General features: G+C 43.4%; 1 protein-coding gene across 3 annotated transcripts; it reads right to left on the reverse strand.

Moving 5' to 3' along the window:
• Positions 1–54,338: 54,338 nt before the first annotated feature.
• On the reverse strand, positions 54,339–120,188 carry FHDC1 (FH2 domain containing 1). 3 transcript variants are annotated; one of them, XM_073645282.1, is made up of 12 exons: positions 120,033–120,188; positions 106,736–107,334; positions 88,161–88,222; positions 87,375–87,477; positions 78,858–78,943; positions 76,876–76,976; positions 68,222–68,292; positions 67,972–68,079; positions 67,250–67,320; positions 62,994–63,111; positions 61,036–61,200; positions 54,339–60,859 (listed from the first exon to the last, which is right to left on the reverse strand). In XM_073645282.1, exons 2-12 carry the CDS (start codon positions 107,216–107,218, stop codon positions 58,862–58,864), a joined length of 3,366 nt encoding a protein of 1,121 aa, XP_073501383.1. In that variant the 5' UTR covers positions 107,219–107,334; positions 120,033–120,188; the 3' UTR covers positions 54,339–58,861. The 3 variants fall into 3 exon arrangements, with proteins under 3 accessions (XP_073501383.1, XP_073501384.1, XP_073501390.1); XM_073645283.1 differs by lacking the exon at positions 120,033–120,188 and adding an exon at positions 118,058–118,272; XM_073645289.1 differs by lacking the exon at positions 106,736–107,334 and having other exon boundaries at positions 120,033–120,187.
• Positions 120,189–134,317: the final 14,129 nt, after the last annotated feature.

Raw genomic sequence — 134,317 nt, forward strand, 5'->3', positions numbered from 1 at the left:
TATTGAGGCCAATCTGGCCTGCTTCTCGGAGCCCGAAGCTCCGGGGGCCGATGGCCAAATTGCCCTCATCACAAGCGGCGGGCAGGGAGCCATCCCTGCAGCTCCGCTGCTGACAAGAGCTGGAGGGATCCGTCCTCTGCTTTCTGCCCGGTGCTTCCTCCCTGACACAGACGCGCGCAGCTTGATGACGTCATCATGCATCGCACGCCTGGGTCAGAGAGAAAGTTGCTGGGAACAAGGATGCTGCAAGGGAGCGAGCTGAGAGGTAAGTTGTATTTTTTGTACGGAAAAGCTGGGGAGTGAACAGGAGAATGAGGGGAGGTGGGGGAGAACAATGATGGGGATGGTGGAGATGGGGATGGTGGGGATGGGGAGAGGGATGGTGGGGATGGGGAGAGTAATGATGGGGATGGTGGGGATGGGGAGAGCAATGATGGGGATGGGGAGAGCAATGATGGAATTATATACTTAACAAAAAAGTGTGAAACAACTGAAAATATGTCTTATATTCTAGGCTCTTTAAAGTAGCCACCTTTTGCTTTGATGACTGCTTTGCACACTCTTGGCATTCTCTTGATGAGCTTCAAGAGGTAGTCACCGGAAATGGTCTTCCAACAATCTTGAAGGAGTTCCCAGAGATGCTTAGCACTTGTTGGCCCTTTTGCCTTCACTCTGCGGTCCAGCTCACCCCAAAACATCTCGATTGGGTTCAGGTCTGGTGACTGTGGAGGCCAGGTCATCTGGCGTAGCAGCCCATCACTCTCCCTCTTGGTCAAATAGCCCTTACAAAGCCTGGAGGTGTGTTTGGGGTCATTGTCCTGTTGAAAAATAAATGATGGTCCAACTAAACGCAAACCGGATGGAATAGCATGCCGCTGCAAGATGCTGTGGTAGCCATGCTGGTTCAGTTTGCCTTCAATTTTGAATTAGTCCCCAACAGTGTCACCAGCAAAGCACCCCCACACCATCACACCTCCTCCTCCAAGCTTCACGGTGGGAACCAGGCATGTAGAGTCCATCCGTTCACCTTTTCTGCGTCTCACACTGTGTCGGTGGTTGGAACCAAAGACCTCAAATTTGGACTCATCAGACCAAAGCACAGATTTCCACTGGTCTAATGTCCATTCCTTGTGTTCTTTAGCCCAATCAAGTCTCTCTTCTGCTTGTTGCCTGTCCTTAGCAGTGGTTTCCTAGCAGCTATTTTACCATGAAGGCCTGCTGCACAAAGTCTCCTCTTAACAGTTGTTGAAGAGATGTGTCTGCTGCTAGAACTGTGTGGCATTGACCTGGTCTCTAATCTGAGCTGCTGTTAACCTGCGATTTCTGAGGCTGGTGACTCGGATAAACTTATCCTCAGAAGCAGAGGTGACTCTTGGTCTTTCTTTCCTGGGGCTGTCCTCATGTGAGCCAGTTTCTTTGTAGCGCTTGATGGTTTTTGCAACTGCACTTGGGGACACTTTCAAAGTTTTCCCAATTTTTCACACTGACTGACCTTCATTTCTTAAAGTAATGATGGCCACTCGTTTTTCTTTACTTAGAATTTGTATTATGGCAAGAAAAAAGCTGCTAACAGTCTATTCAGTAGGACTATCAGCTCTGTATCCACCAGACTTCTGCACAACACAACTGATGGTCCCAACCCCATTTATAAGGCAAGTAATCCCACTTATTAAACCTGACAGGGCACACCTGTGAAGTGAAAACCATTTCCGGTGAGTACCTCTTGAAGCTCATCAAGAGAATGCCAAGAGTGTGCAAAGCAGTCATCAAAGCAAAAGGTGGCTACTTTGAAGAACCTAGAATATAAGACATATTTTCAGTTGTTTCACACTTTTTTGTTAAGTATATAATTCCACATGTGTTAATTCATAGTTTTGATGCCTTCAGTGTGAATGTACAATTTTCATAGTCATGAAAATACAGAAAATTTTTTAAATGAGAAGGTGTGTCCAAACTTTTGGTCTGTACTGTATATGCACTGCTCAAAAAAATAAAGGGAACACTTAAACAACAGTATATAACTCCAAGTAAATCAAACTTCTGTGAAATCAAACGGTCCACTTAGGAAGCAACACTGATTGACAATTTCACATGCTGTTGTGCAAATGGAATAGACAATAGATGGAAATTATTGGCAATTATCAAGACACACTCAATAAAGGAGTGGTTCTGCAGGTGGGGACCACAGACCACATCTCAGTACCAATGCTTTCTGGCTGATGTTTTGGTCACTTTTGAATGTTGGTTGTGCTTTCAGACTCGTGGTAGCATGAGACGGACTCTATAACCCACAGAAGTTGCTCAGGTAGTGCAGCTCATCCAGGATGGCACTTCAATGCGAGCTGTGGCAAGAAGGTTTGTTGTGTCTGTCAGCGTAGTGTCCAGAGGCTGGAGGCGCTACCAGGAGACAGGCCAGTACACCAGGAGACGTGGAGGGGGGCGTAGGAGGGCAACAACCCAGCAGCAGGACCGCTACCTCCACCTTTGTGCAAGGAGAAACAGGAGGAGCACTGTCAGAGCCCTGCAAAATGACCTCCAGCAGGCCACAAATGTGCATGTGTCTGCACAAACGGTTAGAAACCGACTCCATGAGGGTGGTATGAGGGCCCGACGTCCACAGATGGGGGTTGTGCTTACAGCCCAACACCATGCAGGACGCTTGGCATTTGCCACAGAACGCCAGGATTGGCAAAGTTGCCACTGGCGCCCTGTGCTCTTCACAGATGAAAGCAGGTTCACACTGAGCACATGTGACAGACGTGACAGAGTCTGGAGACGCCGTGGAGAGCGATCTGCTGCCTGCAACATCCTTCAGCATGACTGGTTTGGCAGTGGGTCAGTAATGGTGCGGGGTGGCATTTCTTTGGAGGGCCACACAGCCCTCCAAGTGCTCGCCAAAGGTAGCCTGACTGCCATTAGGTAAAGAGATGAGATCCTCAAACCCCTTGTGAGACCATATGCTGGTGCGGTTGGCCCTGGGTTCCTCCTAATGCAGGACAATGCCAGACCTCATGTGGCTGGAGTGTGTCAGCAGTTCCTGCAAGATGAAGGCATTGAAGCTATGGACTGGCCCGCCTGTTCCCCAGACCTGAATCCGATTGAGCACATCTGGGACATCATGTCTCGCTCCATCCACCAACATCAGGTTGCACCACAGACTGTCCAGGAGATGCTTTAGTCCAGGTCTGGGAGGAGATCCCACAGGAGACCTTCCGCAACCTCATCAGGAGCATGCCCAGGCGTTGTAGGGAGGTCATACAGGCACGTGGAGGCCACACACAATACTGAGCCTCATTTTGACTTGTTTTAAAGACATTACATCAAAGTTGGATCAGCCTGTAGTGTGTTTTTCCACTTTAATTTTGGGGGTGACTCCAAATCCAGGCCTCAATTGGTTAATAAATTTGATTTCCATTGATGATTTTTGTGTGATTTTGTTGTCAGCTCATTCAACTTTGTACAGAACAAAGTATTCAATGAAAATATTTCATTCATTCAGATCTAGAATGTGTTATTTGAGTGTTCCCTTTATTTTTTTGAGGAGTGTATAAATATAAATAATGATTAGTGTTGAGCGAGCATGCTCGACGCTACTCGGGATGTTCGGCTAGCACCGAGCATTTCCGGGTTACTCGGGCGGAAGCTCGGGTCTCCGTCCTGCACGTTTGGCGCTCTTAACAGAGCCAATGAACATGCAGGGATTGCCAGCCAGTCACTGTAATGCCGCAACCATGTTGTTTGTGGGCATTACAGTGATTGGCTGGCCGCACAGCGTCATCTCGAGTATTTAAAACCGGGCGCCGCCATCTTGGACACGGTCGCTCAGGATCAGACAGTGTAGAGTCAGTGCTGCAGAGCTAGGGAGAGATTTATACTGCAAAATAGTTAGTGTAGGGTCTCTAAAGCCTGCCAAATCAAACAAACAGTCCTTCTCAGGACTAATATCCATCCCAGATATCAGGCAGGCAGGCTGTATAGGAGACGCAGTGGTTATACCAACAAACACTGCATTACAGTCCTGTGTGCTCCTGCTGGTCAAATTGCTAGACTTATCCCCCGGTCTCAGGGGCCAGGAAAAATCCTTCTTTTTTCATCTAAATCCTGTATTTATTTTTTTCCCTCAGTCAGACTGTACAAATACACATCTTATTAACCTTTTGGTATCCCCCCCCCACCCCTCCAAAAAAATTTGAGTGTGTCTGTGACTGTTCAGACACAAATATATCTGTTTAAAATATTCTGGTGTAGGCCAGATAACTAGAAGTTTGGTTTTGCAGTTCCACGGTTCAAATCTCTTTATTATCCAGCTTTTGGCCTTTTTTCCGTAAAAAAAAAAAACAGTAATAGTGTCTCCCTGACTGTTCAGATACAAATATATCTGTTTAAAATATTCTGGTGTAGGCCAAATAATTAGAAGTTTGGTTTTGCAGTTCCACAGTTCAAATCTCAGTATTATTCAGCTTTTGGCCTTTTTTACATAAAAAAAACAACAGTAATAGTGTCTCCCTGACTGTTCAGACACAAATATATCTGTTTAAAAGATTCTGGTGTAGGCCAGAGAAATAGAACTGTGGTTTTGCTCTTCCATGGTTCTAATCTCCTTTTTATTACCCTTCCATTGATAGTGTGAGTGTAAGCTATTTTACTTCATTTACAATGGGCAAGGCGCGTGGCAAGGGACGTGGAACTGGACGTTCTGGTGATGGTGCGTGCAGAGGACGGGGCCGTGGCCAAGGTGAAAATGTGCCACAACTAACAGCCACATCTTCTCGCTCCCACTTCTTGACCGAATTACTAGGGAAGCACACTACAACACCAGTATTGCGAACTGATCAATGTGAACAGTTTATTAATTGGATAGTAGATAATACTTCCAGTTACCTGGGCACCACCACCTCCGGTCTGTCTTCCACACGGTCAAGTTTTAGTAGCCGTGAGTCTCGACTGCATACTCCTCCTCACCCTGATGTTCCTTCCTCCCACCATGCCGAGTGTCGTCAGACAGCAACTGATCCCACAGTTGGACACTCTGAAGAGCTGTTCACTGGTCCATTTCCATATTTGTGCCCCTCGCCTGCTCCGCTTGAAGTGGTGGAAGAGGAGATCCCATGTAGCGGTGCCCAAATATTTGAACAGCCATGGCCAGAGGAAGTCGATGCTGGCAATTTATCACAAGAGGTGGACGATGACGAGACACAATTGCCACGAAGTGAGGAGGAGGAACGTGGTGCACAAGTGGAAGAGGAGAAGGGGGTGGATGATCTAGTAACTGACCCAACGTGGCAGGAGGACACGCAGAGCGAGGCCACCAGCACACAGGGGGAGGGAGGCAGAGTACCCCAACAGGCAGGAAGAAGCAGTGTGGTGGCCGCACACAGAAGGCGGGTAACAGTTCCCCGTAACACCAACACGAGGGACGTTGCCAGTACAACCGGTAGGTCTTCCAGAGTCTGGAATTTTTTTGAAGACTCTGCTGATAACCCCAAAAAGGCCATTTGTACCACCTGCCATGCCAGCATCAGGTCCACGACCAGTGTCAGCGGGTGTCACCACTGCTTCTTCTGCTGTTGTGCGTGTGAGAGAACCCCCTGTTGTGCGTGCAAGGCAATCCCCTGTCCATACTGCATGCAAAGATGCCCCCTCCTCTCAGTCTTCACTTGTTATGGCAGTTTCTCAAGAAACAGCATCAAAGTCCACATCCACGTCCCACCGCAGAATTCAATTGTCCACATCCCAAAGCTTTGAACGAAAACGCAAATTCGCAGCCAACGCCCCACAGGCCACAGTCCTAAATTCGCACATTTCACAACTGCTTGCGTTGGAAATGCTGCCTTTTAGGCTGGTGGAGATGGAATCCTTCCGCAACCTTATGGCGGTGGCCGTCCCTCGGTACTCTGTCCCCAGCCGACACTATTTTGCCCGGTGTGCCATCCCCGCACTACACAAGAACGTGTCCCAAAACATCTGCCGTGCCCTCAACAATGCAGTTACTGGGAGAGTCCACCTGACAACGGACACGTGGACAAGTGCTTGTGGCCAGGGACGGTACATCTCCCTGGCGGCACACTGGGTAATCATAGTGGAAGCCGGGACCCAGTCGGACCTTGGGACGGAACACATCCTCCCCACACCGAGGATTGCGGGCCCTATGTCAGTCAGAGTTGCCCCCACGGTGTACAGCTCCTGAGCATCATCCTCCTCCTCCTTATGTTCAGCCTCCATCTCAGATATCACCACATGAGTTACAAGCTGGAAGCACTGCAGTACTGCCTCAGCCAAGCAGCAACAGGCTGTGCTGAAACTCATAAGCTTAGGTGATAAACCTCACACTGCTTGTGAGTTGTGGACAGCTGTGAAAGAGCAGGCAGATCTGTGGCTGAGACCGCTGAACCTACATCCAGGCATGGTCGTGTGTGACAATGGCTGTAACCTGGTGGCGGCTCTGAGGCACGGCAAGATCACACACGTACCATGCCTGGCTCATGTGCTTAACCTCGTGGTTCAGCGGTCAAAGTACGCCACCTGTCAGCTCATTTTCGGAAGTCGGCTACAGCTTCCGCCGCCCTTGCTGTGTTGCAGCAGCGTTTGCATCTTCCGGAACACTGACTGGTGTGTGATGTCCCCACACATTGGAACTCTACCCTCCACATGTTGCAAAGGATTTGTGAGCAGAAGAGAGCAGTTGTGGAGTACCAACTGCAACAAGGCCGTCGATATTCAGGTCAGACTCCACACATAAGACCTCAGGAGTGGACCTGGATGTCTGACATATGTACCATCCTGACAAACTTTGAGGAGTCCACCAAGATGGTGAGTGGCGATGACGCCATCATTAGTGTCAGCATCCCACTTGTCTGTCTTTTGCAACGCTCTCTGCAGAGAATTAAAGAGGAGGCATTGCAGCCAGAGTATGATGAGATGGATCAAGAAGCCGTAGCGGGCGATTACACACAGCCCAGCCTCATCTCATCCCAACGTGAATTGGGGGACAATGAGGGAGAGGAGGAGGAAGAAAAGGAGCTGGTATCATGCGCTGTAGACGGTAGTACCTGTACAACTGTCATACCGTCGGTTCAGCGTGGGTGGCCTGAGGACAGGGGGAGGGGGAGGAGGAGGAGGAGGAGAGCATGGTCAGTCGTCATCTTGGTGAGGACACGGAAGTCTTGCCCGTTACCAGTCTGGCACGCATGGCTGACTTTATGTTACGCTGCCTTAACCGTGACCCTCGCATTGTCAAAATGTTGGGTGACAGTCATTACTGGTTGGTGACACTTTTAGACCCCCGCTACAAGGAGAACTTTCACTCTCTTATTCCTGAGGTGGAGAGGTCTACAAAAATGGGGCAGCACCAGAAGGCCCTTGCTGCAGAACTGTTAAAAAAAATTCCCATCTGAACACGCTTGCGGCAGAGGTCACAGTTCATTGCCCAACCAAGGCATACAGGCGAGAGAGATGCAACTCCAATCCAGCAGAGGCAGGGGAACACTGTCAACGTTCTGGGACAGTTTTCTGAGACCCGCCCAGCTTACGGGCCCTGAGGCGCGGGGTACTCTCATAAGGAGTGGAAAGTTTCAAAAGATGGTGAGGGAGTACCTTGCCGACCGTACCAGCGTCCTCCGTGATTCCTCTGTGCCTTTTAATTATTGGGTATCCAAGCTGGACACTTGGAATGAACTCGCTCTGTACGCCTTGGAGGTCCTGGCCTGCCCTGCTGCTAGCATGTTATCGGAGCTTGTTTTTAGTGCCACTGGGGGAATTATAACTGATAAGCGCACTCGACTGTCAACTGACAATGCTGACAAGCAGACCCTTATCAAAATGAACAAGGGCTGGATTGGGCCAGACTTCTCATCACCACCAAATGACAGCAGAGTAACAAAGTCAAATCCACTGTGTTATTTCAGGAAGTGTATTCCCATGCACCGCTTCACACCCACACATGGGTATACGCTTCCTCATTTCGGCTGTATGTTGCTCCTCTCCTTATCCTCAGCCTCCACCACCACTATATCACCAGGGTGACTGTGGTCCATGTTGCCAGCATTGCAAGTTCCTCCGTCCTAATTTTTGGCAGCTTTTGCTTGGAAGGCATAGGCAAAGACTATGGGAGACCGACTCCCCAATAATGGGAATAATGTTTTTAATATGCTGTACTGCATGGCTCTTGTTTGCCAGCATTGCAAGTTCCTCCGTCCTAATTTTTGGCAGCTTTTGCTTGGAAGGCATAGGCAAAGACTATGGGAGACCCACTCCCCAATAATGGGAATAATGTTTTTAATATGCTGTACTGCATGGCTCTTGTAAGCGGCATGAAAACCGTTTTGTTAAGCTACTCTGACCTCCACGTCTCTTCCAAGGGGCATTAAAACCGTCTTGTTAAGATATTGCGACCTCCACCAATCTTCCAAGGGGCATTGATATTGTCTTTTTATTCCACTGTGACCTCCACGTCTCTTCCAAGGGGCATTTAAACCATCTTGTTAAGCTACTGTAACCTCCACGTCTCTTCCAAGGGGCATTGATATTGTCTTTTTATTCCACTGCGACCTCCACCACTCTTCCAAGGGGCATTAAAACCGTCTTGTTAAGCTACTGCGACCTCCACCACTCTTCCAAGTGGCATTAAAACCGTCTTGTTAAGCTACTGCGACCTCCACCACTCTTCCAAGGGGCATTGATATTGTCTTTTTATTCCACTGCGACCTCCACCACTCTTCCAAGGGGCATTAAAACGTCTTCTTAAGCTACTGCGACCTCCACCACTCTTCCAAGGGGCATTGATATTGTCTTTTTATTCCACTGCGACCTCCACGTCTCTTCCAAGGGGCATTAAAACCATCTTGTTAAGCTACTGCGACCTCCACCACTCTTCCAAGGGGCATTGATATTGTCTTTTTATTCCACTGTGACCTCCACGTCTCTTCCAAGGGGCATTAAAACAGTCTTGTTAAGCTACTGCGACCTCCACCACTCTTCCAAGGGGCATTAAAACCGTCTTGTTAAGCTACTGCAACCTCCACCACTCTTCCAAGGTGCATTGATATTGTCTTTTTATTCCATTGTGACCTCCACGTCTCTTCCAAGGGGCATTAAAACAGTCTTGTTAAGCTACTGTGACCTCCACGTCTCTTCCAAGGGGCATTAAAACAGTCTTGCTAAGCTACTGCGACCTCCACCACTCTTCCAAGGGGCATTGATATTGTCTTTTCATTCCACTGTGACCTCCACGTCTCTTCCAAGGGGCATTAAAACCGTCTTGTTAAGCTACTGCGACCTCCACCACTCTTCCAAGTGGCATTAAAACCGTCTTGTTAAGCTACTGCGACCTCCACCACTCTTCCAAGGGGCATTGATATTGTCTTTTTATTCCACTGTGACCTCCACGTCTCTTCCAAGGGGCATCAAAACAGTCTTGTTAAGCTACTGCGACCTCCACCACTCTTCTAAGGGGCATTAAAACCGTCTTGTTAAGCTACTGCAACCTCCACCACTCTTCCAAGGGGCATGGATATTGTCTTTTTATTCCACTGCGACCTCCACCACTCTTCCAAGGGGCACTAAAACCGTCTTGTTAAGCTACTGCAACCTCCACCACTCTTCCAAGGGGCATTGATATTGTCTTTTTATTCCACTGTGACCTCCACGTCTCTTCCAAGGGGCATTAAAACAGTCTTGTTAAGCTACTGCAACCTCCACCACTCTTCCAAGGGGCATTAAAACCATCTTGTTAAGCTACTGCAACCTCCACCACGCTTCCAAGTGGCATTAAAACAGTCTTGTTAAGCTACTGCGACCTCCACCACTCTTCCAAGGGGCATTGATATTGTCTTTTTATTCCACTGTGACCTCCACCACTCTTCCAAGGGGCATTGAAACCATCTTATTAAGCTACTGCGACCTCCACCACTCTTCCAAGGGGCATTAAAACAGTCTTGTTAAGCTACTGTGACCTCCACGTCTTTTCCAAGGGGCATTAAAACCATCTTGTTAAGCTACTATGACCTCCACCACTCTTCCAAGCGGCATTGATATTGTCTTTTCATTCCACTGCGACCTCCACCTCTCTTCCAAGGGGCATTGTTATTGTTTTTTTATTCCACTGTGACCTCCACCACTCTTCCAAGGGGCATTAAATCCATCTTGTTAAGCTACTGCGACCTCCACGACTCTTCCAAGGGGCATTAAAACCATCTTGTTAAGCTACTGCGACCTCCACCACTCTTCCAAGGGGCATTGATATTGTCTTTTTATTCCACTGTGATCTCCATGTCTCTTCCAAGTGGCATTAAACCCGTCTTTTTAAGCTACTGCGACCTCCACCATTCTTCCAAGGGGCATTAAAACCATCTTGCTAAGCTACTGCGACCTCCACCACTCTTCCAAGGGGCATTAAAACCATCTTGTTAAGCTACTGCGACCTCCACCACTCTTGCAGGGGGCATTAAAACCGTCTTGTTAAGCTACTGCGACCTCCACCACTCTTCCAAGGGGCATTGATATTGTCTTTTTATTCCACTGCGACCTCCACCACTCTTTCAAGGGGCATTAAAACCGTCTTGTTAAGCTACTGCAACCTCCACCACTCTTCCAAGGGGCATTAAAACAGTCTTGTTAAGCTACTGTGACCTCCACGACTCTTCCAACGGGCATTGCATTTCCTCCTAATTTTAGTTAGCTTTTGCTTTTCAATGCATAGGCGAACACTAAGGGAGACCCACTCCTAAATAATGGGTAGAAGGTTTTCAATATGCTGTAATCCACGTCTGTTTCAAGGGGCATTGCAGTTCTTCATAATTTTTGGAAAGCCTTCCATTCACTGCTTAGGCCAACAGTGTACAGGAGACCCAGTTGCTATATATGGAAAAAACGGTTTAGTTAAGGCCCTCTGACCTCCATGTCACTTCCAAGGGGCATTGGAGTGCCTCAAAATTTTTGGTAGGCATTGCACTCACTGTATGCCCTATAACTGTGTAGCCGAACCACTCCTTTTGGTACAGAAAGATATCCTACAAGACATGTGTGTTTGACTGGCCTGATATTGATGTGAATGGTCCCTGTTCCTCCTGCTCTTTCTCCTTTGCCACCACCTCATCCATCATTCATCACCTGAAGCTTTGTTTTAAGGGGAGTCATAGAACTGGGATAGTAGCAGGAAAACATCCAGAAATCCTCGGAGGAGGTAGGATATGTGCCAAAACGCTGACCACCTCAGGCCTAGCCGCTACTACATACATGCGCTTGCATTCCAAGGAACAGAAAGATAAGGAGATGGATTGTCTCATGATCATGAATAATTTACTCGTTGTGTAGGAGGCCGACCACTGCTGCTGTCTACCTTCTGAACTTTGTGTTGAAGCCTGATTGACCCAGGACCCGCAATCCTCTATGTCTGAAGGACGTGTTGCATCCCAGTGTCCAACTGTGTCCCGGCTTCCACAATATTAACCCAGTGTGAAGGCTTCAGTGAGATGGACCATCCCTGGCCACATTCACTTGTCCATGTGTTTGTGGTTAGGCTGTCCTTCAAATAGGGGCGGCTGGGGACCATTTATGGACACCCGGCCGCCCCCTGGCGGCTGGGGACCAAGCGTGGACACCCGGCCGCCGGGCGGCTGGGGACTAAGTATGGATACCAGGCCGCAGACGCAGCCATGACATGGTGGCCAGATTCCGCCTTCACATGCCTAAAAGGCTCAATTTCAAGTGCAAGCAAGTTAGCAGTATTGTATTGCAGCCTGTGGGTGGGTGGGTTGCAGGCTGCACACTTACGCTTACATTCCAAGAAAACAAAGCAGATGCTAACTTCTATCATCATCATCATGCTCCTCACCTTGGCACTCTCAACTCTCCTGATGGAGAAGCCAGGGCCCACCGGAGGAGTCGGGTTGTCTGGTGGGCTCGGCCAATGCTGCCCTAAAGCAGGCTAGGCTAAGAAAAGTGTGGGGAAGGTTACCGGGACAAATAGGGGCAGCTGGGGACCAAGTATGGACACCCGGCCGCCCCCTGGTGGCTGGGGACCGAGTGTGGACACCCGGCCGCGGGGCGCCTGGGGACCGAGTATGGACACCCGACCGCCGGGCGGCTGGGGACTGAGTATGGATACCAGGCCACCGACGCAGCCATGACATGGTGGCCTGCGTCTGCCTCCACAAGCTTAAAAGGCCTCATTTCAAGTGCAAGCAAGCTAGCAGTATGGTATTGCAGCCTGGGGGTGGGTGGGTGGCAGGCTGCACACTTACGCTTGCATTCCAAGAAAACAAAGCAGATGCTAACTTCTATCATCATCATCATCATGCTCCTCACCTTGGCACTCTCAACTCCCCTGATGGAGAAGACAGGGCCCACCGGAGGAATCTGGTTGTCTGGTGGGCTCGGCCAATGCTGCCCTAAAGCAGGCCAGGCTAAGAAAAGTGTGGGGAAGGTTACCGGGACAAATAGGGGCGGCTGGGGACCGAGTATGGACACCTGGACGCCCCCTGGCGGCTGGGGACCAAGTGTGGACACCCGGCCGCCTGGGGACTGAGTATGGATACTAGGCCGCCGACGCAGCCATGACGTGGTGGCCAGATTCCGCATCCACATGCCTAAAAGGCCCAATTTCAAATGCAAGCAAGCAGTATGGTATTGCAGCCTGGGGGTGGGTGGGTGGCAGGCTGCATACTTGAGCTTGCATTGCAAGGAATGGGGGAGGTACAATTGAACAGTGCCCTGGGACAAGGACTTTCACGGGGATAGTTGCAAGTCTGCATCTTCAGATGCGGCAAGGATCACTTCTCATGGGCACACTTTTAGGCAGTGACCTGGGTGTCAGAGATGCTTCCAGGGGTCTTCCCCATGCTGTTCCCATGTCTTTTCAGCACTGTATGCATTTGTCACACAGCACATGGCCAGATAAGGTTGTAAAATGTTAAAATGACAATTCCCGGCGAATGCATTTGTCACGGTTGAAAGCAATACAAGAGTGCAAAAACGCATAAAAAATGCTACTTGTGAACATAGCCCAAGGTGTGGAGGAGTATTTTTGTTTATTTATTTTACCTTATACACAAGTCTTTACCCTGGAAAGGATGTTCCTTAACATATTTCACAGGAAAGCAGTTTCAGTTTCATTTTTGAACGTTTTATTGTGAGCCCTTAAAAGTGGCTTAATACCTCTGACCAGGTTGTTGACAGCAGTGACCTGGGGGTCAGAAATGCTTCCTGGGGCGATCCCCATGCTGTCCCCATGTAATTTGAGCACTGTCACTATCATTTTGGGCACTTTTTTAGGCTTTCTACAGACTGCCGGGGGTGCCGCCGCAAAAATGCTCGGGTCTCCCATAGACTAACATTGGGCTCGTTGCTCGGGTCGAGCACCCGAGTATCACGGTGAGCTCGGCCCGAGCTTCGAGCACCCGAGCATTTTAGTGCTCGCTCAACACTAATAATGATATATTAATGATCTCCAGGCAGCTGGGACCACAGTCGCCAAGAAAAACATTGGTAACACATTACGCCTTAAAGGTTTAAAATTCCACAGTGCCAGCAAGGTCCCCCTGCTCAAGAAGGCACATGTGCAGGCCCGCCTGAAGTTTGCCAATGAACACCTGGATGATTCTGTGAGTTATTGGGAGAAGGTACTGTGGTCAGATGAGACAAAAATTGAGCTCTTTGGCATTAACTCAACTCGCCATGTTTGGAGGAAGAAGAAGGATGAGTACAACCCTAAGAACATCGTCCCAACCGTGAAGCATGGTGGGGGAAACATTATACTTTGGGGGTGCTTTTCGGCAAAGGGGACAAGGCGACTGCACCGTACTGAAGGGAAGATGGATGGTGTCAAGTATTGCGAGATTTTGGCCAACAACCTCCTTCCCCTCAGTAAGAGCATTGAAGATGGGTTGTGGCTGGGTCTTCCAGCAAGACAATGACCCAAAACATACAGCCAAGGCAACAAAGGAGTGGCTCAGAAAGAAACACAGTAAGGTCATGGAGTGGCCTAGCCAGTCTCCAGACTTTAATCCCATAGAAAACTTATGGATGGAGTTGAAGCTCCGAGTTGCCAAGCGACAGCCTCAAAATGTGAATGATTTATAGATGATCTGCAAAGAGGAGTGGACCAGAATTCCTCCCGATATGTGCGCAAACCTCATCATCAACTACAAAAAAGTCTGAAGGCCCTGTCACACTAAGCGAGATCGTTAGCAAGGTCGCTGCTGAGTCACAAGTTTTGTGACGCAACAGCGACCTCAGTAGCGATCTCGCTACGTTTGACACTTAGCAGCGACCAGGCCCCTGCTGTGAGATCGCAGGTCGTGACGGAATGGTCTGGACATTTCTTTGATCGTTGAGGCCCCGCTGGGTAGCATGCATCGGTGTATTTGACACCTTACCAACAACCTTGTTGACGACTCAGACACAGAAACATATAGGCGTGCATCGTTATACAGATCGTTACGGGTCGCCGCATCGTTGCTGCGTCGTTGGGAAGATATGACTGTTTGACATCTCACCGGTGACCACATAGCGACGCAGCAACGATCCTTGACAGGTCGTATCATTGTCGGAATCGCTGTAGCATCACTTAGTGTGACGGGGCCTTGACTCCTATGCTTGCCAACAAGGGTTTTGCCACCAAGTATTAACTGTTTGCCAGAGGGATCAAATACTTATTTCTCACTGCAAAATGCAAACAAATTTTATCTAATTTATACAATGTGATTTTCTTGATTTATTTGGGGGGGGTAGTCTCTCTCTCAATGTTAAAATTAACCTGCCCTCAAAATTATAGACTGCTCATGTCTTTGTCAGTGGGCAAACTTACAAAAACAGCAAGGGATCAAGTACCTATTTCCCCCACTGTAGATATATATATATACATACACTTATACACTCACAGTGTGTATATATATATATATATATATATATATATATTATGCGCACACACACACACACAGTACAGACCAAAAGTTTGGACACACCTTCTCATTTAAAGATTTTTCTGTATTTTCATGACTATGAAAATTGTACATTCACACTGAAGGCATCAAAACTATGAATTAACACATGTGGAATTACAGTTATATGAAAAAGTTTGGGCACCCTTATTAATCTTAAGCTTAATGTTTTATAAAAATTGGTGTTTTTGCAACAGCTATTTCAGTTTGATATATGTAATAACTGTTGGACACAGTAATGTTTCTGCCTTGAAATGAGGTTTATTGTACTAACAGAAAATGTGCAATCTGCATTCAAACAAAATTTGACAGGTGCATAAGTATGGGCACCCTTATCATTTTCTTGTTTTAAATACTCCTACCTACTTTTTACTGACTTACTAAAGCACTTTTTTTGGCTTTGTAACCTCATTGAGCTTTGAACTTCATAGCCAGGTGTATGCAATCATGAGAAAAGCTACTTAAAGTGGCCACTTGCAAGTTGTTCTCCTGTTTGAATCTCCTCTGAAGAGTGGCATCATGGGCTCCTCAAAACAACTGTCAAATGATCTGAAAACAAAGATTATTCAACATAGTGGTTCAGGGGAAGGATGCAAAAAGCTGTCTCAGAGATTTAACCTGTCAGTTTCCACTGTGAGGAACATAGTAAGGAAATGGAAGAACACAGGGACAGTTCTTGTTAAGGCCAGAAGTGGCAGGCCAAGAAAAACATCAGAAAGGCAGAGAAGAAGAATGGTGAGATCAGTCAAGGACAATCCTCAGACCACCTCCAGAGAGCTGCAGCATCAACTTGCTGCAGATGGTGTCACTGTGCATCGGTCAACTATACAACGCACTTTGCACAAGGAGAAGCTGTATGGGAGAGTGATGCGAAAGAAGCCGTTTCTGCAAGCACGCCACAAACAGAGTCGGCTGAGGTATGCAAAAGCACATTTGGAGAAGCCAATTTCTTTTTGGAAAAAGGTCCTGTGGACTGATGAAACCAATATTGAGTTGTTTGGTCATACAAAAAGGCGTTATGCATGGCGGCAAAAAAACACAGCATTCCAAGAAAAACACTTGCTACCCACAGTAAAATTTGGTGGAGGTTCCATCATGCTTTGGGGCTGTGTGGCCAATGCCGGCACCGGGAATCTTGTTAAAGTTGAGGGACGCATGGATTCTACTCAGTATCAGCAGATTCTTGACAATAATGTTCAAGAATCAGTGATAAAGTTGAAGTTACGCAGGGGATGGATCTTTCAGCAAGACAATGATCCAAAACACCGCTCCAAATCTACTCAGGCATTCATGCAGAGGAACAATTACAATGTTCCGGAATGGCCATCCCAGTCCCCAGACCTGAATATCATTGAACATCTGTGGGATCATTTGAAGAGGGCTGTCCATGCTCGGCGACCATCAAACTTAACTGAACTGGAATTGTTTTGTAAAGAGGAATGGTCAAAAATACCTTCATCCAGAATCCAGGAACTCATTAAAAGCTACAGGAAGCGACTAGAGGCTGTTATTTTTGCAAAAGGAGGATCTACTAAATATTAATGTCACTTTTCTGTTGAGGTGCCCATACTTATGCACCTGTCAAATTTTGTTTGAATGCAGATTGCACATTTTCTGTTAGTACAATAAACCTCATTTCAAGGCAGAAACATTACTGTGTCCACCAGTTATTACATATATCAAACTGAAATAGCTGTTGCAAAAACACCAATTTTATTAAAACATTAAGCTTAAGATTAATAGGGGTGCCCAAACTTTTTCATATAACTGTATATGCTTAACAAAAATGTGTGAAACAACTGAAAATATGTCTTATATTTTAGGTTCTTCAAAGTAGCCACCTTTTGCTTTGATGACTGCTTTGCACACTCTTGGCATTCTCTTGATGAGCTTCAAGAGGTAGTCACCAGAAATGGTCTTCCAACAATCTTGAAGGAGTTCCCAGAGATGCTTAGCACTTGTTGGCCCTTTTGCCTTCACTCTGCGGTCCAGCTCACCCCAAACCATCTCGATTGGGTTCAGGTCTGGTGACTGTGGATGCCAGGTCATCTGGCGTAGCACCCCATCACTCTCATTCTTGGTCAAATAGCCCTTACACAGCCTGGACCTTGAAATGCTTCTCATTGAGCCACTCCTTAGTTGCCTTGGCTGTGTGTTTCGGGTCATTGTCATGCTGGAAGACCCATCTTCAATGCTCTTATTGATTGTTGGCCAAAATCTCGCGATACATGACTCGATCCATCCTCCCTACAATCCTGTCCCCTTTGCAGAATAGCATCCCCAAAGTATGATGTTTTCCCCACCATGTTCCACGGTTGGGACTGTGTTCTTGGGGTTGTGCTCATTCTTCTTCTTCCTCCAAACATGGTGAGTGGAGTTGATACCAAAAAGTTCTATTTCGGTGTTATCGGACCACATGACATTCTCCCATGCCTCCTCTATATCATCCAGATAGTCATTGGCGAACTTCAAATGGGCCTTGCATGAGCAGGGGGACCGTGTGTGCCCTGCAGGATTTTAATCAATGACGGTGTAGTGTTTTACTAATGGTAATGTTTGAGACTTTGGTTTCAGCTCTATTCAGGTCATTGACCAGGTCCTCCCATGTAGTTCTGGGCTGCTTCCTGACCTTTCCTGACCGAGGAAGATTGACAGTCATCTTGTGTTTCTTCCATTTTCTAATAAATGCACCAACTGTTGTTGCCTTCTCACCAAGCTGCTAAACTATTGTCCTGTAGCCCATCCCAGCCTTGTGCAGGTCTACAATTTTGTCCCTGGTGTCCTTAGACAGCTCTTTGGTCTTGGCCATGGTGGAGAGGTTGGAGTGTGATTGATTGTCTGGACAGGTGTCTTTTATACAGGTAATGAGTTCAAACAGGTTTAATTAATACAGGTAATGAGTGCAGAGTAGGAGGGCTTCTTAAAGAAAAACTAACATATCTGTGAGAGCCAGAATTCTTGCTTGTTGGTAGGTGATCAAATACTTATTGCCTGCAATAAAATGCAATTTCATTATTTAAAAATCATACAATATGATTTTCTGTTTTTTTTTATTTTTAGATTCTGTATCTCACAATTGAAGTGTACCTACAATAAAAATCACAGACCTCTTCATTCTTTGTAGGTGGAAAAATTTGCAAAATCGGCAGTGTATCAAATACTTATTTTACCCACTGTATATATATTGTAACAATGCTACTCGCTTGGATGCGATCTGAGGTATCACAGGAACAGTTTTTATTTAAAGTCCGGCTGGTTTATTTCAGTCCTCATAAACCACGTCACAGGAAACTGAAATAGAGCCTTGGTCCGGCACAAAGTAAAACAACAAATAAACCAACAAGTCCAAACAATAGTGCTGGTTAGTTCATCTGGCTTAAGGCCCCGTCACACTTAGCGACGCTGCAACGATCCCGACAACGATACGACCTGTCAGGGATTGTTGCTGCGCCGCTATGTGGTCGCTGGTGAGCTGTCAAACAGGCAGGCTCACCAACGATCAGGGGAGCAGCGACATCGTGGAAATAATCTTTCCACAATGTCCTGCTCCTGGTTACCAGCCTGCTGAAGCAGGAGCAGGCTGGTAACCATGATAAACATCGGGTTACTAGGGGCACAAGCGCACCTAGTAACAGGTTGTTTATCATGGTTACCACTCTGGTACAGTGAGCGGGAGGTTACCGCTCACTTTAGCAGGCTCGTAACCATGATAAACAACGGGTTACTAGGTGCGCGTGTCCCCCTAGTAACCCAATGTTTATCATAGTTACCAGCCTGATCGCTGCTCCCGCTGGTCACACACAGCGATGTGTGCTAACCAGCGGGAGGGCAGCGACCAAAATATTGTCCAGGACACTTTGCAGCGATCAGCGACCTCACAGCAGGGGCCTGATCGCTGCAAAGTGTCACACATAGCAACATCGCTGGTGAGGTTGCTGTTGCGTCACCAAAACCGTGACACAGCAGCGATCTCGCTATGTGAGACGGGGGCTTAAGAGTCCAGCTTCTTAGTCCTTTTGCACAAGCACTTTGTTCAGGAGATCTGCACACCTCCATACACACAGACATGTGTGAGACAAACAGGTCTCAATTTACAAAGTAAACCACACCCAGAGGTGGAAATATGGCGAGCAGCCATCTCTCTCAACTCTTCAGCTGCTCGTAATCAAACTGTCATGTCCGATTAACCCCTTATGTTCTATATGTGCTATAGCATTCCTCCAGGTTTATCTCCCATCCACTAAGTGTCCTACAGTCACCTTACATACCTCACCCCTCTGCCTACAGCCATGGGCTTGGCACCTTCTACCACTAGTCATGGTATTTTTAAGAGGACTGAGATATTACTATGTAACTCTTGGCTCTATGTTCCACATGGAAGCAGAAATCTTGCATTCTTTTTCTACGCTGGAATAATTTCTCACAAGCTGACAGTTTCCTACTCGGGTAGAGAACAGGATATGTCTTTCTGAGGCATCTGTTCAGAGTACAAATTCCTTCTTAAAGTCGGGGGTGAGAGGATGATGGGAGTTGTACTTCACGCAAGACTACGATGTAAGACACAGATGAAGTTATTCTTCCCTTATCTGGACATTTGGACTGACGCCCAGAAACTAGATTGTAACTTGTTTTAGCTGTCTCAGCAACCTTCTACTAATTATCACTTTTTGTTTATGAAACTTTCTTATCAACATTCCACTGTTATGAATCATCATTTCGCTGCCTGTGAAACAAAGGCATTTTACTGCGCATGTCTGACAAAAAAAAAAAAAGATTATTATTATAAATAAAGGGACTGCACCTATAGAGGCAGACGCGCTCAGGGGCTTCCCAGTACTTGATTATACACTACGTGTCTGTGTATTTCTTGTTACGGGGATACCCCGACTCCAACAAGGACCCTCCATGGCTGAATGATCCTAACAATTCCTGGCGCCCGAAACAGGGACCCGAGGTCTGCGTATTCCTTCAAGTTCATCGACCGGCACGAGTAACCGCTGAGATTGGGACATCGGAACAGCAGATGACAAACCTGGCCAGGTAAGAGACACTGTTAGTTCTCTTACATCTGCTCTGCGATAGTCCGTAAATTTCATGCATATCTTGTGTTGGGATTGAGGAACTAGTAGAGAAGGATACCTATAGCTCGGGTCATTCATGTATATACTGTAGGATCTGCCGAAGGAGAGGTCAGAGAAGGTTATGAAACGGATGGTATGAAAGAGATGTGGATGTCGGGAATAGCCTCATAAGCCGCACTAAGGTAGATGACATAAGTATTACGGAGATTGCCTAACTGAGTCATAAGGTTGTGTCCTTTCGGGGAAACCTTCGCTCACGCTTAACTCCCGAACCTTTGTCCTCCTTTTTGACGGATAAGAGATTGACAGAATGAGCCCATGGAAGTAATGATAATACTCCAGGGACACGATATATAATGGAGACTGTATGGTTCATTTTATGTATTGTTGGTCTTGCCCTTGTTGCCATATATATGTGTGTTAGAATTACTCTACACTTCAGACAAAACGGTCCAGAGAAACCGTTTCAGATACTGGCTCCTTAGGACAGAATAGGTAACGAGGAAAGGTAGAATATAGAATATATTTTATCTAACCCAAAAAGCCTCCTAAGGTAAGAATAGTCAGGAAAAATGGGCAACAAACAGACTAAGACCACAAATGATGAACAAGATGTCTGTACAATCGTGAAAGAAAGGTGTGGTGTAGAAGCAACTAAGAATTTAGGGAAAGTTTGCAAAACTTTTCAGGTAGCAAGGCATGACAGGTTTAACAGGAAACTATGGGAGGACATTCGGGCTAGAAAAGCAGGAGTGGTAAGAGACAAAGGATGGTAGAGTCCAAATTTTGGTGCCTGATGACCAAGAGTCTCTAGAAAACATTGTAAAAGTCCAAGCCTTAGAGGATGAGAAAGATCCTGCCCCTACCCAAATTATTTTAGATCTTTCTGAGGTACCAGAAAAATTATGGGCACAACATGACACCGATGTAGGACTAATGCCAATAGCTCCAGTAAAAGTCACTCCTGTTCCAGGTGTGACACTACCCCAATTGAGACAGTATCCTATTAGTGCCCAACAAGAACACGCCATAGGAGAACAGATAAAAGATTATCTAAAAACTGGAGTACTGATAGAAGTAAAGTCACCAGCCAATACACCGTTGTACCCCGTAAAAAAGAAATCTACTGAGGGGTCAGCTGCTAGATACCGGATGGTACATGATTTAAGAGAGATAAATAAAATTTTGGAACCTATTACTCCTGTTGTGCCAAATCCACACACGTTGCTATCACAGATCCCAGCAACAGCACGAGTATTTTCTGTCATAGACTTATCAAATGCATTTTTTTCAGTACCATTACACCCAGACTGTTACAAACTGTTTGCATTTACATTTAAGAATAGACAATTAGCATGGACAAGATTACCACAGGGTATGATACATTCACCTACCTTGTACTCAGAAGCTATGAGATCAGTTCTTCAAAATTTCAAACCTACGGATGAGGTTGTAATTCTTCAATATGTTGATGACCTATTGTTATGTGCCCCTGCTCAAGAGTCCGCAAACAGCAACACAATAAGATTGTTAATATTTCTAGTAGACATGGGCTGTAAAGTTAACAAGAAAAAAGTACAACTTTGTATGACTACGGTAGTATTTCTAGGACACTGCATTTCACAAGGTATTCGGCACCTCACCGCCGACAGACTAAAAATCATTAGAGATCTTGTTCCTCCCAAGAACTACAAAACATTAAGAGCATTTTTGGGAATAGTATCACACTGCAGACAATGGGTTATACATGCTAGTCAGCTTATGCAACCTCTATATGATTGTTTAAAAATCGAGCCTTTTCAGTTAACTGAATCAGCACTCATAGCCTTTCAAGACCTCAAGAAAGGTCTCATGTCAGCCCCGGCCTTGGGAATCCCAGACTACGCCAAACCATTCCAATTAATGGCTGCGGAAATGTCTAATCATGCTACAGGAGTACTAACACAGAAACATGAAAATAAACAAAGACCTGTCGCATACTATTCTGCTCAATTAGATAATGTTACCAAAGCTGCACCATCATGTGTCAGAGTAGTAGCAGCTGTCTCTCTTTTGGTAGAAAAAGCCTCAGAAATAGTACTAGACCATGCCCTAATAGTACAAACTACACATGATGTACATGGCATACTGAATCAGGTATTGCCAAAACACATTTCAATGGCTAGACATCTTGGATTACAATGCTCCTTACTAATGCCACCAAACCTCACTTTTCGCCGCATATTGTCTCTAAATTTAGCCACTCTGTTACCACTAGAGACAAAGGGGGGAGTGGAAGGAGGTCAGGAAGACGAAGATGAAAATTTTTTACAATACCACGAACAAGACAATATAATACATGATTGCTTACAGTGTATAGAACAAGAAACACAAGGGCTACCTAATGTACAGGACACCCCTCTTGACAATCCAGACCTACATATGTATATAGATGGTAGTAGGTATGCAGATGAAACTGGTAACTTTCACACAGGTTATGCCATTGTATCAGATCATGATGTTATTGAAGCTGAGCCAATGCAGGCCAGCTGTTCAGCCCAGGAAGCTGAACTATTAGCTCTAATACGAGCATTACAGTTAGCAAAAGAAAAAACCGCTAATATTTTTACTGATATGCATATGGTATTGTACATGATTTTGGATGTATATGGAGAGCTAGAGGTTACATGACAGCTTCAGGTCAACCAGTAAAACATGGACAAATGATTAGACAAATCCTAGAATCAGCTGCCTCAACCAAACAAGTAGCAGTAATAAAAGTACCTGCACATGTAAGACTCGACACCGAGATAGCTAGGGGTAATGACCGAGCCGACAAGGCTGCTAAGCGAGCTGCAGTAAAACCTCTGACAACTGACCACACTATTAGTGCAGTATCAGAATTTGACTTAATTACACGGCTCAAAGAAGCCCACCAGCAGGTGAGTAGAGAAGAAAAAGAAGAGTGGCAGAAACAGGGGGCAGAAGAAAAAGAAGGACTATGGAGAAAAGGAGATGAGCTTTGTCTCCCCCGAGCGTGGTACCCTGTTGTGGTCAGTGAAGCCCACGGACCTACACATGTGTCTGCAAACGGTATGATACAGAGGGTCAGACAGAAGTGGTTAGCCCCAGGGTTCGGCCAGGTAGCTCGAGCAAAATGTGGTTCTTGTGAAATCTGTTTAGCCCACAATCCAGGACAGACTGTTAAGACCCCCCAGAAGCACCATGTAAGACCACTATATCCGTTCCAGAGACTTCAGATCGATTACATCCAGATGCCTAAGCATGGACACTATGAGTATGTACTGGTATGTGTGGACATGTTTTCGGGGTGGCCAGAGGCTTATCCAGTTCATACAGCCACGGCTAAAGTCACTGCAGTAAAAATAGCACATGAACTGGTACCCCGTTATGGTATCCCAGAAGTGATCGAGTCAGATAGAGGTACACATTTTACTGGAGAGATTTTTCAGAATGTAATGAAAATGTTGTGTATAAAAAGTGAACTACACACCCCTTACCACCCACAGAGTTCTGGTAAGGTTGAGAGAATGAATGGAACACTTAAGTTAAAAATACAGAAAGCCATGGCAGAAACACAGAAACCATGGACTGAGTGTCTCCCAATAGCATTGTATTCAGTCAGAAACACCCCCCAGGGAAAGAGCAAACTCACCCCCCATGAAATATTGTTTGGTAGAGTTGCCAATACAGGATTGTATTTCCCACAGACTTTAATGTTAGAAACTGAAAGCTTAACTGCTTATGTACAAAATTTATGTAAGCATGTGTCTAAAATACACTCTTTAGTGTTCTCTTCCATTCCAGATCCTGATTCCATTGAGGGAACGCACAAGCTGCAACCAGGAGACGAAGTTTACGTAAAAAGACATAACAGAAGAACGCTAGAACCCAGATTTGAGGGTCCATATCAGGTGTTATTGACAACTCCAACTGCAGTAAAATTGGAAGTGTTTACATGGACTAATTGCTCAGACAAATTAGCAAATAACCAAACCGTTAATTCTAGATTATGGAACACCACTGTTGCCATCCCAGTTGTGGGGTGGGTGGGATTTCCCTGGTGGCAAGGTAATATGACCGGAAAAATAAACAACTTACAATATTTAGCGTTTAAAGGAGGTGTATGGGTTCCTAGAAATAAGACGGGACTAACAGACTTAGGGTTAATTCCTACAGAAAATATACAACTCAGTTTTAGTAGCACAGTATCTTCTTCTCAACCTTTTAAACCTGATATAGTAGAAAAATACATACACAATAATGGTTGGAAATATTCACAATTATTCCCCGATGGAAACAATGATACATGTTCAAAGATACCAGGTAATATATTATGTAATGAGTCAAGTGCATATGACCCAGGTACACCGACTTGTGAAAATCCAGATGCAGGATACTGTAGTCCATTAGGTCAAAAACCCCCTTGGTGTATACTTCAGAATGTATCTAAATTTTTAGATTTGGTACATAGGTTGGTGCTCCAACACTCTGCAATATGGGATCTGCCTGAAGGAACCTTCTGGATTTGTGGAAATGGAGCATATAAATGGCTCCCAGTAGGAATAAAAGGTACATGTACTCTAGGACGCTTAACACCGGCCACATTTATAGTTCAGAATCAGCAGGTAGATATGCAAGCAGTACCTAAACACACACTATACAAAAGAGCAGCCGACAACTCGCCTAGACCTTCAGGTAGGCCACATGTGGTCCAAATGGGAATTCCTAATAAAATATTCAGCACTTTCTTTGTGTATCCAATGTTGATGCAGATGTGGGATAAATTAGTTCAGGCCACCGACTATCTAGATGATCAGATATGGGATATTATGGATATACTTAATACTAGTATAGCTGTACAAAATCAACTTATAATTGTTACTAATCAACATACTGTAGTGTTAGACTACCTAACTGCGGCCCAGGGAGGAATGTGTCAAATTATTGGTCCAACCTGTTGTCATTACATAGATCCAAACAGTACAATGAGTATGAGGTTCAAGCTGGCAGATATACAACGATTACGGGATGAATATGACAGACACAATGACCAAAATAAAGATAGCTGGTGGTCAGACACCTTCTCCTTTCTCAACCCAAAGAACTGGTTTAAGGGTATTGGAGGTTGGGTGGCTGGAATTCTGCAAGGTATATTACAGATTGTGCTAATTATAGTAGTCATATATGTAGTGTTTAAAATAGGATTAAAAATTATTTTAATATGCATAAATAAGCTTTGTAATATGGACTCAAGAATATGAAAGAAAAGAACTCCCGGACCAGGTCTTCTACCAAAAGTCCATAAGGAAGAATCAAAGGGGGGACTGAGAGGATGATGGGAGTTGTACTTCACGCAAGACTACGATGTAAGACACAGATGAAGTTATTCTTCCCTTATCTGGACATTTGGACTGACGCCCAGAAACTAGATTGTAACTTGTTTTAGCTGTCTCAGCAACCTTCTACTAATTATCACTTTTTGTTTATGAAACTTTCTTATCAACATTCCACTGTTATGAATCATCATTTCGCTGCCTGTGAAACAAAGGCATTTTACTGCGCATGTCTGACAAAAAAAAAAAAAGATTATTATTATAAATAAAGGGACTGCACCTATAGAGGCAGACGCGCTCAGGGGCTTCCCAGTACTTGATTATACACTACGTGTCTGTGTATTTCTTGTTACGGGGATACCCCGACTCCAACAAGGACCCTCCATGGCTGAATGATCCTAACAGGGGCAATCAGGACCGGCTGTTTACACAGAGCTACTTTCAGTTCTTGAAAGGCCATCTCCGCTTCGGACGTCCATTTGGCCATGACTGATTTTGTCCCCTTAAGGAGGTCAGTCAGGAGTGCAGCAATCATGGCACAGTTCAGAATGAACCCCCTATAGTACCCCACGATTCCCAGAAAGGCCCTAACATGCTTTTGTGAGAGCGATTTTGGCCAGTTCTGGATTGCGTCGACTTTATTCATCTGGGATTTAATTTTGCCTCTACCAACTACACATCCAAGGTATTTGGCCTCCTCTTTCCCCATAGCACATTTATTTGGATTTATAGAGAACCCAGTCTTCCTGAGAGCATCAAACACCATCTGGACCTTTCCCAAATGACTTACTCAATCCGGGCTGAAGATTATGTCATCTTCCTGATATGTCGCATTGGAATTCTTATGAGGTGCGAGGATGGCCCTCTGGAAGGTGGATGGAGCTTTCTGCAGTCCGAACGGCATCCCGACATACTGGAAGCAACAGTTGGGTGTAGAGAAAGCAGTCTGCCCCTTGGCTACTTGTGACATGGGGGCTTTGCCAATATCCCTTTGTTAGATTCAAGGTGGTTATGCTCCCTGCTGGCCCAAGTCTGTCGATCAACTCATCGACAAGCAGCAATGGATATGCAGCGAACTGGGAGACTTCGTTCAGCATAAGCTTTACTTCCTTGGAGATCAGTTCTCGGCCGGCCTCTGGAATTTGGTAAGGCTTCAAATTCACCCTCACATGAGGTTCCGTCAGAGCCTTGTGTTCTATGACATCTGTACACCCCGGCAAATCTGAGAATAGGTCCCGGTTCTTCTGCAGCAATTCCCAACATTGCTGTTTTTGGGCCTTCAACAGTGTATTGGCTATTGTGACATCTTCAATGTCCCCTTCTGACTTAACCAGCAAACATGGAGTTTCAACGGGGTCTCTTGCCCTGCCTTGAGGGGTAGCAGCATGAGGGAATTTCGGAAGTGAGAGGCGGGAGTGGTTAACTGGCAAGTGGGTTTACTCCAGGTTTATCTCCCATCCACTAGGTGTCCTACAGCCACCTTACAATATTTGTGTGTACACACACACAGAATAGAAGCATATACTGACAATTACACTCAGGATACACTACACAGCTCAACATCCTACACTATTTATGTGGCCTATACCAATATGTTGACTATATTGTAGTATGTAAAGGGTAGTAAATGGGACACTCACAACTCAGCCAAGCCTGTCTCAACAATCCGTTACCAGCAGTTTCACGTGGAGATCATGCTTGCTATGGGCCTTTACTTACAAGTGGACTTCTTTCTGTAGTGAGCACCTCCTGAGATATGTTGTCGCTATGAAGTGCATGATGTCGAAAATAGCTACCGCCTTTGTGTGAACGGTGAGCAGTGCTAGATACATTTTATAGTTGCATTGGATATACTATAGTACGAGATAAATACTGAGGAGCTATGTAAATAGTATATAGAGTGGACTCCCCACATTATATTATATACAAAGGCACCACCCAACACTATATACTTTATATAGTATACATCACAAAGGATACACTGAGACTGCTATATTCATGACATTAAATACGCAGACTGCTGTATAAACAACATAGGATACACTGTGACTGCTGTATACACACAGTCACCTGCCAGCCTCTACTTGGTCTCAAGCCAAGCATACACACAGTTGTACTCACTTGCCACCACTGCTTTTTCTTCACTGGAGCTCAGAGGTAGAGGCTTGGCAGTTAATGGTGAGGTTCTTCCTTCTTCTCTCCATGTCCTGTTTGTACTACGCATGTCAGTCTTTTGACATGTACTGCACAAACTGCAGGAAAATTTAAAGAATCAGGGATGGTGTTTTTCCTGCAGGACACTACAGACGGCAGAAAAAAACAACCACCTAGGGCCAGGAAAAATGAGGGCGGGAGTGGGCAGCCCACTGTGGATTATAAAAGAGTGCAGCCCACTTGGAATCTGCCTTGTAAGGCAGATGGTCAGTCCAAGCCTGATATTTGGTAATCTTATAATGGTTGTACATGCTTTACTCAATCATTTTATAGAATGCTTGGTTGCATTTCAAACTTTTCCTATAACAAATTAAATTATTCTGTACACATTCAAACTTGAAGACAGTGTGGAGAATAAATTGATGTGTAAACATTTCCAAGTTCTAATGAAATAATCTGCCTACATTTCCTAAAACCCCCAAAACACATTTCCTAACACTAAACACAGACTTACAGGGACTACGTAATCGCTGATACTAGATCAGATTGGTGAGGGTATCATTCATTTTATTACTTTCACCTGGTCTGTAGCCATTATATATACATTTTATTGGCGGGATGACTATTTTATGAAGATCAATATTTAAATGCAAAGAAGTAAATAGCATGTCTGTCCGAAACAATGAGTTTAAATATTACCAGGAAAACACCAGTCTAGGTGGCTTCACCAGCGACCAAGCAGCTTCTGGATGCTAGACTCGGGACCAAAAATTATACAGGAGACTGGTCAAAAAGTAAAATATTCCATTGGCCTGATAACACAGAGATAGGACAGAGGTGGTTAAATTTAAGGTGTTGAGATCACAGGCACAAGACAAATGCTAGCGAAAGCAAATTGCTAGGAACTTTATTTAGCATGTGTCTATAATGTATAGATATTGTATACCTGTCCATCTTGCGTCCGCTTTCTTGCGAGAGTGGTCCCTTGTGATTGATTTGGAACTGTTATTGGCTACAACGTTTATTTCACATACAGTAAAAGCAGAATTGCTCTGATGAACATGTGTACAGGTTTTTGTGCTCTTTAGAAAACCAGTAGTATCTCTTTATAAAGTCATGCTCCTATTTCTTCATTTGGATGAAACTCCGTTTTCTTTAGAGGGGGTGTAGCTGTCAAGTGCACTGCTCAGTCTAAAGATCCGGAGGAGTAGGAAGCTGTTGGCGCAGTATCTTCTATGACAGAGCACACCCTCAGCAGTCGTGTTTGAACAGGCCTTTATATTGTCAGTTTTATTGAATGTAATTCAGTAACAAAACAGCTGCCTCCACCTGAATAAGGGATGCTGAGTATTGATGTTCAATCTCCTGACGCTGCAGTGAACAAAGCACAGACAGCTCTCTCATCTAGTGAAAATATAACTCTTTATGGTATCTAAGTGTTGCTAGAATAAAGCAAATTCACAAGGTCAACACATATAATGAAATGGTAAGAGAAGCTTATATAAAGCTGTACTTTATAAAAGCGGACAAACCCTTTATTTTTTTATATTTTTTACTCCACAGGCTTGAGCGATCTAAAAAACAAGTAAATGATCATTACTTACCCAATGTTATCCCAGGTCGTTGTTGACACAGCTGCAGTGGAGACATCATGAACAGAACCGTAATTTTGCATTCAAGCTACCTAGACGCCCCCTACTGGTAAGTCAGACTAAAAGTACCCTTGCCCTTTATATAGTAGTTAAGGCTGCCATACACATTAGACTAGCATCAGCAGAACCTGAAGATATCTACAGGTTTGGCAAACAGATTACTGGATATGGGAGCCCCTGACCGATGATTGCTGGGGGAGGTAAGGAGACGGTGTGACCGATTGTGGACTACAGATCCTTATATTCTGTAAGAGATAAGGCACTCTCTCATAGAGAACACAGGAGTGTTGGCCAGAGCGAGTGGTCCTGTATATGGGAGAGTTGAGCGAGATGGTTCGGCTGCAACTATCGTTTGTCTGACAGTGTATGGGGGACTTAAGTCAAACACTTGTTCAGTTGACAGGTATGGCCACATTCAGGTGGCTGTATTTTCAGTCTTTGCATTGTCCATGTGTTTAATGGACAATCTTTGACCCTAAAATGACCTATTGATAACTTTGACAAAAGGATTACAACATCTACAGTAATACAGCACCAGAACCACCATCAGTACCTGATTACAGCACGAGAACCATCATTAGTATAGGAATACATCAACAAAATTACCATCAGTACATTAATACAGCACCAGAGCCACCATCTGAAAATGAATAAATCACCTGAACCATCATCAGTATGTGAATACAACATCAGTATGATCATCAGTGCATGAATAAAGCACCAAGCTTAGCACAACGATCAATTGCAATGTAAGGTCAGCCTGTGCCATATTCAATTGTATTGTATGAACCTGCAACTCCCAGTATGTCCTTAACAATGGAGTGGAGATAATAGGAGTTGTTGTTACCAGCCATCACCAGACTGCAGACCATACAGTATCAATAGTACTAATTAGATTCAGTCATTAGCACTATTAAACATTTAAAAGATACCGTATATGTTTTAGGCCCTTTATTTCTGAACAGATTTGAGCTATAGTTAGGGGTCTTAGGACCCAGACCTGCATCAAAGACTTCTTAGAAGCACAAAGCTTAAGATATATGATAAGTGAAGACTTTCTACTACATCTGCTCTGTGCTGTGTGTGCGCACTCCTGTCTCCTTAGCTGTGCACCTCTAAGAGGTTTTTTATGCGATTGGTGGGAGTCTCATATTTCTGGGCAGAATTAAAGGGGCTAAAACACAAAAAAAATAAAATATCCCAGAAGCTTAGTTACTCTTTAAAAAAAGTTCTTATCCTCTTAATATATTGCAGTCATATTATATGGCACTGTGTACTTACTATTGCACATTTTGCCTTTCTACCCAGAAAATTCTTCTCTTTTCTCTACAAAGACTACTGTACAAGCTGGAGCTTTTGGGATTGCTACCATGAGGCCCTTAATATGACCCTTGATTAATACACAATAAAAGCTGCTCAGCCCTAATTCTAGCTAGCTATATTGCAAGACTGCTATGTTCCATTGCTCTTCCACTCTGCTAGACTGTCTTTCCCCTATTGACAGTAAAACACCTGAAATAGACATTTGTTATCAAGATGTGGGCACTCTTTCTAAAACAGACCTCATGTGGCACTCTTAGCTGGCCTTGGCACCAGAAACCATTTATATTAATTCTTTAAATGTAACAGTGCAACTCTTGCTCCTAATGAGCAGCACTTTAGACCTCTAGAATAATGGCATCTGGATAATCTGTGGCACAACTGACCCCATAAACTATCATGCACTAAGCATCACTCATGGGTCCTTTTACTAAAATTGTTGAACTTCTCTGATGCAACTCAGTCACAGTAAAAACACTGATAAAGTATATATATTATATATATATGACTGTACATGTGTGACAGTAAAAAGGATTAATATGTACCTAGAAACTGGAACAGCCACAATACTGGGTAGAATCAGTACCTGCCAATCCTTAACCCCTTCGCAACCCTGGGATTTTCCATTTTTGCATTTTCATTTTTTGCTCCCCTTGTTCCCAGAGCCATAGCGTTTTTATTTTTTGGTCAATATGGCCGTGTGAGGGCTTATTTTTTGTGGGACGAGTTGTAATTTTCAACGCCATTACTAGTTTTACCATATCGTGTACGGGAAAAAAATTCCAAGTGCGGTGAAATTGCAAAAAAAAGTGCAATACCATAAATTTTTATTTGATTTTTTTTTTACCACGTTCACTGAATGCTAAAACTGACCTGCCATTATTATTCTCCAGGTCATTACGAGTTCGTAGACACCAAACATGTACAGGTTCTTTTTTATTTAAGTGGTGAAAAAAAAAACCAAAGTTGGGTAAAAAAAAAATAGCGCCATTTTCTAAGACCTTTAGCGTCTCCATTTTTCGGGATCTGGGGCCGAGTGAGGGCTTATTTTTTGCGCACCAAGCTGAAGATTTATTTATACAATTTTGGGGTAGATCGGATGTTTTGATCACCCGTTATTGCATTTTATTGCAATGTTGCGGCGACCAAAAAACATAATTCTGGCGTTTAGAATTTTTTTCTCGTTACGCCGTTTACCAATCGGATGAATTCTTTTTTAAAATTGATAGATCGGGCGATTCTGAAAGCGGCGATACCAAATATTTGTATGTAGGGTTTTTTTTTTTTAATTATTTTATTTTGAATGGGGCGAAAGGGGGGTGATTTAAACTTTTATATTTTTAAAGACATTTTTTTTTCACTTTTTGCATGCTTCTATAGTCTCCATAGGAGACTAGAAGCAGCACTTGTCTGATCGCCTCTGCTAAATACAGATGATCAGCAGATCACCTGTATGTAGCAAAAACGGTCCTATGCTATGAGCGCCGACCACTAGGTGGCGCTCATAGCGACCAGCTCATGACAACCACTGGTGTCTGCTCCAGACCCAGGGTTGTCATGACCACCCATCGGTGACCTGCGATCATGTGACGGCGTCGCCGATGGGCGGGGTAACTGACGCGCTTTCGGCCCGGCGCTGCTAAATGCCGCTGTCAGAAACTGACAGCGGCATTTAACATGTTAACAGCCACGGGTGGATCGCGATTCCACCCACGGCTGTTGCGGGCACATGTCAGCTGTAAGAATCAGCTGACGTGCCCGGTTCAGTGCGGGCTCAGCACCGGAGCCCTCACTGGACCGGGGCATTCCAGGGGTTTTAAACATTCCAGAACATGACAGTAGGGTTTATGTACACAAGTCCATTATGCTACCTAAATTGAACTCCATTTCAAGCCTAACAACAGGAATCCACTAAAAGCATTTCTTTTCCATCTTGTCATGTAAGCTGTAAAACACAACGCATTTCAGATTGCTCTTTTATAATTGATACAGGTTTTCTGAGGATTGCTACTATTGCTGCCTTTGGATCCTCATGCACGGGTCCTTAAACAGCAACAAGCAATATATGGGTAAGCAGACTACTTGCACCTTCAATTTCAACACTCTTACAAGTGAGTTACCTTCTTCCAAGATCGCAAACGGAGACTACACATTAACATCTCCGAATGGGGCCTATAAAAATCAGATTGACTACATGTGTGTTCGCCAGAGATGGAGGTCGTTCATCATTACCGCAAAAACAAGGCCAAGAGCTGACTGCGGAACTGATCATGAACTTTTGGCAGCAAAGATTAGAGTGAAGCTGTGCAAACAGACTAGACAACTGGGCGTTTTTCAACTACAATTTTACCAACATACCTGAAGTTTTTTGGAACAGTCTGCACAACCGATTTATAGCACTGGACACGGATGAAAGAAAGCGTGAGGAATTGTGGATACATATATAGACTATTATTACTGAAGAAGCCAGAACAAACAAGAGGCAGAAAAGACCCCCCGAAGCCATAGGTGTCACAGACGTGGTTTGTGGAACCACTGTGCCACGGACCGTGGAGAGCCTGGAGGGGCGTGGCTAAGTGAGCACTGGATTGTTCACTATAGCCTCTGATGGTGAGGTTAGACTTGGAAACCGATGAACGCCAGGTGCCACTCCAGGACAGCCAAACAGCCGCGCAGCAGCTGGACCCAGTAGGACAGACTGGATGGAGCAGCAGGCAGGATCTGCCCCAGAGTGCAGCAGGCAGGATCTGCCCCAGAGTGCAGCAGGCAGGATCTGCCCCAGAGTGCAGCAGGCAGGATCTGCCCCAGAGTGCAGCAGGCAGGATCTGCCCCAGAGTGCAGCAAGGACTGGTACGCAACCATAACAACTTAGACTGCAGAACAGGAAGGTTGCTCAGGCACCTCCCCAGTGGGGAGGAAGCAGTATATATGTGGCACCCCAGGGGTCTGGTTTCCACAGTAACAGCAATGTTATGTCTGAGAGCAGGTGGGAGGTCTCTTGGTCAGGGATCCTTTGCATGCCACACCTCCTGCCCAGTCCTGGGAGGGGAAGAACTTCCCCTATATAAAACCTAGGGCTGAGGCAGGGTTAGTGTGTAGAGAAGAAGTAGAGACAGAGAAGAGAAGCAGATATAGGAAAAGAACATCAGGAGCTCTGTGGGAGCAATGCTATAAGGAGTCAGGGGCTGGCAGCTGCAGAGCTCTCCCTGACTGAGAAGCTATCACCGGACCCGGAGTCCGAGGCTGTGGGGACTAATCTTTACCCAGCAGTAGAAACCGCCCGGCAGGGGATTTCAGGTCCTCTGGCCAAGAAACCCGAAGGCACGGTCACACGCGTGGGACCAGCACCGCCGTCGTGGAGCGGACGCCACTAGAAGGCCCCGAGTCACCGGCCATACGGGTGAGCACCACACGGTACACTCAGGGACGTGGGCTACTTATACCCGCCTCTAGCAAGGTAGCCAGAAGAGTACAGTCAGTTTGGGAGGCCTACAACTCCGCCTGGCCAGGGGAGATCCCATCTGCTCAAGGACTGACCAGGCACCGATCGCTAGCCAGTACTCCGGGAGGGTCTATCTTTATCACCAGTAAAGACCCTGAACTACACCGCATCGTCTCTGAGTGATTCCTGCTACCCCCATCATCCACGTCGGCTGCCCTGAGGCCATACCCCTCCCGTTGGGGGTGATACTATCACGCTGCACAATCCTACCACCGGCCTCAGCGGTCTGCCCTGCAGCGGCAGCTCCTTCGCTGCATTCAACGGGTGGCGTAGTCGTCCAACATCTACCGCTAATACAACGCCACTTAGTCTGACTCCCTGGGCACGGACCGGGTCACCGCCACGAGACTACAACCCTCAACAGATCCGGCTCCGGGTAAGCTCCTGCATGCGCAACGCTGTGCGACACAGGCCCAGGGGTGCGTCATATACATAATGCCCCTCAGCCATCGGGGGGAGGAAGCAATATATACATAATGCCCCCCAGCCATCAGCTGAGGAGGACATAGCAAGTGCACGCACTGGCCCTTTAAGAGGGCGTGAGTGCACACGCGCGTACCCTAAGGACATGGCTGGAAGCCCTGCTAGAAGCAGGCAGAGCATGGGGAAGGAAAGCACTAACCGCAGCATGGGTGAGTGAAGTGACACGCCGAAGACCCTGCCTGTCCGAGCAGGCATCCGGCGTGGTGCTAACAGTATGTGGCGCCTAGGGGATGGAGACTACTCGGCGCCCAGGCCTTTATGCCTGGTCTTGGGAGATGTCGCGGTGGTCGGCTCCCGGGCCCGTACCCTGGGGTCTCTCTTAAAAAAAAAAAAAGGGAAATGAAATGTCAAAGTTCGTGACGTCACCTGTGGTGTCTGGTGAGGGTCACCAGCGCTGCAGCAGTCCGCTGAGGCCAGTGTTGTGGCAGCTTAGATGGTATCGCTCCCCACAGGTGGAGCAAGGCCTCAGGGCAGCGTAGGAGGGGGGATGCAAGACAGAGGGGACCCAGCCAGGTCAGGGCAAGAATGGGAGCACACAAGAAAGTCACTTTTGTACCTTTACTGGAATTAGTTCAGGGACACCCCGGAGCACTGTAGGGTGAGGGGTACACGTCCGGATTCTCCCCAGTGAGCGGGTGTATGGCCTCCTGTTTCTTGCCTCTCTGTAGTAAGTTTCTGACCGGCCTGGAGCTAGGCCTAACTTGGTTTCTGTCCTGCACCGGCTGACCTTGTGGTAGGGCCTTCTTTTGGAGAGCACTCTCCCAGCTTGCGGGGCCTGCGTGACTCCTGGCTCTGTTACGTATCAGCTCTTGGGTGATCCTGGAACCTGAAGTCTTTCAGGGGTCTCTGGTTGTCTCTACAGGGGGGTATACAGCCCTGTAGACGCGGACCCGGTGTCCGGTAGATGCTTTCTGGGGTGAGCTGGTAAAGCTCCTCTGCCCCCAATGCTATTCACTCCTCTAGCCTTCGGCCTACTCTGGGCCCTCACTAGGCTATACACACTGGCAGCTAACTGGCTGCTTCTTCTGCCGCTCTCTGAGCGTCGGCAACGCTCCTGGCTCACTAACCTGAGCTGCTTGAGTCTAGACTAGCAGGAGCCTGGTGGTCCACTACTGAACCTTTAGCTGTGTTCTGGCTAGACTGCAAACTAAAACTAGACTGAGCTCCACTGCAGACTGACCTGTTTCTGTGTCTCACTCTGCAGGAACTTGCTCTGTTCCCTAAGCAGACTTTGTTACTCTCTGCCTGTCAGCAGGAACTGAACTGAAACCTGAACTGCCTAACTCCACCCTCCGTATTTATATCCCTATCCGGGCTCCCTCTGGTGGTCCGAGGTAGGGTGGAGGTGTGTGTATACTGTGAGCGGCCTCTTGTGGAGAAATCCTTTAATGCACCCCTCTAGGATCTGTGGCACTATTGCAGGGCGCCACAAGTACCCCCCCCTCTTTACGCCCCCTTCTCTTCAGGCCATCGAGGAAGTTGTGGAGGAGAATTGGAGCGTGAATGTTCTCCTTAGGCTCCCAGAATCTCTCTTCGGGACCAAATCCCCTCCAGTCGACAAGGAAGAAGGTCTTGCCTCTCACCTTCTTCATGGCCAAGATGTTCTCCACCTCAAAAACATCATTGAGGTGGTTGGCGCAGGCGTGGTACTGGGATCCTTGAAGAAGGAGCTCAGGATGACTGGCTTCAGCGGAGATACATGAAAAGAATTCAGAATCCGTAATGAAGGAGGCAACTTCAGTTTATAAGAGACCTCGTTGATCCGTTTCAGCACTTCGAAAGGCCCAATAAAACGAGGACCCAACTTGTAAGAGGGAACCTTCAGCCGGACGTACCTGGACGAGAGCCATACCTTGTCGCCAGAACGGAAGCACGGAGGGTCCAGGCGCCTTTTGTCTGCATGTCTCTTCATACGGGTGGAGGATGCTTCTAGAGTGGCTTCAGTGTCCTCCCACAACTTTACAAAATCCTTGGAGAGGACATCTGCTGCTGGAACATCAGAAGGAACCGTCACAGGAAGGGGAACCTCGGGTTGCCGACTGAACACAATGTAGAAAGGAGACTATCGAGGCTTCACCAACGTGATTGTTGTACGAGAACTCAGCCCAGGGAAGTAATTTCACCCAATCATTGTGGTGGGCATTGACGAAGTGTCGCAGGTAGTTGCCCAGTACCTGGTTGACACACTCCACTTGGCCATTGGACTGAGGGTGATAGGCCAAGGAGAAGTCCAAGACTATATCCAAATGTTTACAGAGAGCTCGCCAGAATCTGGAAGTGAACTGCGAACATTGATCGGACACAATGTGACGAGGAAAACCATGCAGGCAGAAGATATGTTTGATGAAGCTGTCAGCCAGTTCAGGAGCAGACAGAAGAGCAGACAGCGGGGTAAAATGCACCATTTTAGAGAAGCGATCCACGACTACCCAGACGATGGTGCAACCCTCGGATACTGGCAAATCTGTTATGAAGTCCATTGCTATATGCTACCATGGACCAGATAGCGTGGGTAACGGCAGGAGAGAACCGGTAGGAAGTCGTCTGGGGACTTTATTGCGGGCACAATTCGGACAGGCAGCCACGTAAGCATAGATATCCCTCCTCATGGATGGCCACCAGTAGTGGCGAGAAATCAATTGTAGCGTCTTCCTTTGCCCCGTGTGACCAGCCACCTTGGACGAGTGGCCCCATGACAAAACTCGCTCCTTCTCGGATTCAGCCACAAGGGTTTTTCCTGGGGAAATTCATGACAGGCTGACTGGAGCGATAGTAACCATCTTGGACGGTTCGATGATAAATTGAGGATCCTCCTCTTGGTCCCCGGACAGAAATGAGCGAGAGAGGGTATCAGCTCTGACATTCTTGTCACCGGACCTGAAATATAATAAAAGTTAAAGCGGGCAAAAAACAAAGACCACCTGGCCTGGCGTGGATTAAGTCTCTGGGCGGACTGGAGATACGCCAGGTTCTTATGGTCCATGTAGATGACCACTGGATAGACTGCGCCCTCCAGCAGGTATCGCCACTCGTCCAAAAAAAAAGAGCCGAAAAACAGTGCATTCCCTGATCAATTTTGCTATCACGATAGTATAACATATAATATGTAATCACAAGCAAACGGGAATTAAAGAAAAACTGTGGGATCAGTTTATGAGAAGGTAACAAATTTTATTTCAATATAATAGATATACAACATAGAGAATATCGGTTAAAATAGTTTGGAATGACAGAAAATACTGCAGTGGTACTATAGAAAAAGTGCTGAAAATAATCCAGCACACATAGAAAAGAAAGACACATAGGATCCTGCTCTAACTACATATAGAATCATAGAATCATAGAATGGTAGAGTTGGAAGGGACCTCCTGGGTCATCTGGTCCAACCCCCTGCTCAAAGCAGGATTCACTAGATCATCTCAGACAGATGTCTGTCCAGCCTCTGTTTGAAGACGTCCATTGAAGGGGAACTCACCACCTCTCGTGGCAGCCTGTTCCACTCATTAATCACCCTAACTGTCAAAAAGTTTTTTCTAATATCTAATCTGTGTCTCCTCCCATTTAGTTTCATCCCATTGCTTCTAGTCTTTCCTTGTGCAAATGAGAATAAAGATGATCCTTCTACAATGTGACAGCCCTTGACATATTTGTAGACAGCTATTAAGTCTCCTCTAAGTCTTCTTTTTTGCAAGCTAAACATTCCCAAATCCTGCAACCGTTCCTCATAGGACATGGTTTGCAGACCAGTCACCATTCTGGTCGCTCTTCTCTGAACTTGCTCCAGTTTGTCTATGTCTTTTTTAAAATGTGGTGCCCAAAACTGTACACAGTATTCCAGATGAGGTCTGACCAAAGAGGAGTAAAGACCGATAATGACTTCACGTGATCTAGACTGTATGCTTCTGTTAATACATCCCAGAATTGTATTTGCCTTTTTTGCTGCTGCATCACACTGTTGACTCATGTTCAGTCTATGATCTATTAGTATACCTAAGTCTTTTTCACATGTACTGTTGCTTAGCTCTATTCCTCCCATTCTGTATATGCTTTTTTCATTTTTATTGCCCAGATGTAGTACTTTGCATTTTTCCCTGTTAAAAACCATTCTGTTGGTTGCTGCCCACTGCTCCAGTTTATTTAGGTCTTTTTGAATCCTCTCTCTCTCTTCTCTAGTATTAGCTATCCCTCCTAGCTTTGTGTCATCAGCAAATTTAATCAGTTTACCGTCAATTCCTTCATCTAAATCATTGATAAAGATGTTGAACAATACAGGTCCCAGGACGGAGCCCTGTGGTACCCCACTTGAGACATTCATCCAGCTGGATGTGAAGCCATTTACAACCACCCTTTGAGTCCGATCACTAAGCCAGTTATGAATCCACCTAACAGTTGCCTGGTCCATTGCATACTTGGTCATTTTTTCAATAAGGATGGTGTGAGATACTTTGTCAAATGCTTTGCTGAAGTCAAGATATACTATATCTACAGCATTTCCCTGATCCACCCAGTCAGTGATTCTGTCATAGAAGGAAATTAAGTTAGTCTGACATGACTTGTTAGTTACAAACCCATGCTGACTCTGGTTAATCACTTCATTCTTATCCATGTACTTACATACATGTTGTTTAATAATTTGTTCAAAGATCTTTCCTGGTATAGAAGTCAGACTCACCGGCCTATAGTTCCCTGGGTCCACCTTCTTCCCCTTTTTGAAGATAGGAACAACATTTGCTCTTCTCCAGTCTTCTGGGACTTCTCCTGTTCTCCAAGAATTTTCAAAGATTATGGAGAGTGGTTCTAAAATTTCTTCTACGATCTCCTTCAGTACTCTGGGGTGTAATTCATCTGGACCTGGAGACTTGAACTCATTTATGTTAGCTAAATATTCCCTCACAATCTTTCTGTTTACAGATAACTTGGATTCCTCTATTCCTTTAAAAGGACAGTGAAGATCAGTTGATGTTACATTTTCTTTCTGAGAGAAAACAGATGCAAAATAGGAATTAAAAAGTTCGGCCTTCTCAACATCCTCTCTTACCATTTCTCCATTTTCATCCTGTAAAAATCCTATAGCATCTTTGACTTTTCTTTTACTTTTGACATACCCCCAAAATCCTTTTTTATTGCTTTTGACATCTCTTGCAAGCCTTAATTCATTGTCAGCTTTAGCTAACCTGATACGTGCCCTGCAGGATCTGCAGACTGCATTATAATCTTCTTTAGATATGCCTCCCTCTTTCCATATAGCTTCCAAGTAAGGCTGCTTAATTGAATAGCAAAGCAATAAATAAAATGCCTAGCAATCAATCAAAAGAGTAAATAGTATGCAGCATAATTATGTCTTGTCTGCATAATTAACTTAGAATCATAATATATATGGAGTAGGTGTAAACAGGAGTCCGTGCAACAGCCTCGGATCCTATTCACACTGCATACAGCTTCTCAATAAAGGCTACTCTGGGGTATTAGAAAGGTGTCAGAGTATGTACTAAACAATCAATCGAGGAATTAATAGTATGCAGCCCAATTCTGTCTTGTCCACAAGTCAGAGACAAGATCAAGACAAATATAGAACATGGGAATACCTTGGATCATGATGTAGTGGAGAGCAAGTTGTGAAGGACCCGTGTGACAGCCTCCAAAGCCATCTTAATGGCGAGTAACTCCCGGTCACCGATGGAGTAGTTACGCTTTGGAGCGGAGAAGGCTTTAGAGAAGAAACCACAGGACACTCGGCGACCCGAGGAAGATTTTTGAATGAGCACAGCTCCAGCCCCTAACGAGGATGCGTCCACCTCTAGGAAGGATTGTTTGATCAAATCTGAACAATGCAGAATGGGAGCGGTGGAGAAGGACCATTTAAGAGAGCGGAAGGCTTCCTCGGCCTCAGAGGACCAGTTCTTTAGATCGGCTCCTTTTCGGGTCATGGCAGAGATAGGAGCGGTCAGAGGGAGAAGTGAGGAATGAATTGTAGATAATAGTTAGCAAAACCAAGGAATCTCAGTATTGCCTTGACTCCAACGGGCAGCGGCCATTTAAGGATGGAAGAGATTTTCTCAGGATCTATCCTGAGTCCAGTATCTGAGATAATGTAACCCAAGAAGGGAAGGGCGGACTGTTCAAATACGCATTTCTCATACTTGGCTTAGAGTCAATTCTCCCTAAGACGCTGGAGAACTTGCCGAACTGCTCGTCTGTGGGAGGCCAAATCTGGAGAAAATACCAAAATATCGTCCAGATACACAACAAAGCAGGAAAAAAGCAGGTCCCGGAAGATATCATTGACAAACTCTTGAAAAACTGCCGGTGCATTACTGAGGCCGAAGGGCATCACTCGGTGTTGAAGGCAGTCTTCCACTCGTCTTCCCGGCGAATGTGGATTAGATTGTAGGCGCCTCTTAAATCTAATTTGGTGAAGATCCTGGCACCTCTTAAACGGTCAAACAACTCAGGGATCAGCGGGATAGGGTATTTATTTTTCGCAGTGATCTGGTTGAGACCCCGATGGCCTATACAGGGTCGAAGTGATCCGTCTTTCTTTTTAACAAAGAAAAGCCCACCCTCAGCAGAAGATGAGGACTTCTGAATGAACCCCCTGGCCAAATTCTCCTGAATGTAGTCAGACATAGCTTGAGTCTCAGCTGTGGACAGAGGGTAAATTCGGCCTCTAGGGGGTGTAGATCCGGAAATCAAGTCGATAGGGCAGTCATACGGCCTGTGAGGCGGCAAAGTCTCTGCTTCCTTTTTGTCGAATACATCGGCAAAGGACCAATAGGCATACGGTAAACCGGGCAGTGATTCTGGAGAAGACGGGGCCTTAGCCGGACGTGCTGGAGCCAGACACTTCTCATGACAGGAATGTCCCCAGCGGAGCACTTCTCCAGTTCTCCAGTCCAACACAGGTTCATGCTGTCATAGTAATGGTAGGCTTAAGAGGAAGGCGTGAGACATGTGGGAAAGAACATAGAAGACTATCTTCTCAGTATGAAGCATCCCAATATGGACCTCAAGCGGCTCAGTAGCCAGACGAACAATCTCCTGAAGAGTTCAACAGATGTTATTGCCAGAGGGTTTTGGAGCGGATGAATTGGGATTTGAAAATGATCTACTACAACCTGGAGGATAAAATTCCCTGCTGTCCCGGAATCCAAATACACTGACTCAAACTGGGATTCACCGGTTGTCACGGCCACAGTAAGGGTCAGGGGTAGAGAGATGTCTTTTCCGTCTAGGGAGGCCTCTCCTACCGACCCTACACACTGGAGTTTCTCCAGCTTCACCGGACAGGCTCGAATGGAGTGACCCATGTCTCCACAATACAGGCACTGGCCTTTAGAGCGGCGATCACTCTGTCGCTGACTAGCGAGGGGAAAGCGGTCGACCTGCATGGGTTCAGTTGAGACCTCGACAGGGGAGGGCAAATGAACAAGCGGACTTTAAAAGGACGGAGCCAGGCGTTGTGGTCAGCTTTCACGTGCCACCTCACGGGCACGCTCTCGGAAACGAAGGTCTACACGGATGGCGAGGGAGATCAGGTCGTTGAAGGTAGTTGGTAGGTTTCGACCGGCTAGCTCATCCTTAATATTTCCGGAAAGCCCCTCCCAGAGTGTTGCCACCAAAGCTTCGTTATTCCATCCTAGTTCGGACCCCAGAGTGCGGAAGCGTACCGCATATTGTCCCACAGATGAATTGGACTGACGTAAACCGAGATGAGCGGAAGCTGAAGAGGTGGTTCACCCGGGTCCCATGCTTTGCAAAAAGCCTCCAAGAATGCTGGCAAATTAGAGATGATCGGGTCCTCTCTCTCCCATAATGGGTTCAACTATGCCAGAGCCTTGCCTTCAAGATGCGACATAAGGAATGCTACCTTTGCTCGGTCCAACAAGAAGTCATGAGGAAGAAGTTCAAAATGTAGCAGACACTGATTGATGAACCCGCAGCTTCGGATTGCCGTCAAAGCGTGGTGGAGCTGCGAGTTCGGGGGCCTAGACCTCGAACTAAGCAAACAGTCTGCAAAGTTTCCTGAGAAGACACAGCTGCTTGAACTTGCGGGAACTCTGGAGAGATGTTTAAGGCCTCCAACTTGGTAGTCAGGGATTGCAACTGCATCGACAACTCTTCCTGGGCGTCTTTCTGTTGGCAGAGCTCTTGGTACATGGTTCGATCAGGCGGGATCCGGGGTCTAGCGGGGCCCATGGCCTGCGCAAACTGTCACAGATGTGGTTTGTGGAACCACTGTGCCACGGACCGAGGAGAGCCTGGAGGGGCGTGACTAAGCGAGCATCGGACTGTTCACTAGAGCCTCTGATGGTGAGATTAGACTTGGCTCCCGATGAACGCCAGGTGCCACTCCAGGACATACCAATGGCCGCGCAGCCGCTGTACCCAGTAGGACAGACTGGATGGTGCAGCAGGCAGGATCTGCCCCAGAGTGCAGCAGGCAGGATCTGCCCCAGAGTGCAGCGTCCTTTAAGAGGGCAGGAGCGTGAGTGCCCTAAGGACATGGCTGAAAGCCCTGCTTGAAGCAGGCAGAGCATCGGGACCACAGAGCGGGTGAGTGAAGTGACATGCCGGAGACCCTGCCTGTCAGAGCAGGGATCAGACGTGGTGCTAACAATGGGTAACAGAAGAGACCCTAAAGATCATGAAAGAAAGATTAATGGCAAAAGCAAAAGGTAACAAGCAAGATACAGACATCATCAGTAAAAGTCTAAAGAGACATTCGAGCAAAGAACTTTATTTCCAAAAGATATGTACAGAAATAGAAAGCGAACATCTGAAGGGCAAGACCAGGAAGGCATACCAAAAGATCAGAGAGATACGACGAACCTTTCAACCAAGAGTGGGAATGTTGAAAAACGCTAACGGGAACAAATTGAGTCAGAGCAGATCAAGGAAAGATGGAAAGAATACACTGAGCACCTCTACAAGAATGACTCAGTGATACGGGAAGAAAATGAGACTGAAAATTATAGCGAACAGAACATCTTGAAAGACGAAGTCGCTGCTGCAATAAAGCTTCCATCAAAAAAACAAAGTGCCTGGGTGTGACAATATTCCAATAACGCTAATAGTCTTTTGAAGCAGCAGTTGATCTCGCCACATGCCTGTGTCAACAGATATGGACAACTGGTAAATGGCCCAAGGACTGGACAAGATCATTGTTTATTCCTATTGTGAAGAAGGGTGATGCTACCGTCTGTGGAAACTATCAGATTATTGCACCCATACCTCATACCAGCAAAATACTACTGAAAATCCTACAAAGATGGCTACAACCTTACTTTGACAAAGAGCTGCCAACATTATATGGATAATAGAAAAGGCCCAAAAATACAAGATCAGTTTTTGCTTCATCAACTACAGCAAAGCCTTTGATTGTCCAGAAATTCTGGAATACCATGAAGTATATGGGTGTGCTGAACCATCTGATCAGTCTCATTAGGAACCTTTACATCGAACAAGACGCAACAGTCCGAACGGGACACAGCTACACAGCATGTTGGAAAGTAGAGCGAGGCGTCAGACAAAGCTGCATCATGTCACCATTTCGCTTCAATTTATATGCAGAAGCTATTTTCAGGAACGCTGGACTTGCCGAAAAAGAAGAAGGAATCAAAATTGCTGAATGAATTATCAACAATTTTAAATATACAGACAATGCAACATTGATAGCAACAAGCGTAGATAAAATAAAAGACTTATTACCGAGTGTCAAGATGGAAAGCTCAAGCACGGGACTCCTACTCAATACAAGGAAGACAAAGATATTGACTTCTGCCAGGTACGACCGGGACACATTTGAGATGGACAGCAACAAACTGGAAGTCGTGTAGGACTTCAGCCTACTCGGATCAATGATCACTCAAGATACAGTAACGACACCGGAAGTCAATACGAGAATAGCTATGGGCAAATCAACAATGAAGTCACTAGACAAGGTCTTCAAATCGAGGAACATTTCACTGGTGACGAAGACATGGCTCATACATAGTCTGGTCTTTTCTGTAGTAACATGGAGTTGAAAGCTGGAAGATAAAGAAACAGGACAGAAGAAGAATGAACGCCTTCGAAATGTGGTGCTGTAGAAGGATGCTATCGGTATCATGGATGGCAAGAACAATCATCTCAATTTTGGAACAAATCAAGCCAGACATGTCACATGAAGCAAGGATCACCAAGCTACAACTTGCCTACTTTAAACACAACATATGAAAAGCATAATCACTGGAGAAAGACATCATGGTCAGAAGAATAGAAAGAACAAGGCCAAGAGGAAGACCAGCAACCTGATGGCTTGATACAATCAAGATAAGGCAGGAGATCTTCCTACAGAGCGTTCATCCATCAAGTCGCCATTGCTCGAGATCGAACTGAAGGCCGTTACTACTACTACGGGATCATGCGGCTTAGGAAAAGCTTCTGTTGTGAGACAACATAGAACCCTTCTCTTGCTGTAGAGTGGTGGTGCTTAAGAGAACAGAAAAAAAAGAGTGGCCATGAGCAGAAGTCCTGGACTGTTACTGCTAAGGATGCAGAGCACGCCACTAGGAAAGCATGATGATTTCTAGATTGTGAGCCCCCGCGGGCAGGGTCCTCTCTCCTCCTGTACCAGTCAGTGACTTGTTTTTGTTCAAACTATTGTACTTGTTGTCTGCTATGTATACCCCTTTTTCACATGTAAAGAGTCATGGAATTAATGGCGCTATAATAAATAATAATATTGAGGTGGGCAGAGAATGTAACTCCTCTAACCAAGAGTATTAGTAAAAACGTACTTCAGGCTTTATTCATTTAAAATTCACATAAATCTTAACAAAATCTGATAAAATATGAAAAAGATCATGGCATTTTTTTAGAGTTCTAAGTGGATTTTAAATTAGCAAAAAGCCAGAAGGAACTTTTTACCTATGCACTGGATTACATGTATTTTTTGGCATCTACTCAACCCTACTAGAAAGAGTTCCAAATAGTGAGCTTTTTTCTTCCTTGTCTTTCTATACTTTAGAAAGTTCATATGAGTTAATGAGTTATGTTGTGCATAACCCTCTAGGTTTATGTCGATTTTTGTTTAAAGGAACTGTTCAGTGAAAAAACAGTTATCACTTATCCATTGAATCTGCAGAATGGAGAATTTTCATCCTCGATAGGCACTTTTATCCTCATTACAAAATTGAGCAGCATGTGGGCCACCGGCCACCACTCCATTAATTTTCTTTGGGGCTGCCAGACAAAGCCAAGTGCAACACTTACAGTCCTATTGTAAATTAATGGAGCAGCAGTTCGGGTGTGCACTGCTACTTTATACTGATGATGATAAAAGTGATCCCGTAAGGTTCCCAGCAGTCAAACCCCCTTAAAATGTATATGTACAAAGTGCAAGACATAATTGTCACCAAATATGGCACTGATTATCCTAATGCATAGATATAGTATTTGGCAATTTGTACTATGTACTAAAGTGGGTCCATCTATTATAAACTGTGCATATTTGGTTTGGGACTTTAAAAGGGTGGTACAGAATTAGAAATAAATAGCTGCCTTCTTCCAAAAACAATGCTAAAAGCGTCCATAGGTTTTATCCGGTATTGTTACTCAGTCTCTGTTGTAGTGAACAGCACAAAACATGGACAGGTGTGGCTGTGTAATTATCAAGAACCAGCTATGTTTTTTTTTTATGGTGCACAAGCCCTTTAAATTTGGATTTGTAAAATATAGTGGCGTGATGAAACAAGTAAAACTCCATGATTCATGTTTACCATGTTTTGGCCCTGGTACTTTGTATGATTAATGGACTCCTCTTGATCAATTCTTGGCTCAAAACATGGCTATATAGAAAGGCATTCCATACCCTGTAAGAAAACAGAGTTCTAGATGGGGCAGAGGTTGTATTTGTTGACTGAGTCATTCTTCAGCTGCAGCTTCTCCAAAACTGGTGGAGTCATAAGAAAATAGATTTAGCGAGGTCAAATCTACCCATGCCAACAATAAAGGTCTGGTATAATATATGTATCAGGAGTGGCTGATAAGGAGTAATTCAGGGTTAACGTCCAGTTTCAGGAATAATTCGGTTTAGTGCAAGTAGAAACTTAAGGAGTCAGGACACTGATCAATTGAAAAAGCATACACAACCTCATTTCCACTGTGTGAACAGCGAATATTTCCCTGGGTGCTATAGCAATCACAAATTAGTGAATAGAGAAGAGACATGGTTTACTTAGGCCTGGGAACGCACTGGATGAGAGCTGCAGATGATGTAACAGTTTAAGGAGGTTAGGATTAATTAGTTCCCTTGTCATACTCTTATAAATTACTAAGACAACCACATCTTATTCTTCCATGCCACTGCTCCTGCCAGACTTGGAAAATCTCATCATGAGTATCAGGAATAAAAAGTATACATGTACAGTACAGGCCAAAAGTTTGGACACACCTTCTCATTTAAAGATTTTTCTGTATTTTCATGACTATGAAAATTGTACATTCACACTGAAGGCATCAAACTATGAATTAACACATGTGGAATTATATACTTAACAAAACAGTGTGAAACAACTGAAAATATGTCTTATACTCTAGGTTCTTCAAAGTAGCCACCTTTTGCTTTGATGACTGCTTTGCACACTCTTGGCATTCTCTTCATGAGCTTCAAGAGGTAGTCACCGGAAATGGTCTTCCAACAATCTTGAAGGAGTTCCCAGAGATGCTTAGCACTTGTTGGCCCTTTTGCCTTCACTCTGCGTCCAGCTCACCCCAAACCATCTCGATTGGGTTCAGGTCTGGTGACTGTGAAGGCCAGGTCATCTGGCGTAGCACCACATCACTCTCCTTCTTGGTCAAATAGCCCTTACACAGCCTGGAGGTGTGTTTGGGGTCATTGTCCTGTTGAAAAATAAATGATGGTCCAACTAATCGCAAACCGGATGGAATAGCATGCCACTGCAAGATGCTGTGGTAGCCATGCTGGTTCAGTATGCCTTCAATTTTGAATAAATCCCCAACAGTGTCACCAGCAAAGCACCCCCACACCATCACACCTCCTCCTCCATGCTTCACGTTGGGAACCAGGCATGTAGAGTCCATCCGTTCACCTTTTCTGCGTCGCACAAAGACACGGTGGTTGGAACCAAAGATCTCAAATTTGGACTCACCAGACCAAAGCACAGATTTCCACTGGTCTAATGTCCATTCCTTGTGTTCTTTAGCCCAAACAAGTCTCTTCTGCTTGTTGCCTGTCCTTAGCAGTGGTTTCCTAGCAGCTATTTTACCATGAAGGCCTGCTGCACAAAGTCTCCTCTTAACAGTTGTTGTAGAGATGTGTCTGCTGCTAGAACTCTGTGTGGCATTGACCTGGTCTCTAATCTGAGCTGCTGTTAGCCTGCGATTTCTGAGGCTAGTGACTCGGATAAACTTATCCTCAGAAGCAGAGGTGACTCTTGGTCTTCCTTTCCTGGGGCAGTCCTCATGTGAGCCAGTTTCTTTGTAGCGCTTGATGGTTTTTGCAACTGCACTTGGGGACACATTCAAAGTTTGCACAATTTTTTGGACTGACTGACCTTCATTTCTTAAAGTAATGATGGTCACTCGTTTTTCTTTACTTGGCTGCTTTTTTTCTTGCCATAATACAAATTCTAAAAGTCTATTCAGTAGGACTATCAGCTGTGTATCCACCTGACTTCTGCACAACACAACTGATGGTCCCAACACCATTTATAAGGCAAGAAATCCCACTTATTAAACCTGACAGGGCACACCTGTGAAGTGAAAACCATTTCCGGTGACTACCTCTTGAAGCTCATCAAGAAAATCCCAAGAGTGTGCAAAGCAGTCATCAAAGCAAAAGGTGGCTACTTTGAAGAACCTAGAATATAAGACATATTTTCAGTTGTTTCACACTTTTTTGTTAAGTATATAATTCCACGTGTTAATTCATAGTTTTGGTGCCTTCACTGTGAATGTACAATTTTAAGTCATGAAAATACAGAAAAATCTTTAAATGAGAAGGTGTGTCCAAACTTTTGGTCTGTACTGTATATCCATCGCCTATACATGGCAACTATTTTTCATTGATTTTTTTATAATAGAATAATTACGTAAGACAACTTAGATCCTTAGGTCAACACATTTACCTTAGTTTTACTTTACTGTATATTTAATCTACACTAAATGGACCAAGTCCCATTGCCCCATGGGTATAAAATCCAGCACCTCTCCATGCAGTCTGCGTTTACCAACATTTGTGAAAGAATGGCTCGTTCTAAAATTCCAGCGAGGTGGTACTGTAATAGGATGTCACCATTGTACCAAGTCAGTTCATTATATTGCATTCCTGCCAAACAATCCATGGTCAACTATGAGTTGCATTGCAGAAAACATTTTAAGAACCACTGGAACTCCGACAAGGTGGCAGACATTGTAAAGTTACAAAAGGCGTTGCCAAGTTCCGAGACGCAAAATTCATAAAAGTCGCCAACCCTATCAAAGAAGTGAATTGAGAGAAATCGAGTGAGACTAGTTGGCACATAATCGCAAGTATGCAATTTGCATAGAAGCAGTTACGGGACCGCCAGCTCTCACAGCACATACAGGCAAATAGTGACAGTGTCCACATATCACCTGGTCAGAAATTCTGTAGTTGCATAAAGGGAGTACAGATTGATTCTTAGACTAGACAATCCCTTTAACATCAGCCCAAAACCAGTGTACCAGGACCTTAACGACAATTTTATATAGCCCATCAACTGTATGCAAACCTTACATTACCTTATGGCGTATGGAGTGATGTAAAGCACACAGTCACTGGACTCTGGAGCAGTGGAAATGTTTTCTGTGCAGTGACAAATCACGTTCTTCATCTGGCTGACTGATTGTTGACTCTTGGTTTGGGGAATGTCAAGAGAACATTTCCTGCTTGACTGCACAGTGCTAACTGTAAAGTTTGCTGGATGAGGGATAATGCTATGAGGTGGTTTTTCAGCAATTTTTCATTGATTAGCTTAAGCCCCTTAGTTCCAGTGTAGGGAAATCCTATAGCTTCAGCATACCATGAGTATCTGAACAATTGTATTCTTCCAGTTGTGGGAACAGTATGTGGAAGGAAGTTTTCTGCTCCAGCAGGACTATGCCCTAGTGCAAAAGTGAGGTCCATAAAGGAATGGTTGGGCCAGTCTGGTGTAGAAGAACTTGACTGGTCCACCAGAGGCCTGACCTTAACACCAGCGAACTGGAATGGAGATTGTGAGACAAATCTCATTCTACCCTTCAGAGAACAGTTTAAATTGTTAAGTGCAGGGAACCTAACTTTTTTTTTTGCCAACATCATGTATCTAAACAGCTGATGAGAACCTTTGGTATTAAATTCACTTTAGTTTCAGGTCAAATGTCTATTTAATAATAAAAAATATTCTCACCGTAAATTCACTAAATCACAAGGGCAACCAAACTCAGAACATATGAAACAATGAGGAAAATAAAGGGCATAGAATAAAGCCCAAGAAAATGAATATATCATGCCTAGAAATACTTATATCTATAATATAACGGCAGAAGCGTATCTCTGTCCGAAGCCTCGATAGACTGCGCATGCGTGACGCGCAGTCTGGCTCCAGACAGAAGAAAGCATCCAGCCGTTACAGATAAGACAGCCAATGCTATGGGGCCCGGGCCTGTGGCCGGGCCACAGGCCCCAAGCAGCGTGGGAACGAGGAGGATAGGTGAGTAGGAGGTGGCGGCGGCAGAGGAGCAGGTTGCGGCAGTGGAGGAGCGGAGCACACTACCACGTGTGCCCGCTGCTAAAGGGACATGAATATTCCCTCTGAGGCCACTCCCATGGGCGTGGAGAAGAGGGAATATTCATTCTTGTTAGTAGAGGGCACGGAGGAGCGCTGAGCCCCGGCTCCTGCTGTCAGTGCAGAGGAGTGAATGTGCCGGCAGCAGCAGCTCACCTCTGTGTCTGAGAGCGCGCGCTGCTCGGATGCCGACATGAGCTGCTGCAGACAGGACGCAGCGCTGGAGCAGAGGTGAGGAAGGAAGGTGAGTATAAGTGTTTATTGTTTTAGGTGTGCAGTGATTGGGGGACTGAGGAGGCCACACATACCAGGGATGGGGGACTGAGGAGGCCACACATACCAGGGATGGGGGACTGAGGAGGCCACACATACCAGGGATGGGGGACTGAGGAGGCCACACATACCAGGGATGGGGGACTGAGGAGGCCACACATACCAGGAATGGGGGATTGAGGAGGCCACACATACCAGGGATTAGGGGATTTATGGGGCCACACATACCAGGGATGGGGGATTGAGGAGGCCACACATACCAGGAATGGGGGATTGAGGAGGCCACACATACCAGGGATTAGGGGATTTATGGGGCCACACATACCAGGGATGGGGGATTGAGGAGGCAACACAAACCAGGGATTAGGGGATTTATGGGGCCACACATACCAGGGATGGGGGATTGAGGAGGCCACACATACCAGGAATGGGGGATTGAGGAGGCCACACATACCAGGGATTAGGGGATTGAGGAGGCCACACATACCAGGGATTAGGGGATTGAGGAGGCCACACATACCAGGGATTAGGGGATTGAGGAGGCCACACATACCAGGGATGGGGGATTGAGGAGGCCACACATACCAGTATTGGGGGATTGAGGAGGCCACACATACCAGGGATTAGGGGATTTATGGGGCCACACATACCAGGGATTAGGGGATTTATGGGGCCACACATACCAGGGATTAGGGGATTGAGGAGGCAACACATACCAGGGATTAGGGGATTTATGGGGCCACAAATACCAGGGATGGGGGATTGAGGAGGCAACACATACCAGGGATTAGGGGATTTATGGGGCCACAAATACCAGGGATGGAGGATTGAGGAGGCAACACATACCAGGGATTAGGGGATTGAGGGGAGCCCACACATACCAGGGATGGGGGGTTGAGGAGGCCACGCATACCAGGGATTAGGGGATTGAGGGGAGCCACGCATACCGGGATTTGGGGGATTGAGGGGAGCCACGCATGCCGGAAATGGGGATGAGGGGAGCCACGCATGCCGGGATCGGGGATGAGGGGAGCCACGCATGCCGGGATCGGGGATGAGGGGAGCCACGCATGCCGGGATCGGGGATGAGGGGAGCCACGCATGCCGGGATCGGGGATGAGGGGAGCCACGCATGCCGGGATCGGGGATGAGGGGAGCCACGCATGCCGGGATCGGGGATGAGGGGAGCCACGCATGCCGGGATCGGGGATGAGGGGAGCCACGCATGCCGGGATCGGGGATGAGGGGAGCCACGCATGCCGGGATCGGGGATGAGGGGAGCCACGCATGCCGGGATCGGGGATGAGGGGAGCCACGCATACCGGGATCGGGGATGAGGGGAGCCACGCATACCGGGATCGGGGATGAGGGGAGCCACGCATACCGGGATCGGGGATGAGGGGAGCCACGCATACCGGGATCGGGGATGAGGGGAGCCACGCATACCGGGATCGGGGATGAGGGGAGCCACGCATACCGGGATCGGGGATGAGGGGAGCCACGCATACCGGGATCGGGGATGAGGGGAGCCACGCATACCGGGATCGGGGATGAGGGGAGCCACGCATACCGGGATCAGGGATGAGGGGAGCCACGCATACCGGGATCGGGGATGAGGGGAGCCACGCATACCGGGATCGGGGATGAGGGGAGCCACGCATACCGGGATCGGGGGATGAGGGGAGCCAAGCATACCGGGATCGGGGGAGCCACGCATACCGGGATCGGGGATGAGGGGAGCCACGCATACCGGGATCGGGGATGAGGGGAGCCACGCATACCGGGATCGGGGATGAGGGGAGCCACGCATACCGGGATCGGGGATGAGGGGAGCCACGCATACCGGGATTGGATGGTGGGGATAGGATGGGGGCAGCACATACCAGCCTGGGAGACCATATACCAATAAAAATGCTCGCCACTCGGGCGTAGAACGGGTGGTTCAATAGCTAGTACTCATATAATATGGAACAGTAGTATGGTGCTGTGCACCAACAGTGAAAGCATCGTATAGGATGCCTGGATCAAATGCTTGTAATAGTCTAAAGCCTATCTGGCATAATTGTGCTAAAGAAGAATGTCGAATAAGTTACATCACTATTGTACAAGTCAGGAGTAAAAAAAACAAAAACAATGCTAGTTTACATGGAGGCCAGTTTCCAGTGTGTCCCTGTTGCTCCAATGCACATTACGCCCTTTTTCCAGTGGGCATGTTTTGGGTTGAGGACAGTCAGGTTTATATAGTAGAAGTGCACAAATCACAATCATGGTAGGGAGGGGTGTGTTTAACAGAATACTTTTTATTGGGCAGTGTCCGAGTGTGACCATACTACAATAGGATTGTGACATTATATATACACATACATACACATATATATTAGTCATAGCACCATTTTATAACACTATATATAGATATATAACAATGTTTATTTATTTGCTTTTTTATTAAATTTTGTTGGTTCAGTTTATGTTTATACTAGATGGTGGCCCGATTCTAACCTATCGGGTATTCTAGAATATGTATGCGGCCGACCGGGCGCAATCAGCAGAGCATTGTTTAAATTTGGCGCCGAAATCGCTGATTGGTCGCGGCCGGCAACTGCGACCAATCAGCAAAGCGGTGTTTAAATTTGGCGCCAAGATCGCTGATTGGTCGCGGCCGCCGGCCCGGCCTGTGCGGGTACTTCCGCTGCAAGCAGCCAGGAGATGACAGTCTGCTCGCAGCATAAGTATCCCGACTGGCGGCGCCGCTCCCCGGTCCTCCCTTCACACTTGCCGTCGGGAGATCAGCGGGCCGCTGATCTCCCGACGGTAGCCGGATGGAGGTCAGCGGCGCCGCCGGTCGGGGTCCTTGTGCTGTGAGCAGCCGGGAGATGACCGGCTGCTGCCGGTCATCTCCCGGCTGCATCGCCGCTGACCTTTGTGCGGCAGATGAGCCGCTAACGGCCGGCATCTTTTTCTGAAATCCCGCATCGCTGATTGGCCGTGGCCGGTCCAATCAGCAACGCGGGATTTCCTGGACAGAAGGACAGACAGACAGACGGGATAAGACGATTATATATATTAGATCTTGACCATCTGTGACTGTCACATACAGTTATGTTCACTACTTATGACAGTGTACTAATAAAGGCATAGAACAGGTGCTATGGAGATGTACTACTTGTACAATACAGATCATTCTACTTGAGCACAATAAGGATATCCATTATGAGACACAAGCTTTAGAGTATTACATGCATTTGATCCAGGCTTCCTATACGATGCTTTCCTTTAGTGCACAGCACCTTACTACTGTTCCATATTATATGATGTATTCGTTTCATCAATAAAATGTCTAGTGCTTTACTCTATGACCTTTGTTTTCCTCATTGATTACTACATTAAATAGACATTTGAAACAATCACTTTTCTAATATAATTCAAATAAATATATTGTTCCCTCTCTAGTCTAACTTCCACCTCGATAACTGTCAGGACAGTCAGAGAGACACCGGGGAGATCACACAATATCTCACCATTGCCGTCACTCTGTCAGGGATTCGCGAGCACACGATCCCGACTACTCACTACGTAGCTATCAGCAAGCGAGCCTAAAGCATATGGCGTCACACCTTCGGATTCCAACGCATGGAAAATGTGTATACGTCCCCGTACGGTTACTGCCAGCTTCACGATAGCCCAATTAATATTATTCGCTGCCACCACCGACCAAATTTGAAATATATTACAGGCCTGGTCGGACACCTGCTTTCTGGTAGCGTATATGGCTTCGGAGGAGGGAACGATTACAGGACAAAAGAAACAAAACTATTAAATTTTATATTTAATCCAAAAGGTGAGGCAGTGTTATGAAAAATATACAAGGATTTTACAAATGGGACAATACATATGCAGTTACACAAATTAATAAGGATTAAAGAAGAAACTTACTATACGATCGCAGAGATTATTCAATATAGCTGGAGGGGAGTCACTCCACTTGATTAGACAGTTATCGCGAACAGGATCCTTTGCTATAATAAATATATACTCCCAGCAATGAATACTGATCCATCCTCCGTGGATTCTTTTATGCCTAAAGAGGGACCGACCCACACACCCCCTGTGCTGACATAACGTGGGCTGGACTCTAGCTTTCACATTTTTATTAAGCTATCTGGTTTTTGTGATAACTTATCGTTGGTTGATCATAGAGGCCTGAAAGTGATACAATTTTTTCCGTTATGAACTTACTTTCCTGTAGAGACCACACATGGCGTAGCTGTGATCCATTAATCCGGTACCTTTGCGCCACAGCTCCCTGGGAGGGGCTCACAGCTACGAGAAAATAAGCATATTGTTCCTTGGCTGACCCTGCCACTAAAAATATGGGCCCCATTATTATCGGATGTATGGAACTTTAGTTATTCCATATTTCGTATCGGTGCCTGACGTCCTCGAGTTTGTGGCTGGGAATTGTGAGTAGGGTGACAGAGTTCCTTTGAAGCTCCTGACTCAACCTTCCTCATCTACATGAAAATTTGTCTACAAGTGACTTCTGCTCTGTGTGTTAATTTGCATAGGGGCTACTGGCCAAGTGTCAGCTCTTCTCTTCTGACAAATACTATAGGGGAAGAGGGAAGAGGGGCTTCAGGGGTAAATTGTTAATATTTTCTTAATACTTCCATGACAATGTTTTGTTTTACAAAAATTAAAAATCCGGCAAAAACGACTCCGGACTGTTGAGCAGCCAGAAGCTTACATCAAACAATAATGGGACAATATTTGCCCCAAAACTTCAGCAATTGGTCTCCAAACTTCCCAGACTGTTGTAAAAAGAAGAGGGTATGCTACACAATGGTAGGCATGGCTCTGACCCCTTTTTTTTTTTTCTTTTTTTTTTAAATCTATACAGGCTATGTAAAAAAAAAAAAACCGAAGTCATAGGTCCATCAAGTTCAACCTTTCTCCACCAGTTATACATCACTAGGTTATTAATAACCCGCAATACCATTTGTTGAGAGAAAAGCACGTGTTGCTGCCAATTTCTAAATAAGTTCATTTTTTAAAATGCAATGGAAAAATGTCTTTCACCTTTTGATCTGTATTCTATGTTCTGCTGTGAATTAAATATGGCAATAAGAGCTTTCCAAATCATTGCATTCTTGTTTTCTTTACATTTTACAAAGCGTCCCAACTTTTTTGGAATTGGGGTTGTACTACAATTATAAAAAGGGAAGAAAAGGACAAAAAAAAAACAAAAAACACTTAACTTCAGTTGAGAAATTTATTAGCAAACTATTCTGAAATATGTAAAGATCCTTTAAATACATATTGTCTATTTACATTGTACCTTCTAGTATACAAATTTACAGTATTAAACACTTAAATAAATCTTCTCCATCAGAAAATGGTAGTAAATATACAGACAAATAAGAAAACACGTACAGCCTACCACTGAATCCTGTTCCTGAATATCTGCTTTTATATACACTGTATTTCTGATACCTCCACAAGGGAAAAAAAGACCTGTATATTGTAACATAATACAGGGGGTCAACTTTAATAAAAAAGCCAATTCTTATGTCATACTCTATTATTTTGTTGCACAGAAGATACCATTTACATTTCATGACCTTATGTGAAAAGACAAAGTACACTTTATAAAGGTGTTCATGCAATCCACTTTGGCAAAATGAATATTTGAATTCCTGTAAAATATTGTATTAGCAGATGAAAATATACGTATATCTATTGTTTAATGAAATGCATAATATATGGGCCTCCACATTAACGTAGCAAGATCCCAGAGTTGTCTATTATATGCTGTGGTTGAATGTCTGCGCTACTCATTTAGAATTAAAGGGAGCCGGTCAGCCTGGAAATATTGTGCAGTCTATGGACGACATGTTACAGAGCAGGAGAGGCTGAACAGATTGGGAATTTAGATTCAGCATATCTTCATGGAAATACCTGCTCACTCTGGGCTTACTAGTCAAGGAGGTGGTCCGAATAAGTGACAGCCTTTCCTGATTAGGTACCGTCCCCATGACTGTTAAGCCAAGAGTCAGCAAGCATTTCAATGATTAAAATACAAGTTCTACAGAATCTGTTCCCACACTCCTACACCACCACCGTCCATTCATTTTTTTTTCTGCTCTAGAACATTCTTTTGGCAGATCTGATGCCATGTTCAATGTGACAGATTCCCTTTAAATACTCCAGCAATGAGGTTTTCCTAATCAATACTAAAGTTTTCTTTCCTTGGGGCATAAAAAAGGATGAAACCCTAAATATTCAACTGCAATAAGGCATAAAAGCATAGATGTTTAAATCCCTATGGCTTCACCCAATAACAGAGGCACTGGGTATATCTGGAGCAAAGTAGCACTTGGGCGTCCCCATCTCATTGCCTTTATACCTGAATGTATGATTTTACAATAGAACTGAAAGCCTCTTTGAAAACATTCGCTGCCAAACTATTTTTTTTTTTTTACAAAATGCTCACAATGGGTTAGAAAAAAAAATAGCAGCAATACTCACTTCACCAATCTGCTCCAGCTCTATTGCTGTAGCAATGACAACCTAACACAGGGACATGGAACCACTGCAGCTAATCATTGGTGCACTACACTCAGCGATCACATCACAGTAGGAGGACAGTAGAATGAGCGGTGTGAAATGGGGGCAGGGAATTGGTTAAGCAAGTATTGCTTCTTTTATTTATTTTTAGCATTTTGTACAAAATTTTTACTCACCAGACAACCACTCAAATGGCAAGCATTAACTTCCTATTCCCCCCGTAGTGGAGGCGACCGGTAACCAGCGTGTAATCTTTTGAACGTATCTCTGTGCAGGGGATTTAGAGCTTTATACAAGAAACTAAAGCTCCAACTACTATTAGAATATATTAAAATGAATTTAGGCTGTAAAAGCATTTGTAGAGGCAAAAAGGCAAGCAGAATCAAGGATCACCTCATTTAAAAGGGTATTCTCAAGCTTAGAAAATATCCCCTACCTATTGGATAGGAAATAACTTCCCAATCTCTGGGAGTCCGACAGCTGGGACCTTCACTGATTCCGAGAGCCGTGGCTTTGAAAAGCCTCGTGTGAATGTTATAGTGGTTGATCATGTGCCCTACCGCTCCATTAAGTCTTAATGGGACCACTGAGATAGCCAAGCACTGCACTTGGCTAGTCTTCAGCACTACTAAAAGACTGAAAAGAGTGGTAGTGCTCATGATCGACTACCACTCCATTAACATGGCCCCAGTTCTTGGGATCATTGGGGTGTCCCAAAGGACAGACCCCCAGTAATCAGGAAGTTATCCCCCATTACCTGGAAAGGGTAAGAACTTCCAAACCTGAGAATAAACCTTTAAGTGACTTGCATACTTTTGGCACTGGGTGTGTTAGATCTGTTTCTTTGGGATTTTAAGACTTCCTTATAGTAAAATGGTCAAATAGATGCAAAGAATAAACTGTAAAATGTCCATCAAACCATATTATATAGTGTCTATACATTTCCAGAGGTATGGATCAAATTCTCCTCATATTTCTAACATGAAATGGGCAAAAGCTTAGAAGATAATATTATCAGAATATAATCAATACTCATGATACGTCTACGTTTGACCATCAGGTAGTGGAAAATTAACAGACTCGTTTAGAAGGTTACACGATCGAAGACTAGCAGCAGGATTTCCGTGTGAACGGTAAAGGCAAGAGTCACAGTGAGTACACAATGAATGGACGAAGTGCTGTCAACAAAAGTTCAATCTTTAAAGTACAGAAAGGTGACCCCATTCATATACTTCATAAATACATGGCACTTCTGTGTTCATCAAAGTAGATAGTTCTGTAAGTAACAGCATCGCAGAGTCTTCCTCTTGTTTTTCCTTGTAGTGTAGAGAAACAACTGTGCCAGTCAATGCTATAAAATAAAGAAATTTAGGAGACTCCACCCAGCAGAGTCCCCACCATCAAGCCAATGGCAGCGTGATCAAGTACTCCTTTAGCTGGAAGCAGCCAGCCATATCAAGCCAATGATTAACTTGTACCTTTGGTTAGAATTTTTTTTTCATTTTCCAGAGTCAACAGTTATTCGAAAAAATGTTTTCAGGATACAGATTTTCAGTTAAGCACTCTTTAGGCCAGCTCAAAGACTATCACAACACAAATTCCTTCATGAGGCCGCATAATGCACTTGCCGGAAAAAGAGTAGTTAATGGTCCCAACAGTCATCATAGTCTATAGAAAAAAATAATCTGCACTGCTTGAGCACAGCTTGTCAGAAGATTTAAATTTCACCCAAACGGGGCTTGTCGAATTAAACAGTCTCTTTAAATAAACACCTACTTCAACAAAGGCTTCAGTATTTTACCTAATGTTGTTTTGCCCGTATCCTTGAGTTTCAAAGAAGATCTTTCTACTATACTCTTCTCTTTTTGGACAGTTTCAGATTTTCCATTATTAGTAGCCTCTGTAACCTTCCCATTTGACCTTATGCTATTGGTCCTTTTGAAGGTACTAACACTTCCATTTTCTTTCGGGGTAGACTCTCTTACTACTGGTTCAGACTTTCCTTTAGATTGGCGCAAGGATGTTGATCTAGTTATTGTTGAAGATTTTATCGGGGAAGGAGCAGGAGGTTCTGGCTTTGCACGGCGGGAAGAGGACGCCACAGTGTTTCTGGCAAAACTTGGAGTAGATGATGAAGTTCTCAGGGGATTGGTTGGTGGAGTTTTGCTTACTTCTGCAGGTGGTGGATTTTGTTTTTGCGTTGTACGACAGATTTTAGTTTCATCAAGTTTCGGCTTACTAATATTTCTAACAGGCTTTGCAGCTGGTTTTTTAACAGAACTTTTTCTTTGAATCTGATCTCTTTGAAAACGTCCATTGCTGGAAGTAAAACTGGCTCCTCTTTGAAATTTAGGTTCCTCAGTAGCGATACTAGATCTTGGTGAAGACTTCTGCGTATTATCAGATTTTGCTCGTAGAGAATGCCGTTGTGTCTGTCTGAGCTCATCTGATTTTGCCTCATCCTTAACTGAACTCCTGAGTTCTGTACGTTTTATACTTCCAGGTCTGTTGGATTTAGAAATAGGCACAACTTTTCTCATTGTGATATGCTCAGAGTCATTCAACATACGAACAGGTTTTGTAGTGCCAATGTTACTTGGCCGAGTAGCAGCTGTCTTACTGATGCTTGGGATTCTTTCTTTCAAGGAATTATGCCTCTTGGGGTCTGTAGGAACTTTATTTTTCAATGCACTCTCCTTGAAAATACTGTTCTTTCTACTACCATGTTCTGAGGTTTCGGACTGATCAGAAACAGAGGTATTTGATCCTATTCCACCATCAGATTCATCGATCTGCACACTTTCTTTCCCATACATATCTTTGCTTTCTGAACCATCCAGTGTTAAAGAATTATCTGTACCATCTTCGACATAAAACAATGGCCTATGCTCTAGCTTGTTACCTGTGTGTTCGGACATCCGACTGCCAATGCTGTATAGAGGAGCTCCAGCTTTTTCATCTGAAGTGCTTAATGAAATAAATGAATTGTCTTTGGTAGTTTCACTTAATGGCATACTATCATCATCTATACAGCTAAAGGAACCCAAGTTTAACTCGTCAAGTGTTTCTATGTCTGTGATGCATGTATAATTAGCATTTTTGTTTCCAGATCCTTGCAGATCAAATTTATGCAACTTTTTAACCAACTCTCGTTCTTCTACAGTGACGGTTAGAGGACTTAATGCTGTCATATTATGCTTGCTGTCCACTGTATTCTGGCAGCTTAGTTGTTGGTTGTTATTTCTGTCTGTTTTATCCTGTTTGTAATGAAAGTTAGAAATGGCAGTGTGGTCAGGTACCTCATCTTCCAAACTAATAAGAACAGTAGGCAATGGATGTGGACTTTGAGTGGTGTCAATCTTATTCAGGTCCATAATATTAATGTCCTGGTCCTTTATCTCCCTTGTGTCTATCCATGCCACCGTGGGTCTTGGCTGGTGAGAATGAGATCTGGGCAGACTGTTAAATTTGTTGGTTTTATCATCATGTGGAGCTTCCAAGTACATCTGCAGTTCTCGATCTGCTGTAACTCCTAGTGATAGTCGGGACCTTCTTGAGCTAGAGTTTCTGCTTAATGGACTTTGTGGTCTTTGTTGCAAAAAAGGCAAAACATCTTCAAGTCCTTTTTTGGTTAATAACTCCACATCGCCTTCACTGCTACTCCTTCCAAATCCTCCGTTCTCTGCAAAGATCCAGGAGCGTCTTTTAAGTTCCATTTCCTTTTGTCTCTTCTGCAGTCGAAGATCTTGAATTTCCCGCTCTTTATTTTCCTAGCCAAATAAGAGAACAAAATTAGAAACATATCCATATGCCTGGCTCGCCTAACAGGAGTTTTGTAAATATTATTAAAGAATCCATATAGAGATATTTTGTATCCAAAATTTAAGAAAAAAAGAAAACCAACTGACCACTCTGTTATAATTACAATTTCATATGGGGTTCTTACCTTTACAGCTTTGTTAAACTTTTCACAAAAGTCCCGAAATATTTGAAAACATTCATCAAGTTTCATGGTTTCTTTGTCTTCACAGAAGAAGTCAATTAGAGTGTTCCCCTCCTTTTGTAATTCTACTTTGTGTTTTTCCAACTCTTTTAAGTCTTTCACAGCATTCTGAGATACAATAGATTAAAGTAACATGTAAAATACAAGCAATTACGGTTTCCTACATAGTACTATATACACACACGAGGTCAAAACTGTTGGTACACCTCGTTTAATGAAAGAACAACCCACAATGGTCACAGAAATAACTTGAATCTGACAAAAGTAATAATAAATTAAAAATCTATGAAAATTAACAAATGAAAGTAAGACATTGCTTAAAAAACCCTGCTTACACAGAATTTAAAAAAAAAATTAAACTCATGAACTATGCCTGGACAGAAATGATGGTACCCCTGAAAATAATGTGACAAAAGGGACATGTTGAATCAAGTTGTATCCACTAATTAGCATCACAGGTGTCTACAATCTTGTAATCAGTCAGTGGGCCTGTATATAGGGCTACAGATACTCACTGTGCTGTTTGGTGAAATGGTGTGTACCACACTCAACATGAACCAGAGGAAGCAAAGGAAAGAGTTGTCTCAGGAAATTAGAAAGAAAATTATAGACAAGCATGTTAAAAGGTAAAGGTTATAAGACCATCTCCAAGCAGCTTGATGTTCCTGTGACTACAGTTGCACATATTATTCAGAAATTTAAGATCCATGGGACTGTAGCCAACCTCCCTGGACGTGGCCGCAGAAGGAAAATTGATGACAAATCAAAGACGGATAATACGAATGGTAACAAAAGAGCCCAGGATAACTTCTAAAGAGATTAAAGGTGAACGTCAAGCTCAAGGAACATCAGTGTCAGATCGCACCATCAGTCGTTGTTCGATCTAAAGTGGACTTCATGGAAGACGACCAAGGCGAACACTATTGTTGAAAAAAAAGTCATAAAAAGCCAGACTGGAATTTGCCAAACTACATGTTGACAAGCCACAAAGCTTCTGGGAGAATGTACTATGGACAGATGAGATAAAAAAGGAAGTTTTTGGCAAGGCATATCAGCTCTATGTTCACAGATGGAAAAGTGAAGCATATCAAGGAAAGAACACTGTCCCTGCTGTGAAACATGGAGGAGGCTCTGTTATGTTCTGGGGCTGCTTTGCAGCAGCTGGCACAGGGTGTCTTAAATCTGTGCAGGGTACAATGAAATCTCAAGACTATCAAGGGATTCTAGAGAGAAATGTGCTGCCCAGTGTCAGAAAGCTTGGTCTCAGTCGCAGGTCATGGGTGTTGCAACAGGATAATAACCCAAAACACAGAGCTAAAAACACCCATGAATGGCTAAGAGGAAAGCATTGGACTATTCAGAAGTGGCCTTCTATGAGCCCTGACCTAAATCCTACAGAGCATATTTGGAAAGAGCTGAAACATGCCGTCTGGAAAAGGCAACCTTCAAACAAGAGACAACTGGAGCAGTTTGCTCATGAGGAGTGGGCCAAAATACCTGTCGAAAGGTGCAGAAGTCTCATTGACAGTTACAGGAATCGTTGGATTGCAGTGATTGCCTCAAAAGGTTGTTCAACAAAATATTAAGTTAAGAAGAACCATCATTTCTGTCCAGACATATTTCATGAGCTTAATTTTTTTTTAAATTCTGTGGGAGCAGGGTTGAAAAGCAATGACTGACTTTCATTTGTTAATTTTCATAGATTTTTAATTTATTATTACTTTTGTCAGATTCAAGTTATTTCTGTGACCATTGTGGGTTTTTCTATCATTAAACGAGGGGTACCAACAATTTTGACCACATGTGCACCTCCATTTGTGTTTATCATGCAAACCTTCCTTACAAGCCACTCTTACGATGAGGGTCTCTCCTCCCTACATGCATGTTCCTAAATTACGTACCTGAAGAAATTGTTCCATTTGCTGTGACAACTCTGCGTCCTTCTTCATCTGGTCTTTGAGAGTTTTAGTTTTTGTTAATAGTGCACGGAACTCTACCTCCATATTTTCTGTAGACAACCTGAAACGTCAAGAAACACAATTACATAACATGTTCAAAGCCTGTGTTGAGGCATCATTCTGTAATGTTTGAACAGTTCACCAAACACCTCAATGTCAAACACAGCCATGCCTGGTTGTCAAATTCATAAAGCGGATAAATTGGGTGGAAGCGAGTTATCTCAGAGAAAAAGAAGGCTTGTTACAGGATTATCAATGACTAATGCCTCACAGAATACACCACGCTATGATGTTCTGAGGTCACCTAAACTTGTGGAATGGTTAGTAAAGTCACACTGACGTGAGCGACGGGTTAATCTATGCTACAAGTGGTTGCATTTATTAAAGATATATAATGCTTAGTTCAAATTGCGTTGGCATATTTACAGTAGATTACAGTAGAAATCTTTTAGGGCACAGGCGCCCTACAGCTTCACAAAATGTGATGTGAACAGAGAAAAAAAAACAAGCTACTGCCTTGGCATAAAATAGAAAAATATGCCAAGTACAGTCTACATTATGAAGGCAATCAAGTGCTGACTGGCAAGTTCACAAATGGCTACTGAGAGCTGAAGGCAATGTCCAAAATCAAACCTATAAATATCATACTTTAAAACATAAGAAGAAAAAAAATTAATACTGAATTTATTCTATTTTGGAGACTGGTTAAAGACGAATCAATTCGATCCGTTCTACCCTGGTCCGACATCCACTCTGGGCTTCCATGGTAGATCTTTATGTCTGCTGTCATGAGGTCATGGGGCAAAGTTACCAGGTGGAGAAGTGGAAAAACAACTGTTGCGGTGAATGGAGGCCAGATCCGTGTGGAACAAATCAAACTGCTCATCTCTAGTATTAGTAATTAATATGAAAACATGATTCTATATCACTTCTTTTAAGACAAAAAAATGCATTTATGCCGCATCATTTTGAGCCCTGATCAATAAAAATTAGATGCCAAATGCAAGTATTTCATACTGGTTATTAAAGCTAATCCATATAGTATATGTAAAAAAAATAGTGATTGAAATTTTTAGTAGTTTCTTATAAGATGCACAAATTGAACTGAAGTGGAAAGTACTGACGAAAAGTATCAAATAGTCACTTGGATTTACAATCAGGAATGGATCGACACTAATTGTGAACCCTTCGTCTGTGTGATGCGAAAACAAGTAATCTCCCTACTGGTAAAACCATACAAGTTCTCGGTACAGGATAAGTGCAGCTACACAGCCGACGTATGGAAGAAAGGCGATTGATGCTTTTCATCATGCCAGTTTACATGGTCCTGCTTTTCTGAAGACTTTAGTTTGCTCAGGACTGAAGTACAAGCTGAGCTTTTGTGCATGAATCAGCCTTTTGACCCGGCTTTCTCTGTCATAGTAACAAGTGAAAGGGAACCCCAGTAGTAATGTGGGAAAGCCAAGCACCCGACACAAAAAGGTTAAAATTCTTGCTCTTTCATGTTCTGCAGTTCAGCTTTGGGCATAGAAACTAAAGCATAATCCCACTGGCAGACCATGACTGTAAAACAGAATATAAAGCTGCATTTTAGTTAATAAAACAGAAAATTGTGCTCGTGGTTACTTTGTTCCAAGTGGATGCACTGGATTCCTTAGTAGCACTTTAAGGGATTAGCTTTCATTTATAAAATATGTCAATTTTTTTTTTTTTAAAGTAACTGCGAATGAAAATGTGACACTATTGTTTCAAATATGGAATGACCTATCTTGTGAAAATAAAAAAGATTATTAACATATTGCACACTCCTTTAGAACTAGAGACTTATTCTTAAAAGGGGTTTCTGCAAAAGCATGAAACTTGGATTATGTTCAGAGAAAAGCATAATCACCTTCAGATCGACTTCCTATTATGCCAATAAGAGACCCGGGCTACCTATCCTTCCACTGTATGAACAATGGATGCAGCGATCATGTACATGTGATGAGGATGACCGTAGACACCTAATTACACCAGTGACCTCCTCGGCTGTCCCCATTCAGCAAAAGCCCTGAACGTATCCAGCATTTGTAGGTGGAGCCGATGCCACGGCCAAGTGGTATAATCACCTGACTGCTGCCAGCGTCATGGAGTGGAAGCAGTGAATTGACAAAGTGTCCATTGTTTTACAGTGGAAAGAAGGGCAATCAGAGGCCTTTATGGGTATGGTCCATATTACTCAAAATCAAGAATATAGACCCAACATACAAGCAGTGACAGCACCATTCCAAGACAATAAAAAAAAAAAAAGGTTTACTTTAATATATCACGTTTCAGTTTACAATCAGCCTTGACAGTGCATACAGTTTTCATGAACCAGTTTCACTAAAGACGGTATTATAGAACATGACGAACATAACAAGTTCTGTGCTTCTTTGTTTATTCTTTTTAAAACACATCAGAAAAACTAATGAGGTCAATTCAAGCCAACAAGGTAGCTTTGTATTAACATATCATACGTGTTGTGACACTACTTTTCCAACAAAATGATTACGTTTATTGTGATGATAGAGATATATATATATTAGTACAGACCAAAAGTTTGGACACACCTTCTCATTTAAAGATTTTTCTGTATTTTCATGACTATGAAAATTGTACATTCACACTGAAGGCATCAAAACTATGAATTAACACATGTGGAATTATATACTTAACAAAAAAGTGTGAAACAACTGAACATATGTCTTATATTCTAGGTTCTTCAAAGTAGCCACCTTTTGCTTTGATGACTGCTTTGCACACTCTTGGCATTCTCTTGATGAGCTTCAAGAGGTAGTCACCGGAAATGGTCTTCCAACAATCTTGAAGGAGTTCCCAGAGATGCTTAGCACTTGTTGGCCCTTTCGCCTTCACTCTGCGTCCAGCTCACCCCAAAACACCTCGATTGGTAGGGGAGGTGAGCCTGTAGGTGAGTTTGGGGTCATTGTCCTGTTGAAAAATAAATGATGGTCCAACTAAACGCAAACCGGATGGAATAGCATGCCGCTGCAAGATGCTGTGGTAGCCATGCTGGTTCAGTATCCCTTCAATTTTGAATAAATCCCCAACAGTGTCACCAGCAAAGCACCCTACACCATCACACCTCCTCCTCCATGCTTCATGGTGGGAACCAGGCATGTAGAGTCCATCCGTCCACCTTTTCTGCGTCGCACAAAGACACGGTGGTTGGAACCAAAGATCTCAAATTTGGACTCATCTGACCAAAGCACAGATTTCCACTGGTCTAATGTCCAGTCCTTGTGTTCTTTAGCCCAAACAAGTCTCTTCTGCTTGTTGCCTGTCCTTAGCAGTGGTTTCCTAGCAGCTATTTTACCATGAAGGCCTGCTGCACAAAGTCTCCTCTTAATAGTTGTTGTAGAGATGTGTCTGCTGCTAGAACTCTGTGTGGCATTGACCTGGTCTCTAATCTGAGCTGCTGTTAACCTGCGATTTCTGAGGCTGGTGACTCGGATAAACTTATCCTCAGAAGCAGAGGTGACTCTTGGTCTTCCTTTCCTAGTGCGGTCCTCATGTGAGCCAGTTTCTTTGTAGCACTTGATGGTTTTTGCAACTGCACTTGGGGACACTTTCAAAGTTTGCCCAATTTTTCAGACTGACTGACCTTCATTTCTTAAAGTAATGATGGCCACTCGTTTTTCTTTACTTAGAATTTGTATTATGGTAAGAAAAAAGCAGCTAACAGTCTATTCAGTAGGACTATCAGCTGTGTATCCACCAGACTTCTGCACAACACCAACTGATGGTCCCAACCCCATTTATAAGGCAAGAAATCCCACTTACTAAACCTGACAGGGCACACCTGTGAAGTGAAAACCATTTCCGGTGACTACCTCTTGAAGCTCATCAAGAGAATGCCAAGAGTGTGCAAAGCAGTCATCAAAGCAAAAGGTGGCTACTTTGAAGAACCTAGAATATAAGATATATTTTCAGTTGTTTCACACTTTTTTGTTAAGTATATAATTCCACATGTGTTAATTCATAGTTTTGATGCCTTCAGTGTGTATGTACAATTTTCATAGTCATGAAAATACAGAAAAATCTTTAAATGAGAAGGTGTGTCCAAACTTTTGGTCTGTACTAATATATTATATATATCCATCCCTGTGTGAACAATAAAGACAATGTGTGCAGAAGTCCACATAGACACTTCTATTTACCTGGCAGCTTCATTTACATGAAGCAGCGTCTCAGAAAACGTAAGTAATGTAGCATCTTTTTTCTGGGCTTCCTAAAAAAATAAATAAAAAAAAATTGTTAATGTGCATCTTAAGACTCATGAAATAATAAAATAAGTTATTGACATGACATTAACTATGGGGTGCTGGAAAATTATTTTGTTTTGAGGAGACATCCCCTTTAAGCGTTATCAAGGCATGTGTGTAATAAGAATGGAGATTCGCTCACTCAGTAACCTAGCATGTTACTAGGATAGCTAAAACTGAGACACTAATAAAAAGAATCACTCGATCTGGTGGACACTGTTCAGTTATTAGAGAGCTATTCATGTGAATGGCCAGCAGGTAATGCGGCACTTTTCATGCTGCCCTCAGTGACAGGTGGTAGTGGTGAAGTGGCGCTGTCCATATGCAACAAACCTTCTAATAGCAAATAACTAATACAAATTGCTGAGCTTATCTGAAATATAATGCGCTACAACTGCTTCTGGTAAAAGAAAGCCGTCATACCATGCAGACCACTAATAAGACTTATTTGCCCGTTACAGCCTTAAAAGCAGACAATGACCCAGTCATAATTTTTTTTGTTCCACTGAATGACCACTTGAAGATTAAAAATGATCCAACATGGTACATTCATTAGATCCATACAAATGAGTAACAATCATCTACCTAGAAAATAACCAAGACTGGACTACACGTACCAGAGCCACAAAATGTAACAGATTCATTCCCGGTTTATTGGCCTTTGTGTCCGCCAGCCTGAGCAGTGATGACAACTTAAAACCAACAGCATTGCCAGCATATCCACCCTGGAGAGAAAACATAGGCAATGTAAGCACTAGAAGGTCTCAGAAAACACGTCAAATGGGAATTCTACAGGGAGCTGGGGAGGCACAAGCCGTATTATGGAAGAGATAGGTAATGGTGATAATCAGGAGGCTTCACACTTACTGCATTCATTATGTTCCCCGCTTGCAGGACCAAGTACAAGATGGAGTGTAGCTGCTCGCATGACATTAGTTCTAAAAGAGGAAAAGAATAAATCATTAAGGAATGCTCAAAAAGGACCTCAATGAGATTTTATTTTCTTTAGGAATTGAAACCATAGTAAAAAAAAAAAAAAAAAGTGATTTTACTTTGTGGCAACTTGACTCCAACTAAAACCCATCATAGAAGATTAGTGTAAAAAAATAAGCTAAAAAAATTACGCTAGAGGCAATCCATGCTTTTGTTCTATCCTTGTCCCACTTCTGTACAGACCTATGTAATATAACTCTCTGCTCTGCTGTAGCAACTGTAATTCATCCCCAGCTCATTATTCATGGGTTTCATGACAGCACAATGCTTTTCGATACAGGATGCTCCAACGCTGTAGTAAACACTGCTCTGGTCGGCATTACTTACAATGGCGTCATCTCCTCTCATATTTCTGGTTCAAACAGGGAAAAAACAATTGTGCAGAACTGAGAGAACTAGTTTCCAAAGTTGGATAAGAAAATGGAGCTGCAAATCCAAAGTCATACTGTACATCATTGCTCTTGATGGTCTCTGTACAGTCAGTATGACTAATTATGTATCAGCGCATCACCTATTGTGCACGGTCATCTCATTATCCGGTAATTGGCAGCAGAAATCAGGAAGACTTGTCCTTTGTCCACCATTAAAATTGTTGTAGGTGTAATCTGATAATTTCCCTACACATTTTGTCTCATTTCACTGCTGCGGTTTGATGATGTCCTTAACAGTACAAAATATCACTCACCAAACCAAGCCAATAATTGCAGATTATTGAAGCCACATGCGTAACACTAATTTTTTTATTTTATTATTTTTTTTTTTTTATGAACGCTCAGCACTAGGCACATTCCTACAGAAAACACAAATCTAATGGTTTCACAAACAAGGTTAAATAAAGGGTCAAAAAAAAACAAATTTTTATCAGTTATGCATCACAATCTAAAAGGATCCATTAGACATATAGAGTTTATAGACAGAGGAGGATTAGAAGAATGGCCACTAAACCATGAAGAAAGTAATAATAATAATGACATTTTACAGCAACTCATATGAGACTCTGTGGAGCCCTAGTCTTAAAGGGATTTTCCCACGAAAAAAAATTCATATTAATCCATAGATCTTAGAATAATAATAATTTCCACAATTGGATGTGTTCAAAGATAATGTTCCTGTGCTGAGATAATGTTATAAATGTGCCCCTGCTGTGTACTATGTAATGGCTGTGTCTGACTGTACAGAACATGGTCTGATCATACCACATCTCCTGAGCAGAGGAGGGAGCAAAAGAGTATACAGACATTACAGCAAGGGATCACAGCTGCTTCGTTGATGTAAAACATTTTGCAAAAACAGGCAGGGAAATGCTTTATCTCACAAAAGAATCAGCTGTGATCCCCTGCTGTAACGTCTGTATAATCTCTTTCGCGTCCTCCCCTGCCCAGGAGCTGTGGTATGATCAGACCATGTTCCTGCACGGTCAGACACAGCCATTACACAGTACACATAGCAGAGGCACATTTATAAGATTATCTCAGCACAGGAACATTTTTTTTAAACACATTAAATTATGGAAATTTTTTATATTATTCCAAGATCTATTGATTAAAACCAACTTTAAAATTGACTGTTTGTGGGGAAAACCCCTTTAAAGTGATCTTAGCTGGAATATCTTCTTATAGTAAAACACCAGAGAGGAAAAAAAAAAATTAACTACTCCTGGACTGCCTATAGACTACAAATGTCTGATTGGTCCTCACTTTGCTCTGCACCGACGTTCTAAAAAGTCAATGCAGAGTAATCAGCTTGTACGCGATTGGCTGTGTCCTACAGTCGGCGCAGAACACCGTGATCATGTGAATACTGGGTGTAGGTTGTAGGGAGAGAATAAGAGCCGCTGGGTCCCAGGAGACCCAGTCAGCTCTGGGTCTTTGCAAGCAGGAGGTTAATAGAACAACCTCAGTTACAAGGGAAGTCAGCGATAAAAAAAATAATGTATTAATATGGCCCCCTCCACACCTCCAACGGACTGGAGGGACAGTGTGTGAAATAAATGTAAAAATAAAATAGAAAAAAAAAAGCAGAAATGTAAAAAAATGCCAGTATTAATCACAATTTCTAGTTCCTCACCCATAAAAAAAAAAAAAATATATAAATATATATATATAAATATATATATATATAAAAAAAAAATTCTACGCAAATGCAATATAAAAATTTTTTTAGCAGCCATTTGTGGTTGCTAAAAAAAAAAAAATTATTGTAAAATAGACATGCATTTTCTATTTTACTAAAAAGGAAGGAGAAAAAAAAAAAAAAAAAGGATAGGAAGGAGGGGAAAAATGGAAAGGAGGATAGAAGAAAAAAAAAGTGAGGAGAATAAAAAAAAAAAAAAAAAAAAAAGTGAAACATTAAGTCCCACATACCATGAAAAATGGTGGGAAAAATTATTTGAAAATCTGAATGAGAAAAAAAATCTTTTTTTTTTTAATCCATTAAAAGTGCATATATGATAAAACCCAAAAATGGGCCTGGTCAGGAATATGGGAAAAAAAACAAAAACAAAAAAAAAAAATCGCTTGGTCCTTAACTGGCTAATAAAGAATAATAAAAAAATAAAATAATTGTGAGAATAGCTTTTGGTCACTCCAACAGATTTTTTTTTTTTTTTTTAGAAATCTTTAATGCGACAGCGAGTATAATGTAAAGCTCAACTTTAAGCTTTTAACATGACTAGTACATATTAATAGCAGGCAGTTTCTGTTGACAAGCACCAGGAGCTGCGGACGCGAGAGGCCGAGTTTTAGTACGGCTGTGTGAACCTGGCCTTATGCAAATAAAACTTTACAATTCATTAACACTACAGATAATTTATTTTAAATTTCATTTAATTGAAGGTACATCACTCATCCTATAGCTCAGTGCTTCATAAGCTGTGTGGCGGCCTCACCAGTCAGGTGCCCACCAGATGTTGGCGAGGCCCCGATCACGACACAATTTTTACAGACGTGATTATAAATTGTATAGTCTTTAATATGGATGCATCAATCTCTGGGTTAGCAACATATTCGCCTAATTTTGTGTTTATTTTAGTGTTTTGTCTCTTAAACCCTATATAAAAAAGGTAACCTGAGCAAGAATTTTATTTTTTTAATGCTTTTCATCACAGATGGAGAAGCAGAGTCCTCATCTTGGTTTGTTTGGCGGGGTCTCAGTATTAATACTATGAAAAGCCCCGGTATTGCTCATGACCTCAATATTTAATGTTCCACAAGTTATATATATTTACTATATTCAGCCAAGTAGTTTGCATGTTTAATTTAGTGTGATTCAGTTTTTTCTACCCTCCCACATTACAATACACACACCCTAACAAAATGTGGGTCAAACCCGTAATATAATCCAAAATTATGTCTTGCAATAGCAAATGCTACTCGCCATAGTAATTACTGTGCCCATATGGGTGTGCATAATTATCTGTAAATCTGCCTCACTGGCTAAAAATTCCCCTGTGTATAAATGTGTATGTATGGCCGTGGTCGTAGCGTACCCTGCTCTTTCCCTGCACAGACATGGAAGGAGGCAACAATCCAGGAACATTGTGAAAACAAAAAAAAAAAAATCCATGTGACTAGCCCAGGGGGTGATGGGGATGACTCGGTACCCGGGCCTTTAGCCTGGCCTTTAGGGATGTCGCAGTGGTCGGCTCCCGGGCCCGTACCCTGGGCCTCTCCTTTAAAAAGGGGTTGGTGATTTGTTAAGTTTATAAAAGAGTTTGTGACGCCACCTGTGGCTTCTGGTGATGGTCACCAGCGCTGCGCAGTCCACTGAGGCTGATGATAAGGCAGCTGGATGGTATAGCTCCCCACAGGTGGAGCTAGGCCTCAGGGCAGTGTATGAACGGGGGTAGCAGGACGAGAGACCCCGCCGGGTCAGAGCAAGAACAGGGACAGACACGACAGTCACTTCAGTACCTTTTACTGATGGAAATTCAGGCACTCCCTAGAGCACTGTAGGGTGAAGGGTGTATGTCCGGATCCTCCCCAATGAGCGGGTTTTGGGCCTCCTGCTTCTTGACTCTGCGTAGTAAGTTTCTGACCTGCCTGGAGCTAGGCCTAACTTTGTCTCTGTCCTGCGCTGGCGGACCTTGTGGTAGGGCCTTCTCTTGGAGTGCACGTTCCCGACTTACGGGGCCTGTGTGTCTCCTGGCTCTGGTACGTATCAGCACTTTAGCGATCCTGGGACTTATAGTTCTCCAGGGATTCCGGTATATCTTACTGGGTCATGGAGATCCCAGTAAGCTTCGGACCCAGTGTCCGGTAACTGCTTCTTCGGGGTGAGCTAGTTAAGCTCCTCTGCCCCTATGAACTAACTCACTCTACTCGCCTTCAGCCTACTCGGACCCTCAATAGGCTACTCACACTAACGGCAGCTTGCCGCGCTTCACCGATCTTATGGCGCCGGCACACCTAAAGCTCACCTCTCTGAGCTACAACTGAGTCTAGAACACGCTCTTCTGCAGACTGACCTCTCTCAGGCTTCTACTGCAGGAACTCTCTCAACAGGTTTGCTTTCTGTCGACTCCAGTCTAGACTAACTGAGCTCGACTCTGCATTCAGGTTTGTACTTGCTGAACTCTCCAGAGGAACTGAGCTGCCTGGCTCCACCTTCCCTATTTATCTATCCCTAAGGGGCTCCCTCTGATGGTCTGAGGTGGAAGGTGGAGATGTGTGAATGGTTATGGGGGCCTCTTGTGGAGGAATCCTTCAATACACCCTTCTAGGATTTGTGATACCAAGCACAGCTGGGCTTCACACACGAGGTCCACCCGATCATCTTATATGCATAACGGCGCAGCGATCCTCCATTAAATAAGGTCAGGGAAATTTGCCATCTGGTACGTTAAATTTAAATCTGCTCCATTGGTTCCAGGACAAAGCTGCTTCCAGGAGGCGTCTGGAACAGTTTGCATTTTTCTCCTCATTGATGGTCATACTCTATCAATGGTGGAATAGGGTAAAATAGCTGTTCAGCTGACCACTATCTCATGCCTATGCTCACCTTAAAAGGAAAGCCATCATCAGAAAAAATTATGGTACCTATTTAAATTATTTTTTTTTGGCAATGCTTGTTTTCCCATATCACAATCTTTATAAATAAAAAATTGAAATTTTACAATTTACACATTAGACACTAGGGCTATATTAAACTCCTGCTCCCAATTTCAGGAGATCTACATTTACATTAGCCACAATGGTCGGGCTCCTACCCGTTCATTTGTATAGAAGCATATAAAGAGCGTGTGCAATTGTGCTTGTTGTGGGATGTGGCAGCCGTGGCATCGCCCATTCTGATTGGTGGATCCTGTCAGCTGTGTATAGAGGTGTTATATCAGTCATTGTAATCCTGCCACTTATAAGGAGCCTGCTGAAAACTTTCTTAAAGAAGTTGTCCACTACTAGAACAACCCCTACTCATACCCCACGTTTGGCCCCGATAAAATAAAAAATCTTATACTCTCTCTCCCATGCTGGCGCCGTTCCCACAATGTCAATGTGGCGCCCCTGAGGGTTCAGTCGCCACAGGGGTACTGCACCTCAGAACGAGGTATGGTATCTCCTCTCCCAGGTAAGGATGGAGTACTACACAGGACCCCAACCACACACTCAACACTACACCACTCCAGTTCTGTAGGGGGCCTAAAAAGCACCATAGTGCTGCCCCGGGCCTGAACGGAGGAGTTTGGGGGAACCAAAGTTAGGGGGAACCATGTAGTGAGTGAGGGTGGAGGAAGCATTTTACCTAAGCACTTAATTAGAATTCTATATAACTGGAGGCCATCTGGATAACAAGGTCTTTGGTCGTGGGTCTTTGGGACGGCAAGTCAGCACAAAGCTGCAGCCGGCCGAGGGTCCACGGTTCCCTGTCTCAGGCCTCGAGACGGGGGGTCGGGGCAGAGTTATAACCGGCTCTGTCCCCGGTCAGGGTCCAAGCAAGAAGGCCCAGGAGGGGAACAGAGGAGTTAAGCTCCACAGGCGAAAGGATCTCAGGGGGTGCAGACAGAGCGGAGTCGCCACCTGCATACCTTATTCTGGCCCGGCCAGAGAGACCCTGCCACAAAAAGGGGTACCGGTCCCCGATTATCTGACTTTGCACTTCACGTCTCTGTCGGAAAAGTCCGGAGGCTTATGTGGATCCCAGGGGGATACGGACGGAGCGGAGTCGCCACCTATATGCCCTAATATGAGTTTGTCCAGAGGGACCCGGCCTTAAGCCACGTTCTCACCACAAGTCACCAAAAAGGGCACCCAGTCGGTCCGGGATCTACACGTTATCCACAAGGGACATCGCAGTATCCATACGGGACTCAGTGGGGGACACAAGGCGGGAGAAGTTCAACAAGAGAGGAACACACTTGAGCGGGGGTCCTGTCAAGCGCTCCTGAACTACCTGGAGTGTGCTGAACCCCACCCTGGCGGCCGCAGCTCGCCGTGTGACAGCAGAGAGAAGCTCTGAGCTGACAAAACACCACAGTGAGTAAAGACTCGGATGACTTCAACTACTGCCTCTGTCTGTTCTTTCCTCCGTGGCTCCGCACCCACCGACGCTCTATTCTACACCCTCTCTCTAAGCTGCCCTGAGGCCCCGCTCCACCTGTGGGGAGCCGCACCAACTAAGCTGCCTGAACACCGGCCTCAGAGGACTGTCGCAGCGCTGGTGATCCTCACCAGACACCACAGGTGGCGTCACGAACATTCCCCTATCCCATATAACTTTCCCCCTTCTTTTAAGAGTGACCCCAGGGTACGGGGCCGGGAGCCGGCCACCGCGACATCCCCCGAGATCAGGCAACAACAAGACCCGGGTGCCGAGTCGTCATCCCCATCCCCTGGGCGCGTCATCAACACTTGCTCTCCCCGGGGCTGTGGTGCGGTGTTGTGACAATCAGCGCTTGCATCACTGTCCCCACCTCCTGTCGAATTAAACATGAAGAGGAAGTCTACACTGCGGCTGATCTCTGACTTCCTCTTCATGTTCAATTCGACAGGAGGCAGGGACAGTGACACCGGCGCTGATTGGGGACCGGGTTCACATGTCACAACAACCGCACGGGAGCCCCGGGGAGAGCGAGTGCCGACATTGCAGGAACGGCGCCAGCACCGGAGGAGAGTATAAGTTTTTTTTTATTTTATTGGGACAAAGCATGGTGTATGAGAAGGGGTTGTCCAAGTAGTGGGCAACCCCTTTAAAGAGCAGGAAGTAAGTCTAAAAAAGCCCCACAGGTCACTGTAATAATTGAAGTTTTTTTTTTTTTTTTTTTTTTAAAATACGTGCAACATAAAAACCTGATTTAAACAATAAATCCTTTTCTAACAACACATCCCCGCCCTTACACTTGCCAGCCTTTTCAACTGAAGCAGCTGTATTCTAGGGAGACAAAAATAAGCTCAACACACAATGTTTATCGTCTAGGGAAAGCAGGCTTCCATAGGAACCTGCGGCTTCTGTTTTGTATACAAGGTATAACGATCTGTATACAAAGCAAATCGCACAATCTGGGATTTGTTGACTGGTATCCTTTACATATTTTTAAATATTTCTTCACTAAAAAGCAAAAAAAATAAATGGCACATTATTATAAACACACTGCCCATTTTGTTTCCTCTCTGTCATCAGATTTCATCAACACAAAAAAAACTACAAACATTACTAAATAAATTTCTTAGACCTGATGAGGCTCGTATACTTACTTTGAAAATCCATATTCTCATTTTAATCTCAGACAGGAAAACTTTCAAAATGGGGTATACAGCAGTTTAGTCATTGAATTTCAACGTAAGTATATCAGCCTCATCAGTCCTGAGAGATGCCTGCAAGTGAAATCTGATGACACTTGTGCTTCAAAAGCAATCTCATTTTCCATGATGGGAGAATATGGCTAGCTTTCTTAAGGGTAGGGAATAACTTGCTATTTTGGAAAAACCTATTTAAATGAAATCTCTGGAAAGGATAAGTGTGGCCTCGACATTGTTTTTTTTTCTAAACCTGGAGGTACAGACAAACGTTCATCATGATCTCCGTCACATCTGTAATCATGGCGGGGATTCTCTCTTTTCCGCATCACTTTGAAGCAAATTAGTTAATTATGCATCTGGTGTGTAGTCATAAACCAGGGAGGTTTTCATAGCGAGCCGCAGAATCTTCAGAAGTGGCGGAATGGTTTCTCGCTCATCACAAGCCAGTTTATGGACATGGTTTCCTGACAGACATATGCATGTGAAATATTTTATTTATATAGCGCCATCATATTCCAAAGCGCATTACAGACATTATCCTCACAATCTAGATTTCCTATCAGTATGTGTTTTGAGTGTGAGAGGAAACCGGAGAAAACACATCAAACACGGGGAGAACATACAAACTCCTTGGAGACGTTATCCAAATATTAGAGAAATATAAAAAACATACATTGCATGGCTCAGTGTGGATACCAGAGCAATCTAATCACCTCCCCAGATCACGGCATACCTGTGCGAACTGTAGATTATATAGAAGGAAAGGAACAATATCATGAGCTTCTGATCACTCACCTTTTGTAGCTAATCGGATTATCATCATATCCTGATTCAGAGAGGAGTAAGAGGGTGAAAACTCTTTCTTCAGCACCAGGGCTTCTATTCGCAAGGAATAACTGGGGGGAAAAAATAAACATCTTTGTCTAAGGCTTATTTGTGTTAAAGCTTTGGTTTTGCATAGAGACATATTTGCATTACTAGCAAATATGGCAGTACAATGAGACATTACTACACAGGTATTTTACATAACAATCCTTCTTAGTCACTTGGACAGGAGCCTCATATCTGTCTGGTGAAATGTTAATAGGAACTCCAACACTTTCTTTGTACTTTAACAAAGAGTTTAGCTGATTAGCACAAGTACAAGCATCTCTGGGACTCTGGAAATGCCAGTGTATCCATCAACAAGCCAAGCCAACCCTGAGTGAGTCACAGGCCAACGCCTTGTAGAGCCCTGAACACAAAGTCATAGGGAAACTGATGCAAGAGTGTTGATAACACAAGATGTCATAATGTCAATCACAGAAATGAGAATAGGACTGCATTGTTCTTACAGAAAAATCTATGGAAGACTTGGCAAATCTCCTACAGAACCATAATCTGATGTAGACGGACCTGGACTGTCAACACGTCATTTCAGTCTCAGGTCTAAATAAAAATGTACTAAAGTCAGAAAGAATCCAACTATCTGATCTAGCCTGAACTGCAAGATCTAGCCCAATTTAAAGAAGGCTGGTCACCACCCCTGACATGTCAGTTTAAGAAAATAATTGCATTCCCCGTGAAATACCAGTTCTAGAGCAGCTTTTCGTATGACCCTGAATTGTGTAGCTCCTCTACTAAACCTCCTGGAAATTTAGGAATAAACTGACAGCTGGTTGTTACCAGGAAGGGGGTGTGTCCCTGCAACATCGGACACTGTCCAATCAGTGGTGTCTCTGCACCCAATTAATAAAGGGAATGCTAATGCCCAGCTGTCAATTTATTTCTAAATTTCCAGGAGGTTTAGTAGAGGAGCTACACAATTCAGGGTCATACGAAAAGCTGCTCTAAGGTACAGTTCTAAGAAAAAACTCTCAAGAATTGTTATAAGGAATACAATTATTAAACACAATCCACTCAGAATTCTACAGCTACTTTTAAAAGAGGACCTCTCACTTGATGTATAAAATTTAAAATGGGTACCTCCTCGGATTGGTGCTGCTCCATTGATTCTGGAACAGTTTTTCTTTTTCTTCTGTGCCCCTCCATTCCAAAGTTGTGACATGACATCCAAGAATAAAAGGTGAAGATTTTCCCTGGAACCACCTGGGCGTAAACCCCAGAACCTCTCTGTGGGCGTGACTGTCTTTTAATTGGCCAGAAACAGAGGAGAAGAAGCAAATACCTATAGACAAGATCTGTGGAATACGCCCAGTTGGTTGAATTACATTTTAACTTTGGAACAAAAGGGGCAAAAAAGAATAAGAAAAACTGTTCCAGAATCAGTGGAATCATGACAATTGGAGGAGGAACTTAAAAGTAAAAAGATCCAGTGAAAGGTACTTTAAAAAATAATAAGATTATAATTATAATATAAATCACACAAAATCCTACAGTTAAGCTAGATAAGACATACATTGTGTAAGCTGCCTATTTTCAAGAAATCCTAACAAATTGTCCCACTGCTAGGACCCCCAGAGACAAGCCGTACGCTGTGGGGAACATTAGAATAAATTTTCAATTTGACTGCAGCACCACCACAGGAAAATATACTATTATACATTTTTATTGAGATTAATAGCCTGTCCATGTAATGGTTGTGAATAGTCCTCCACAATTTTTATTTGTCTGGCTTATAGATCATTGTCTTAAACAAGTGGATCCTCTAATAACACAATGTCTTCAATGGTTTTTTCGATTTTCCAATGACCGGGTAAATTGAAATACAGATAAATGACCCAGAATCCAACAAATTCACACCATAAAGTCTACATGATATTTTGGTTTTAACTTACTTTGGCACTTGAATCAGCATGTACATGAAGGAATCCGCCAGGGACAATTTTGTGATTTCACCATTGAAGGCTTTCAACTTCTTCACCTACAAAGAAACACAATTTAGACAGATTAGATTATTGCATGCACATCAATACAGGAAAATCAGACAGAATAAGCACAAACATAGGAGGCATCCAGACTAAAAGCTATCAATTCCAGGTGGTTTATTTTATTCCATCGAAACAGGATAGCGCAATTGTTCCCAATATGAAAAGACACTCCCAGATCGTACCGCACACTAAGCCGATAATAGTCCTTCCAAATTCCTTTTTTCCCCCCACATAACTCTGAAATTGTTTTATTTCTATATAAAGACAACCCTGTAAAGTTATTTGTAATCCCATATGTAGCTAACGCAGCATGTTAAGACAAGATAGGATGTAAAAGCAGAAACAAAATGTATACACGTATAATTTTACCTAATCCCTCACATAGTATACAAAAACACAATGGGCTGCAATAATAGGATTTTAGCACAGTGTATTATTAAAGAATTATCTATACAGGTATATGTCATATTTGACATAGAAATCTTTTACAAATCTAAGAACAAATTCAGATATACTGCACGCAACGTGCTAAATTAGAGAAAAAAAAAATAGAATGGGACATTTGTAAAGGATAAGTAAAGTAAATGGATGTTTCCTGGCAATAGAATTATATCGCAGGATTCTGGACAAAGAAAAATTACGGTAACTAGTATTGTATTTTTTTTTTTTTTTTTAATAGTATTACCAATATTTTTTTAATTTGCCATTTTATTTTACTGCAGCTAAACCTTTTTTGCAGTAATACAGTAACAGAGATGATCACAAAGTATTCCCTATGAAAAACGAATGCCACCTACTTCCCTCCTCTCTCTCAATGCACAACATCTCCAAAGCTGGCCACATCCTCTGGAATAAACTTCCACAGCCTACTAAACGTGTTCACACTTTTAAACTATAATCAAATGTTGAAAATATCTGCAGCAAAAACCACGTGTTACATGCAGATTGTACAGTGGATCTTACTGAGGACAAGCTGGAGATTTCATCCTTTATTGTAGATTTTACGCTTTGCAATACAAAGTCCTCAAAATGACTTTACATGCTGACGATTCTCCGGCGGAGAAATTTACCGCAACGTGTAGAGGAGATTTCTTCAACTCTCATCTACTCAGCTAGTACTTTTTTACACTGCAGATTTTCTGAATGCAAATCTGCAACACATATGCAACGTTTGTGCATATCCTTAATCCCTGCTTACATGCGTTCTGTGCTTTTCACGGACAGAAGACGTTCCCATTATAATTTATGGGCTTGTCCATATGTCCGTCTGCTTTTCTCAGACCGATAGTCCACAAGCAAAAAAAAACAAACCAAACCTTAGAGACATGTCAGTTTTTGATTTGATTTGCAGATCAAACTCGATTAATCAAGTGAATGGATATGAATTACATTTGGATGTCCTCTATATTACGTCCATATGAGGTCAGTTTTTCGCTATAGTTATAAGAGAAGCTATGCAAACCTCCATTGGTTCATGTTGCAAAAGTGAACGGAAGACTAAAAACTGGTGAAAATCTGATGAAACACAGATCAGTCAGTCTTATCCACGTTGAAGTCATCCCTCTAAACTTGACTTCTTAACTGTATTTGCATCCTCAATTAAAACACTACAACCTCACAAAAAAAAAGTAAAATATTTTGCCTATTTATAGTGCATTTACATATGCCGATTTTGGCCACTTAATGCACCTTAAAGGGAACCAGTCAGGTCCCCCATGCCCTCCAACCCAGAAGCATTCATCAATTCCGGCCTAACCAGCCCTGTATAACGTTGAATGAAAACAAAGGTATAAAAAAAACGTTTATATTGTCCCAGTTTGCTTTACTAATGAGGGGTTTGACTAGTCAATGGGGTGTTAGTTGCCAGAGACTAGTCAGCCTGCTTTCTATGTCATCACGTAATTTGCACGAACAGAGTCATTTCGGCAGCGTCACTGCGGCTCTGAAGCTGGGAGTCCGCTTCCTGGCAACAGAGGTGCACTGAGGAATACCATAACCTATCTTCTGAACTTCTGGTCATGCGCCGTGTGCGCCTCTGAAGCTGGGAAGCGGACAACTGGCTACAGAGGTACAGTAACGCTGCCGGAATGAGCGGCGCGCACGCGCGAGATTTGCATGAGCGGCTTTGACTCTGCTGGTGCAAATTACGCTATCACGCACATAGGGGCGGGATAACATGGAAAGAGGGTTGATCAGTCTGGGGTAACTAACGCCTCATCGACTAGTCAAACCCCTCATTAGCATAGGAAAAGGGGACATTATAAATGCTTTTTTTATACCTGGTTTTCACTCAACGTTATACAGGGCTGGTTAGGCAGGGAATTTACTCATACATAGGTGAATGCGGCTGGCTTGGAGGGCATGGGGGACCTGACTGGTTCACTGCTTATTGTTGATGTAACAATTTCTTTGGCGTTCATTTACATGGGCCAATGAACAATGATAGGTACAATCTTTAACACGATTGTTCTGTCATAAATTACCATGTTATCAGCAGCTCATCACATGATGGGCTGCCCATAATGATTTTTTTTTTAAGCTGGCCTAATTGATCCGAACACTCAACAAGCGAGCATTTTGCTCATTTGTGAGGCAATAGCTGGCATGTTTAAAACGTTGCAGCAGTGTTTTTTTTTTGCTACAATGGCAGCAAAAATGCATTGTTTTGCCAGGATTTACCAAATTCATGGTATGGTAAAAATGTTACAGTTCGAACATGATTCCACCAAAAAGAACGCACGCAGCAGTCTCTCAAGTGGAAAATTGGGAACTTACTTTCCTATGAACACGCTTGGCAATTATGTACTTGTCATTAGGCTATAGGACAAGAATATGGTATCAAAAGATCCTCTAACAGGAGAATACCCACTGACATTATACAAAAACATAGTGGCATTCATACTACAGCAAACCAATGTAAAAAATATATAATATATATAGTGGCAATTTTTTTTCTTTATTTTTTGTTTGAGTAGTAGTAGTGAGAAAACAAGCAGCTTTTTCTGTTGTAAAGATGTGAAATAGAGATTTGAAGCAAACTACCTAGTATACCTTTTATATTGTCTCCAGCCTAATATTATGATTGATGACTTGTTGTCTTTAAGTGTAAGGATGGGAGATGTTCATACAGCTCATTGTGTCCTACATATGGAGCTGCAGTAACTCTTCTACGTGCATAGTTTACAGCTGCTAATTAAAACCACATTGTAATTTAATGCCCATTTAATAAAATATGTAGAGCCACTTTAACAATTCTTTTAAGATAGACAGACTATAAATGTCCTTAAATATTTATAGATTTTTCAAAGAAAAGCTCTGAAAATTAATAGTGGGACGTGCTCATAATTCAAGCTCATATTAAAAGCTTGGTGAAGCATTTGGCATCAGGGAAGCAGGCGGACGCAGGCAGACGGGCGGACGCAGGCAGACGGGCGGACGCAGGCAGACGGGCGGACGCAGGCAGACGGGCGGACGCAGGCAGACGGGCGGACGCAGGCAGACGGGCGGACGCAGGCAGATTCAGGCAGAGCACTGTGTGCACAGCTATGGAACACTCTTGTCAGGACAGCGATAACAGATGAAGCTGCGGGGCAAGGCTGCTGCCTGCATGTATAACAAAGCAAAATAACAGCCTTTGTATAAAGGGATTACCACTACAGATAGACGATCCCACAGAAATATACTTCTGCTCATCTTACTTCTCTCATTAGCAGTAATACCAAGTATTATCTTAGGTGTAGTTGCATTACATAGGGCCTAGATCATGGCTAAAGTCAAACCCTATACAGTATCCTGCATCTCTAAAGGGAATACGTTATTATTTCTTTTTTTTTTTTTTTTTACATATTAGAGGCAAAACACATTTCTTTTATTCGTTTCCTATCTAACCTGTTCTAGATTCTGATTGCAGATTTTTTATTCTTTTTTCTGTACGGGAATATGGGAGCCGAAGTCTTGCCAGAGCTTGTTAACAGCAGTCAGATATATGCTTTACTGCAGCAGCCTTGTGGCCATAAGAAACAATAGACAGGAGAAGTTTATTGACTTCTATGGGAGTTTGTTGTGGGCAGGTTCTGTGATCTGCCACTGTAAAGGAAGGGGGAGAAGGTGAGCTGTAACCATCACCTATTGTGGATGGTGGATCCTGTGGTGAAACCTTTTCTGATAATGAGATAAATCTGAAGCGCAGTGGCGTAACTTGAAGCTCATGGGCCCCAATTCAAAAGCTCCAATGGGGCCCCTAATTATTGCAAGTCTTTAATAGCATAGGTCTTTTTATACGGGCAAAAGGGACTTTTGGGGCCCCATACAGTCATGGCCAAAAGTTTTGAGAATGACACCAAAATTATATTTTCACATGATCTGCTGGCCTCTGGTTTTTATTAGTGTTTGTTTGATGTTTATATCACATACAGAAATATAATTGCAATCATATTATGAGTACCAATAGGTTATATTGACAGTTAGAATGAGTTAATGCAGCAAGTCAATATTTGCAGTGTTGCCCCTTCTTCTTCAAGACCTCTGTAATTCTCCCTGGCATGCTCTCAATCAACTTTTGGACCAAATCCTGAATGATAGCAGTCCATTCTTGCATAATCAATGCTTGCATTTTGCCAGAATTTGTCGGTTTTTGTTTGTCCACCCGTCTCTTGATGATTGACCACAAGTTCTCAATGGGATTAAGATCTGGGGAGTTTCCAGGCCATGGACCCAAAATCTCTATGTTTTGTTCCATGAGCCATTTAGTTATCACCTTTGCTTTATGGCAAGGTGCTCCATCATGCTGGAAAAGGCATTGTTGGGCGCCAAACTGCTCTTGGACGGTTGGGAGAAGTTGCTCTTGGAGGACATTCTGGTACCATTCTTTATTCATGGCTGTGTTTTTAGGCAAGATTGTGAGTGAGCCGATTCCCTTGGCTGAGAAGCAACCCCACACATGAATGGTTTCAGGATGCTTTACAGTTGGCATGAGACAAGACTGGTGGTAGCGCTCACCTCTTCTTCTCCGAATAAGCTGTTTTCCAGATGTCCCAAACAATCGAAAAGGGGATTCATCAGAGAAAATAACTTTGCCCCAGTCCTCAGCAGTCCACTCCCTGTACCTTTTGCAGAATATCAGTCGGTCCCTGATGTTTTTTCTGGAGAGAAGTGGCTTCTTTGCTGCCCTCCTTGAAACCAGCCCTTGCTCAAAGAGTCTCCGCCTCACAGTGCATACAGAAGCACTCACACCAGCCTGCTGCCATTCCTGAGCAAGCTCGGCACTGCTGGTAGTCCGATCCCGCAGCTGAAACAGTTTTAAGATACGGTCCTGGCGCTTGCTGGTCTTTCTTGGGCGCCCTGGAGCCTTTTTGACAACAATGGAAGCTCTCTCCTTGAAGTTCTTGATGATGCGATAGATTGTTGACTGAGGTGCAATCTTTGTAGTTGCGATACTCTTCCCTGTTAGGCCATTTTTGTGCAGTGCAATGATGGCTGCATGCGTTTCTTTAGAGATAACCATGGTTAACTGAAGAGAAACAATGATACCAAGAACCAGCCTCCTTTTAAAGTGTCCAGTGATGTCATTCTTACTTAATCATGACTGATTGATCGCCAGCCCTGTCCTCATCAGCACCCACACCTGTGTTAATGGATCAATCACTAAAACGATGTTAGCTGCTCCTTTTAAGGCAGGACTGCAATGATGTTGAAATGTGTTTTGGGGGTTAAAGTTCATTTTCTGGGCAAATATTGACTTTGCAAGTACAGTAATTGCTGTTAAGCTGATCACTCTGACATTCAGGAGTTTATGCAAATTGCCAGTACAAAAAATGAAGCAGTAAACTTTGGAAAAATTACTATTTGTCTCATTCTCAATACTTTTGGCCATGACTGTAGACTGCGGGGGCCGGGTGCGATGGCATTTCTTGCAACTATTGTAGTTACGCCCCCTGCTGAAGCGTCATCTCAGGAAGTGTCAGCTTTTTAGGCTCAGTGGCCACAGTGAAATTAGTCAAGATCAGTTATATGTAATTTTCTGATGACATTTTCCCTTTGAACAATAGGTTTTCTGTTTAGAACACAGACCACTATGAGAGTACGACACACATATGAGTGAGAAGTTAAAAAGGGTCGTACTGTCAAAAAGATATTGATGACCTATCCTAAGGATAAATTATTAATATCAGATCAGTGTGGTCAGACACCCGGCACTCGCATGATCAGTTATAATTTACATCTGGCCATCGCTGGAGCAAACACAGAGGTGTAATGCACAAGTCAATTCAGTGTGTAGTGGCCACTGCTGGGTACTGTAGGTCGGCTTTTATTCCCTTGATTTCTCTTGGCATTGTCACAATTTATATAACCAAGTGATCTGCTGATTTGGCTCCTACTGCCCTTGCTTTCTTACATATCTGTTCTGTGTCTACATGGGAGACAGCAAATCGGCAGATATTATCGTTTATCTGTGGTAGGAAAATTCTTTAAGATACGTTACTGTCAGCAGCCCCTGGGGGCAGAAAAAGAAAGTCCCATTCTTTGTTACGTGATGGTTCTGGTTAATAAATGTAAGAACATGGTCAGGAAAGATCCCCCTGTTGTATAGTCCTGCTCCTGATCATCATTACTTGGACCAGGCGTTGTGCACCATTTAGCTGGTACCTCGGGCGCACAGAAACAATCTGTAGGGAACAGCTGATGTTAGGGGTTGACCTACAGAAGAGGTGGATTCTAAAGTTCTCTCTCCCAGCTACCTTGGAGATCTCCTGTGTGCTCTATGAGAGAGCCACTGTCCTACTTCACTGGTGATGGCTTACCTCATTGACAGCAAAAAGGATTGTCAATCTGAAATCAGACTTGCCAGATCCTTCCACATCATCTGTTGGAGGAGAGTCAGGAGGCCCTAATGCACATTAGGCTAGCAACTGAGCCCGCCAATAATCGTCAGGTTAGGCTCACATTCTATGACCAAGGGCTTTTAGCCTGAAACGCGTCAGAAGAATTGACATGCTTTTTTAACCAGGGATATCCTATGCCTTTTTTCAACAAAATGGAATAAAGATTGAACTTTTTATATACCACATTGATCCTTTTGTTTTTTCCCCCATGTTCCTTCTGGTGGTCAACAGATGGGATTCCAAAGTGAGCTTACCTAGGAGCTGCTACATCTATTAACACACGGTGAGGCTTTTTCCTTTTTTCTACCTTATAGGCTCACATTAGTCTGATGTGTATGGGGGCCTCATTTGCTCCCACAATTAATCAACATCCCCAATGAGAGCAAACATGTATCCAAGTATTGACATGGTATATTGAAGTATTTTAGCCCTCATTTCACACTTGATACATTTGTCTGTAAACACATTATGTAATAGCAGCAAAGGATAGTCCTTTATGTTAGTGATTAGCTTCGGTGTCGCTGACAGAAATTATCTAGTCCCCGCAGGAAGGGTGTCAGCAGCTAATGGAAACTGGCAGTGGAATGTTGTGACCCGGCAGGATAGGATTTTTCCAACTTAAATATTCATTTTATGTTAGTTCACACTTTAAAACAAAGTACTGGGGAAAGGGTCATTTGCATCAGGATGAAAATACTAAACTATTGTTGAGAGGACTAGATCACAAAACATCCCTATAGAGCTTCTAAGGGGTAAAGCTATTCCTCCAATTTTTGCATCATTCAGAATAACAAACTACTGCAGAAAAATTGTCATTATTGAAAAGTTAACTGTAAGTGGATAAAAGCCTGAATAATACATGTGATCCTCTATCGTCCTCTGTAACTGTATATACAGTTCCCAAGTTCACAGAATAATAGCCAAGTCTGCTGGATGCGTCTATCAATGGAAAAAGTCACGTCACTAATGAGATCACAAAGTCTTTATCACCATTACCTTCTGTGCGGGAGAAGAAGTAACTCTTTACATGTCACCCATTATACTGCTGTAGCTTCAAAGCCACAATGTGTCACATCATTGGCGGATGCATGCAAGAAAGGCTTAAAGGGAACCTGTCACCACGAAAAAGCAGTCCAATCTGTAGGCACAATGTTATAGAGCAGGGGACAGTTGAGCAGATTGATATATAGTTTTGGGAGAAAAAATTCAGTATAACCTGTGTTTTCATCCTTTAAACCTCTGGTCTGGATTTTGGGTCCAATGGCAGTCCTATCAGTGACTGACAACTATATTTGTATAAATGTGCACACACAGATAACTGTCAGTCACTGATAACCCTGCCCACTAGACCCAAAATCCAGAGCAGAGGTTTAATTGATGAAATCACAGGTTATACAGAATCTTTTCTAACAAATATATCAATCTACTCAGCTCCCCCTGCTCTATAACATGGTGCCTGCAGATTGGATGGCATTTTCATGGTGACAGGTTCCCTTTAACATGAATACAGAATTTCAATGTACTGTTCATGGATAAGTTGTACCTCTTCAGCCTCTGGAGACATCTTGAGAAGTTCCTGAAGGGTTTCGGAGTCATACAAATCACACTTTCCCTTTCGAATATCTTCAATAATATGTTCGGCAGACCTAATAGCAAGTGAAAAAAGATTTACATAAACCATATAACATATCTATCTGCATACATACACATTCATGAATCGATGTACTCATCTACCATAGTGTTTAGCAGCACAGCCTTCAGAGGTAGGAGCAAAAATAATCCTCCGAGGAATAAAGCCGATTAAATAAAAAAAAAAAAATGGAGAATAGATGCAGCACTCCAAAGATTCCAATGAAAAAGTGAATTTATTCACCAAATATGCAATGTTTCAGCTGTCTCGACATGTATCTAACAGTGTTTATTTGATAAAGGCTGCATTAAGACAGCGGAAACGTAGCATATTTGGTGAATAAATTCACTTTCTTTCATTGGAACCTGTCTCTATTTCCATTATATGTAAATTAGATGTGATATAGTTTTGGAAACCTCAGATCTAGCGCTAGATGTAATGTGATAAAACTTTGGTATACTTGATACCCCTTGGTATTTTAGCCTGGGGTGTTAACACTTGCTTCATGGTGTATGAGAAATGTTATATACAAGACACCTTTACAACCACTTGCTGCAAGTTTTTAGACACAGATTTTAGCATTTTAAGATGTTTTATCCATTTTTTTTTTTAATGGTGTTTCCTTTAGTCTACATCAAAACAAATAAATAAAATCTAAAATAGTTTCCTATGTGTCCAAACAACTATGGTAGAACTCACTTTTTAAACTGTTTCAGGAATATCCCAATATTCATGCTTCGCTTGGAATCCAGCAGAGAAACCTGGAAAAGCAGAAAGAGTATATTTCTAGAAATGAACATCCACAATATTCATCTTATATTTGGTGGAAAGCTTAATCCGATGTGTACATTGCGGCACGGTGTGTGACAGACGCATGAATTATGTAGAACCTAGCAGCAGACGGTCCTGTAATGGATACAGGTAACAGCAGATTTCTCCTTCTAGATAAACCTGTAACGAGCAGAGACATTTCTTCTATTGAGGAGTTTTAGGCACTGGACACCTTTACTTAAAAACACCAATTACATTTCTTAAAAGAATGTTTTGGGAATCTATGGGCGTTACTTAAAGGAATATTCAAACATGAAGCATTTATCTCCCATCCAATCACCAGAACATCGAGATTTGGGACGTCTAGTCCCCCCGCCGCAAGCTTGAAGTATGTTTCATGAAATTGGGCATGCAACCCGTTGTAAAATCCACAACTGTGCTAATGCAGCCAGCGTCTGCATCATGAGGTTCAGGCAGCATGAATCTCCTGTCAGGTCCTCTCCAAGTACCTAAAATAGTCAATTTATAAAAATATAACTAGTTTGTAATTTGCTCCATTTAAAAATATTGTGCCATTTGTCAGTTAAAGAGATGGTCTTTAGCATCAAGGCTGCGTGCCCACTATGCGTTTTTCAAGCGTTTTTGCTGCGGAATTTCCGCAGTGAAAACGCTTAAAAAACACTTGGTAATATGTGCCCCATGGTCCCCAATGATAATCCGCATGTGCTGTGCACATGCTGAGGAAATTTCTGCTGCGGATTATCATTGCGGAAAAATACGCAGCATGTCCATTCATTTTGCGGACACGCAGCGTAATTGCCGCCATTGACTTGCATTGAACCGCATATTATCTGTGTGAGCACATGTGCCCATGCGGATATTATGGGATTCTATGTGCGGATGGTACCCGGGTCTGGAGAAGAGGGGATTCTCCTCCAGACCCGGGTACCATAGTACCTGTAGTTAAAAAAAAAGAATTTAAAATAAAAAATAAAGATTATACTTGCCTTCCGATGGCCCCGGTCTCCTCAGCTATGCGTCCAGTGTGTTGTATGGGTCGCGGTGGTGTGAAAGGACCTGCCATGACGTCATTTAGTCATGTGACAGGTCACGCGACCGCTGACGTCGGCTGTCACATGACTAAATTACGTCATGGCAGGTCCTTTCACACCACCGCGACCCATACAACAGACCGGACGCAGCAGAAAAAACACTGGGGGTCATCGGAAGGCAAGTATAATCTTTATTTTTTACCATTCTTATTCTTTTTTTTTTTTTTTTTTAACTATTACTTGGTCACACTATATAAATCCATGCCGGTTGCATGGATGTATATAGTGTGACCAAGTTGTCAAGCACTTTTCCAAGTGATGCTAAAATCGCTTGGAAAAGCGCTTGATAACCCGCATGCAGAAATGCATGCAAAAACACTTGACAAACGCATGTAAAATCCACATGCGCTTTTCCTGCCAGGGAGAAGCGGAAAAAATATGCAGCATTTCTGCATCGTGGGCACTTAGCCTTAGGAAGTATTTCTAAGGCCAGGGTGCGGCCCTGCACCTACTTCCGTCTTTGCAGTACAAGTTCCCCTTTTCCTTCCGGAGCAGCGCTCTGTTGAAATTTACAGATGTTTGGCGTCACATACACTTCTATGGTTCTCATTAAAGTCAACGATCCCAAAGAGGTCCATGAGAAGCTGACAGTTTTCAGGAACAAGCAGTTGCAGCCCATACTCCGTAACAGTAAGACTTCTATGGGCTCCACCAACCTCAATGGAACTCGTAGAACGAAGTCGAGGAGAAGGTAAGGAAATGCAAATTGCAGCAGAAGGAAAAGCATATTGAGGAAACTTCAAGAGCAGGACAGCATACTGGCACCAGGTATTTTCTACCTCATCCAACGGCAGCAAAATGTAGGAAAAGAAACCCCGATTACAGCTATGTATCACTTAGTTTACTGGGTGCAGCAGCTGTGACACAGAGTTCTTAGATGTAACATAAAACAGAGCTCAGAAAGCTGCCCCTGCCCACACCATGCTATCTATGTACATTGTCTATTGACAGTGAGCTGCTTATCACAGGATGGGGTGCAGTCGGACTAGCATGCACCTAAGCACCAGACCTGGTAGTGATAAAGTCCTAGTGATAAAACCTTCACTGTAAGTAAACAGCATAATAAATGACATATCGCTGAATTCAGTGTTTCGGCCCTCATCTCATGAGGTCTTCAGATTACATAACAAAAACCTGCTGATAGATTGCCTGTAATATTTTTATATTGAAATTAAAATTACAAAAAGTAGGAGTTTTATTTTTTTTTAAAAAAAGATTTCATTAAGGCCATTTTAGGTAGTGGGAAAACTCCATTAACTGCTATTTAGTTTCTTCAATATTCCCTACTTGCTTCTATTCCACCCAGGACACTTCAGACAAAGAACCCAGTGTTCCTAAATGGTCTTAATTCAAAATCCAAACACCTAAATCAGAGGCTTTGCCTACTACACTGTCTCTCCTCCATGCTTTACACTGCATTTAAGACTCTAAAAGAAATAAAAATAAAGTAAATCCACAGGGAAGTAACAAAAATGACACGTTCTTATAAACATGTTGCCCATTCTCACTGGCGTGGCTTGTGCCTTCTACGTGTCCTCACCCATTATATGTCCTGTAGGACAGGAGTCAGCAAACAAATTTGGAAAAGCGACGATAAGTATAATTAGTACGGAGCTTGTGCTCACCATAACATCACCCGGTAGCTATCAGTTACAGGTGCTATCTCATAATGGCGGAGCCTTGAACCACGTAAATTAAGAGAGTCTGTGCCCCTCCTGCATTATCATCTTCCTGCCGCACCATCAGCACTTTCTAACTCCGTCTATGTATAGTCTCTGAAAACAGGTCTTTATCTGGGGCAGCAGGACAAGGCACAGGATGTACGTTCTCTATAGAAAACTATTCCTGATGAAAACCAATCTTATTTTATCGTGAATAACGTGAGATATATCCAGGAATACTTGAGAATGAGACAATCCAATGTTGCATCATCAGCTCCGTTCGCACAGGTTTTTTTCTTTTTATGATGTTGGACTATCCAGACCTTAATAAAATGCGAGGAAACTGAAGTATCCAGGAAAAAAATCCATGAATGCATGGGAAGAACATAATACAAGTTGGACCTTAGGTTTGCTTTGAACCCATGGCCACAGTGCAACAAGGCACACATGCCAACCACCGGGCGGCCAACTAACCAAGGTCCACCAGTCCCCTGTGAGAAATGTTTGGAAAACATGCAAGTTCCTTTGCACCCTGCATTTTGAAGTAGAGCCTGTGCAGCCTCTCACCGCTCACGTAAGACCAGTTCTACTCCTGATTTCACGTGCCGATGACCGGATTAGAGGTCAACTTCTCTTACTACCAAAAACATATGAAGTAATCGGGGCTCTCCTTGTAAACTGAACAATGCCTTCACTTGTACATCACGGGGCTGGCTGTAGGCATACAGTAGCCAAGCTTCTCGGTGGAGTCACGTGTCATCGGTGGATGCCAAGGAGAACACAATAAACAGTAAATAAATACTCAGGAGAACATCCGCGTATTGCACCCAGGTTCAGAAGCTGCTATGTCACAGTGGGTACACGCTGTACCGTTCATTAACCCATTACAGATCGGGAGAAAGTTCCTGCCAGGATGTAAAGCTGACCTTACTAGCAACAAAGGCAGGAGACAACAATTATCTATTCATTTGTACTTGTATCACTAACTGATGTGCATGGAGTGAGTAATGTTCCCAAGGAAAGTCCCACAGTGAACCCAAGAGCAGAACGCCAACATGAAAATAGATATCCACAGAGTCCTCCATGCCCAGTTATGTGGATCTGTAACTATAAGCTGCACAACACAATGGGAATGATTGATAGTTCACTAATTAAATAGAATACACCAACATTATCGTACAGGTACAACGGCAGATAGAGCTCCATCTATATTGTTATTGCCCTTGCAATAAGGTAACATTACACCATGGCTGACTGATGTACCAGTGTAGATACATCACACACACGTCAGCCATAGCGTAATGTTCATTTATTGCAAATATACCTATCGAGGGAGAGGAAATATTAAACAGCATGTGTGAACATGCTGCCTAATATGTAGCAATATGTATCAATATGTTAGAAATGGAAAAATGGGCAAGAAGAATGATGATAGAGACTTTGACAAGGGGATATTGTGACAACTGCATCAGAGCTTCTCCAAGGGTGTTCCAAGTATACAGTGGTGGTGAGCGCCATGCAGAGGTGCCCCAAGGAAGGACAGCTTGTGAACCAAAGGCAAGGCTCATTAATGCAAGTGGGACGCGATGGCTAGTGCATCATTTGATCATTGCTGAAACAGTAAGGCCACGTTCACACTTTCAGTATTTGGTCAGTATTTTACCTCAGTATTTGTAGCCAAAACCAGGAATGGGTGATAAATCCAGAAGTGGTGAGGTGTTTCTATTATACTTTTCCTCTGATTGTTCCACTCCTGGCTTTGGTTTACAAATACTGAGGTAAAGAAACTGACCAAATACTGAACGTGTGAACGTGGCCTTAGTGTTGGCTTTCACAAACAACAGTCACATTAAACAGTGCATCACATCTTGCTTCCTATAGGGCTGTGTAGCTGCAGACTGGTCAGAGGACCCTTGCTGACCCCAATCCACTGTAAAAAATGCTTACAATGAATGGACCATGAAGCAATGAAAGAAGGTAACGTCGTCTAATGAATGGTTTGTACAACATGTGCGAGAAGAACAAGTCTGATCCATGGAGGCCCCACCTCACCATCTACAGGATCTGACTCACGTCTTGGTGTCGGATATTTTATACGTTTGGTAAAAGTCCATGTCATTACAGGTAAGAACTGCTTTTGTAGCACGAGGGGGACTTGCATAGAAATATATTATTTTTAAAAAATGATTTTATTTTCAAAAATAATACATTATTGAAAATATATTATATCTTTTTATGGGACAACACTCAAGATATAACAATTTAATACAATGTAAAAGTAGTCTGTGTACAGCTTGTATAACCGTGTAAATTTGGTGTGCCCTCTAAATAAAGCACATCTTTTAAAGTCTAAGTGAGGGGTGTACTCAATTTTGTGATATACTGAATATGAATTTAGTCAGAACAAATCTGTTTGGCTTTTTTTCTTTTTCTTCCAAGTTAAAAAAAAAACCAAAACCCTGACCTATCAAAACATAAGATTTTGTAACCCATACAGTAGACGCTGTGAAACACTCAAAAAAAATCCTAAAAATCGCGACACCTCCCCACAAATAATGCACTGAAATTCTAACAAAAGTTTAAAGCTCTCAAAAAGCGTCTTTGATGGAGGGAAAAAAAGAAAAAAAAAAAAAAGATGATGTGTCTTACAAATTAGCAACGAAAACCTAAAATCTTTTTTGAACCACTAAAAAACAAACAAAAAACTACAAAAAAACATACAAATTTGGTGTCACCATAATTGTACTAACCCGAACAATCATGTTGACAGGTCATTTTTACTGCACATTAAACTCAGTAAAAACAAAGCCTTTTAATAAAAAAATTTAAAAAAAAACAACTACCACACAAATGGCAGAATTGCTTTGGTCACCATTTCACCTCACTTGGAATTATTTTTGTATGTTGATATATAGATAGAAAAAAAAAAAAGTTATATGACTGGAAGAAAGGGAGGGAAAAAATGAGTGCAAAACCAAAAATTGACTGCAATAGGGAAGGGTTAAACAGCTAGATTTCAGTTACCCAAAATGATAAGACGGCTTCCCGTTTCTATATCGGGAGGGAACTTGGTAATTTCTAAATAACCTACGAGCCCCTTATCTTAGGACATAGATTCAGACAGACCAATGAAACAGCAAAACTGAGCACTTTTGTAATAGAATACCATAGCTGAGACGCACCCGAATACTTATTATACCAACAAAAAGGAACAAGATGGTGTACTGAAGTCTCATAAAAACTACATGCTTTACTGAAGTAAATCAAAAAATAACAAAATTAGAGAAAAAGCAGAGTAACACAATAGAAGATCATGTATGCTAATGTACAGTAAAGGCTTATAAGTTGATTAGCATGCTTTGCAGTGTCTTTAGTATGTATCACATATTATGTAATGCCCCCTGATGAAGCTAAGGTGAAACACGCATAGAAGTGCCAGGGTCACACAGCAATTAGGTCTCCTAATCAGCATATGATGTAAGTGCTTTTAAATGGTTTACTTCTTTTTTGTATTTTGATACATACTACAGGCACTGGGAAGCATACTAAACAATTTATAAGCTTTTACCATACATTTGCATATGTCGTCCTCCATTGTTTCCTCTGCTTATCTAATTTTGTTTAATATGAACTTCAATAAAAGATCTAGATTTTAGGAGAATTTAGTGCACCATCCTGTTGCCTTTTGTTGGTGTATATAGACTAATGAGCAGTTTAGTAACCAGCCAGAGGACAACTCTTTGCATACTCCATTTTGGTGGCAGGAACATTATGTAATATACACAATGGCTCAGGCAACAGTTCCTATAATGCCCCATTCATTGGATTACTAACAAAAATTAAGCAGAATAGTCTGAAAAACTCAATGGTAAAATTGTTGTGTTCTTCTTTGTCAAACTGAAATGTGAGAGTATTCACACACTCACACACTCTATCATCAGTGGAATGGTTTAATAAAAAGGGACAGAGGAAGACATTTCCGACACGTACGTCAGCAGGCGACTTTTAATGGGAGTCTGGTGACATTCCACTGATTTATAGCCGTCTCTTACTAAAACAAGGGTCTGCCGCAAAAACAAAACAAGGGGATGTTCCACAGACTGCTAAACACCCATGGAGGTCCGCACCCACTGTTATTTTACCATATTTCCACAATAAAAAGCTTCATTGCACATTTATGGTATGGCAATGAATAATGCCTTGTATCAATATTGACAGGGAAACGAATATAGGGCCATCAGTGCAGTGTCCCCAAATAATAGGGGAAGCCTAAATACGGCATCTGTAAAATATCCAAGTCTGTGAGGAGATACAAGGTTATTACAAGTGCTAAATACAACATCTCGTAGCTTCAATATTACATCCTTTTGGGGCAATAAAACCATTTGATAGTGTAACCAGTGGATCTGGGAAACGCAAAGAAAAGGATGAATCACCTTATAGCAGCACAAGCCAGAATAAATTGTTCTTACACCCTGTACGCTTTCCGACATGTGCAACGCCTGTTATTGTCTCCACCTTCAAACATGATCACACCTAAGACCACAGTCTGCATCAAAACAACCCGTAGGAGAACACGGCTCACGCGTCTTAGGAAGCCCGGGGCTCTTCCAAACTGTACAAATAGTACCAAGCATCACCAGTGTGTCCTATCCAGCACACCAGCTGCTGAAAAATTACATTACAGTTCAGATTTTTGTATGACTGAAAAGGCTGATATAGGGTATGTTCGCACTGTCTTTGCGCTCATTTGGGAATTTGTCTTTTTACCTTTCATCATTGTTCTTTATGACAACAATCTTTACAATGGCCGGGATTTGTTTGTTTACCTGCCCGAGGCTGTCCGAAAATTGACCCATCCTTCCAATTGTCCTAAAAGCTACAGAGATGAGCTTCAGATTCACAGCCTTTTAAGCTACATTCCCACGATGAGTTTTTGGTGAATTTTTAACGCTGATCATTTTTTTTTTTAAAAATGCAAGTATCCCATCTTACACGTGAAATTTATACAGAAATGCTGCATAAAATCTGCAACATGAAAAACTCACCAAAAAGCTCATTATGGGAACCTGGCCTTTCACGTGAGGTTTTCAATTGATCAGACAGTGAAAGGAGAGAATTCCCTGATAAAAATGACTAATATTCCCAATTACTGGCTTTACCATTATAATAGTATTTTTTGCCTGCATACTTTAAAAGCTGAAAACTGGATTAATACAAAATGACCTTCAATTTCATCTCCCTGATATAGAGGAACAACAAAAGACCAACGTTATGTACAACAGAGAAGTTTCTCTAAAATAACAGCATTAATTGCATATCTGAGCCTTAGGCCACGGCCCCACCACCAGTATTTGCTCAGTATTTTTCCCCTCAATATTTATAAACCAAAACCAAGAGTGGAACAATCAGATGAAAACACCAAGGTTACTTACCGGTAGCAGTTTTTTCCTGAACCCATGACAGGTCACCTTGAGAGAGGGATCCGCCCCACCAAGGACAGGAAACCGTCTGAAATAAAAGGGCGGTACCTCTCCCTCGCTTCAGTTGGATTACAGAGCATTGAGAGGACCTCCAGAAAAGGTTAGACACATAACCAACACTAATAAATATATAAATATATATATATATATATATATATATATATATATATATATATATATATATATATATATATATATATATATATATATATATATTATATATATATATATATATATCACCAAAAATGTAAAGTGCTTCACCAGGGCGTGAGAAAGACGGGGGGAAGGGGGGGACGACTACAGGTGCGGTCATGGGTTCAGGAAAAACCGGCTACCGGTAAGTAACCTTGGTGTTTTCCCCTCACCCATGACAGCACACCTTGAGAGAATTTTGGAGAATATGAGCACCCTAGGGAGGGACCACCGCCTGAAGTACCCTTCTCCAAAAGGTAAGGTCAGAGGAGGATCGATCCAACCGATAGTGCAGACCAAGTAGCAGCTTTACATATCTGGTCAATCGAGACATCTGCTCTCTCTGTCCAGGAGGTTGCGACAGCTCTGGTGGAATGAGCTTTAATACCGTCAGGTGCCGGAACACCTGTAGATGTATAAGCTAGACAAATGGCCTCCCTAAGCCACCTAGCAATAGTTCCCTTTGATACCCAGTGACCTTTCCTACTCCCCTGAAAGGCCAGAAACAAGGACTTGTCCTTCCTCCACTGACTAGTCATGTCTATGTACTGTAGTAATGCCCTTCTAACATCTAGATTGTGGAACCTAACCTCCCTGGGGTTTTTAGGGTTACTGCAGAAAGAGGGAAGTACAATCTCCTGATTACAGTGGAATCTGGATACTACTTTCGGAAGGTACGCCGGATCTGTACGCAGGACGACCCGGTCCTCATGAATTTGGGTGTATGGGGGGGGGGGGTCAACAGAAAGGGCCTGCAGGTCACTCACCCTACGGGCCGACGTTAGGGCCACTAAGAGAATGGTTTTGAGGGTGAGGATCTTTGGAGAGATAACCTGCAGGGTTCAAAAGGGTCGCCAGAGTGCGTTTAAAACCAAATTCAGGTCCCAGGGAAGAACTCTGAGAGCCCGAACTGGCTTAGCTCTGGAACAGGATTTAATTAATCTAGAGACTCATCTGTTCCCTGCCAGGTTACAATTATAGAGTGCCCCTAGGGCGGACACCTGAACTTTAAGTGTTCCCGTAGCCAACCTCAGGTCACGTCCCTTTTGTAAAAATTCTAGGACTTCTCTAACTGGAGGTTTATCAGACAATGGGGAGTCTATAAAATCCAGGAATTTTCCCCAGACCCTGGAATAAATTTTAGTTGTTATGGGCTTCCTACTACCCAACAGGGTAGAAACTAGGCCTGGTGAAAACCCCCTATTGCCCAGTAACAACCTCTCAAATTCCAAGCCGCCAGATGGAAACCTTTGGCTTGTGCATGGAATATCAGCCCCTGGATGAGAAGGTCCGGTCTGTCCGGCAGGACCCAGGAATCAGAGACCGACATTAGGCAAAGCAGGGAGAACCAGGGTCTTTTTGGCCAAAAGGGGGCTATCAGAATTATATTCGCCCCCTCCTCCCGAATTTTCCTCACAACTGCCGGGATCATCACTATCGGTGGAAACAGGATCCTGTTTGCCACTACCATAAGGGAGCGAGATCTTGTTCCTCCCTGGTGATTTATATACGACACTGTCGTCCGATTGTCGGACCAGATCTGGACATGGCGACCCTGTATGTGGGGAAGGAAGCCTATCAGGGATTTCTCTACTGCCAAAACCTCCTTTAGGTTTGATGACGCTTCTTTTTCGTGACATAGCCAGAGCCCCTGAACTGAGAGCTCTGCTAGATGACACCCCCAGCCGAAGCCACTTGCATCTGTTGTAATTGTGTGGTCGACTGGATTGGACCACTGTAAGCCTGCGGTCAGATTCTCCCTGTTTGTCCACTAGGAGAGGGAGTTTACTGTCTCCAAAGAAAGAGATAGTCTTTTTCCTAAATGTCCGTTGAAAGATTTCTGTGCTGACAGGACCTTCCACTGAAGAAGCCTCATATGACTCTGGGCCCATTTGACTGCCGGGGAACAGGAAGTCATGGAGCCTAGTAGGGACATTGCTTCTCCCAAGGACATCACGGGAGACCTTATGGCCCTTGAGACCAGGCTGATTATTTTGCAAACCTTGTCTTCCGGGAGGAAACAGGATTGGTGTTGGGAATCTAGGGTCAAGCCCAGAAAGATCTGAGTCCTTGAGTGGGATAGCTTTGATTTTTGAATATTTATTAACCACCCCAGGTGATGTAAAGCTGTCCTGACCTCTAAAAGTTGAGAGGAACAGTGGTCCTCCGATTTCCCTATTATCATAAAGTCGTCCAGATAGGGAACAATCACCACGTTCTTGATTCGGAGAAAAGCTGTCACCTCCGCTATAACCTTTGTAAACACTCTCGGTGCTATCGAGAGCCCAAAAGGTAGGGCAGTGAATTGGAAATGTCTCAATTGCCCTTGGATGAACAGGGCTACCCTTAGGTACTTCCGGTAGTCTGGATGGATTGGGACTAGTGTTGAGCGAGTATGTTCTGTCCGAGTACACTCGGGCAGAGCTCCGAGTATTTATAGCTGCTCGGTGAGAAGGTTAAATCGCTCCCGAGTGCATGATTTGCGACTCTTTGACAGCTTTATTACATGTGAGGAATGTCTATTTCTTACACATTCCTCCCATGTAATAAAACTGTCAAACAGTCGCAAATCATGCACACGGAGCGATTTAACCTTATCACCGAGCAGCTATAAATACTCGGAGCTCGGCCCGAGCGTACTCGGCGAAAGGGTTAACAGAACATACTCACTCAACACTAATTGGGACGTGATAGTAGGCATCTTTTAGGTCGATAACTGCCATGAAACAATTGTGGTGTAGGAGTTTTACTGCAGAGTTCACCGATTCCATCTTGAAAGTCTGGTTGTTTATCAGCTGATTTAGACTTTTGAGGTTGATAATGGTCCTTAAAAAGGACCCATTTGGATTTTTTTATCATGAACAGGGGGGAATAAAATCCCCGTCCCCATTGTGAAACTGGAACTTCGTGAAGGACCCGCTTGTTGACCAAGTCTAACACTTCCGATTCTAGAGCCATCTGCTCCACCCTGGACTTCCTCCTGGAGGTGATCATGAAGGTTTGGTGAGGGACATGACTGAAGCGCATCTTTAGGCTGTTCTTTATGATATCCAACACCCAGGGATTTGAAGTGATGGCTTCCCAAGCTGGGATAAAATGGGAAAGCCTTCCCCCGACCTCTAGCCTCACGTCATTGGGGAGAATTTTTGGTACTGGAGGATGTTCCTCCAAACATGTAACCAGAGTCCTTTTTAGATCTGGGCTCCCATCTTTTCCTTTCTCCCGGAGGGCGACCCCGGTTAAATCTCTTCCTCCAAAAATAGGACCTTTTTGTTTCCCCCGTGAAACCTCTCTTTCTGTCGCCAGCCTTCTCCAAAAGCTCGTCCAGTTTTTGGCCAAACAAAAGTTTACCATCACAAGGAAGAGAACAAAGCTTATGCTTAGATTGTAGGTCTCCTGGGCAACCCTTGAGCCACAGGGCTCGTCTGGCAGCATTAGACAAATTTGCAGACCTAGCCAAAAAAGCAGATGCTGCTTGTAGCAAAGGCAGATTGGAGAAGATTTTATCTCTGGACATCTTTTTATCCTTGAGCTGGTCTCCTAATTGCTGAAGCCACACCATAAGTAACCTAGCGACACAAGTGCCTGCTACTGCTGGCTTCAGGCCCCCTGCCGCTGCTTCCCAGGTGTGACTGTGACGCAGGAAGGAATCTGCCTTCTTATCCAGAGCATCCTTTAGACTGCCGGAATATTCCAGGGGTAGGGACGATCTTTTGGATGATCGGGCGACAGACCCGTCAACTTTAGGAATTTTTTGTCCCAGGACCCAGAGACACTAACCTCGAAGGGGTACCTCCTTTTAGAGGATGAGGGCAATACTCCTGATTTCTCCGGCTTCCTCCATTCCCGGTCTATAAGGGTCTGAAATTTGGGATTCACCGGAAAGGCGTGTCTTATTTTCCTCCAGGTCTGTGAACATAATGTCTTCCAGGGACCTGGCTGCCTTTTCCTCCCTCAACCACATGGTAGATCTGACCGCTCTGACCAACTTGTCAGTATCCTCAATAGGGAAACAGGGCCTACCACTATCTGATGAAAAGGAGGATGCCGAATCACTGAGGCAAAGATCCTCTGACTGGGAGGATAAATCATAGTCGGAGGAGATATCTTTATGGGATCTCTTGTTCCCCTTTAGCAAGCCTTTCAGGGAATCCTGCAGCTCTGAACGGATTACGGACCTCAAATTAGAAGTGAAATCCGGGGTGCTCTCCGCTATGGTTTGGTTAATACAGCTTGCACAAAGCTGTTTCTGCCAATCTATGGAAAGGGGGGCCTGGCATAAGGCACAAACCCTGTGCTTCTTTTTGGCGCTACTCTTCTTAGGTTCCTAAGGAATGAAGCACATAACTTTCCATTACTATTAAGTGACATTCACGAAGATCACTCACCCCTGAAGTCACAAAAGGGTACCCGATTTGGAGGTTGTGGCGGGACAAAAGATGAATCCCTTCCGGATGGCCCTGAAGCGTCCGACACCTTACTTCTCCTGCTGCCGCTGCGGTTGCTGGAGCGGCCGTCCATGTGCGAGGTGTCCGACTGCTTCTTCCGCTGGCGTTGATGAGGTGGAGGGGTCAGCTGCTGCTGCTCCTGGATGTCCTGGTCTGCCATAGCTGCTACACCATGAGATTGAGCGTGAGCAGCGCTTGTCAAGAGAACCCCCCCACGTTAAATAGGGCACATCCGGACCTCCCCCCTCCTGACACCCACCGGCCGATTTTTGAAAAAAGCTGGCCGGCAAGCGCTTACAGGGCGCCGCCATCTTGGATCCGGGTGCAACCCTCCGACGTCATCGGGCACGCCTCCCCCAGCGTGCACCGCGCCGTGACGTCAGGCGCGTCATACCCGGAAGACGCTGCTCCTGGCGTGCGACCAGCCAGGAGTCTGTGGCAGGGAAAGGCAAGCCAGTGGTCTGCGGGGAGCCGGAGCCCTCCTCACCGCCTGAGCCCGCTCAGATACGGCTCCAGGGAACCGCGGACGGCGCTTCTGGGACCCGGAACCCGGTGCACAGGCAGGTGCCCGCTCTTCCACACCGGAACAGGCCCAGGCAAGTAAGACACCTTTCTTCAGACAGGTTCCCATCAAGGACAGGAGACCAACTGAAGCGAGGGAGAGGTACCGCCCTTTTATTTCAGACGGTTTCCTGTCCTTGGTGGGGCGGATCCCTCTCTCAAGGTGTGCTGTCATGGGTGAGGGGAAAAGTATAATAGAAACACATCACCACTTCTTTATTTAGCACCCACTCCTGGTTTTGGATTATAAATACTGATGTAAAATACTGACCAAATACTGATAGTGGGGCAGTAGCCTTACTTTCATCATATCCAAGGGCAATGCCATAAACAAGCTTATTCACACTAGCAATTTAGGCCTTGTTCTGACATGAGAAAAAGCTGCATTTTTTCTGCAGGATACCCATAACAAAAAGGGAAATCACAGTCTGCGGTGATTAATGTGTTTTTGCTGTGTTTTTTTTAATCAGTTATCCTTTTTTGTGTCGTTTTGGTGCAAATCTGACAGCTTTTATTTCATGCTTTTTTAGCACAGAAACATTGGGACACTGCCCTTAAATGCAATTGTGTTTTTACATGCTTTTTTCAGGTTCCCCGTAGAAATCTACAGGGAAAAAAAAAAAAAATACACCAAACAACGCACAGTTCAACATTGGGCATCAATAAATCACGTCCACTTTGCTTGAACTGTTACATTTTGTGGATATTTTGCACAGAAAAAAAATGCAGCATTTTTGTTTTGTGTGAACATGGCCTAAATCTGCATAAATTGACTGGGATCCTATTACTATTGAATATTGATGATTCCAGATAGTGACTTTATTGCGTTGGAGAGATTATTTAGTATCTTCACTGTGAATTAGAGCTGTGGGCTCTGAGACAGTTTTGCATGAAGGTAGAGTCAGTAGAAATTTACATAAAAGTGAAAACCTGATGCTAAAAATTATGGCATAGTAAGAAAGATAGTGAGGGAACACTTAGCTAATTTAAATGAATTTAAAATTTCCTGGTCCAGATGAATTACATCCTAGGATACTGAAAGATAGAGGAAATTGCAGAACCACTAGCCAGAATCTTTGAAAAAATCCTGGAGAACAGGAGAAGGGCAAATGTTGTCCCCATCTTCAAAAAAGGAAAGAAGGAGCCAGGAAATGACAGGCCTGTGAGCCTTACTTCTATACCTGAATAAATAGAAAATGTACCAGCTCACCTAGGCTTTGGACGTGCTGAAGCTCGGAAATCAAAAGGATTGTGCGCTCTCTCATGAATGCACTGAAACAAGGATGTTTTTATTCTATTTCCTTCAATAAATGTAGCATTTTTTTTAGAAGCTGGATATAGTTTTTCTACATTAGTTCTACACCGACCAGGAAAGAGCTTTGAACAAATTATTAAACAGCATGTATGCAAGTACTTGGATAAGAACATCGTAATTAACCAGAGCCAGCATGGGTTTGTAGCAAACAAGTCATGCCAGATTAATCTAATTTCCTTCTATGATGGAATCACTGACTGGGTGGATCAGGAAAATGCGGTAGATATAGTATATCTTGACTTCAGCAAAAGCATTTGATTAAGGATAGTATGAGATACTTTCCTTATTGAAAAAATGACCAAGTATGGGATTGACAAGGCTAGGTGGATTCAGATCTGGCTCGGTGATCATACTCAGAATGGTAATAAATGGTTGCACATCCAGTTGCAAGAATGTCTCAAGTGTGGTACCACAAGGCTCTGTCCTGGCCCCAATGGTGTTCAACATTTTTATAAATAATCTAGATAATGGAACTGAAGGTAAACTAATCAAATTTGCAGATGATGTAAAGCTAGGAGGGATAGCTAACACTAGAGAAGACAGAGAAAGAATTCAGAAGGATCTAGTTAAGCTTAAACAATGGGCAGTGACTAAAAGAATGGTATTTAACAAGGAAAAATGCAAGATTCTACATCTGGGCAAGAAACATGAAAACAACATCTACAGAATGGAAAGATGGAATTAAGCTACAGCGTGTGTGAAAAAAAACTTAGCTATACTAATAGATCACAGACTGCCTTTTTTTGCTGCTGCATCACACTGTTGACTCATGTGCAAACAGTTCTGGGATGTATTAAAAGAAGCTCCTTTAATAGCAGTCTACAAGTATCTGAAGGGATGTCACAGTATAGAGGGATCATCCTTATTCTCATTTGCACATGGAAACATGAGAAGTAACAGAATGAAACTGAATGGGAGAAGATAGAGATTAGATATTAGAAAAAAAACTTTTTGACAGTAAAAGGTGATCAATGAGTGCAACAGGATACCACAAGAGGTGGTGAGTTCTCCTTCAATGGAAGGCTTCACACAGAGGCTGGACAGACATCTGTCTGAGATGGTTTAGTGAATCCTGCATTAAGCAGGAGGTTGGACACTATGACCCTTCCAACTCTAAGGCTTAGTGCCCACTGTAGCGTCGGCGTCCCTGCCTCCTGCTAGGCAGGGACGCTGTTCCCCTCACCGCTCTGCTCCGTGCCCGGCGTCTTCCTCCCGCTCTGCTGGCAGCGCGCGCTGCTTCCCGGCCACTGTGCTTAGGGAGCGCGCGCGCTCCCCCTCTCTTAAAGGGGCCGCGCGCGCCGTCCTAAGGAGTCCCCGGCCAATGGCCGGAGGACCTCACCATATATAAGGCACCTCCTCCAAAATGGAGGTGCCCGAGCAATGTTGTTGCATAGCCCATCACTCTGCTGCAGCCCTCAGGTCCCGTAACCAGATACCTGCCAGTTTCCTGCTTGATACCTGCCTGATACTTGTCTATCTGCTTACATTCCTGCGGTCCGACAGTCTGCCTACCAGCCCAGCCAGTCTGTGTATGGATCTGTTTGCCAGCTCACCTGGGAGCGTCCACCTGCTAGCCTATCTGGAGGCTCTACGGTCACGTGCTGTGACCACCTGCCTGTCCAGAGACTCTTACCCGCTCACCTGGGAGCGCCCACCTGCTATCTGCCTGCTAGCCTACCTGGAGGCTCAGCCGTCACTTGCTGTGACCACCTGCCTGTCCAGAGACTCTTGCTCGCTCACCTGGGAGCGTCCACCTGCTACCTGCCTGCTAGCCTACCTGGAGGCTTAGCCGTCACTTGCCGTGACCACCCGCCTGTCAAGAGACTGTCCCCGTCACTTGCCGTGACCTCCTGCCCTTCTACCCAGAGACTGTCCCTGTCACTTGCCGTGACTACCTGCCCGCCTACCCTGGGAGCCACTCGCTTCCTTACAAGGACTGCCCCTTTGTATAGTTGCTCAGAGGTTCCACCTCCCAGTCCCGTTACACCCACGATGCAGAAGTGAAGCAGAAATTTTCCTGAGCATTTCTGCATCTCCTTGGCAGAAAAACGCATGTGGTTTTTACATGCGTTTTTGCCATGCGTTTTTCCAATGCATTGTATAGGCAAATAAACAAGCAGAAACGCACAAGAATTGGTCATGCCCGTAGTTTTTCTGTGATTAAAATATGCGCAGAAAAAGATACGGTCCATGTGCACAGAACTTGCAGAATGTCATAGGAAGTCATGGGATAAGGTATGCAGTGCGTTTCTGGAGCGTTTACACGCTGCAAATACGCACCAAAAAACGCACCAAATACGCATCGTGGGCACACAGCCTAAAATTCTATGAAAATTCTTAATTCTAATTATTATACATGAGTTATATATAAAGATTGAAATCTGGAAAAAGACAGTTTCGGTTATCAACTACACAGCCCTGGGGAAAATGGATTTACTCTAAAATGTTACTTTATGGGGGGGAGGGGGTTGTACTTATTTCAGGAAACGCAGCTCAAATATCAATACACCCCTAGATTTCTACACACTCCTGTGAATGAACAGATTGACACCCGGCCAACAAACCTCACTGTGCTTGTAATATTTAACAATTTCCACATTTATTACCAGTATTAATCATCATCGCAAGCATGTACTTGTTCTACTTCTGTTCAGGACATAGGATGAGTTAATAGCATTTCTTGTAACCAGCTGGCTGCCAAGTTAGGAATTAGTATCTCACCGCATCTTACTCCTTTATCAATAAGATTTTTTTTTTCCATCCATTAAAGGGGTGTCACGTTTCAGCAACTGTTACCCTTTGTCCAAAGTTAGTGTGCTTTCACTTTGTGCTCTGACGTGTACATCATTTTTGGACGTGTGCATCTGAGTGTGTGCCTTCAGTAGGCGTAGTCTACTAAATCTGCGTGTCTGCTTCCAGATGTCAGCGATGTGTCACTTGTTAGACTGTGTGCTGTTTCCATACAAATGAAAGGTTTATCAACAGGAGATTATCACTGCCTGGACCACAGTGAGCCATGGTCCGACTCCACCCCCTAAACTGATAAGCAGCTCACGGTCAATAGACAATGTACACAGAAAGCCGTGGTGTGGGCGGGGTGAGCGCTCTGAGTTCTGCTACATTTAAAAACTCTGATTGTATCACAACAGCTGCACCCAGTAAACTAAGTGATACATTGCTGGAATCAGGGTCTCTTTCCCTACATTATGCTGCTCTCAGATGAGGTAGCAAAAACCTGGTGACAGAATCCCTTAAAACTGAGTTTATGACAGAAGAACAGCAATAATACTAATATCTAGTTCAGCAAACCCAATCATCTTCCATTGGACATCAGAGTCTTGTGCCCCCATTACACATTAGATGGGTGGTCGATCCCACCAAAATCATTGGGTTCAGCTGATGTTAATCAATTCTGCATGGATATCCCAAGCTGTATTAGCATCAGAAAACAGCTACAGCTCAGAGAACAATGTCAGAAGGGGGCATTGGTTTTTACAACTTCTTCTGTACTGCCCAGAAAAGTGCAGTCATCTTTTTTTCCTGGAGTAAGGACCAATTGTATTCAGATAGGAAAATTGCATGTGCGGAAAATGAGTGAAAAAATATCTACCGTGGTATGTTATATGACCATTGCGGCTTTAGTTCATACTAATTATGGTCTTTGCAGGCTAAATCAATAACCTCCTGAAGCAATTAATGTAATCCTTTATATAGTTTAATTAAAAAGTTACCTCATCCTTCGGCTCACGGAAAGACGACCTCGAGCTCCCCGCTCTCTTGAGCATTCCTGACTTTATATCCTCTTGTTGCCCAAACAGTTCCTCAATTGTCTTTGTGTCAATCTGGTACTGATGTTGTCTAGCAGCTATAGTCCAGATGTTGGTTTTACCCTTGACCTGCTCTTCAGGGATGGTTTTCCAGAAAAAATTCCTAATTTTCTTCTTCTTGTTGTTACTGCCATGTCCATAAATACCGTTCTGTAAAAAAGGAGGTGGTGGTGGAGCCCCAGGTGGGGGAGGTGGTGGTGGTGGCCCTGGGTGAGAGCCATGATTCTGAAAGGGAAGTGGTGGAGGAGGTGGAGGCAGTGGAGGAGGTGGTGGTGGCGGTTCTGATGTTTCTGTTAATCTGTTATCAAGCATTAAGTCACTAATGACCACATTGCAGTCTCCATTTTCTTTATCATTGACCAGGGATACGCAGTTCATAACATGCATTTTGATCCAGACTTGTCGCCAAATGGGGCATCACTAATGCTGGACCACGGGGCCGTAGAAAAGCATCCTAGTCCAAAACGTCACCGCCAAACCCATGTATGTTACGCGTTCAAGACCTGGAAAGGACCAACAATAGAATTATTTTCATGTTCTAAAACAGTAGTAAAAGCTAAGAGTTGTGGTTTTGAAGGAACTGAATAATGATACATTGTAGACCACTGCTGTAGACCCATTCTCGTGATATTTTTGTTAGGTTTCAAATCTTCCCTTCCTGGTAAGAGCAAAGCCTTTACGAGCGAGTTTCCACAATCACAGAGAAGGTATGAAAGGACATCAATGGCAACAGTTACCTTCATTACTCTCTTAGCTGTCTAACGCTTCTAATGTTTCCCCACTCACCGACATGCTGACTTTCCAGCAGGATAAAGGATATTAGACACAAAGGCTACAGTGACGTAAAATTACTCCGCCCGCTACCGTTTTTCCACGACGTAGAGAATCTCTTTAGTTGGATTATTTTTAGACAAACACATATACATCCTGGAAATGTACCTGCTGCCATGTTTCCCAGTGCGGAGCTATGAACAGAGCAAACAATCGTATAGCTCCAAGGTATCACTCAGTTGTGCAGATCTTTCTAGACTTCTAGTCCATGTTGAGGTTTTGGCTTACAATGCATTAGCCATTCTAGCCATTTTCTTTAAAGGATGAACAACAAGTAGAACCGGACAATAGAACAGCGCAATTATAATGTACAGTACGTTATATGTCATCTAGGAAGAATGCGCGACAAGGTCAACTATTATATTAAGACACTTTATTTTATTGGACCGCAGTGTTTAAGTGATATCCTGTTACGTTTCAAGCTAATTTTATGCCAATTTGTATAAAAGTAGGTTTACCAGCTGTAGGACATTCTAGAGATTTGTAATCAAAGAAGAAATACCCACAAAAAGTAAGAACGGACAAACTAGGAAAAAAAAAAAAAAGTCCCATTATTGGTGCATTTTGACCAGTCAATACACCTTATTGAGTGCCGACTATTATAACAAATAGTTAATACACATTATGTTTTTGGCAGTAAATCCCCAAGTTTACACAGGGCGATGTGTAATGTGTTATTTTGCTGACACAGACAATTAGATCATCTGATGAAGGAGCTTTTTTGATCATGCGATCGCCGACATGATTATACACTCTGATAATAGGGAATGAGCTTTTCTATGAATGCTCCACCTGTTGAAGAGAATCTTAAGGGTTTATTCACACTTTAGGTCTCATTCAGATGTCAGTTTTTCTCAATTATGAGAAAAACGGCCCATTATTTTGGTCCATGTGTCAGTTTTTCTTGTACGTGGAGGGAAAAATAAATGAAATAAAAAGTTTATCCATCTTCTCCTATGTGACAGTCCGTGAAAATCAGACTGAACTTGGATGTTATTCAAGTGCAGTCCTATTTTTTCATGGACCCACAGACTTGCATTGCCGATTTCGACCTGACGCTTGGATCAAAATCAGACGTCTCTGAAATTTCCCATACATGTGAATTGCCCCATAAACTATCACAGGTACAAGTGCTTTAAGTGAAAACAAAAGATACGTCTGAATGAGACTTAAGTCATGGCTGCAGATTGCAACACCTACGCCAGCATGCTTACCAGCAGATGTTGGCAAATGCTCACGGCCCCCCATTTCATCCAGTAGAAGGAGTTCGAGTTCTGCCGAGATTAGAGCTTCAGACTACACATTTATTGTGAACAAAAATACAAAAACAAAACAGCCCCCAAATGCAAGTGTGATCAGAGCCTTACGAATAATAGGGTCTAACACCAATGCAATCATCATCTCAGTGCTTTGAACATAGTTACTCAGACTAGAGTTGTTCCGACATGCACATATGATGATGTGTGACTATGTGTCAGCCATTTCTTGATCTATGATGGCTTGATGATGACAGCTTCGTATTATAGGTGGGAGGTTTCTATTATAAAACACTAAGTAAATACCCACAAACCTAGAAACATCTGGTTACTGGAACTTTCATCCAGTGGGGTCTTGTCTTTGGCATGCGTTCTTCTGCCCCATCTCCCCCACAACGCCATGTGTGGTCATACCTGACCCATCGCATTCTCATAGCAAGCCAATAGTGGAAGTACATTTTCCAGTAGTCTCAGTTACAAATCAGCTGCCTACAGAAAACAGCTTTTAAATACCACTGGGATAGAAAATAATGACTTTCTACACTACACAAACCTTCAATAATTTTTGTAGAACTATAGTAAAAGGGATCTTATCAGCATGCCAGCTACAATCCTGAGTACCTATACCCTGTTAAAACAAATAGACTCCCTTTGTCCCTTTTAGACATCTCAATTAGTGATTGGTATCTATTTGTCTAATGATGGCATAATTATCGTACAGACACAAAGACAAACACAATTCACCTTTAAGTGACAAAATCAGAACACTTTAACCACCCAGATAGAAAAAAGTCCTATTCCTAGCTCATTAAAGCCCTCATACACCTTCGATAAACGTTGGCCGATATCGACAGGTTCGGCTGACACTAATGTGTATGGGTGCGGTGGCCAACTGATTATCGGGGTATATGTTGATTGAGTATGTCTGATTTTGGACTGCCAATCATTTAGTTTTCACTGACAGAGAGGTCTGACAGTGGCTTACTCATACAGAACATAGCAGCGCTTTACTGAACGAGTGCTCCTGTGTATTGGAGAGACGGCCAACATTTCTCCATTATAGAATACCCAATTAGATCGTAAGAAAAAAAAATAAATATAAATTATATATATATATATATATATATATATATTTTTTTTTAATCGGACATAATTGTCAACCGGATACATTTTATTGAGGTTAGAAGCAAAATGTAGTCGACTGTGTCATGCGGTCCACCTCCAATAGGCATAAACGGCCACAAATTATGCACAACAGAGCACATAGCGACTCCGACCGCATCATTATAGTTAGTGGACGCAAGCACCGAACGAACCAATGAACGTAAGGTTAAACGTGATGTGAACATAGCCTAGCACGTTGGACTTGGGTAGGCTGAGCCTCCAATTTCTGCTGTGGATTTGCAGCAATGTGCGGCTGGTGTCCAGCTAACAAGCATAAGGTTTGGGACTTTTGCCACCGAGTTGGGTTAACCCTCTGTTTTTCCCCATAAAATCAGTAGCATGCTCGTTATATGTTAGTGGATGTTGAACATGCGCACCTCCATGCTATTTAAATGGAAGATGTCATCAGAAAATGAACTATTGCTTAATTCGGGTTTTCACCTTACTTGTATTTTTAAAGGAATTTTGGGAACAGTGTTATTAAAAATAAATTAGGAGTCATTCAATTTTCACACTGGCCACAAACTTTTTATACGCCCTGTGCTTCAGGAAAAGTGTTCAGCAATGCTCGTTATCAGAGGCAGGATGACAGTGACAGGTAACACCTATACACAGCTCATAACACAGGCTCCACCATTATAGGGGCAATTACACTGCACGACTATCGCAACAGTCGTTTCCCTATAATCGTCTAGTAGAGACAGGCTGCGGACCACCTGACAAATGAGCAAGACACTTGTTCATCGGTTGAAATAATCTTAGGGTTTGCACGAAAGATTATCATTCTCACAGCACAACTTGTGCTGCCGAGAACAACAGCCGCCTATGCGCACTGGACGATCTAGTAAAGATTGTTCAGTGCGCATCTAAATTGTGTTCTGCCTGTGTAAACAGGCTTTTATATTACCGCTGATCAGCATACGAGTAGCTGTAGTAGTAGTTTAGTGCTGCACATTTTGTAATGTAAAAACACAAAATTCCCATTTAAACAATAGGCCATTTTCTGATAACACATTCCCTTCAAGACAGGATATATAGCATCGGGCTCTATAGGGGTCCCAGTGTTCGGATCCCCAGTGATCAGTAAGTGGTCTTATAACCTGTGGAGAGGACATAACTTTAGATCCCGGGGACGCTCCTTTAAAACAAAAATACTGGTCTAAAATCTCCATAGCAAGTCACAAACAGAAAAGCTTGCATCTTGGAGCCACTCTGAAGAGCAGATCATTATCCGGACGAATGCTACTTGACATCCCTAGAGATACAGATACAAAATATTTAAAGGGTTGTCCCCTACTAGGACCACCACTTCTTGAACTAAATGTTTGGCCCCGATAAAATAAAAAAAGCTTATACACACCTCCCGTACCGATGCCGTTCCAGCAGTGTCGGCACTCGTGGTCCTGGGATGTAGTGGAATGACACCTGGGGCCCAATCAGTACTGGCGCCACTGTCCCTGCATTCGTACAAAATTGAAAATGAAGAGGAAGTCCAGGATCAGCTGATCTCTGACGCCAGCACTGATTGGGCGCCAAGTGTCATTCCACTACATCCTGGGACCACAAGTACTGACACCGCTGGAATGTCGCCGGCATGGGAGGTGAATATAGGTTTTTATTTTATTTTATTGGGGTCAAACATTTAGTTCAAGAAGTGGTTGTCCTAGTAGTGGACAACCCCTTTAGTCCTCTGACTACAAGCTGCTAGTGGGAACAGCAGCCTATAATCTGCAGGAGATATCACCATCCCATATTTAGTTATGTCAATCAGCATACAATGGTTTGATAAATGAGGCTTATATGTTATTTCAGTGTAGATAAATATTTGTCTTACACTGATATTAATGCGACTGGCAATCAGGTCACCTCATTTACAACTTTAGAGCTACTTTAAGAACATTATATAGTACGTCCTTGCAATCAAGTCAGGTTATATGAAGTCAGCACTGTAATCATGTGTTTCATCATAATAACTAGGTAAAACAATGACAACATCCCTTCTTCACCATCACCTATAGGAGGAGTGGATATAGGACAAACTTTCAACATTAACCAAGATTAAAAAGTAGCCTATACTTACGAATGTCAAGCAGTTAATACCACACATCTAGCACTGTCCTGATGGTGACTCTCCTGTGGTGCATGCTGGCCTTTATGATCAACATAAGAATCAATAGATAGGCTAAAGGTCCAAACGCATTAGATGAAAGTCGGACAATTTCGACAAGACAGGCCATCCACCTGATGTGTATAGTGGTCTCCTACCTCTTGTCAGATAGGCATCAGGGAAGAGAAGGATCAGGCAGGGCCAGTTGGAATTTTAATGGCTGATCATTTTATTTTCAGGGGAGGTAAACCGCCCGCCCGCATAGAAATGGGGAATGCTCAGTTATCTTGAGTATGGTCAGCTTTGGCGAGAATGTTCTCATACAGAAGATTATTAAAGAGATTCAGCTACAGATAGTCTAATCACTGGCGGCCTTAGATGGGGCTATTAGGCTACATGAACACAGGTCAGAGATGTGGTGGATTTTCCGACAGAAAATCTGCAGTGGATTACAGTTTTTGCAAAGTGGATGGGATGCAGGCAAACTGTAAATACATGCCATGACCATCGAGCCATGAAAACAGGACAAAAATTAGCCAATGAACAAGTAACACACCATTACTAATTGTTTATGTGGCCTAAAAATCACTTGGCAAAGCACATCCCCATACATATAGGGAACGTGCTGCCCACAATATGCAAGCTGTATGGGAACAGATTCATAGCATTTAGATCTTTCAGTCCCCAGTCTGCATCAGCCCATGTAAAAGGGCCTTAAAGGGAAGCCTGGCAGGAGATCCATGCTGCCTGAGCCATGGGCAGCATAAAATCACACAACAGCTCCAATATTGCAGCCACATATGGTTTACACTGAAATGCTGCAGTGTTTCAGAGAACACACACTTAGAAATAGCAGTCTGGGGATGACTAATCCAAGGCAGGTCCCTGAAGGCTTCTCCCCACTTGTTCCCCATGAATGATATGGCTCTCCCTAAAAAAACACCGCTGAGTTGCAGAGTAAAACATACACGGATGCAACAACACAGACAAAGTCTGATTCATTCTACCTGTGGTTCAGGCAGCATGAATCAGCTGAAAAGTTCCCTTTAAAAAAAAGGGACTCAGCACAAAACGACTGTTCAAACTAAGTTCCGTGGATCGATGCTTCATGGCGGGGGTAATCATTTAAATACATCTTCAAACCTGTGTGTTTTCCCGCAATCTCCACCACCCCCCTCTTTGATTGACAGCTCTGGCTTCATAGAGCCAGAGAAGGGCAGAGATAGAGGGAAACCAAGCAGGTGGGTAGGTGTATATAAATTATTGGCCCCACCATGAAGTCCCTTTAAGGGGGACTCTGTTAGCAGACTTCAGTCATGGGGCAGCGCCGGTATAGTTACCACTCTGTGGTTAAAGTTAAAAATCTGCCCCTGCAGAAACCATATTTACATACAAGTAATGGGTTAAAGGGCCAATCTGTGGACTATCTGTTAATAAAAGCTATAATGGGTTTACTGAAATCTATAAAAAGGAATGTCAAACATTAAGACAATACGGATGTATAGAGCAATGTTTAACTAACCCTCATTTTATAATCAAGCATTGTGGCACTTCGGCAATCATAGCTACATCCTGGGAAAAGTGATTGCATAGGTATAGAAAATCCTCTCATCCAGGACCCCAAATCAATTCTGGAACATCCTGCCTACAGATAAGGGACAAGTGCAGATTCAGGGAGTGGAACAAACAATGGAAAAACCCATCAAGAAGACACTTGAAAAACAAATGTTAAGTCTTTAAAGCCTTCTGAGATTACATGGCTATGGAAGTTGTGAAGAAAGAACAATGCCACAAACGGCTAATAAGAGAAATTAAACAAATCCATCGGTAAAGCACACAGACGCTCATAAAATAAAGCCACATGTTTTCGCCTGAGGGGTTCTAAGGTTTTGTTTTGATATCTCAGCACATTTTATAATCTCCCTGCCCTTTAATAACTGACACCTCAATGTTAATTTAGCGTGGGTTACATAAGAGTACCTGTACCATCACATACAGAGCACGGTAATCGGAACATGCCAGAGCTGGAAATGCTTCTGGGCACCTTTACCTTGTCTTCCGTGTACCATGTAAAACAAGCTTAACAGTAAATTCAAGCTCATCATTGATTATACAAACATGTAGCCTAATAGAGATGACAGGGTATTTATCCATGTTGGACAGTTTCAAGAATCCTTTGTGAAGATCTGACTAAAAATTGGTCACCCTCAATGTTATGAAGAAACTCATTTACAGATACCAAGTGAGTCTTGTGAGTATTATCACAAATGACCCAGTTGTTTAGCAGAATGCTAGAGGTCGACCTCAGGGGTAAAGTTTCTCCTTGTGGAAAGAGCCAAGTTAGCAGAGGGAGAGACTTCTAAGCCATGCAATGTTCCCCCGAGGAATTTAAAGCATGCAAATAGCCTATTCAGAGAAGAAAATAGTAACTATTGCTACCTATTAGAAGTAGAAGTCCCAAGTCAAAACTGACCCTTAAAAGGCTTCGCCACATGACTTAACATAAGAATCCAAACCAGAAACACCATTTGCAGATATGTGTTTCTGGGCATTTGCCCCTCATCAGTGCAAAGCATGAAAACTGGTTTTGCTGGGTGAGAAACTGCTGATAGTGGATCCAAAAAGTTAGGTTTCTCATTGTGGAAAACGCCAAGTTGGTATAGGGAAACTAATCGATCATGCAATGCTCCTTGGGGAAATTAAATATACAATTAGATTTTCTATTTGGCTTCTTATCCCAAGGTATCTGGCTTAATATTGACAATAAGGGTTGCTACCTCCAATACGTGGCCTTCTCATTTTTTTATTTATTTATTTTTATTTTTTTTAACATTAAAGTCTATAGAAAATGGATCTGTTAATTAGCCATTCGTTTTTCTCTCATTTGAAATGGACCAATTTTTTTTGTTGCTTACTAGATTCCATAAGATCAGTTTTCCATAGTCTTCAATGTTAAAATAAAAAAAATGCAGATCCAGCAGAGATCAGTTATTTAAAAACTGACAAAAAAAAGTTGAGAACAACTTTTTTGCCAATGGATTGCTGCTGTATCCATTCTATGTGATCACTACTGGACATGTGAACATAGCCTTAGAGAGCTGTCAGCTGAATGATTATTTGTTAGACTGCTATATCTCATAAACTGGTCAAACATGTCTGTGTTCTCTATGAGAGAGACACTGCCAGAATCAAGTTGGAGCGGCTTATGTCCACACCAAACAAAAGGATGAAACGTTCAAATTCAACAGGTCGGGTCCTTCTCTCCCCCGACATCAATTTCCAGGGAAGTGTCGTAAGGCCCCCATATACATTGATGATTTCTGCAGGAAATTTGCCAACCATCTAAAGTCAACCAACTTATCTAAAATGTATGGCAGCTTGAAATATTAATGGCCTATGCTTGGTATAGATCATAAATATCAGATTATTGGCAGTTTGACAACCGGCAAATACATCAGCTGTGTGATTATGCCCAGTTTCCGCAGGATCTACACTGTAGGGTGGCAGGGCACCCCAGCTCCAAAGACAGTGTAGTGACCGTGATCAGTGCTGCAGCTCTGCTCCTCTCATAGAAGCCAATTAAATGGCTCCATATTGAAGATTTTTTTTTGTCCTAAAAAATGACAAACATTGGGTGCAGTTATTTTGCAATGTCACATAAGACTGCCCCTGACTTCAACCAATCTCAGTGGAACCAGACGTGTGAAGTGGGGTACCCAAACTGGAAACCGCTTTTAAAAAGGTTAGTTCCATGTTCCATCAAGAGCACACTGCTCCTCATCCTCCCAGCTTGTTGCTTATTGACAGTTTGGACCAGCAATATGGTTGTGCCGCTGCTCCGAATTGTGCTCTGTCAGATGCTGTAAGCAGAGGCAGATTTACCTCTGCAGCATCGGAGCCAAGAAGGATACCGGTGGCTGGATCCAGCTTAAAAGCAGCGCTTACAAGCTCTGTAGCAAAGTACTTGCAATCTCTACCCTCCTTGCCAATGAGACAGGCCACCACTGATAAGCTGCAGCGGTGGCTAGTAATCTAGAGAGTGAGTTGTAAACATCAAAAATCCCTCTGTTCGAGAATGGAAAGAATTATTTGGAATAATAATTATTAATAGAAGAAGTTGAGATGACCCGTTTAAGGCCTATAAGGCAATTCATTTCATATGAAAAATATATTCTAAAAGAACATTGTAATGTACTAAAGAAAACTGCATGCAACTTTACTTGCAATTTAGCGGTGGAGCTTTCTTTCTGAAAAAACAAATATAATATGATTGCTTTATGGAAGAAACAATTGAAAGCAATTTGTGATCACTGGTAATGCTTCATGGTCATTAAAACCATTATTATGCATAGAGTCACACAATTTCATGCAACCCCATAGGAAGAAATTCAACACGACAAGGTGCAATCTAATGCAACTGAATGAGTGCAATAATCACGTGCGCTAGAGCCCCAGTGAAAAATGTAAAAGATGTGTGATAAGGACTGGGAACAGCAGACGGAAGGCTTTCCAAACACAACCACAACATGGAAAACCACCTAATGACATAACTACGCTGTCAGGTCGTGGCTATAGCAGGCTGTGCGTGTGAAAGACTTTCCCTGAGAGCAATCAATGATATCCAATCTGAAAATAACACATGCATGATATAAAAGCCCACTCCTGATGAATGCGCAGATACCACCATGTGTCTGCTCTACATATAAACACTGCATTCCTATAAGACTTTCCTTTACCTGCATGACAGGAGGATACTTGCTAACTTTCACCTGTGAAGAGTTTGGCATAGGGATTTCAAGGTTTCTCATTTTTAGTTTAAATATATTAAAGAACAGTCTGCAAATGATGATTAGAGAAACCCCACGACTACGATCTTTGTACAGTAAATTAACATTGAGGCTTCTTCAATACACGTCCAGATTACATGAGAATGGGTCAATATAAAGCAGCTGAGCGGTCCCCAACCTTTCTTTACCTTGAGAGACACATTGAACCATAAGATGGTCGTGAGCCACATCCAGCCCTTAACAGTAGTGACACCCAGATCCCACCATGACTGGTGCGATGATAGTCAAAGCTTCCCCGAAAAAGCAAATTGAGACCTTGTACCCCCCTCCCATATAGGCAGTGTACTTACATCCAAGGGTTCCCATTTTGCCCCTATTTGGTATTCCCGTTTCTGGCGCACTCACCACACTATTGCCGTCCAGTCCAGCTTCAAGTACCTGGTCTGACCATCAGTATCATCCTATCTCCAGCCACTGGCAGACATAGACTGAAAAGGGCCCCTGTGCAAGAAGAATATAAGGGCAGTTGCAGCCCAAGAGGTACTAAAAATGCAAAATTGCACCTGCTTTGGAGGTAGCAATGGGCCCCCCTACCTCTTGAGCTCCTGTGCAGCTGCACAAGTTGCATCAATGATATGTCCGCCCCTGCCTCCAGCTTACAACATTACTCTTCCCAGTCTTGCCTGCCAGAACATACACATTCATATCTGCTCTTCTGTGCGGGGCAACTCACAAAAGTCACAATCTGGAGACCTTCACTCCATAACTGGTTGATAGACCTGGAGCTAATGCATCAAGTTGGCAGACAACTGAGAGACACATATTAGGTACCCCCGACATAACAGGCTAAAAGAGCAAGGCAAAGAGCTCATCTTCAGCTGCTCATGTTTATTACATATTTATCGTTATCAGACTAATCTGTTTGTAGCCGCTACACAATGGCATAACAATAAAAATAGTGAAAGGTAACAAACCTTTCCGAATCAGCTGTGTGAGGCTACAAACAGCACATAGAAGATGTATGAGTTACATTACTACAACATAGACAGTAACTATTAGTAACCCAAGAAGTCATACGTACCTCACTGGTGGGTTACATGGACCACAAGCACCTCCGCACTTCTACACGGATTTCATCCTGAGACATGTCAGACACTCCAGAGGTTCCCCAATTATTTTGTTCCACAGTACTGAAATGGAAAAGTCACCTTTGCACAGACACAGGCAACACAACAGGTTGCTCCACAGCTTCCCTGGGAAAACCAATTAGTAATGCTTGTGATTGTGCTGGGATGAGATCAGCCTCCCCAGCCCTCCTCCTCCTCCTCCCACTCAGGACACTCTCCATTATCCCCTCCCTTTATTTTACAATGCAAACCTTATTTGATGTCACTTGCCAGCGCTCCCATTGAATGATCCTGGGTGGCAGTTAGTATCTAGCGTCCCTCCCCCTCCAAAGCCACTCAGTTTCCAAGGCTGGGAGTTATAATGGGAGTTTATAGCTCATACTTGGAATCAATGGGGAATAAAGACTTGCAACCATGGCTCCAGGCCTCCAAAGCTCCAGCATGTAAAGGGTATCAATCACTGACCACAGAGTGTGTGAACTCCAGGGACAATACCACAACACACATACACAATGACATGTTGGACACGGTCTATATAGTCTGGGGTTTGCACAGAACGAGGGTTTTACTTTATAGAAAATTGCCCACAAAACACAAATAATGCAAGATGTGATAAGATTCAGCACTATGAACATCATTGCCATAAAAATACCACGAGACCACAGCAGTATGTTAGGTACAATCATGTATTACAGATACTAAATAGACTTATCTACAGCAGGTCCAGAGACTTTTTTTTTTTTGTACAAACCCCATTAAGATGATAGGAGCAGTCACCAAAACTTCAGCAACAGAGTGGACGTAATTTACAGGAAAACCCAAGTGTTTAGAATTTTATGCAAATTATTTCTGCAGAAAATTACCAGGAAAATCGGCATGAAAACTCAACACAAGATCATTTTGATTTCCCTTCAAAAGCTTGAAAAGAAATGCAATAATAATAATAAAAAAAGTAAATTGCTATAAAATCTACAATATTCCTGCAGAATCGCATTAATCCACAAAATCTGCAACAGTAGATTACTTGTGCATTTGATCGCCGATTATTACTTCATTATTAGAGTGAATTCCCACGCTGCAGATATTGTTGCAGAAAATTCCTCAAAAAATCAGTTCCATTTACTTGAACGGGGTTATCACAGATCAATGGGACAGTGGCAGAACTTTCTGCACCACAGTTTGCAGCAAATGAACCGTGTGCAAATATACAAGGGGGAAAAAAATTAAACTGTCTAAAGGACGGACATGAGCTATATTGTAAAATCCATAAGGCTGGTCATGTACGGTATTCTGCTGCGGAATGGGGCGGATTCACCAAGAAAAGTCCCAGCATGTAACCTGACGCTGTAGATAGAACTGTTCAGTACCCCAAAATAGGACCAAAGAAATGCAGCAGCAGCACCGTAGGACATCAGTGAGGACCCCCCTACCAGAGGATGTGCTCATCACCTGCACATATTCTGTACATGGGTGATTAGCTCCTGTGTGCGGGGTGTCACCACAATCAATAAGTGCTCATACTACACTGGACACTGCAGGCAGCACCACACACTACAGAATATATGTAATATTAGCCATCAGCCAGCACTCATCACACATTAATATTTCATTACACAAGTTCAAACAGATCTACAGATGTAGCAGAGCTGAAGTTGTCACTTAAAGGGTCTTACCACAAGTATCCCCTCTGGTTTATTAATCCTGATCATGGGGGTGTCACACACTTAATTAGCACAGGCACCACTCTGTAATAAGGAGGAATTTAGTTCGATCATATATTTCTACAACTTGTAACAGATGACAAGTTCGGCTCTGCTACATCTCCAGCATTAGCAACCTCTGCTCTGTTGGATGAGATGACTGCAGGTGCACTGCCCCATCCCCTGGGAGGACGGGACCTCCTGACTGATACAGACAGCTACTTCCTACCTGCAGCTCGTGGCAGTGTCCGGTACATGTACTCCTCAGTCCGGGTATCGCAGCCTCCGTCTCCAGCAGCCGCCGTTGCACTCAGCCGGCATCCGCCGATCTCCGCACTATTACAGCGATGCTATGGATTGAGGAGCTGCGCACATGCGCAGTAGGCTGATCGCAGGGCGGGAGCGCAGCAGGTACAGCGGTCTGCCCCGCCCCTCCAGGGACTGGCAGGTGACATTCCCCTACCCGGTCACGTGACTGGTGTATGGCTGCTACCTGGCAGTACAGTGCTGGTGCTGCACTGATTATATCACACAACCTGCACAGCTAGCAGAGGGATTGCCCTAATTAATGTCTCTGGTTTTACCATTATAACCGCATGCAAAGGAGGAGAAAGTGGAAGGTGTGCATGCGGATTATTACTGGACATCAGTTATTGCGGGTTTTAACCCCTTCCTGTTGGGTCTTTTTTGCACTTTAGTTTTTTCTTTTTATATTTTTCCATTTCATAAGCATTTTTTTTGGATGAGTTGTAGTTTTGCATGACACCTTCATCTTACCATATAATATACAGAAAAATAGGTGGTTACGGTAAAATGGTGAAGAAAACAGTGTTACCCCATAGATTCTTGGGTTTTCCTTTTTCCCGTGCTCAACGTGCGGTAATAATGATTCTCCAGTGCTGTGTGATTACAGCCATACCAAACCTCTATTGTTCATCATTTATTATTTTTGTGGTGAAATAGAGGTCGTCATGTGGCCGGATATAGTGGGCTCAATAAACTGTGAAATATACATGGAGACGAAAATCAGCACAGAGGATAGAGATCACCCGTCACAGGCAATAATATAGATGGAGATGAGCCGAAAATCAGCAGAGAGGACACAGATCACCCGTCATAGGCAATGATATACATGGAGATGAGCCGAAAATCAGCAGAGAGGATACTGATCACCCGTCATAGGCAATAATATACATGGAGATGAGCCGAAAATCAGCAGAGAGGATACAGATCACCCGCCATAGGCAATAATATACATGGAGATGAGCCGAAAATCAGTAGAGAGGATAGAGATCACCCGTCATAGGCAATAATATACATGGAGATGAGCCGAAAATCAGCACAGAGGATAGAGATCACCCGTCATAGGCAATGATATACATGGAGATGAGCCGAAAATCAGCAGAGAGGATACAGATCACCCGTCATAGGCAATAATATACATGGGGATGAGCCGAAAATCAGCAGAGAGGATACAGATCACCTGTCATAGGCAATAATATACATGGAGATGAGCCGAAAATCAGCAGAGAGGATACAGATCACCCGCCATAGGCAATAATATACATGGAGATGAGCCGAAAATCAGCACAGAGGATACAGATCACCCGTCATAGGCAAAGACCCAAAACCGCACATCCAAAGCCCGACAGCTCCTCAATAGAGAAATGAACATTGCAATCAGATTCATAAAGTTCTGAGCAGATAATGGGGGAAAGAGGTCAGAGCATGTCAGAGTACGGACCCCTCAATCAGAAAAAAATAGATACAAAAAAGGCTGTTTTTTAAAGGGTGAGAGAAAAAGCGGGGAAAGATTATGGTTTATTATTTATATTGTCTTTGTAAGTTTATTATAAGGATTAAATAAAGAATAAGAACAAAAATTCAGAACTGTGTGATCGAGCCGTGACGAAGTGTTTCTAGCATGTAGAGCTATTATTTTCATTGGTACAATTTCGGGATCCTTGCAGCATTTTGCTAGCTATGTACTGCATTTACTGCTGGATGTGCACACGCTGTGTTCCATAAGGCCATGTGCACACGGTGAGTATTTGATCACTTTTTTACCTAAGTATTTGCGGGGGGGCTCAAACAAATGCCCTGAAGGCATCCATGAATGCAATGTGACAGCACCCTTACAGATACTGAGGTAAAAATCTCAATGTGTGCACATGGACTAAAATAAAAAGATGGCAGCAATGGGGACAACCCACCAGGCCCTCTTCACTGGGCACTCATTGCGCCAGAGACTGACAGCTGCATTTAAGTGGTTAAAGTGCTATTAGAGGCAGCTGTCTGTATAATACAGCCGGCACCCGCCGTGTATGCTGTGGGCTCAGATCCTGAGCCTGGCACCCGACATCCACTGTACATGTATTGGGAAGGGTTATTATTATTTTGAACGTGTTGTATACAGGGTCGGTGGGATCCACTTCGTCTAGTCTATCATGGTGGGAAGACATCTTTCTTTGCCTTGGCTGTTGTGGACACACAGGGGCCGCGCATCACCCGAATGGACAGTGGGAGTAAAGACATACGCGTTCCTACCTTAGTGGTCCCGGTATAGGCTTGGGGTGATCTGCGGAGGAGAAGCCTATATACTGCTCTGGAATGAGGGGTTCCTGTCGGAGACAGAGGCTGTACAGAGTGCGGCCGGGGGTCTAATGCCATGTAGTGGGCAGTTGTAGTCCGAGTCATCTGGCAACGGCGAAATCACTTCAGCCGACTCACTACCTCTTTTTACTGAACAGCTAACAATCTGTTAAACCTGCCCATGTACTCAGGAAAGCTGTCCGTTACCTGCACCAGTTGGGGTCGTGCCTCTGCCGCTGGGAACCACCACCACACCCATGGAAAGGCTGGAAGATAACGCCCAGTAACCTGGGTTAACCCCACAAAAGCCTAACTGCAGGAAAAAATAGAAAGTCTTCTAACACATTAGGCCACGTTCTCACGATGAGCTTTTGTTGAGTTTTTGACATTGCAGAATTTCTGCACCTATTATTTCAATTAAGTTACTTTTTTTTGTTTACCATGCGTTTTTGTGTGCGGTTTTTGTCTCTTGTTGGTGTGTCATGCTTCACATAAAGCTACATATTAGGTACGGATTACATGTGTTCTTTATGTGTTTTTGCCATGTAAACGCACTTAAACGCATGTGCATTTTTTACCTGTGGATTTTCCGCACGCAATGCAGAAGTCTATGGGAAAAATCCACACATAAAACTCAGCGTATCCACAAGAGAAATTGACATGCTGCGGATTTGAAACACGCACCGCAGGTCAGTTTACACAGCGTTAAAAAGAAGCGCATTGTGCATGAGATTTCTAAAAATCCCATCCACTCTGCTGGAACTGTAAGACGCTACGTTTTTGACGCAGTGTCAAAAACGCATCAAAAGCTCATCGTGTGAACGTAGCCTTACCGTTTTTTTTGTTGGCCCCAAAACTTCAATGTAATATTCAGGTGCCTGTTTTAGTGCCCCATTATAGGTTTGCCCACTTAAAGCGGATCTGTTATCAGATTTCATAATATTGCATACATTATTAAAGAGATCGCACAGACCTGATGAGGCTGGTGTACTTACTCTGAAAAATATTTGAGACATTTCTAGTCTGATATAATTAGAAAAACTAGGGCTGGACTCTTTTTAATATTCAGGTCAGGTAACCATTCTGAGATGGATTTTTAAATAGATGACAGATCCACTTTAATGCCACGGCCCCACTATCACTATTTGGTCATTATTTTTTCTCAGGAGTGGGAGTCAAAACCAGGTGAGGAACAATCAGAGAAAAGGTATAATAGAAACAAGTCACCAATTCTGCATTTATCACCCACTCCTGGTTTTGGCTCCCACTCCTGAGAAAAATACTGATCGAATACTAATAGTGGGGCCGTGGCCTTAAGGTGAAACTGTAGGTATAAATCTTAAGAAACTGGATTACATTGGTGATTGGCAGTTGATTACTGATGATTATTCCATGTAAACTATTACATGACCTTGAAGACAGGTTCCCACAGGATCTGGATTTTGTTGCCAAAATGCTACAAATTTGCCGCTCATTTCAAATCCATAAAGATCTCTGCGGAATAAATTTACTTGCTGGCAATTTTTAAATCCCCAAGGTTCTTATGGCTTTATAGCAATGCCAACCATAGTGCAGCCATATAGACCATCAGGGACGCCTCGCTGTACAGAAGACGTGACAATTGATGTTCATTATGATGATCGTGAATATATCCATTCTCTGGTATTTTGATTTATTATGGAAGAAATAAATAAGGTGTTGCCAACTTCCTCAATTTTGTTAAGAAAAAATAACTCAAAATAGGGTAAAAAAAATAAAACCAGCAATTTTCACCACATGACCCCCAGAGCTCTTGTTTTGGCTTCCTGACAATCTCTATTTTCTGCTGCAGCAATAACAGTTTGACACAGAGACCACTGCATCCAATCACTGGCAGCACTGGTGCCCTACTGCAACCTTGAATATAGGGCAGGGCACTCAAATGACATTTTCATTTTTGGCATGGGACTGCCGGGGCCAGTGATTGGCCGTAGCAGTCTCTTTACCAATGGACATGACATACTCACTCTAAAAGCAGAGGTGCCGCATAGCCACACACCTGTGTACTGATATTCTATACGTCCGAACAGGTTTGTTCCTGGAGCAATCTCATTCTGATCATTTCCAGCAACAAGTATGTGTGAATCCACCTGCCAGATCAGTAGCTCCAGATCTGGGATTGAATGGATTATGGCAATACTATCTACATAACACATTGTAGGTAGTAATAATAGCTAGTTATTCACCTGAAGATCACAAAGCCAGATTATTCTATGACACAGTATATGACCAGATATGGTAAAGCTCTTCTATTTTGGGAAAATAATACTTGTCCTGGGATATAATCTACTACAATAGCTCCAAAATCTGCTGTAATTACAACACATTTGGCGATTACACTATTCACAAGAGAAACCCCAACAACTAACTTCAAAGGATTCGCCCGTGTGGATTAAAGCTAAATTGTGACACTAAGGAGCAAAACTGGAATAGGAAATGACTAGTAATAGCAACTGACGCTAAAGATAGTCCCAAATTCACATTAATAGATGTGAGGTGGTGGATCCTAAGAATGGGATGTGTACAGGTGTGTATGGCTGTGTATTACAGGATTATAGATCAGATTTAGAAAGCAGTTTATCAAGCACATTTTTTTTTTTGTATTCTCTTTTCTAAAAATTCTAAAATAATCACAGTACAATAAAAAGAGGTGAAAAATGTTACAAAAATGGAAAAAATATTGCACATATAGTATAAAGTCTCTTTATCAAATTTTCCATGAAGCTGGTCTTATTTAGAAGCTGAAAGTCCAAAAAGAAAAAAAATAGTCAATGGTTTTACTCTAGGTTTTGGCTACTCTGATTTATATAGAGTCGCGTCATTTATTTGTAGAAGAACATCATAGGCGTTGAGAACACTCACTAAGTCGTAATTCAACATCTAGCCTAATGCTTCATGAAATAAAAGAACTGTCAGGAAAAAGCATTAATACAACTTTTTTGTCTGTTTTTAAAAAACTACTTACAGCTTGATTTTTTTTTTTTTTTAACATTAAAGTCTATGGAAGACGGATCCGTTAAATAGTCATCCATTATCTTCCATTTGCAACTCATCCATTAACCCCTTTACCCCCGAGGGTGGTTTGCACGTTAATGACCAGGCCAATTTTTACAATTCTGACCACTGTCACTTTATGAGGTAATTACTCTGAAAAGCTTCAACGGATCCCGCTGATTCGGAGATTGTTTTTTCGGGACATATTGTACTTTATGATAGTGGTAAAATTTCTTCGATATCACTTGCGTTTATTTGTGAAAAAATTGGAAATTTGGCAAAAACGTTGAAAATTTCACAATTTTCAAAATTTGAATTTTTACTCCGTTAAATCAGAGAGATATGTTACACCAAATAGTTAATAAATAACATTTCCCACATGTCTACTTTACATCAGCACAATTTTGGAACCAAAATTTTTTTTTATTAGTGCGCTATAAGGGTTAAAAGTTGATCAGTGATTTCTCATTTTTCCAACAAAATTTACAAAACCATTTTTTTTGAGGGACCACATCATATTTGAAGTGACCTTGAGGGGCCTTTATGACAGAAAATACCCAAAAGTGACACCATTCTAAAAACTGCACCCCTCAAGGTGCTCAAAACCACATTCAAGAAGTTTATTAACCCTTCACGTGCTTCACAGGAATTTTTGTAATGGGGAAGAAAAAATTGAACATTTAACTTTTTTCACAAAAATGTTACTTTAGACCCCAATTTTTTTATTTTTGCAGGGGTAACAGGAAAAAATGGACCCCAATATTTGTTGTGTAATTTCCCCTGAGTACGCAGATACCCCATACGTGGGGAAAAAAACACTGTTTTGGTGCACAGCAGGGCGTTCGGAAGGGAAGAAGCGCCATTTGACTTTTTGAATGTAAAATTTGCTTGAATAATTAGCGGATGTGCCCATGATGTGCCTAAACAGTGGAAACCCCCCACAAGTGACACCATTTTGGAAACTAGACCCCTGAGGGAACTTATCTAGATGTGTGGTGAGCACCCTTAACCCCCAGGTGCTTCACAGAAGTTTAGAACATGAAGCCGTGAAAATAAAAAAATCTAACTTTTTCCACAAAAATGATCTTTTTGCCCCAATTTTTTTAGTTTCACAAGCGTAAGAGGAGAAAATGGAACCTAAAAACTGTTGTGCAATTTCTCCTGAGTACGCCAATACCCCATATGTGGGGAAAATACACTGTTTGGGCGCGCGTCGGGGTTCTGAAGGGAAGGAGCACTGTGTGACTTTTTGAACAGAAAATTGCCTGTAATCAAGAGCGGACACCATGTCACATTTCAGGAGCCCCTGATGTGCCGAAATAGTGGAAACCCCCCACAAGTGACCCCATTTTGGAAACTAGACCCCTCAAGAATTTTATCAAGGGGTATAGTGTACATTTTGAACCCAGAGGTACGACAGAATTTGATAACATTAGGTCATTATATTGAATAAGTTGTCATTAGTCTTGAGCGCAAGTGCTCGCTACTTGAGTTTGCATCGGGTACTCGGGTATGCAACAGGTATCGCGGATGCTCAAATGACATGCTCGAGTCCCCGCCCTGCATGTTTCACGGTTGTTAGACACCCAAAAAAAATACATGCGGGGATCGCTCGTGCATGGCAGGCGATCCCAGCAACTTTTTTTTGGCTGCGAAGCATGTGGGGCAGAGACTCGAGCATGTCACTCGAGCACCCGCGATACTCAGTGCATACCCGAGTACACGATGCAAACTCAAGTAGCGAGCACTTGCGCTCAACACTGGTCGCCATATTGTCATCATTTTTTTTTCTTTACTTTTGAAAAAACCCCAACCCTAGCCCCAACCCTAACCCTAGCCCAACCATAACCCTAGAGTTTATTTTTTTACGCCGTTCCTCGTGCGGTATAAGTGATTAGACTACTTTATTCTTCGGGTTGGTGCGATTACCAGATCATATCGGGTTTTTATGACTGACAGCTGTCACACACTAAAAGACGCTTTTTTTGCAAAGACTAGTGTTTGCATCACCATATTTTGAGAGCTATAATTTTTCCATATTTTGGCCGACAGAGTCATGTGACTGCTTGTTTTTTGCGGGACAAGTTGACGTTTTTATTGGTACCATTTTCGGGCACGTGACATTTTTTGATCGCTTTCTATTCTGATTTTTGGGAGGCAGAATAAACAAAAACCAACAATTCAGGAATTGTTTTTTTGCGTTTTTTTTTATGTTGTTCCGCGTGTGGTAAAATTGATAATGCAGCGTTATTCTTCGGGTCAGTGCATTTACAGCGGTACCGCATTTATGTAGTTTTTTTATGTTTTGCCGCTTTTACACAATAAAAACGATTTTCTAGAAAAAATAATTTTTTTGTATCGCTTTATTCTGAGAGCTATAACTTTTTTTTTTTTTTTTCGAACAATGGTGCTGTGTGGTGGCTTGTTTTCTTGCGGGACAAGATGACATTTTTAGCGGTACCATTTTTATTTACATTCGTCTTTTTGATCTCGTGTTATTCCATTTTTTGTTTGGCGGTATGAAAAAGCATTGTTTTTTGCTTCGTTTTTTTTTTTACCGTGTTCACTAAAGGGGTTAACTAGTGGGACAGTTTTATAGGTTAGGTCGTTCCGGACACGGCGATACCAAATATGTGTACTTTTATTGGTTAATTTTTTATTTTTTTTCATAATAAATAAATATTATGGGTTCAATATATTTTGATTTTTTGGGGATTATTATTATTTTTTTTTTTAGATTTTTACAATTTTTTTTTTTCTTACACATAGTCCCACTATGGGACTTTCACTTTTTGCAGCCTAATCGGCTGCATGGCATAGAGAGCAGCAGTTCCCTTTATCATGCAGCCTGTCAGCGCTGCACACAGGGGAGACATTACTTTGGTCGCGCACTGCGCATGACCAAACTAACGTCCTGCCTCCTGGTGACCCGGATGTTGTCATGACGACATCGGGTCGTCATGGCAACATCCGGAAGCCGCCGCAGACATCGCTGGACGCCGGCAGGAGAGGTGAGTATACCGATCACCTCCCCCCTTGCCACCGCAATGCTGCGATCGACTTCGATCGCAGCATTGCGGGGGTTAATTTTCCGGGAGCGGTGCGGGACCGCTCCCTGCACATAGCACCGGGTGTCAGCTGTGACAATCAGCTGACACCCGGCACCGCTTGTGTGCGAGCGCAATCGCTGCACGCGTAATAGTACGTAGCTGGTCCATAAGTCCCAGGGCACAGCTATGTACTATTACTGACATGGTCGGAAAGTGGTTAAGCAAAAACACTGATCTTTTTCAAATAAAAGAAAAGAGGATGGAAACTTAACAAATCAGTTTTCCATAGACTTTAATGTTAAAAAAGACAGATCCAGCTGAAATCTGTTTTTTTCCAGACTGACATAAAAAGTTGTGTCTGCACAACTTTTTTGCCAACGGATTGCTGCTGGATCCATTCTAATGATTATTACTGGACATGTGAACATAGCCTTAAAGAGGACCTATCAACTACAAAACCTGTATTTACCTAGATAATTATTTATTTATGTTACTCACTTATATAGCACCATTAATTCCGCAGCGCTTTACAGACATTATCCTCACTGTCCCCATTGGGGCTCACAATCTAGATTCCCTATCAGTATGTCTTTGGAGTGTGGGAGGAAACCGGAGAGCCCGGAGGAAACACATCAAACATGGGGAGCACATACAAACTCCTTGATATATTGGTAATCTGCAGGTAAATCGTGTTTAAATTGTGGCGCCCCTGAGGGTTCAGTCGCCACAGGGGTACTGCACCTCAGTAGAGGTGTGGTATCTCCTCTTTCGGTAAGGATGGAGCATCTCTCGGGACACCACTTCACCATTCAACACTACACCACTCCTGTCCTGAAGGGGGCCTAAATGCACCAGGGTGCTGCCCCGGCCCGGGATATAGGAGATGGAGGGAACCAAAGTTAGGGGGAACCATGTAGTGGGTGAGGGTGGAGGACACACTTTTAGGGTACACTTACCCATTCATATTTAATCTACAGCCATCTTAGGTTCAAGGTCTTTGATTGTGGTCTTCATCGCTGAATGTGGCTTTCTGCTAAGAACCTGCAGCCTATTGAAGATACACGGTCCTCGTTCTCTGGCCTTGAGACGAGAAGCGGGTCAGAGTTAACCACTGCCTCTACCTGGTCAAGGTCCCTACCTAAGAAGGCCTGGAGGGGAGCAGAAGAGACAAGCTCCACAGGCAAAAGGATCCCAGGGGGATGCAGACGGAGCGGCACACGCCACCTGTATTTCTTACTCTGGCCTAGTCAGAGGGACTCCTGCTGCAAGAGGGGTGACCGGCCCCAGATATCTGACTCTGTTACTTCACGTCTCAGTCAGAAAAGCCCGGAGGCTTAGTGGATCCCAGGAGGGATACGGACGGAGCGGCATACGCCACCTGTAACTCTCTACCTGCGTTCATCCAGTAGGACCCGGCCTTACACCTAGTTCTAACCACACAAACAGTCAAGTGAAGACTTAGTGGGAGAACTCACCAAGGAGAGGAACACACACACCAGAGGGGTCTCGACAGGTGCTCCTGATCTATCTGGAAAGTGCTGGACCCCCTACCTGGTGGCCGCAGCACGCCGCGAGGAGCAGAGGGAAGCTTTGCGGCTAAAGTACATCTGAATGTGAGTAAAAACCCTGGATGACTTCACACCCCACTTCAGCCTGTTATTTCCTGCGCGGCACTGCACCCATCATCCTTTCTCACACTGCCCTGAGGCCCGCTCCGCCTGCGGGGAGCCTTCCCATCTTAGCTGCCTGTAACACCGGCCTCAGTGGACTGAGGCAGCGCTGGTATCTATCACCGGAAACCGTAGTCGGAAAATTACCACTCAACCCTGAAAGCACATTAAATCTTTTATGTGACCGCCCTGGGCACGGAACGGGTCCGGGCCACGACTGCAACCCCGAGACACCTACACTGATCCGGCTCAGAGTATCCCCATCTCCCAGGGCTGAGAGCGTCACAAAATCATGTTAGGTTACAGGGAGAAAATTGAGTTTTATTCTCCCTGTAGACCAGGGATGTCAAACTCAAATACACAGAGGGCCAAAATTAAAAGCTTGGACAAAGTCGCTGGCCAACTTTGATATTTATTGAAAAAAATGTGTACAATTGAGGAAGTTTTTCCTTATCATCTCATATGGAAACAAACTTGATGGGGTTGTCCTGCAAACAAAGTACATTTTAATTAATAAATATTGAGACACACCACACGACCGGAACAATGGGTATTTCCTCGTGGGCAGGGGTGCACAAAGAAATCATAGCGTCCCATAGCAGAACTTCTAATTGGACCCCACCCCCTCCAAAAAAAACCCCTTAATATTCAGTGGGGTCACAGAAGAGCCTATCTTACAACTTTGCTGCCCTTACAAAGTAATTTCCCCCCATTGAAGCCCTTAGATTGCCTTTTCATTGCCCCCATAAAGTATGATGCCAACAAAAGTGCCATCCAAACAAAGTATGATACCCCCACAATGAATTCCTCCACAGGCACGGTATGATGAACCTACTGTACCCCCCCCCATTAACTACCCTGGCAAAGTATGTGACCTCAACACAGTATGATGTCCTGAGGCTGCGTTTTTGCCGCGGAATTTCAGCAGTGAAAACGCTTAAAAAACGCTTGGTAATCCGTGTCCCATGGTCCCCAATGATAATCTGCATGTGCTATGTACATGCTGTGGAAATTTCCGCTGCGGATTATCATTGCGGAAAAATATGCAGCATAATTGCCGCCATTGACTTGCATTGAATCGCTTAATATCCGCATCACTACATGTGCACATGCGGATATTAAGCGATTCAATGTGCGGATGGTACCCAGGTCTGGAGAAGAGGAGACTCTCATCCAGACCTGGGTACCATAGTAGCTGTAAAAAAATAATAATTTAAAATAAAAAATATACATTATACTTCCTTCCGATGTCCCCCGGTCTTTTCTCAGCTGCGTCCGGCCTCTTGTATGGCTTGCGGTCGCGTGACCTGTCACATGACTAAATGACGTCATGAAAGGTCCTTTCACACCACCGCGAGCCACCGGGGACCAGGACGCAGCGGAGAAAAGACCGGGGACCATCAGAAGGTGAGTATAATGTTTTTGTTTTTTTACCATTTTTATTCTGTTTTTCAACTATTAACTTGGTCACACTATATAAATCCATGCCGATTGGAAGTGTGACCAAGTTGTCATGCACTTTTCCAAGTGATGCTAAAATCGCTTGGAAAAGCGCTTGATAACCCGCATGCAGAAATGCATGCAAAAACGCTGGACAAACGCTTCTACCTGGCAGGAAAAACACAAGTAAAATCTGCATGCTTTTTTCCTGCCATGTAGATGCGGAAAAAATATGCAACATTTCTGCATCGTCGGCACTTGGCCTCACTGTGATCCTCATACAGCCCTCTACCCAGTATAATGGGCCCACATAGTCTTCCAATCAATATAATGGGCCTCACATAGTCCTTCATTCAGAATAATAGCCCCACATAGTTCTACATAAAGAATAATGGGCCCCACATAGTCCTCCATACAGAATAATAGCCCCACATAGTCCTCCATATGGTGTCGCTGGCCAACTATAATCATCCTGAGGGCCAAATTTGGCCCACGGATCAGAGTTTGACACGTATGCTTTAGACACTCACTTCCATTCATCAGTGAGGAGTGAAGGGAGCTGTAACAGTCCCTACTCTCTGTACAGTGAAAGCGCTGTAATCACTCCCCTGCACTCTGATTAACAGCCTGCTCTGGAGACACATACTGTACACATACGCTGCAGAGCAAGCTTCAATCACGGTGCAGGGAAAGTGATAACAGTGCGCTCACTCATTGTGCAGGGTGGACTGAACAGTGCGCTCACTCATTGTGCAGGGTGGACTGAGGTTGGAGAAAGAAAATTCTTTGTTCTCAGTCAGCCAAAAAGAAGACTTATTTCTTCTGTCACAGCTCATCAGTATGTGTGCTTAAGATATAGCACTTCTGTCAGTTGAGACACATATATTTGCACTGGCAGTATATAAATAAATTTAATATTATTACTATCACAATTGTTCACCATAGTCCTGATTGAGCACAAAGGATTTTTTTCTCAATTCATCATGTGCAGTTAACTAAGAATATTTTTTTCTATATTTATGTGTGCTTATGATACGTAAACTCTGTCATCGAGACAAGGTCTTGGGAGCTGTGTTTGTTCTCACTACAGCCCATCCAGACACATGACTAGGACGGGCTGCCGTTTGAATTATGTGATGTGGCCTTTTTATTACATTTTTGGAGAAACCCTTTCATACCGCCAAACACAATGGGATCACTATAGTTTAGTGTGTGTTAGGTGAAAAATACCAAGCTCACATTTACACTTGGACAAAATAAGTGTGCATAGGTTGAGCTCATTAACAACAGCATGCTGATTTCAAAAACGCTGCAGTGCTCAAATTCAGTCAAGAAAAAAAAAACAAGCCTGTGCATGATTTCTGAAAGCTCATAGCTTTAGCTGCTACTGTTAAAAGAAACTTTAAATTTTCACAAAAAAAGCAGTAAGAAATGCTGCAAAAGCGCAATGCATCAACATAGTCAAAGGCTCCAAGGGCCTTTCATTTTGAGTTTCTTTTGGGGGTCCAAGTTTGGACTTTCATCATTCAGTCTAGTCAATATACCTTAAGTGTGTATGGTAGCTTGTGTAGGATTACTGTGAACAATTTTAATAATGGTAGAAATAATAATCTTATTGATACAGTGCCACAAACCGCATTGTAGACACACTGTATTTTACCACAAATGTTATTTTTCATTAGTTATAAATTAATTCTCCATTCCCCTCTATCAATTACCCAGTCACCACGGACTCACCAATAGAAGAAGATTGGAGCTAATAAATCATTGCACCGGACTGATAAAACAAAACGGAATGGAGTGTAGCCAAACCATCCTGGTTACCCAGCAGAAGCAATGTGGACTACGAGAGATAGTATCTCTAAATATGGAAGGGAAGGAATTAAGTAAATATTATTAATAAATAAGTATACAACGCTTTATATTTGTCCTGGGCTCTTGGCAGAACAGATGGTGTTTTCTCTCCTTGGTTTGTTTTCGTTGTGTGTATCTTTTCTTTTCTGACTGGAGGCTCTGGTGAGAATTGAATTGTCTCCTTTTATATGTGTTTGAGCAGAATAAAAGGTCATACTTATTACTGATTTCACTCATTACTATTACGGGATGTATTCACATGCATATTATTGTGATAATACATATGGATAATCCATAGACTTGTGATGAATTCCATAGCAAAGCCAGCCAAACAGCGACCAAATATTATACACCATCAAATGAATATATGCACATATTAGGCTATGTTCACATGTCCAGTAATTATCAGTTAAAACAGATCCAGCAGCAATCCGTTCACTAAAAAGTTGTGCAGACAACTTTTTTGTTCATTTTCAAAAAAATGATTTCAGCTGGATGTTTTGTTTTTTTTTAACATTGAAGTCTATGGAAAACAAATCTGTTAAATAGCGATCAATTTCTTTAATTTGAAAATTATCTGTTTTTTGCTTACTTAAAGGAGTTGTCCACTACTTTTTATTATCCCCCAACGTATTCAGCATGTGCCCATAAGGGTTTTTGTAATTACCTTCTGCTGTTTTTATTGCCTGTGAGTGGCGCTATCGCTGGCCGCTCACAGGCATCACGTGACCCCTGGCTGCAGCCGGTTCTGACATCCGCTGATTTCACGTCAAGTTCCGGCTGCAGCCGGGGGTCTCTGTCTTCTGCGTTCCATGGTGAGTGATGGGCTGTGGGAGAGGTTACCTCACGCATCACACCCAGCATCCACCGAGCTC

Source organism: Phyllobates terribilis, unplaced genomic scaffold (assembly GCF_046119375.1).
Source record: "Phyllobates terribilis strain yellow unplaced genomic scaffold, ASM4611937v1 Scaffold_1__5_contigs__length_1240528914, whole genome shotgun sequence".
NCBI lineage: Eukaryota > Metazoa > Chordata > Amphibia > Anura > Dendrobatidae > Phyllobates > Phyllobates terribilis.

Excerpts from the sequence above, each read along its gene's own strand:
- FHDC1 (XM_073645282.1), bottom strand. The coding sequence starts at position 107,218 with ATGCATGTTATGAACTGCGTATCCCTGGTCAATGATAAAGAAAATGGA. Across the intron at positions 68,080-68,221 it reads CGGGGAACATAATGAATGCA|GGTGGATATGCTGGCAATGC; the intron begins GTAAGTGTGAAG and ends TTTTCTCTCCAG. Across the intron at positions 67,321-67,971 it reads TGTTACATTTTGTGGCTCTG|GAAGCCCAGAAAAAAGATGC; the intron begins GTACGTGTAGTC and ends TTATTTTTTTAG.